This window comes from Mytilus trossulus, chromosome 6, assembly GCF_036588685.1.
Source record: "Mytilus trossulus isolate FHL-02 chromosome 6, PNRI_Mtr1.1.1.hap1, whole genome shotgun sequence".
Taxonomy (NCBI): domain Eukaryota; kingdom Metazoa; phylum Mollusca; class Bivalvia; order Mytilida; family Mytilidae; genus Mytilus; species Mytilus trossulus.
The window spans coordinates 19,691,482-19,823,315 of record NC_086378.1 but is presented as its reverse complement, the minus strand read 5'-3'; the positions used below and the strand labels follow the sequence as shown (position 1 = coordinate 19,823,315).

The window sequence follows — 131,834 nt, the reverse complement described above, 5'->3', positions numbered from 1 at the left end:
CTTTTTGACATTTTAAATTCAAGCGTACTGTGTGAGTCGTTTGAAGACGAAACGGATATCTGGCGTTAAAAAATATAATAGATATACGATAATGTGGTATGAGTGCTCTCCATCCAAGTCATAATTTGTAAAAGTAAACAATTAAAGGTCAAAGAACGGTCTTCAACATGGAGCATTGGTACACCCCGAACAGCAAGTTGCAAAGGGTCCCAAAAATACGAAATCATTCAAACGGGAAAACAAACAGTTTAATCTGTATTCAAACGATAAACGAGAAGCATTTATGAACCACATTTACAAACGCCAACCAATGAACATCAGGTTCCTGCTATTATTAATGTAGTTTTTTCTTCTTATATTTCGGATCACGGGTTTAGATACTACATGTTTTTTGTTAATATGAGCGTTTCTAATTTGAGAGGTGTTTTTTAATTACCGTTCATTTTGCTTGTTTCGTGTGTTAACTGTTACAATTTAAATTAATGGGCCGTCTTTTTTTAAACATATCGTTCATTGTGTAATCATACGTTTTTTGATTGAGTTAAGTCTACCAATTGATATTTTATCGTATGTTTTTATATGTTGTGATGTTACGCTATTGTATCAGAAAAAGGGAGAAGGTTTGGGCCCATTAAAACGTTTAATCCCGCTGCAAATGTTTGCACCTGTCCTAAGTCAGGAATCTGATGTACAGTAGTTGTCGTTTGTTTATGTAATATATACGTGTTTCTCGTTTCTCGTTTTGTTTATATAGATTAGACCGTTGGTTTTCCCGTTTTAATGGTTTTACACTAGTTATTTTGGGGCCCTTTATAGCTTGTTGTTCGGTGTGAGCCAAGGCTCCGTGTTGAAGGCCGTACTTTAACCTATAATGGTTTAATTTTTGAATTGTTGTTTGGATGGAGAGTTGTCTCATTGGCACTCACACCACATCTTCCTATATCTATATGTTCCTACTAAATCTTACCTGGCTCCGTTTGATATTCACGTTTTCCAATGTTATATGTATATATAGATTTAGAGAAAACGATTAGGAATGTGTAAAGGAAACATGTATGTTTAAACCAGGCAAACGGTTTGTGTCAGTTTAAATGATCTACGTAGCAAAGTAAATATACACGTGTTTAGTAACCAATTCATAAAAAAATATTGACACGTGCCATTTACCCGACACAAATGTTGTGTACGTCAAAAACGTTGATAGACTATAATGAGTTAACTTTTTTGCATTACCTTTCATTAAGAAAAACAGTTTTGATGTGTAGAATAAAAACCAATATGTTGTCTGTCTGTGAGAGTTTAATTTGGTCACTACAATTTCTACAAGTCATGTTCAAGTTCAAAACTACTTGAGTGTTTTTCATATTGTGATTGTTTCCATGTTGTTTATCTCCATATTCGCCTTTCGAAATCTGACCGTGAAAATAGCGAGCTTTTAACTGCCGATAATATTTCCGCGTCTACATAACTCCGACGTTTTGGTGATACGAGATCATTATTCAAATCAAAGAAATTGTAAAAACGTGTATCTTCTTCTTCACCACACATACTGTGACATTTGTGCATGTGCAAGTGATTGATCAACTCAGAATAAAAAGATTGTTTCTAAATGAGAATTTGAATATGTAGATTTGTTATCATGGTATTATGTAAATGAAAAATAAACCCTTATAAAAAAGCTGATTTGAATACAATCGTCATTTTTCTCATTTTGAAATGATTTTTTTATGTTTTGTATATTGTAGCCTTTTATCAATGTTAATAGCCGACAATACGGTATGTTTTTTCTCTGATTTGTCAAAGTCATACTGTTGTATTTAATTACTCACATTATCGTGTTCCATGTGCAATAATAACACATCTCATTAGTGATATGATGAGATACAGTTAACACTGTTCAAGTGCTATTGACTGTGAACTTGAGCGAGTCATCGTGCTATCTCATAGTATTTTTTAAAATCTACAATAGTACCAATGTTACAACATTTTGCTGCAATGCTGTGTATATTTTAACGTATAGTCGAGTACAAAATATGTTCTAACATACCGATTTTTTCATCTATTGTCCTTCTTCGAACGAAAATAAAAACGCCTGCAATAACTACAAGGACAACAACTGCTCCACCAATGCCAGTCGCAGCACCTATAGCAACAATATTTGCCTCATTTGTTTCGATGACAACTGCAATTAAACAAAAGTCGTCTATATAAAAGGTATTTATAAAATAACAAAATTCGAATGTAAATACAAAATATAGGATGGACATCAAGCATGTCAAAATCAAACGCCCCACTACATCAACATTGAAACGATTAGAGAAGAAATGTATCCTTGCTTACACAGTAATTTCTAAATTTATACTTTAGCTACACCAGCCACCTGTATGACAGAAGTTTATTGTTCCAATATATTGACAACACTACGCGAGCATAACAAACAAACGCAATTGGTTAACGTGACAATTATTTGGATCCAACAATTTAAACTTTGTAACGTACACCATAGGCATAGAACTGAAATCAAACAAACAAACAATTTTGACGCAATCTAAAAATTATTTTACAATTAATACTTTGTTGATTTCTTTTACGTATCATTTAAATAATGAGATGCCAACACAAAAACTATCAAAACGAGGGACATTTAATAATGAAAATACTACTGTTCAGAGATTTAATATCTGTAAACGCAGTTGAACTTCCATTTATCGTCCTTGTAAGCAGACGTAGCTTCACTAGACAAACTGCAAATCATTCACTCCGTACATAGCTATGCATACATATCAATAATCATGTTGAATTTTAACGATACATTGAATACGTAAAAAAATATTGACAACAGTAATAAAAGGCTTATCAAATGGTATTAAACCAACATATCAATCATTTAGAAAATACGATGTCGGGATCTATTACCAGTTTAAAGTTTGTATTGTTTTATCATGAAATGTATGTGAACCAGAAGCATGTTAAGGCTAGAAAAAAGGAAAGTGTTCACCTTTTAAAGACATCACTCGGAGTAATGTGCAATATTTATAATATGTAAAATATGAAGCTATACATAGACATATGTGTCACTATGAAATGAAAAATTATATTTGTATATACTTTTATAGATGTCTAGTAATTTGTTAATCGCCAGATGAATTAATTAATAAAATATATCTTTTTTTCTTATATTCGGCAAATAAGTGTTTGATTTTGGACGTATAAAGTGACATTTTGATTTCGAGACATCAAGAGTCGTCATTTATCATGCCCAATATCCTTTGTATAGATTGTAATGCTAGAATGATACAAAAGTTGTTAACAATTTAGTTATAGGGTAATAATTTGGTGAATTTACCTGCAGATGTAGTGTTGCAAGTTGTTACTTCCGACTCTGTGGTATTATGTTTGTTCACTGCGTTTACTCTTAAATAATAAGTTGTTTCTGGTGTAAGTTGATTTATTGCTGCAGTTGAATACCAGTTTCGACCTGGGTCTTCATATTTCTGACCATTATCATTGAAATTTGCATCACCAACCTTCTTAAAGAAAATCTTAAATGATTGTATATCTCCTCCATTAAAATTTGATTTCCAGTTTACCAGAACAGAGTAAGGTTGTCCAGTGCATGTTACATTATCAGGCGGGTTTGGCTTTCCTTAAAACATAAAAGCAAAACATGGTGTACCTAACAAATAAATCAGCGCTTACATCATATGCAGACGGATGAGACATAATTCAAGTTGTATTATCTCTAAGGTGGATTTTTAATTTGTCACCATGTTTAAAAAAAAAACGTATGTAAACACCAATAAAAAGGTCAAATGACCATTAACTTATGTGTTGAAATTACAGGAAAAATTCTGTGAGTTCTTTTATTATTCTTTTCATAAAACAAACGTTTTCATATAAAAAAAAAAAAAGAAGACGTGGTATGATTGCCAATGAGACAACTGTCCACAAGAGACCGAAATGACACAGTATAAAACCATGTTAAACACACCATTATCTACGTAGGAAAATGCCTGTACCAAGTCAGGAATATGACAGTTGATGTCCATTCGTTTGATGTATTTGAGCTTTTGATTTTTCCATTTGTTTACATTTCGTTTTCAATTTTCCTCGGAGTTTAGTATTTTTGAATATTAAACTGTTTTTTCTTTCTTAAAATGTCCTGTATCCCGAATATGGAAAGGTTATCTGCAGTCCGTGTATATTAATATTTACTCTTGTTAGGGTTAAGTGATTCTTTTGATTGGTTGTTTTATCTTGTTTTGTATGTGTTTCCTCGGTTTCAGTTTGCTACCCGGGCTTGTTTTCGCTTAATCGAATTTAAAATTTAAACAGGGGTATTCTTCTCCTTGTCGATTTTATTTTAACTCCTTTTTTTTTTAATTTTTTATACACTAAAGATATTAAACAGGTCATGAAATATTACCCCAAATAAAGATTATTTTTGAGATGAACATGTTCGTCGTGAGCAATAAACTTAGTATGTTATCTAATATACATTAAACTAGGGGATTGACAAAGACAAATATATTCCCATGCACGATGAATTGAAATATCTAATTATATAAAAAGTACATGGATTAATTTATATACCAAATAATAAAAGTAGATAGGTCCAAGGTATATTTTAAATAAAGACATCCATAACATCAAACAAAATTAAACACTTGTCTATATCAATAAACAGAACTCATAGAAACAACTGTCATATTTCTGACTTTGCATGCCTTATCACATCATACTTTAAAAGGTCCTTTTCCAGTTCTTATGTCTTTAAATCAATAAAAAGTATATGACGGATTAAGGCGTCAAGATTTCATATATGTACAGTTCACCATTTTGTGTGCTGTCGTTTTACATTTTCAGATTAACAGGAAGCGTTGAACGCTAACACTTTTAAGAGTTATGCCATGAGCGCATGGTACTCCCTACGCTTTTCCACGAAAAACTATTATTACTCCTCAATGACATATTATACATTTGTAAAACAAATTTAAAGGTGACCTATTTCAATTGATCAATACCAGTCACCAAAGTTTAACGAAAACTGCTCAAAGCACTGCTTATTTTTAGTCTAAAAAAATTAAAAATCTCCACTTGTTATGAATAATTCCCATATATCAGAAACGTAGAATTTAAAATTTACGTCATTGAATATACCAAACAATTCGCTTAAGTTTAATGCAAACAGATCAAAGTGTTTTGACTTTTGAAAACAGGAGGATCTAAGATCCAAGAACTCAGAAAATAAAACAAATAAAATTTATAAAAATTGAAAGGAATAACAACACTTAAAAGCAACAAAGAAGAACACATGCAATACAGGTATTGAAATGAACCGATCTCACTTGACCCAATTATTTAGTGAGAGTGTCCACCCCTTATAAATTATACACTCTAACTAAATAATTTGTATTAATATTTTGAAAGAAAAAAAAATCATTTAGAAAAAATTAAAATAATGGAATCTAAAGCAGAATAAAATTCTATAACTTTATTAGGTCTTTCCCCTTTTCTGTGGAAAGACCTATTGTTTTTCTTCTGATTATTTTTTTTTTCTTCCGCCTAATTTTGATAAATATTTGTTTCGCAATATGTCGCTTAGATATTTGGTATATGATATCGAACAGTTTATGCACCTTTAAAATTTACCCTGCGTAACCGAATACTTTTCTTTGTAGGAGTTATGTCCACAAACACTGTTTTCCTTGTGTCCACTACTCCTTCATAATCGTAAAAGATTACGACAAAATTTATTTTATAAAATTGCTCGTTATATCTTTTGCATGATTTGTCCTATTTTGACCGAAGCGATATGAACACTATACATGAGAGTTATTTCCCCTTATGTATTTGATATAATTGATATGCATTTCTATCTTGTTAAGTGATAGAGACCTAGGATCTTTTGATTTGATGTCCTTGGTCCAAAAAAATGAAAATATGGTCAAGGTCAAAGTTCAAGGTCATATTCTAATTTTTTAATTTGGCTTATTTTCACTTATTTCCAAAAACCGTATAAGATATCGACAAATTATTTTGACTAAATTGTTAGTTGCAACATGTCGTAACACGTAAACTTTGAACGAAACAGTACATTGAATATAAAGGGGAGTTGTCTTCCCTCTTGTATTTAGAAATACACGTATTCTGATATAACTCATTAACCAAATATAATTAAGACATATGGTCTTTTGATTTGAGGTCCTTGGTTTATGACCATGAAATTGATCTCAAGGTCATACCTAAATTTGACGTTCAAGATTTTGACCTTTGCCCTTACCTCATATGTATACATGATAAAGCCATGGGACCTTTTGCAATAGATTTCAAACCATTTAACCTTGAAAAAACAACCGGAAGTGACATTGTGTAAACCGGAAATAGCTATTTTTCGTACTTAATTATTAGAAAAGTATATAGAACCAGATATTTTTGGAATCAGTGTCAAGTAAATATTAAAATAGTATCGGAAGTATCATTTTGCAAACCGAAAGTAACAAATGATCTCCCTTATTTAAAAAATATTGTATAGAAACCATATATTTTTGGAATCAGCGTTCAATAAGTTTTCATCTGACGATTGAAATGACACTTTAAACTTAATTTTACTACTTTTATATTAAATTACATGGTTTTTGGTGGAAAGACCTTCAATTGCTTTCTGAACAATTGGTTTTTAATTTTATTTCATAAGTTGTGAGGTTAAAAAGTGATTTTTTTTTATGTAAATAGTGTACACGCCATACTATATTTAGAATTTGCTGTAATTATTTTTAGATACTTTAAATTTGCTTAAGTAAAAAATTGTTATTACTGATGATCTAATCATGAACTGTTTTTTTTTCTAATTTTTGTGAAGAATTTTATAAATTAGATATATGCATGTTATAAAATGAATCTTCAAAATAAAAATTTACAACACAACACTTTACCAAAAACAGTTGTGATTTCATTACTTGATTGGGTTCTAGAAGAAGAATCATGTGTACGTAAATGTCATCCCTTGCGCTTTTTTTCTGCAGTTCCTTCAGACACTTATCAAAAACATAAAGAACACACAATCTAGATCAATTTATTTCACATTTAGATATATTGATGATGTTATGTGCATTAACAATCCAAACTTCTCTGAATAGGTTCAATTAATAAATCCTATATCCCTCAGAACTGGAAATTAAAGAAGTGACGGCGCCTCATTTGTAGACTTGAACCTCATATTTGACATACACGGCCATTTAATTCTATGACAAACTAGACGATTTTAATTTAGATATTATCAATTTCTCCCCCTTAAGTAGCAATTTAACAACTTATTTGGCTTTCACAAACTTGCAGTTCCTACTGATACTTTGTAAAACGTCCCAATTGTTTGAACAGAAAGTTGATGAACCAGGGGTATGCTAAAGAACGTCTCGTCCATGTTTTAACAAAGTGCTTCGGAAGTATTACTTATTAACTTCACAAATAATAAAAGATGGTAAGTATAGATTCTGATTATTAATGTTGATTGTCATCTTACTAATGTGTTAGAGATATTCTATGAAACGTCAAAACTGCTTTATTATGCCAATTTTCATCATATAATAAGCATTTAAATCAAAGATTATATGATGTGCACTTGTCATTTATATGATATGTAAACATTCTTATATGATGTGCAAAAAGCCTTATTATGTAATGTAGTGGTGATGTGACATATGTACTTCACGGAAGTTTTCCAAAACAAAATTATCAACTTTTCCTCATTCAGGTCCGTATGCTCCACAGAGAGTCGAATTGCTAATAAGAATAGCACTGCCACTCCCCACCCTAAAGCACTTCCGATCATTTGAAAGTCCCTACTGTGTACTGGTTTAATAAGCTGCACATAAAACCGTTAAGATAACATTTCATCTCCGCATCTAGTAAGTGTTCTTCTACTATTCGATCAGTGCATCTAACTACCTCCCTTACCTCTTCCAAAGAACTTGTTATTAATTTTTGTAATAAAGCTAATGCAAATAATTGTATTAATTATTTCGAGTGTTTTAAAAATTCTTCAGAGGTTTTAGATAAAATACAGTAATGCTTTTGCTTTTAATGGTTCTTTTGATTCTGTTGAAATTGATAATTTTTCTACTCTCTACACTACACTTACACACACAATTTTATCAAGAAAAACTGTTCATATTTAAAGAATTGGTCCATTGAAAAGTCTCGTTGCAAATTTATTTACTGTAAATCGTTTTCAGCCTTTTTCTGTTACGAAAACGGAAAGTACCATTACTGAAAATGTTATGATATTCATATTTTGATTGATGCTTTGAAGTTTCTCCTGGACAACATATATGTACGTATCAGCGATAAAGTGTATCGAGAAGTAGTAGGTATTCCTATGGGCACTCACTGCGCCCCTGCAATGACAGATTTATTCCTGTATTGCTATGAATCTCAGTGTATGGCCAAACTCAGTCATTGTTACTTTGGATATTTTTTTGGTAAATAATCTGGAGTTCTCTGAATATACCACATAAAGCTACTAAAAATAACTTATTTTAACTAAATCTAACATAAACAACAGTAGTTGTCCTTTTCAAGATTTAAACAACTCATTTGTTATGCCTGTGTATTTAGTGATGTCATTGATTTTAACGAACGTAATCAATGCATTACTCGTAAAATATCAAGTCAGAAATTTCGTTACCATAAATAACTTATAACGTTTCCTTATTCTTTCATAGATTTTTGTAAATTTGGCTGTACCTGTAGAAAACTTATTATAAACGGTATATTACATCCTTAATGTGATGGTAATATTGTACATAAAGCGCTGAAATAACTTTATGATCCATGTTAACTCATTGAACATTCAAACAATGTATCTAAAGGTTATCTGTAATTAGATCTTTAAGGTAGATCATAAAGAGTATACTTTTTAAGACAGAATTTTCTTATAATTTGCCAAAATTAGATTTAACTATGCTTTTATCAAAAAGATAATAAAAAGTATGGGTCACGGTGCTATTTTTCGAGCTATGAGTCGTTGAAAATTGCCAAAATTTGGTTAGATTGTTCATGAAAAAACACATTTGAGTGCATAAAAAATTTCTTTGAGATATAATTTTTAAATAAGTTGTGAGAAGAGAGGTTTTATTAAATGTTTTAAGAAAATAAAAAGAAAACACAGTGTCACTGAACTTGTTTCCTTGCTGAAAGTAAAAAAGAAATCCCTATTACATGTAGTACAGTATAATTTTTCTACTAAAAGGGTTATCTCCCCTTAATTTGATCATTTGAAAAAAAATATTCCTTAGGTGGTATGGGTGTCTTTCGCCATCTTGGATTGTAAAAAACAGAGAATCTAAGGTCCATATTTTCATCAAGTTAGCAAAATTTGATGCAGGAATGCAATATTTAATGTGAATTTTCATTTAAAAGAACTAATTTATAAGAATATAACTTAGAAATATTAAATTTTTACAAGTGTAGATTATTTTTGGTTGTTTTTTGAATATTTTCAAATTGGCATTTTAAGGGGAGGTAACTCTAAAACTGCATTTTCTGAAGGACTGTACATGAAATTTTCCTATTTTGTCTTTTAGCCGGAAAAAACGTACGGTGACCCTATCTTTTCTTTTGATATTCTAAAAGCATTGTTTGAAAGCTATCTTTTTCTAATTTATTTTACGATTCTATCATTTTGTTTAGTTTCTATTCCCAAAATGGTGCTTTTTCCTGTATAATCCATACAAAATTTGTCATTTTGTCACAGCCTGTAGCTTGAGAAAATGCACGGTGACCTATCATTTTTATAACATTTTTGAACATGTATCAATAGATACTACATTTTGACAAAGTATGAACAAATTCTATCATTTTTATTTTAGACTCCCATACCACCTTAAAACAAAACAAAATGATATTTGTTTAAATATTTTGAATAGTATACAATAAATCACCAAGTTTTCTTTATATTAATAAACATTCTAAACATTAAAATTGCAAATCAATCTCCAAATTTGCAGATTTGATCAAATAACTAAACCGAATGTGTACTTAGAATGTATAATCCAAGATGGCGGTATACCATGAATCTACCTTAAATAGAGTTTAGATGGCACAAATATTTATTTAGTCACCAGCAAATTAAAATATTATTAAATTTGTATTAAATTTCAAACGGGGATTTTCTATAAAGAAATTACACTATATGTGTAAAACATTATACTTATTTAGTAAAATATAAAAATATATAACTATTCTACTGATTGTCGATACATTTATTTTAGGCGCTGCACAAGTCATGTCTTTTCAATACGCTTAAGTACTAAAAACCTGGTATGCGTTTGGTTGATTTTAATCTTTAATGAATATTGGTTTATTATTATTTGTTTCAGCTGTTAAATATCTTCTAGAAGCTGCGAGTACTTACAAATCGAACTTTCGTGATAATACTACAATTTGTATACTTTTGTGTAATTCAATGTTTACTTAGTTAGTGTTATATCTCGTCTCTGAATTTTTAATATACACCAGCTGTAATTATAAGCGTTAAGTATGACTATAAATATTCCCTTCTGTTCTCGTACTATCAACTCAAAAAATATTTTATTTCGTAAACAATATTTCCGTTTTGCATTACTGTGTACCTCACATCACAAGTATTTTCATTTACCTGTGTACATTATTTTATTTTGTTGGATTTTGTTGAAGGTTATGGTTATCTTTCTGGTATCGTTTAACATATTACCCCTTATTGTATTTATTGTGTGCTTACATTGTGTCATAGATCAAATGTATTCGTTCAGTTAATGTTCATTTGTTTGTGTTAATATGTCTTTTGATTGAGTTAAGTCAATTGACATTTTCTAGTTTGTCTTTATATTTTGTGATGTTACACTATTGTTTCGTGTAAGGGTGAATGTTGGTACCTATTGAAACGTTTGAGCTCGCAGCATTTGTTTGCAACTGTCTTAAGCCAGGAGCCTGATGATTATTGGTTGTCGTTTGTTGATGTGAGTCATAAGGTTTATTTCTTTTCTCGATTGTGTATATCTACACATGAAAAAAGGTTTGCAACACCAAATTGAAATAGATAATAAAAAAAACACTCTTAATCTTTTTGTGAAATAATTTGTTAAAATAGAACTAGTTAAACATTATTGAGATATCAACTGAGTTTAATCAATAAATATCGACCAGATAAGTTCTTATCTGTACATGCAGCTACTGTACCCGTAAACAGCAAAACAGATGTTTTATACTCATTGTTTTCAACACTTTAAATAACCAAGTTATGTGATTGGCACCTTGTAATGGGTCCTCTACAACTCTTAACTGCAGCAAGATGGCAGATTATCAGCATGAGAGAATCAGGAATGTCGCTGTGACAACCGCACGTATTGTTGGTCATCACCATTCCACTATAAGTCGTTTTGATAATAAAAATCGGGCAATAAACGATGTTAAAGACCTTCCAAGATCAAGAAGACCCCCTATACCATCATCTGCTAGGAAAAATCAAGCATAATGAAGGTTGGTCAGAAGGAAACCCATTGCATACAATACAATCCCAAAAAAAGAATGTTTGACATACAGGAACCTTTTGACAAGAACTGTTCGAGATAGACTCATCGATACTGGTAATCGTGCGATAAGACCATTTCGGGGACCTTTTCTTACGAACAGACAAACAGATGTCCGTATCCAATGTAGCGCAATGCTCGCCAAAGTTGGAAATTAGCATCGTGAAGAAAGATCCATTGTTCCAATGGAATTCGGTTCATCTTCCTTGGCCCGATTGTAGCCCGGATTTGAACCATATCGAGAACATATGGGACACTATTGGGCGTAAAGTGCGCGAAAGGACACACCAGTTCAAATACGTCATGACATAAACAATGCCCTTCATCAGAAATGGTTGCTGCTGCCTTAGCAACAAATTTGTCGATTAATGGCAGGAATCAGAAGACGTTACGAGGCGATTATCCGTTTGAATGGAGGCTGTGCACAAATTACTAGTTCTTTGGCGCATAACGATCAACCATGATGTGAACAACCATCTTAAGATTGATTTTGAAATGTCTGACATTGTAAAGTTCGACTACAGTAAAAGTTGTAAAATGCATTTTTTTTTGTACAAAAAACACTTCATTTTGTTATTAAAATTGCGGTTAGATAAATCATTTTTTTTTCAAACATTTTTTGTTTGTTTAAATGCCAATCTTATCATAAATTATGTTTTAATATTATTTTACAAATATTTTCTCATATTCCATCCAAAATAAGAGGCTGATTTTTCAAGTTTTGAAAAATCAAGGTGTTGCAATACTTTTTCCCATGTGTAAAGATTAGACCGTTATTTTTACACTATTCATTTTTGGGGCACTTAATTACCCGCTGTTAGGTGTGAGCTAAGTCTCCGTGACGAAGATCGTACTTAGACCTATAATGGTTTACCTTAACAAATTGTGACTTGGATGAAATTTTTTTTCATTGACATTCTTATATATATCTAGACCAAGTTTTAATGAAGATCTGAACCCATTGTTCGGAGTGCTATAGCAAAAACACATAAGTGAATGTACCCGTCTTGCGATCTAACATATGCTTTCAATACCGTTGATTAGGGTTGTGGCTATGTATCAGATATCCAGTGATTTATTATTCTTCTTTTATATTGAAAAAGATTGTCTTTAATTCAAATACTTACGTTTAGGAATTACTTCGACGGAATATATATAATCTTCTCTACTACCGATTCCATTGCCGGCATAAATGTTATAATGTCCAAAATCTTTCTCGGTTACATTTTCTAAATATAGACTAGAAAATGCTCTATTGTTGATAACACTATTTGAAGTTTGTAGTGTTACATTAACAGACGTTTCATTATTTACAAAAGTCCAAAAAATATAAGGTGTAGGGTATGCAATTAATGGGACCGTTATATTTAACGGCTCTTGGTCTTTGACTGCAATCAATTTTGTAACATTATACTCTATTGAATTGACTCTTGGAGAACCTAAAACAGACAAGGAAAATATAAGTTGACACATTTAAATGTCACATGTACTTACAGCAAGATAGTAAAACTATATTATGTTACTGTAGTTTTGATTCCAATTTCAAAACTTTATCTTCTATTTGTTTGAAAATTAAATTGTTGGTGAAAACATTTGATAAAACGTTATTAAAAATTATTAAAATTAAAATACATTCTTTTCTTTAATTCCTTATATATCCAAATGTTATTTAAATCCATCATCGCTTTGTACCTCGTGAATGTACTTCTCAAGTATATAGTCAAATGCTGCTAATAAGAGTTCTTGAAATGGAATTAATAGATGTTAGATTATTATCAGATACACATTAACAGGTTGGTCGTTGTGTTGATGAAGTATCAAAGTTTAATATCAATACATGTAGCTGTATTTCGAAAAGATATATACTGACGCTGCGTTTGATTATTATACTTTTAGTTTAGATGTGTTTTAAAGACAAAAGGGATTTAACAATTTAGGTAAAGTGTGTACAGTTGAATCTTGTGTTTAAATTACCTCAATACATATTTGTTTCTCTAAGCAGATTTTAGTTTAAAATATTATAATGGATTATTCCATTATAATTATTTAGAATATTCCATATTCTATATTCAGTGACGAATACATGTATTCACTTACATAATATTTTTTCATTATTGGACGACTGATAGGACCAAGGGGATAGAAGAAAGGAAATTTTTCCAGAAGAACGGAGAACAGAAACCAGAAAAAAAATCTAGGAATTGATAAAATTATAAATCCTCTGTCTACCATAATAAAATAAAGTTCTATGTACTATTTTTAAACTTTGGCGCTTTCAAAATCAATGGCGGTAAATAGTTCAAGTTAAATGCGGATGTACTTGATGCAAAAACATTTTAATTTGTTGCACATAATGCACAACACTATAATTATAATTTGCGTATCAAATTATAAGCATAGTAACTTTGCGAACTATTATGAAATATTTTGACAAAAGTCAGACTTACGAAAGGGTGGTTGTTATGTAGCTTAATCACTGACATGGATGGGTTCAGTCACAGTCAAATCTATTTACTTGCTGAGAAAACAGTAAATAATTGTATTGCGTGTATAAAATGGTGTGTATGAGGATATTTGAGTCATAATTTAACTAAAGCGTTTACTTCACTTACATCTTACGTCGATGTCAATTTTTTTCGTATCTTCACCGATGATGTTGTTAGCAGCACAAGTATATTTCCCCATTGATAAGCATCCAATTTGAGTGATATTCAGTGTACTAAGTTGGACATTCTTGTTTTGTTCCGGTTTATCGTGAACAAAAATCATATAAGTTTTTCCAAGGATCTGTTCCCCAAATAACCATGTTATGTTCGAAGATGGTCTACTCTCCACATTGCATGAAAATACAGCAGTGTCGTTTTCATGAAATGATCTGTTTCCAAAAATAGTATTCACTGCTGGTAGAACTAGGAAAGTAATTATGTCATTCATTATGTCATTCATCGTATTTTTTTTATTGTTCAGTCATGTTCATATTGGTTCATTAATGTGTTATGCATGGAATTTGAGACAACGAATAACTTATACTGTATGAATGATATTTTCAATTATCGACTGTTAACAAGGTCAATACATTATATATGGATCTGTTAATATTTTATTTACCAATGACGAAATACGAGTGTCAATATTATCTAACAGGTCTGATATAATGTATTGATTGAGTGAAAGTCGTAAATATTGATATAACATATGTAATTAAAATATATGAGAAAAAAAATGATTTCAAATTGATTGTTCTTTCTGTGTGTTTTTAAATGGTATTTTGCTAGATTTGTCACATGCCATTGACAATTTTAGTAAATAAGTTAAACTTGTTTTATAGTTAAAAAAGCACAATGTTTATTTGTTTCTGTTTAGAAGAAATAAGAATTCAAATTATAAATAATTTTATGACTGCTAGAGTTCCTCTCGAGCGGATGGTATGTGTGACGTCGTAACGTATAGTATTTTCGAACAGCAAAGGCTAATATCTGGATCTTTATTTAGATTTAATATTTAAAGAGTTTTAATATTGACCATCAATATATATATATGAATAGATACATATTTTCTATATATTCAAAAATAGAAAAAAATGCTTCATCGGCACTCATACGAATTCTTCTTATATCTATTCAGACACACAAGATAACATTTATCATCCGACATAACAACATTGAAATAGCTTGAAACACTAAATTGATATCATTCAGTAATAGTAAATAATAGAAAAAAAACAGTTTATTTCTAAATATGGACGTACGATTTACTTACAGTTCACACTAATATTTATAGGTAATGATATCTTGCTACCAACAGTATTCGAAGCATTACATTTGTACGTTCCTGATTGGTTCCTGGCAATATTGGGAATATTCAGCATAGATGACGCATGACCAGGAAGTTTGGCAGGCAAATTAGGTCCTGTCCATGTCAATATACATCTGGGGTTACAATCTGCTGTGCATGTTATATTTGTCACTCTGTCAGTTTCGTTTACTATGTGAAACTGTTTTTGAGGTGAAATATCAACAACAGCAGGGCCATCTATATAACAACGAAATGTAGAATATTTATCATGATGTTACATTTAAATTATATACTATTTGGTAGCGTGGCTTTTATTACAATTTATCCTATACTTAGTAAAATATCATAGTTTTTGCATATGTGTAACGAGCGGACGTAAACTAGCCATAAATTCACACCCAGGCTGATAACTCATAGTATGGTTCTCTCGTGCAAGTTACTTCTGGTATATTCTAGTGTCGTCAGTTTACAACTTGTGTCTGTCTAACAAGTTTCAACTTACGTCGCGTGGTGATATCAGGTTGTCGGAATGATATCCGGGTCGAAATGAAAAGTTCATCTATTAATCTGTATGTGTTAATTAAAAACATGAAAAGCTACATTTGCATATAAAGCATGAAATACATGTTATCAGCAAACACGAAACTATGGACATCAGTTCTTCTACTAGACAAAAAGGGGTCTTTTTCTCTCTTTCTTCCACATGCAAGATCAAGTATTAAAACGTGATTCTGCGATTAGTACCATTTGCTTGCGAATCATTGAAGACATTATAAACAAATATGAATTAGTCAAATTCCACAAAACCTGACTTTTTTGTGATTCATTTCATTTGTTTGATTTGTTTGTTTATGCTTTGCGTGATTTCTTTTGTTAAATGTTTACTCAGAATATCGTATGAATTTCTTTCATAGAGATTTGTTACTTTTGATAGCTAAAATTGTGCGGTTTCGTTTATATGATTTGCTACAATAAAACAATGATATTGCATTCTGATTATCTTGATTTGTCTTTATCTCTGACTTCCAGTTGAGATCAGATTCAAATTTCAAATACTTTTCTATATGAACTAGAGAAAGAATTTTGCAAGATGTAAAGTAAGATATACTATCGCTTGGTGATATGGGGTTGTCTTCCACTCTGATTGTTTGTTAGATGTATTTCTATGTGTATCCATCTGATGAGTGAAACATTTTCAACTGATTTTTATAGTTCGCCCTTATGTTGTACTGTTACACCACAGTCCCAGGTAAAAGGGGGATGGATTGGGGTTCGGATTTCGCTAACATGTATAACCCGCCACATTCTGTATGGATATGCCTGAGCCTGTAATTCAGTGGTTGTTGTTTGTTGATGTGTTATATATGTGTTGTTCGTTCTTTTTTGTACATATATTAGTTCGTTATTTTTCTCGTTTGAATTGTTTTACATTTGTCATTTCTGGGCATTTTATATCTGGCTATGCAGTTCGGGGTTTGGTCATTGTTGAATGCCGTAAGGTGACCTATAGTTGTTAATGTCTGTGTCATTTGGTCTCTTGTGGAGATTGTCTCATTGGTGATCATATCACATCTTCTTTTTTATATTCATGATGACAGTGGTAAATAATTTAATCAATATCTTATTGTTTCACAAAATCAATAAATACAATTTAAACATGTCCGAGGTGTCAAACTTTTAAATTCCACAACTGTGCAGTTCAGTATCTCTTGATTAATTGTGTAATGTCAGGTTAAATATTCAAAAGTAAAAGACGTGTCAACAGATCAAGGCGTGCAATCAATACAAACATGTAATAGTCTGAAATGACCTATTTCTGTACTCGACCAGTCTGAATCGGTAAGAAATTTTCTTGATAATACTGGACTGTAGTCTGAACCAGTCTTAACAGTCTGAAACTGTACTCGACCTTTACTAGATCAGTACTCAACCATTTTATACGCGTCTGAACCATTCTCGACCTAGTCTGGACCATACTCGACCAAGTGTTAACCTACCTAAACCTAACTTTTGTATCTATCTATTGTATTTCATCAATCTAGGAATTGCTTTTAACAACAGCTATTTCCCCTGGCTAGAAAGGACAAGGTATGATAAGGGCCGTTTTTGGCCCCCCTTTTTCCAGAATTTTTAAACTTTAAAGTTGAATCCCATCACGCTTGTGTAATGAACTTCAATATCTGTTCGTCCCTGTAGAACCTTATTTTTAGGTGTTATGTACTCAAATATGTTCAAACTTAGACATTGAATAGGCTTAAACCGACGAAAAGTGTAAGAAATCTACAATTTTGTCAAGTTCGGAGACGAAATTTGACATCAGCGCCAACGTAGACCATCTTGAAATTTTTAACCATCAACGGTACTGTTCTGTATCTTTTCCATAACAAAATATCATGGTGGTCTACGTTGGCGCTCATGTCTAAAAAATTGAAAAATAATCCGATTGTTTACATTATTTTGGCAAGTCATTGTAATACGTCATAGGGTACGGCACGGGTAAGAAATTATTCCGGGATACATAATCGATCAGAATATCACGTACGGATAGTATTACGCCGTATCCAGTCATCAAGACATGTCACTCTCTTAAAGAAATATATTGTACGTGAAATTAGACCCATATAAATCAAAATAGTCCAACCCTATGCAGCCAAATACAGAGTTTTGTCCCTTGAAATATGGTGAATTAATTTTAATTCATTATTATTTCAAATATTCAACGAAATCTTACAAATGAATTTTATAATAAATTCACAATATATTCAAACCCTTTTTGTAGTTCTGAAGAAAATCATTTCATCAAAACTTATATATTTTGCACTTTGAAGTTTTCTATTTTACCATCTACAGAAAAATATTTTACCATCTACAGAAAAATATGTTACCTCTCTATTGGTTTAAATTAAGTATATGATAATTGTCCGTAATTTCGTACATGCTATAGATACTATGACTTGTTAATAGAAAAATATCTAAATACAGTACTTAACTAAAACGTTTAGCATCAGTGCAAACAGTATAATTGCTGAATCTAAAGTATGAAATGTAATTATAAACATAATTCCATGTAAATTTAAGAGCAGTTGATACTGAAAATAAGTTAACTACACTTATACAATACTGTAAATTATGTGTTCCAGCCTTTTCATATATCGGTACACTAATGATTTTTCTTATACATGTGTCAGAGCACTCTTTTGACAAGCTGTAACCATAAAAAAAAGTACACATGTAGCAATCAATTGACTCAGATCCAATTTGGATTTTCAAATTAAACATGCTATAATAGCGAAATTACTTTTAACATATTTTACTTTTTAATGTCGAGCACGTTCGTTAATTTAGATCTGTCCGTACGTCCATCCATCCATCCGTCCGTTTGTTTCTGTCCGGACATATACGTCTATTTATCGCCTTAAGATTTTGACCTAAAAAGCTTTTTATTTATAATAGAGATGTATATGTCTACAGGGTTTTGATTTTTTGTTTGTAAAATTTTCTTTAAATGTCCGTTATATTGACACATTAACTTTTTGGTACAAGCTATATATATGAAGAGTCGGTTACAGAGACGGATTTAGGGGGAGGGGAGGGGGACCGGCTCCCCTTTTGAGAAATAAAATGGTTGCTCATATATAGGGAATCACTGAAGCTTTACAAAATCATGCCCTCTCTTAGGCAGCCAGTGGGCCTTCACTTATGAACATTTCTGGATCCACCACTTGGTTATCCTATAGTTTTAGAGACGGCTTTAATACCTTTATTGTACACCTAATTGAAGCATGCATTGCCACCGGATTTTTGTTATTCTTCAAATATTCTAAAAATGTCAGGCTTTTGGACTTAGTCAATATTTCTTGGTACTTAAAAAAACAATTAGGGTAGTTGTTGAATATTCACCAAAAACGGTAGTTGAACTTGTTTTCCCTCTCACATGCTATATATATATAAATATATATATATATTACTGAAGACACAAATTGCACTACTAGTACTACAGTTAAATGTCCCTAATGCAATAAATAAGATTTTTTTAGTAATTTTAAATATTTATTCAATACCGGAAAGGTTGAACTTGGTGACTTCTACAGCCGACATCATTGAGTGTGAAGTCAAAGGTAATATCTTTAGTTTGTTTGTTAGTAAGATGAACCATAAAGTCATTGTTAGGTCAGGTTAACTACCCTCCTTTAAGAATATACTACTTCAGCAGATTGCCAATCTTTCTATCTGATGGACTATGCTACTTCGAAAAGAGGGTAGTAAACCTGACAAAATAATGACTTCACGGTTCAGCTAACAAGCAAGCTTACCAAAGACTATACCTTTGGCTACACACTCAATGAAATCGGCTGCAAATCTTGAAAATTGAAACCCTTTGGTTAGACATTCAGACATTCAGAATAAAAATAATAAATAGATCAACTTAAAAAGGATAAATTCAGGTTGAAAACGAGTGCACCCGCACCATCGGGGGTCGAACTCACAACTTCAGTGTTGACTAGCTAGGGATTACAGAAGTAACTTCTTAGACCACTCGGCCACCAAGACCTTTTAATGGTCTTTAATGAAGTGTGTCTACGTTTCTTATCAAATTCAAATGTTTTTAAGTATAAAATGTATAGGCTATGCCTATTTGCTTTACATACTGTATAAATCTGATACTGAATCTTCAATAGTAATCCAGTTTTTCAATGTACCGGTAATCATCATGTAAATGTGAAATGCTATATTCATAACTTTCACAATTATTTATGAATAATAATTGTCACTTCTTGTATAACTTGAAGTTTTTATGGCCCATTTATAGACATTATGTTTTCCGGTCTGTGCGTCCGTATGTTCGTTCGTCCGCCTGTCCGTCCGTTCGTCCATCTGTCGCGCTTCATGTTAAAGTTTTTGGTCGAGGTAATTTTTTGATGAAATTGAAGTCCAATCAACTTGAAACTTACTTCACATGTTCCGTGTGATATGATATTTCTAATTTTAGTGCCAAATTAGAGATGCTGCCCCATTTTCATGGTATACTATACTGGGGACACATTCTTATATAATTTCTTTTTACGTTTTTTTTTTTTTATTAAACAGACCAATTCCTTGATAGCTATCTTTTATCTAATACTAAAATTGAGAATAAAATGGGGAAAGAGACAACAACCCGACCAAAGAGCAAACAACAACTGAAGGCCACCAATGGGTCTTCAATGCCGCGAGAAACTTCAACACCCTGAAGCATCTTTCAGCTGGTCCCTAATCAAATATGTATGCTAATTCAGTAATATTTGGCGTCATACTAAACTCCGATTTATACACAAGAAACTAAAATGAAAAATCATAAAACACTTACAAAGGTCAGAGGCTCCTGACTTAAATGCTGCGGGGTTAAACAATATTTTTTGAGATCACAACCCTGTTTTTTGTAACAGCATATGATTTAATATTTACTTCATCAAGATATAAATATGATACCAAAAAAACCTACTTCGGTATACAAAAAAAAATACACCATTATTTAATCGTTGCTAAGCACTGTTTTGGTTGCTGATCTTTTTATCAACATGCTATACAATTGACTTACTTTCATTTCTTACTTCTAGTTATTCTTGCATGTTTAACATTTCTATAAACCTGGTTGTACTCTAATTAGTAAAATTAAAAATCTAAACTGTTTTTCTGTAGTTCAATTTGATTTCTATCTTTTTCGACTGTTGCTAAGCAACTTTTAGGTTGCTATGGTCAATTTCATTTTCTTGAGAAAAAAAATGATGACCAAGACATCATATATACGAAAGAAAAATCATTTACGGTAGCTAAATCTTTAAATATTGCTATATCTATCCTCATATGGCCGAAATTACAAATTTTTGAACCGTTGCTATGCAAAATTTTTGTTGCTAGGTTGTTGCTAAGCATTTTTTAAACTGAAATTGAAGTGACTTTTCCTTTGCAAACTCAAGTTATTGTTAAACAAACAATACTATTTTGAATTATGCTTATTTGTAATAAGAAAGCAATGCATATGTGATAATTTGGCTATTTATTAAAACCGTTGCTAGGCAACCTTTCTTTCACCGGAACATAAAAAAACCACAGTTTTTAAGAGTTTTTATCCTAAGACTATCAATGATATATATATAAACTTATTTGGGAAGGGGGCCAAAAACGCCTCTTATCATACCTTGTCCTTTGAACAACAATTAGAAATAAAAACAAAAATAAAACAAGCTGATCAAAGAATCTAAAAATTTAATTCTGACTAATATTTTCAATGTTATAAAAAGTATTTTGAATGTTTCAGATATATTACATGTTTACTATACACTTTTCACTATTAACTTAAGCATAATATCGATTTATGGTGTAAGTGGAGTAAAGTTATTAATACAGTGAAATGTGTTCCAAAGTTACAGTTATCACATGGTTATAAAATATTTCAATCAAATCCAAATATATTTTTTTTAAATTAAAGATATGACAAACAAGAAGCGCTTCAATAAGGTTTAGTTTCCTAAGTAAATGTATTTTAGAGGTAAAAGAAAGCCCATGTTTTTTTTAAACTCGTGTATTACTTATTTAGGGAATTCAAAAAGCCTTGCGATTCAAATTGAAAGCATGTTATTAAGAATTGAATACTCTCTGACCAGGTGTGATCTTTTTAATGAGTTTGCCCCAAGCAGGAGGTATAACTTAATACATGTACTTCATCACTGATCAGAAGAACAATTTAGTTTATTTCTTTTATTTCATATCTCAAGTTTTATATATAATATATTCCAAATTATAACAAAACATATATTTCGAATAAAAGGTTAAACAATTCAGCGATTGTGTTGGCTGTTATTGCCTCATTAAAATAATTCATTAATTATAAAACGGTTGTATGTTACCATAAAACCTATGTCACGGTGGGTATGGTTGTCCTGCGAGAGAACGTACTGTGCTGGTGATTCGGTCCTGACGGGTGCTGGTGATCAATGAAAAAATGTAAAAAAAAGACGAAAATGATGATTTTTAACGTTTTCACTCATAAAAAATAGAAGAAAACAGTTGATATTTTTCAATTTCGTTTCTTATGGGTTCATATATAAACCATTAAAAAATTGACCCTCTAAACTGTTTCAGTAAGCGTAACACCAAAATGCTCATTTTCAGAAAATCTCGAACTGAAAAAATAAAACAAAAAAGCTCATAGAGTCCGCTTTCTATGCCGCAATCCACACGACAAAACAATTTTGTGAAAAAACATTGCAATTTTTTAGAATTTTGCATTTTCTCAATTTATTTATGTCCTGATACTGTGCTGGTGGGTCCTGTCATTGTGCTGGTGGGTCCTGATACGGTGCTGGTGATTTTTGGATAAGAAGTTGGTCATATTTGAAACAAATGTTACAAAATCAATAAAATTAGCTAGATAATTGTTGCCAACAGGATCTATGACTCCTATTTTAGCTCTTTTGCATTCATTTGGCTGTTTAATATGTGTTTTCAAGTGATCTGAACTTGTATTACATAATAACATAAAAGGGCAACATCTTTCGTCCAATATCAGATAACAATATATTATTAAATTCCACAGTTCTATATAATTCATTTTATGTGTCAATTTGTTCGAAAAAAGTCGAAAAGAAGAGACTTTTTTTAATGTCATGATTATATGTCGCTTTCTAGATCTATTCTTAGCATTTATTTCAGATAACATGGACTCCTCACCCTGATGACCCTGCTGCCTTTCATAACTTTATCCGTATACATATATTAATAGATAAACAAAAGGCTGCATGCAACACGTATTTTTGTATTTAAAATGATTCGTTGTAACGAGAATATTTGTGGTGAATGGAAACTGTGAGGGTCACAATCTTAAATTGCTTATTAATGTTGCGGAACCAGTTTTGTTATCTGATCTGAATTTTCTGAAATGTGCAAGGTAGATAGACGTTTTGATTTTTTAACTCGGAAATGAACCATTTGTGTTGATCCCAAGCTAAACATAACAAAATTCTCTGTACAAAAAAAGTAAAATCACAAAAATACTGAACTCAGAAGAAAATTAATACGGAAAGTCCATAACCACATGGCAAAATCAAATAACAAAACGAATCAAAAACGAATAGACAAGAACAGTCATATTCCTGACTTGGTACAGGCATTTTCAAATGTAGAAAATGGTGGATTAAACCTGGTTCTATAGCACTAACCCTCTCTCTTTAATAACAGTCTCCACCATTCCACAAAGGTCTGTGAATTTTCTACAAAAATAGTGATTTTATTTTCACTAAATTCTCCTTTTTTTACTAAATACAATAATGAACTATAAATAATAATGCTTTGCAAGAAGTTTCCCCTTGATATATGTACAAAATTATATCTCTATTATTCATTGTCTGTGCTGTTTTGATACTATTGCAGTTTGCACATTTCGGAATTGACAGGCAACAGGAGGGTTCATAAACCGTACACGAAAAGATAAAATATTGATATCAGTACTTAATTTGCATCTTTGAACCCCCACCCTGGCTTGTTTTTTTAGGAGCCTGGGGTGTCTTAAAATTGTCGATTACAGACAGGCGTGTTATTGCTGATTGTTAAAGTCCTGAAAACGGATAGATGGAAACAAAAATGTTTGATATATCTGGCTTTAGGCAGCAACCATTTGATTTTCTGGGGGGTGGGGGGTGGGGGGGCTATGAATTTTTTTTCTGTGCAAACTTTTTTTTTCGCCTTCGGCGAATAACAATCTATTTTTTTAGCGACAAACCGTAAACAATTTTTTTCTTTCACTTTTAGCATTACATATAGTGGCAGCTGAGGGTGAAACAAAAAATTTTTTTTTTCTCAGGGTCCAAAACAAATTATGTTTTTCACCAAAAACTGGAAACAAACTTTTTTTTCAAAAAAAAAAACATAGCCCCCCCCCCCCCCCCTTAATAGCTATAAGATAATTTTTTCTTTTACAATACAACTTTTAAATCTTGCGGGAAACTGTTCCATGCTTTCATTGTAACCTCGCTCTAACTTATCCCCATCACTCCCCCCCAATAAAAAAACACCAAACAAACAAACCTGCAATACTATTGTCATACTTATAGTCAGAACTCAATTGTTCACAAATAAATGTGTTTTAAGCTGCTAAAGACATGATTCAAACGCTCAGAAAGTCCTTTGTTCTTTATTTTTGCTCTCCATTTTTATGCAAAACCTTTTACATTTTTATTTTATGGATTATTGTTGAAGGTCGTACGATGACGTATGGTTGTTTACACATACTTCCTTTGGTTTCTTATGGAAATTTGTCCATTAAACAAACATACCACATCATCTACTTTATATAAGTATTGTATAAATTACAACGTATTTTGGTGATATTGCAAAATGATCGTAATCCCGAAAATCGTAAACATATTTTCTTATCTTAAAAGGGGGCAAGAAGGGATCCATTAACAGCCCAATAAATAAGATTACAGTTAGTTTAAAAAAAAATTAAAAAATAGGGGTATTTTTTCTCTCATAATAACAGTAAACAGATTCACAACAATGTCAATTTCAAGAAAGCAGACAACAGCTATTTAGTCAATAACAGTACAGCATCAATGATCTTGAATATATGTCACTTTTAACTAAAATATAGAAGCACAGAACCAGGACATAGGAGCACAGAACCAGGACCGTTTTTCTTATCACCAGCACAGCGTCAGGACGATCCCGTTTAACGAACTTGCACGACTTTTGCAATATAATATTATTGTAATATACTTTGCATGGTACTTATGACACATCAGAGAAAAATTAAGCAACAAAACAGTCGTTTTATTGCCGTTCTGATACAATGTAAACAAACCCACCAGCACAGAATCAGGACCCACCAGCACCCGTCAGGACCAAATCACCAGCACAGTACGTTCTTTCGCAGGACAACCATACCCACCGTGTATGTAGTGTTTATAAAGGAATAGAGCAAAATTAAGTTTTAAAAAAACACATGCAAAACAGGAAGCAATTTAATACGGTTTAATTACCCTAATAATACAGTGTGATAGTTGTGGTATTTAGGAAAACGAAAATAAAACTCTAAAACTTTATAAAATATTTTATTTTATAAGATAATTTGTTTTAACTTTCTCTCATGTAAGGATGCGAAAATCTGTTTTTATATATATCTTTATTTCATTGTGGCTGTTTTCATGTCAGTTTTTTATTTTAAAAGTTAAAAGAGCCAGGGTCATTTTCCCCAGAGTTCTTTTCATTCGATTAGATAGTTAAAATATGTTTTAAATAGCCGATAGATGCTAATTTTAGTACATGAATATACGTCACATCATCTATGTTCATACCTTGAAGGTATTCCTACAAAAAAAAGGCCAAGACTATTGAGTTTTTTATATATGAATTGTGTTTAGTTGTTGACACCTTTTATACGCATCAGGTGTCATACCACGTAACATAGAACACCTTGTGTTACAAACACATGTAATATGGCCTTTTGTGGTATTTTAACACATGGGCCTTTCGTTGTGATACAGATGCAACAGCTTCTTGATGTTTTACCTAAAATTACGATTTACAGTGTAATTGATTTGTTCTGTGGTGTTGTTTTTTTTTCTGATGACTTAGATACCGGTGCAGGGACGGTGGTAAAAATGTCAGTACTAGTATTTATACAGTTGGTGAATTGGCGATAAAATTGCTGTTGACTGCATTTGGTACCTATAATACCATGTACAAAAAAGGTTTCGAAAAATTGTTTGTGTTGTTTTGAAACTTTTTTAAAATGCCTTTTTTTTTAGTTATGTGTATATTACACACGCAACATTTGGGCTTCATTGCTATATAATCAATTCTCGTGTTATTGGTTATGTAAAGGCAACTTCTTCAGTTTGACGGCAATTATTCCTTCCATATATGTAATAAATGTAAACACATGAATAGAAAGTAAGTCAAGAGTATGGATAGTCATAGGCATGCACAAAAAAAGCGATACATTATTTTTTCCTTTCATAAAATATGCAGTCAAAATGCTCCATAATGACTCTATGAATTAAGCAAGCATCCGAAAAAAATTGATAGAAACATTAAAATTGAATCTTTCAACACAAAAAATAAACAAAATCTGAGCGAGATTTGAACCCTTTCTTCAAAACAAACTTTCATTTGCAGTTCTATGCTCTAATGATGGAGACACGGCGATGTTTGTACATGATTTTCTTATAAGGAAGCTTTAAAGGTACAATTAAGCGATGTTTCACTTTTTTTTTATTGAAAAGCTCTTTTTATGTATTAAGGACACCTTAAACCAATTTCATTTTTGAGGGAAAAAATGTATAAATTACAAAAAAAAAAAAAAAAACATAACTCTTTTTTTGGTTTGAAGTGTCCTTCGCAAGGGATTCCCTGATTTTCCCACCTAAAAACACCCTAAATTCCGCATATTGGACTTTCATCCTTTTTGGAGGGTTAAATTAACTATCTATCACACATATCATGGAATATGAAAAATCGAGATATTGATCAAAAAGCATTTTTATATTTTGTTTTTATAGATAATTTTATTCTTTCAGCACTTTTTGTGAAAAAAAAATCAGGGGAAATTGGCCCTACCTCATTAAAAAAAAGGACAGGTTATTTTGTCATGCTTGGTTCAGACTGGTTGAGCATTTGTTAGAGCTTTGATCGAATATGGTTTAGACTGAAAAAAAATTACGTCGAGTACAGGTCGAGAATGGGTTATATAAAAACGAAGATATGATATGATTGCCAATGGGACAACTATCCACAAGAGACCAAAATGACACAGAAAATAACAACAATAGGTCACCATACCGCAATTTCACACTTATCGAGTAACAGTTCAGACTATATTCAATCGCACACATAAGGGTAAAGTAAAAGTATGGCTAAAATTAGGGTCGAGTAATGTCGATCAAAATTCAAACCAATGCAGGCTGCATAGTGGAGTAAAAATCAGTACAGGCGAGTACATATATAGGCCATTTCCGATCTTTACTGGTTTATAGTCAATTAAAGAAAAGGCAACAGTAGTATACCGCTGTTCAAAAAAATCGATTGAAAAACAGGGATGTGTCCAAGCGACACGAATGGCCCCGTCTCAAAAAAATTGAAAAATCTGCAATTTCAATGATACAAACATGATGGTAGTCTCACAAATTAAAAATCAGCTCAAAATCTGGAGGCTTATAGAAAAAAAGGCCTGTATAACTGTGATTTTCAACAATTTATCAAAGTCCAAAGGCCGTAATTTCAGCCAAAATTAGGGGAGCGGAACGAAACTTGAACCTGATCTGTAACTCTTCATGGTTAACTCACCAAAAATCACCCCAATATCTGATGGCGTTTAGAAAAACACTCTGTATAATGGTTTGTTGCGGAATGAATGAATGACGGAATGACAGAATGACGGAATGACGGAATTACCGACAAGGGTAAAACTATATGGCACCGACAACTTCGGGTTACAAACTAAAACTCAGGGAAACGCATCAAATATAGGAGGAAAACTACGAGACAACAGAAACACAACATTAAAATGTAACACACAAAGAAACGATAAAGATGATAAAATTAACTAGAAAGTGTTATGTTTTAATTTTTCATGATGTTTTATGGCCACGTCTAGGGCTGTAGGTGCAAATCTACATTAGTAGATTTAGACCCAGACTGATCCAATTGCCTATTTCACACCATTCTTACAAACTCGGGAGAGTTGAGAGAACAAGTGTCCTTCATTAACACAAGAAATAGTTCATCCCTTAACAATTTGATGAGTAGCTAAGGTAAAATGAAGTCAAGTGCACTTCAGAGCTTGTGAGTCTAAGATGTAGAACAGATTTTTGATCTAGATCAGACGAGATGTAAATGATTTAACCTGTAAATCGATGTTGATGTCAATTTATGGTAGATTTGACTGAAATGGCTTAACACAATCTTAAGACATACTAACACAAGTGAACATACACTAAACGAAACAAAATTGATCGATGATAAGATTTAAATAGAAAAGCAATAAAATAAGTGGTGAATGATTAAAGTAACAGTATAATACCGCTGTGAAATGTTAAACAAATTCATAAAATTAGTAATAACATTGAATGCAAATCCTGCCATTTACAATAAAAGAGGGTCGAAAGATACCAGAGGGACATTAAAACTCAAAGATTGTAAATAAATTGACAACGCCATGGCTTAAAATAAAAAGACAAACAGACAAATAATAGTACAGAAGCTAGACACAACATAGAAAACTAAATACTAAGCAACATGAACACCACCAAAAGGTGGGGGTGATCTCAGTTGCTTCGGAAGGGTAAGCAGACTGGCAAAAGTGACAAGTTACCATTCTTTCATCATGTCAAAATTAAATTACTGTCAACTACACATTTTTGTGGCGAGCGCAACACCAAAACAAATGAAAAACTGCAAGGGCGAGAGCTCAGGTTCATCTACAATGACTACAATAACTCATATGAACAAGATCTTGCTCCACATGTGGCACCCGTCGTGTTGCTTATGTTATTACAAATTCGGTAAATAGTCTAATTCGGTAGGTCACATTCGTGAAAAGGGAATGGTAATGTAGTTACGACATAAGGAAGATATCCAATATCATCTGTGAAACGGTTATTCCAAAACAGTCAACCAACTCATGATGACGACCGTACAATTTACGATGGGATGCTTTCAACTTCACCATTTTGAGTTCTTTGTTTAATAGCTTCCTTGTGAGTAGCAATCTTCTATCAAGAAAATCATGATAGAAAATAAAGCCCGCAAAATCATAAAATCATATCAATTGGGAGAAATATACTCCTTATGCAGGCGCTGCTGTAATGTTGCTACATAGAAATGGAAAGTTCGAAATTGGGAAGCTGAAATCATCTCTTTTGTCGTAAAGTTTTGTTTTCAACCGACCCTCAGTGTCAATTTCTAGATGTAAGTCAAGATATTAGGCACACTTAACTGTATCTGTAGTATCCTTTATCTCTAGTTCGATGGGATAGATTCGCACAATATAGTCACTAAATTTTGTATTATTTAGTAAAAGAACATCATCTATATAGTTAAAGGATATTGCTAACGTCTTATCTTTCTTACTAAAAAGCTCCTGTTTGAAGTCAGTCTCATAATAATAAAGAACCAAGTCGACAAGAAGAGGTGCAGAATTGGTTCCTAGGCTATTTACATGTATGAAACCAGGTTTAATAATTGTCAAAATAATAAAATACCTATACCAAGTGAGCAATATGACAGTATATTTGATGTGTTTAGGCTTTTGATTTGCCATTTGATTAAGCATTTTGATCTGACAATGATTAATGATGAATACATCAAGGTTAGTATGTATTTAAGTCACCAGGCTACCCTATTAGTTACAATATCAGCTGCGTTTTATCTGTAAAAAGTGTAACATGGCATATGACGTGTGTGTATGGTTGCATGTTAAGGACAGAAACTCAGACATCCAATAACACTAGAATAAAAACATATTACACACTCATTTTCGACGCATATGCATAGTATATTAAGAATATAAAACAAATGCCTTATCAGTTAAGTACTGTATACTCACAGTTAACAATAACGTTAATATGACTAGATGCCAGACTACTAACACTGTTTGAAGCAATGCACGAATACTTTCCCGCTTGGGTTTTGTTGATGTTCTGCAGGTATAGTACAGATGTAATGCCTTCTGGGAGATAAGGTCCATTCCATGTCATAGTACATTCAGGTTTACAATCAGCTGTACAGTTAATAGGACCAATATTTCCAACTGCCTCTATAGCTGTGAAGTTCTGTTTTAAAGGTATTATGTTAACTTTCCTTGGACCGTCTGAAACAAGAAATTATCTCAATGTAGTTTGCTGGCAAGCAAATTAAACTTGATACACTAATATCACTGCATATCGATGCCATTGCTCTTGATGGAAAAGGCTATTAACAGCTTTGTGGTCTTATGTCTGTACTGTCGTACTAGTAATTGATTGCAAATATTTAAAAAATTATCCGTATGCAATTTACAAGGAAACAATATTATACTGACATTAGCTAAATGTTGCTATTCCTAAGGTCTGAAATTGCAATTTTAACAAGAAGTCCGAACTACTATTGTATAACACACGGCCAGCGAAAGCTCTATTATAGTAGAGCCCAGGTGGTCGTGTGGTCTAGCGGGACGGCTGCAGTGCAGGCGATTTTGTGTCACGATATCACAGTAGCATGAGTTCGAATCCCGGCGAGGGAAGAACCAAAAATTTGCAAAAACCAATTTACAGATCTAACATTGTTGGGTTGATGTTTAGACGAGTTGTATATACATTATGTACACAGCCATGTATCACCATCATTGATGGCGATCCGATAGATACATCTGTTGTAGAGTTGTCACTGACTCAGACGTACTTATACATATAATTATTTTCTTTGACTGTATATTACATTAATTTGCAGGATCCTTTACTATAGATAATTTAGCTGATCTGTAACAATAACATCTTCATGCCTTATATATCATGTACTGTAGTACGCCGCTATATAAACTGAAGAGGAAAGGTAACACACGGCCAGCGAAAGCTCTATTATAGTAGAGCCCAGGTGGTCGTGTGGTCTAGCGGGACGGCTGCAGTGCAGGCGATTTGGTGTCACGATATCACAGTAGCATGGGTTCAAATCCCGGCGAGGGAAGAACCAAATAAATATATAAGTACGTCTGAACCAGTGACAACTCTACAACAGATTTATCCATCGAATCACCAGCAGTGATGGTAATACATGGCTGTGTACATTCTGTATATACAACTCGTCTAAACATCAACCTATGGTCACCAAGTCCAGGTTGTCGTGTGGTCTAGCGCGCCGGATACAGTGCAAGCGATTTGGTGTCACGATATCTCAGTAGCATGGGTTCGAATCCCGGCGAAGGAAGAATAAAATATTTGCTTTCTTACAGATCTAACATTGTTGGGTTGATGTTTAGACGAGTTGTATATATATATATATCTATATATTTAAGTCCAGGTGGTACTGTGGTCTAGCGGGAAGGCTACAGTTCAGGCGATTTGGTGTCACGATATCACAGTAGCATGGGTTCGAATCCCGGCGAGGGAAGAACAAAAAATTTGCGAAGGCAAATTTACAGATCTAACATTGTTGGGTTCATGTTTAGACGAGTTGTATATACATAATGTACACAGCCATGTATCACCATCACTGCTGGTGATCCGATGGATACATCTGTTGTAGAGTTGTCACTGGCTCAGACGTATATTTATAAATATAATTATTTTATGTGACTGCATCTTACATTAATTTGTAGGATCCTTTACTATAGATAATTTAGCTGATCTGTAGGAATAAAATCTTCATGCGACGCTAGATTAAAACTGACGTGGAAAGGTAACACCCGGCCACCTAAAGCTTCATTTTTTATGAAGCCCAGGTGGTCGGGTGGTCTAACGGGACGGCTACAGTGCAGGCGATTAGGTGTCATGATATATATATATAAACAAGTCTAAATTGAAAACTACGTTCAAACCTATGATTGCGTTGGATAAAAACCGCAATTTTTATAAGTGTGCATGTAAAACAAATTTCGTTGTAGAAGGGTTTAAATACAGCACAAACAACATTTTTCAAAAGACCAAAAAAGTGAAAAAGTATATTTTAAAAAAAAAAAAGCATTTGACTAACAGGTTGAACAACTGATGTTCTTTAACCCTGCTGACTGCCAATGGCGATTGCCAAATAAAATTGATCACGAGATGTAACAAAATGGATCTTTATATAAATTTAATACTGAACAGAAAACAAAACTTGTGGCCCAGATGTTATGCCACAAACATAAGGTGTCATTTTTTTTTTTTTTTGGTACACCAGATCTAGATTTCGACAATATATGTCTCTTCAGTGATGTTAGGGATCGAAACGGTGGGGAAGGCCATATAATTTACCCTCAATTTAAGATAGACTCTTGAATTTTAAGAGTCAATATAGGATGAACGGATCATATAAACCGGAGGGAAAATATTATACAAGCCCAAACGAAAAAATATAAACAAGTCTAAATTGAAAACTACGTTCAAACCTATGATTTCTATATATATATAGATGGTTCGGTTTTAATACCACGACTCCATCATTTCAAATGTTCAAATCAGTATGCCTAGACAAATATTTATGTAAATATATGAAGTTACATATAACAATTTTTGCAATTATCAGTAACAATTGGCAACACTACATGTCTTAACTAAGTTACTCGATCAACTACTATATGTAAGCTTATCATCTTATAGATTTGATTTAAAAAAAAAAGTATAAGTTGCAAAAGTCATTCTACGAGTTTGTCACTAACCATACCACACATCTTAAAGAAAATTATATTAAATCAAACAAAAATACATTTGATACTCACACTCAACAATAACACTGACAGTTGAAGATGTCTTATTCCCGTAATTATTTGTTGCCGTACACATATAGCTCCCTGCTTGATTACGATCAATGTTCTGTAGATGAAGTACGGATAAAGCTCCACTACGAATATTTGGTACTGTCCATGACATTGAGCAATTAGGATTACATTCAGCTGTGCATGTGATAGGACCAATCTCTCCTGTTGTCTCTGTTACCGTGTATATCAGTGTGTTTGGCTCAATGTTAACCTGTCCTGGTCCGTCTGAAATAGCAACAGAAAATTGATGTAGGACCTTTATTATTTAGTCACTATCCCTTTTCAAAATTTTGGATGTTCTAATTCATTTTATGGGTAATGTAAAGCCTTGTTATATCTTTATTCAATTATAACTTTGTCTACTGTCACTGTGTTAGTTGCTTGGCTATATAATGTTGTGTCGTTTTGCCTGTACCAAGTCAGGAATATGACAGTTGTTATCCATTCGTTTGATGTGTTTTAACTTTTGATTTTGCCATTTGATTTGGGACCTGGTATTACCACATAAACGATTATAGTTTGAGTGAGTGAATCTATAATAAAAGTAAAAACAAAGTCTTCTAGGAATGAAGCATTTGAATGTATAGATACATGTCAACTGTCTACATTGGGTTTTTTAATCGGTTCAAAATAGATAACAAGATTTTGTACCATCGTAAAGTAATGTGATCAAAGATGACCGAAGTCTTTATACAATTTACATGTATACATGTAAAAAGAACACAGAGAACCACATTAAACAGATGTTTATGGTGATCTCTATAAACTAACGTCAGTATATGAGTGAGGTAACCAGAGGTTACCAACTTCAAAAGGTGACAACTTTTTTGTTAGGGAACCAGAGGTAATCAAAATCTAAATATACTTACAACTGTTGTGATATGCAGTACATTGAAAACGAATACCAATTGTTATTGGTATGTCCTACCTACAGGTTAATTACTAGTACGCCTAAATATTTGCCACAATTCTGTTGTACTCGGCCGAACATTACTTAATTACAGCGTTTTTTTTTATGGAATTTACGTGGTCAATAAGATTACGTATTATTACTTAATGCTATGTGTTTTCTCATAATGAATCTCTATGTCTATTTCCCATAAACCCGTGTTAGCGTGCATTGTCAGTTTTAGAAAATTCTTATCATATGTGAACTTTTCTTTTCACACAAAAATGTTCATGTCATAAAAAACAATAATAAAAGGTAATACATACAAACCAGTTGACATATTGATCTGTGAAAAAAAAATTACCTTAAGACTAATACATTGGGTAAAATATTCCAAACAGAATGCGTAAAAAAAACACACTAGTTGGTCAATTATGAAACATACAATATCAAAAATATGTAAAATGGTCAGAATTAATTTTTACATCAATAAATGCAGAAACCATAATGTTAATAACAACAGGATATCAATCACGAGTTGTGCTCTGACATGTATTATGACATGTACTTATGTTATACTTATACTTACAATTAACCTTAATATTCACTATAACAGACATCTCACTGCCAATAATGTTTGTAGCCATACACCGGTAGTCTCCTGCCTGGTTTCTATCGATGTTCTGTAAATTCAATACAGATGTGGTACCATCAGGAATATTAGGTCCATTCCATGTCATTGTACATTCAGGTATACAATCAGCTGTACAATTAATTGGTCCAATGCTATCGGTGGTCTCTTGAACAGTGTAAACCTGACTTGATGGGATAATGATGACTTTGGTTGGACGATCTATAAGCACGAAAGAATTTTTATTTATACTTTTTCATTGTTCATGTGCTATTTCGTAACATTGTTGTCCACTTGAAGGTTGCATATATTTCATTCTAACCTTGCTTTGTTTGTGTTTTCATTTCAAAACATCCCTCCCATCCCTCCATTAATTTTAAGTGAAAGGCGAAAGATAACAAAGGGATATTCAATCTCATTAATGGAAAACAAACGAACAAAAACATTTTAATAAACGGAAAAGACCAAAAGACAAGCAACAGTATACAAAACAATAAAAAGAAAAGTAAAGACTGAGCAACACGGTCCCGATAAAACTACGCCGGTGATTTCAGACACTGTGAGAGGTTTATTTACTATTACGTAGAAATTAGTATTTTAAAAATGGATATATTAAACAGTACTAAGGGAGTTCCTCATGTTAACGCTTGGTTGACTTGTGTATTTTGATACTAGTTCCCCCTCATCTTAATTGATCATATGTATCAGTTGCTAAATAATACGTTTTTTTCTTTTTATGTTTATATGTTTGGCCGTTTATAATCAAGTCAAGCGTTAATATAACAAATTCGCACTATAGATCAAAGGTCAAGTTTTTAAAAGTATATATGCACTCAGCTTAATTTGAAAAAAATACACAGAAATCGTATGGGCATAATGTGCTTACAATTAACAATAACACTAATATAATCAGAAGTCTTATTCCAGGCCTGATTTGATGCACTGCAAAAATAGTTCCCTGTCTGGTTCCTGAAGATGTTTCGCAGGTTCAGTACAGATGAGGTCGTGGAGGTATCACCAGTAAATTTTGGTCCAATCCATTTGACTTTGCATTCAGGTTTGCAGTCATGGGCTTGACAAGTAACTGGTCCAACAGTACCTGCTGACTCATTAACTCTATAGATTAGTGTTTGTGGGGATATGGTAACATTACTCGGTCCATCTGAAATAAATAAAAATTATTATAATTTTTTTATTGTGAGTTTCATTTCGTGAATTCAATGGCACTCGTAAACACATATTGGTCACTAACCACCCGTGAAGGTATGTCTATTCTGTGACGTTGTTTGATACATTCTATCCGACAAGGTACAACCAATGTTTTTGATTTTGTTTAGCAGAAAAGTCATTTAAATTATTTTATTATCTAAACTCGACATATTTGAACTGGTAAAAAAGCGAAGATAAAACAAAATTTGACACAAAACTTAAAATGATTTTGGTTTCCAAATGAAACACTGAAAAGTATGGAAAGCCAACGGGGTCCAAATTCTTAATTCGTAACTTGTCAATTCGAAACTTGTAACTGTGTAATTTCTAAATTGATAATTTGTAAATTGTTAATTTGTAACTTGTTACTGTGAAATTCATAATGCCTAATTCGTAAATTGTCAATTTGTATTAAACTTGTACCTTTGTAGTTTCAACATCGGTTACACATTGTCAGTTTGTTACTTGTTACTTTGCAATTTCATAATGCTTCATTCGTAAATTGTGCAATTTGTAACTTAATTGTATCTTTGTAAATTCAACATTCATCATTTGTTAATTGTCAATTTGTAACTTGAAGATTTCAAAATTCTTAATTGGTTAATTGTCTTTTTGTATATTGATGTTTTGTAACTTTTAACATGTCGATTCGTGAAATGTCGAAGTGTTAAATGTCATCGTTGTATTATGACGACAGATGGCGCTCGGTTTCTTCTTTGGTGTATAAGTCTCCTGTAAGTAGAAGAAGCTCCATATGGAGTATATATATTTAAGTAATTTTAATCAATTAGTTACAGCAAATGCGTCTAAAAGAAAGCATACAAAAATTGCATGTTAACTGGATCCCAGTTTTTTTTTTTTGGTTTACTGTCGTGGACTTAAAAATACATCCCGACTAGTTCAGTTCCTCCGCGACGTAAACAATCTCCCTTATTTGCGAGGTAAAAGAAATAGTCGTTGGTCAGTTGAATATTACGACTGGATTATTCAGGTAAATACAATAAGGAGATGTGGTAATAAACCGTATGATTGCCAATGAGACAACTATCCAACAAAGCGAAGTTCAAATAAATTCGATGTAAGCAAGTATAGGCAACCTACGGCCGCTGCCAGATTTCCGTTCTATAAAAATTTACAAGAAAAAAACAACAAAATATTCACGAGTCCCTCGATCTCAACAGCTGTTTAACGCCCAGTCCTCCCTATATGAGCCCCATCCGGTGTCACACCTCCTTATAGCCCGGCAACCTTACCTAATCTAATATTTTGTCGATTTTGTTAACTAACCGAAATGATTCACGATGTTAATCAAAAAAGCTTTTTTATTTAAAAATTGCATGTCATATAAAATTAAAAAAAATCATTTGCAATGAATTCGTAACAATGTAACCCTTATATACAAATACAGAAGAGACAGGCGGACTACAACATGGTTTGTGAATTGAATATTAGGGTTATATTGTTACGAATTCATTGCAAATGATTTTTTTTTATTTTATATGACATGCAATTTTGAAATAAAGAAGCTTTATTGATTAACATCGTGAATCATTTCGGTTAGTTAACAAAATCGACAAGATATTACATAAGGTAAGGTTGCCGGGCTATAAGGAGGTGTGGCACCGGTTGTTCTTTTTTATTGTAAATTTTTATAGAACGGTAATCTGGCAGCGGCATTTTTAAGCTTCATGACCAGACACATTCTGTAGGCATGCATGTATATTAACATATATTTGTCAGTCCTAGCTTTCCCCTCCTGTCAGAATAAAATGGTCCGATAATAGCCTTTTAGGATTAATAGAAATCGTTTATAACTAGAACCTGGGTTCTCCAGTAATGATGTAGCCTTTTATAGCCGACTATATGGTATTAGGTTTTCTCATTGTTGAAGGCCGTAGGTTGCCTATACTTGCTTACATCGACTTTATTTGAACTTCGCTTTGGTGGAAATGTGTCTCATTGGCAATCATACGGTTTATTACTACATCTCCTTATTGTATTTACCTGAATAATCCAGTCGTAATATTCCACTGACCAACGACTATTTCTTGTACCTCGCAAATAAGGGAGATCATTTACGTCGCGGAGGAACTGAACTAGTCGGGATGTATTTTAATATAGTTTCCGTTCTCGAACGGAAGTCCACGACAGTGAACAAAATAAAACTGGGATCCAGATAACATGCAATTTTTGTTTGCTTTCTTTTAGACGCATTTGCTGTAACTAATTGATTAAAATTACTTAAAAAAATATATATTCCATATGGAGGTTCTCCTACTTACAGGAGGCTTATACACCGAAGAAGAAACCGAGCGCCATCTGTCGTCATAATGATCGTAAGCATAATACAACACTTTGACATTTCACACATCGACATTATGCGAATCGACATGTTACAAGTTACAAAACATCAATATACAAAAAGACAATTTACCAATAAAGAAGTTTGAAATCTTCAAGTTACAAATTGACAATTAACAAATGAAGAATGTTGAATTTACAAAGATACAAGTTACAAATTGACAATTTACGAATTAAGCATTATGAATTTCACACTAACAAGTTACAAATTAACAATTTACGAATTAACAATTTAGAAATTACACAGTTACAAGTTACGAATTAAGAATTTTGACCCCGTTGGCTTTCCATAGTAAAGTGTCTTACATATCTAAATGAATGTAAAGTTTTAAGCAATAATCATAAATTGTTTTTGAGATACGGCGCGACATGTAAAGAAAAACACACACCTGTTTTATTAACAAAGTACCGTAACTCAAAGTTTTGACGGGGACGGGCGTATAAAAAGTATACTATCATTGAACATATCACTTTTTCATTATTTTGTCAATGTCAAAACAGTCTCATATACTTATATTAGATGTACGGGAATAAATTTGTCTGGTGTGATAATGTGGAATTAAAGTAAAGTGACGTTGTTAATTTCTAAATAATCAAATTTTCATTTGAGGCAATACCAGCTTAATCAGAATAACATCCTCTTATAACATGTTTAATATCAATTTGTAAATTAAGAAATGTAATTGTTTATTTAGGGACAAACGTGTGTCCATTGTGTTTTTTTTGTCTTCATTTGATCAGTACTCAACATTTTATTCACAATGTATACATACATAGTTTACGGAAAATGTTGACAACAAATATATTGTTTAAAGTACAACACGAATTACATCCATATTGAAACTGATTCAGCAATATCTTATGTTGTTGTATAGGGTGTTCATTTTCTCTATATTTTTTAGATTTTCTGAAACGGAATGCTTTCTTACTTGTCAGAGCCTAATATATTGCTGATTTAAGGCCAATTATGAAGTATCCCCTATGTACATGTATAAGTTATACTGAAGTTAATGAGGTTCAAAGAGGGAAATTTGTATTCAATATTTTGACACATACATTTTTGGCATGAAATATAGAATTAAATGTAAGTAGCTTCTAGATTAGTGCCATTACATAGTACCTATTTTAAGTTATTTTTTGTATCAGTTATATTCAAAATCCTGTTACAGAGTTCATAATACACCAATAGAAAACTTGGTTTGCACAATTACAATAATTGATATTTAAAAATAAAGGTTGAAAACTTAACGTGAAAATGAAATATAATAGGGAAATCATGAAACTTTAAGACATATTTTGGAGATCAAGCGGTTTTGCTAATTTCATTCAATTGTAGACGCTCTAGCAACAAAATATGTAATGATTAATTATTCAATAATTATGTAATAATTAATTATTCAATAATTATGTAATAATTAATCATTCAATAATTATGTAGTAATAATTATTCAATAATTATGTAATAATTAAGTATTCAATAATTATGCAATATTTGAATTAACACAATTTGAAAGATTAATCTTTCATCGTTTCTTTTTGATTCGCATTTATTAATTTCAGAGCTGGTTGACAGACATTACATTATTTTGTTTAAAGTCGTCGGATGTTTACAAATCGACATAACTGGTCTACATATATAGTGTCTGCAACGATATTGGTTACAAAGCTATTGTGAATAGAGTTAACAGTTAAAAAAATACAAAACTCATTAAGTCGTAGATACAAGTGTTATATATAAAAAATTTATAATTTGTCTTTAATTCAAATACTCGGAACATCACCAAAAACAAACCAGCAGTTTTCACATCTTATACTGGCTCAAAAATAACAAAATTTTTGGATTTCAGCGGAAAACTTGCCAAATTTGCAGTTTATCATGAAAATATATATAACCACATAATAAATCAACAATATTTTATTTGCGAATGGATTGTATAATACAAATGACAGCAATATTGAAACAAAATTTCTTCAAAATTTTATCCACTTCAATTTAGATTGTCAGCATACATGTCCTCTTTTTATTCAAAATATGGGTTTGTAACACGACGTTGGAATGAATTGTATAACATGTATGATATAAACGACCACAATATTGGAGCACTAAGACTACAAAACCTGTCCTCGTGAATCTAGAATGCCAGCATGCTTTTCTTTTTAATCAAAATGTTGGTTCGTAACAAACATTCATTACTTTTGATACATCAGGCTTGCACGTATGACAAAATCATTTGACAACATTGACTTAACAATTACCATATTTCGATTTTATCATACCAGAATGTAAATTTACATGGCCGCTTACTACATTGGTATATTGTTTTGTCAAAATGCATTTTATAATACAAATGAAAGCTATAGGGTTACGATCCACTCCCGTTCTCTCCACCCTTGGCAGATTAAGCCAACATTTGTGAAAACAATGTTGCGCCATCTATCGGAATATTAAAGTCACGCCCATTCCGAATACATTGTTCTTGACCAATGGTAGCTCTTGAACTCTTCAATTTGGAGGTAAAAACACTGTAGCGTCTAGATTCTACACACTCTGTAAAGCCGGAAACGAAAATAGACGTCAACATGCATGCATTGGTGCATGAAACATACACAGGAACTTCTATAAGTTGATTAAAAAAATTCAAGTTGTCACTAAATATAGTCGTATGTTTAGGAATGTGAAGACTTCTTGCACAATTAACACGTGGCAATTGTTTACAAACACCTTCTACATTTACACGTGATCATGTTATAGACGTTTTTTGATTCGATGCAGCGAGTTTCGACTGCAACCAATGAAAATCCTTATCCTGTGTCTCCGAAATTTTATTTCAATCCGCCAAGGGTTGAGAGAGCGGGAGTGGATCGTAACACTTGGCTAGCGAAGATTCAATAAAGAGTGCCAGTATGCCCTTTTTTATACAACATGTTCAAAATATTGACTCTCCACATACAGTAATTGCTTTTGATATCCCAGAGAGGCTCGTATAACAAAACTGGCAAGTATTGAACCGACACACAAGTCATAGTTCAGGGTGGTTGGTATGACACTGGCATGACTGGTTAACGTTGTACTTTATAAAAATATTATGTAACGGAATTTTTATGCAACTGACATACAAATGAGAGGTTCAGCTAACTATATAACCAAGTTTCATCCATCAATTTCTACATAAAAAATGCCAACCAAGTTTGATATACGAAAGCCTATAAGGGTCACAAATCTTTTCAATTGGTTTCGTAATTACGACATAATTATCACGAAATTACGAGAAAACTATCGCGTAATTACGAGTTAAAACTTTTTTTTATCTCGTAAGTATCGCGTAATTACGAGAAAACTTTCTGGTAACTACGAGATAAAATTACATATATATATATAGGTATACAGATCATGATTACCTTTCGGGGCACCTGATGAAAGGCCCGTTTTTATTAGCTCACCTGACCAAAAGGGTCAAGTAATTTTTACCCATCACTAGGCGTCCGTCGTTCGTCGTCGTCCATTCTCCTCTGAAACCACTTGGGCAAATTGAACAAATTTGGCCTTAATCATTAAAAGGGTTTCTAGTTTAAAAAAATGTATCCAAAGACCCCGCCTGCCAAGCACGATAGCCACTATGGCTTAAAATAGAACATTGGGGGGGGGGGGGTAAATGTAGTTTATGGTTTATATTTCTGAAACTAAAGCATTTACAGAAAATATGATATGGTAAACATTTTCAGACTGATCAGATTTCCCGCTGTTTGGATGCTGCCCCTGAATTGGTAATTTTAATCATTATTTTAAAGTTTTTGGTTATTAACTTGAACTTTATGATAGATAGATATAAACTGTAGCAGCAAAAATATTAAGCCAAGTAAGATCTACAAATAAGTCAAATGACCAAAATTGTCAATTTACCCCTCGAGGAGTTATTGCTCTTTAATGTCATTTTTACAATAATCTTCTCCTCTTAACTTACTTGGCCAAATGAATTTTTGTCTCGTAATAAAGAGATAGTTTTCTCGTAATTACGCGATAATTATCTCGTAATTACGATATAAGAAAATGATTATCGCGTAATAACGTAAGATTTATCTCGTAATAACGAGATAAAACAATGAGAATCTCGTCATTACGCGATAGTTTTCCCGTAATTACGCCATGCTTATCTCGTAATTACGAGATAACAATCTTATCTTCTAATTACGTGATAGTCTACTCGTAATTACGCGATTATTATCTCGTAATTACGAGATAAAACAATGATTACTCGCTAGTTTGTTTTTTTGTGACCTTAATAGGCTGTCATAGGAATATGACAGTTATTATATATCCATTCGTTTAAACATTATATTTTGCCATTGCTCAAGGACTTTCCGTTCATGTATAATTGGTAATGACTCATCTGCCGACATAGACGAGATGGTTCGTAGTTATACAACACCTTAAATATCTATACACTTTTTGTTTGAATGTTTTGTAAAATCGTTAATCAAAGGCAAATAAGGTTAATTACAATTTTCATAATAATTGTAATACATAGAGTTATATCAAGTAAGATGCTGTTGAATATAGGACGGAAGCATCTTAAACAATGATCCTTATATCACAACATTTGAAAATATTTTACGATGCGTTGGATAACCTTTATCATGTTTATATCCGCCTTTTAATTATAAAAAAACAAATTTTCCCTTCTTTTATGATAACTTCACGTAATGTGGAGTCTCCGGAACGCTTCGGAGGATATAACGAGCAATTTGGAAAATTGAATTTCTCTTGTTTTTACGATTATGAAATATAAATTATTAAAAAAAAAAAAAACATTTCGGGAGATAACTTTTACAAACACAAATTTTCAGTTAAACAGAGTGTGTTTCAAAAAGTATAAACTATACAATATCATTTACACATTTTTAGCGACAACTTTTTAGCGAAAACAATATTGGTTACAAAGCTATTGTGAATAAAATATATAGTTAAATAGGAAATAAAGTCGTAGATACAAGTGTTATATATAAAATGTTATAATTTCTCTGTAATTCAAATACTCGGAACATCACCAAAAACAAACCAGCATTTCTCACATCTCATACTGGCTCAAAAATAACGAAATGATTTGACCTTATCAAGGAAAACGTACCAAATTTGCATTTTATCATGAAAATATAAATAACCACATAATAAATCAGCAATATTTTATTTGAGGATGAATTGTATAATACAAATGACAGCAATATTGAAAAAAAATTTCTTCAAGATTGTATCCACTTCAATTTAAAAACAAAACAACTCGTGATGGCGTCCGTAAAATTTACGAAGTGATGATTTCAACTTCATCATTTGGAACTCTTTGTTTAATAGCTTTTTTGACAGCAGCAACCCTCTATCAAGAAAATCATGATAGGAAATGCAAGCACGGGAATATCGTATCAATTGCGATATATATATGTTACAGTAAATAGGTGAAATTAGGAATTACACGTAATTACTAAACATTTCAGTAAATACCTGTAATTACTAGCCAATTTAGTAATTACATGTATTTACTAGTTGTTCCAGTGATTACTGGTATTCACTGATTTTCTTTGTCATTTTTACAGCTATTTACTAACTTGATATTTTTGTTTTAAAATGAAAGATATAATCCAAGATACAAAATAAGAAAGTAAAAGGGTAGGTATTTTAGGGCTGACTTAATTTAGGATTAATGAATATAAGGCACACCTTTATTGGTTGTGAATTGAAACTGAAAAATGGTTGTTTTAGAAGTATTGAAACTCCCTTAATATCATTTGCAGCATTCAAGACAATGATATCAATCCAAAATTGAGATATACATTTGTGAGAAGTTTATAGGCAACTTTGCCAGCTCTTTTTGATGATAAACATTTGATAATGCCTTTGGTTGAATAACTCTTAAAATCTCATAATTTCTTTATATTGCAATCTCCATCAGACATACGTACTCAGCTTACATTATTTGCTTTAATATTTTATATTAATCAATTAAATCAAAATCTATCATATTATGTCATTTTAACATATTTTTAATTAACTTTACATTATGTTTGAAAATTACATTGTAATTGTTCTGCTCATTTTGAGCGCCGTGATTGGCAAATAAAATATTTGTTGTTTGTTGTTGTTGTTGAATATAAACTTGCCCAATGACATAAGTCAAATTCCTTTTACAAAATAGTTTTATTTACGACTTCTTTTGTCAGACTATTGTGATAAAGCTGACATTCTTCACAAACAAATTTATACAATTTGATGGTGTTAAGAGTCACATTTTATATTTTTGTGTTTCTCTTTTTTATGAGTTTTTCAAGACCTCCAAACTCCAGCTTTTATACCTGCAACAAAATTTTATTATCGTTTTTATCTATATAAGAATGATCTTTTGTGGATTGAATAAGCCATTCCTTTTGATTTTCTTTCAATGTTGTCATTATGATTATGTTTCTTTTTGTCGAGCCTGCGACCTTTGTCGCAAAAGCGAGACACAGCAAACCATTCTGTCGTCAGCATCATCCACAAGTGTTCACTATGTGGTTAAAGGTCTTTAAATTTTGATAACTTTCTTAAATTATCCCGGATTTCTACAAAACGTGAACAGAAGCTTGACTATTATTATGAGATAATTTTCAAGAAGTAAATTTTGTGAAAATAAAATCAAGTTTTTCCGTATTTTACTTATAAATGGACTTATATGCCAGTTAACATTATATTCACATTCTGGTTAAAGTTTTTAAAATGTTGATAACTTTCTCAGAATATCCTGGATGTCTATCAAACTTGAACAGAAGCTTGTTTATGATCATAAGATAATATCCAGAAGTTAAGTTTGTAAACAAAAATCCCTTTTCGTATATTCCTTATAAATGGACTTGGTTTTTTTCCCCAGTTAACATTACATACACTCTGCGGTTAAAGTTTTTTTTAAACATTTATTTGAGTTCATAAACCATCCTGGATTTTAACCAAATTTGGACAGAAGCTTCTTACAACACTAGTCAAAAGATTTGATATTTTCCCCCATTTTTGTTGAGCCTGTGACTAACAGCTAAAGTAGGCGATATACTGGGTTCTGCGAAACCCTTACAATTTTAAATTTGAAGACATCAGTAACCTATATCCAACTGGGGGTGGAATTGAAGGTCACATTAATATGTATTCAATGAGGTCCAATTATTCACTTGCAAGTGCAAAAATCATCAGCCATGTTTCTCTGCTTATTTTAGTAAAATAGAACCAGATTGACTGCTAAAAGTGAATTATAATTTCACTATATAATTTTTTTAATGATTTAACTAACAAAAAAATCATATTTAATTTATTTTATATCTCGTAGCTAATACTCTTATAACAAAAAAGGTACATTTTAGGCTGATCACTTTTTAAGAGTACTCACTGATCTTCTATAGCTAGAATTACCATAATTTTTGATCAGCTTACTATTCTACAACATTGTTTTAACAGTTAGTAAATAGGTGTAAAAATTCATTTTAAAATTAGTAATTACTGGTAATAACTGGGCCTTTTCAGGAATTACTTGTATTTACTAAGTACATCACGGATTACATGTAATTCCTAAATTTTAGTAATTACATGTAATTCCTAATTTCACCTATTTACTGTAACATATATACACCGTATGCAGGTGCTGCTGGAATGTTGCTACTTAGATATGAAAAGTTCACAATTGGAAAGCTTAAATCATCTCTTTTGTCGTAAAGTTTTGTTTTCAACTGACCCTCATTGTCAATTTCTAGATTTAAGTCAAGATATGAGGCCGACAACTGTACCTGTTGTATCCTTTATCTCTAGTTCGATGGGATAGATGCTTTCAACAAAGTCACCAAATTTTGAATTATTTAGTGAAAGAACATCCTCTATATAGCGGAAAGTAGAGTTAAAGATATATCTAACTTCTTATCTTTCTTCCTAATAAGTTCCTGTATTAAGTCAGCCTCATAATAATAAAGAAACAAGTCGGCAAGAAGAAGGGCACAATTTGTTCCCATTGGAATGCCGACAGTCTGTTGAAAAACACGTCCGCCGAACGTAACAAATATGTTGTCAATCAAGATAATGTTATTTTTTTTTATAAAACAAAGCAATATCAACTCTTCAAATTTGTCTTTTAGTTTGGAATGTGGAATACTTGTGTAAAGTGTAGAAAAGTCCAATGTTTTAACACTAGTACAAGATGAAAGAGAGTTAGATTGTGTGTACTCTAAAAGATCTTTGGAATTTTTAAGTATCCACATCTGATCCACGCCACCTCTAGAATAGGCAGTTTTACAATAACTTTGAAGCCCATCTATTATTGCTGATAAAATAGATGTTAATAATTTAGAAAGAGGTTTCGTAGAGCACTTGGAAGACTCAGCAATATATCGTTGTGTGTAAGGACACTTAATATGTAGTTTGGGTATTCAATACAGCGATGGAAGATCCAGTTCTTCATCTTTGGTTGAAATTACAAAGGAACGTAGAACAGACCTACGATTATCCAGGATTTCCTCTTTGGTAAGTGTCGTGAGGGTATATGTTGAGTTTCCAAGTGAATTGTCAATACCTAGTTCTTTTATCAAGCAGTTAATGTAATGAGTTTTACACTCAAAAACGCTGTTGTTTGGGGCTTTATCTGCGGGGACAACAACATATTTGTCATGAAAGTAGGATAAGTGTTTTGCAACATTTTGGTCTTTAAAGATTGACGTAGCATGGGCATTGATAGACCCTTCAGTTTCTTAATTCTGATTTGTATCAACGACATAACTGTCTTAATCCATTCGGAAAGAGTGTCTACGTCTTCCTTCTCGCGCTTAGCCCATTACCTAGCAAAATCCTCGACTGAATCCATAAAAATTTTAAAGTTGTATTTCCAATGGATGGATTTAGGCTGACGATATTTCGGACGGAAAATGGAAATGTTATTAACAATTTTGAGGTCACCGGTAATAACGTGGCCAGCCGTATTATATGTGAATTGGGAACTAGCACAAGTGCAACCAGGAGGTTTAGACTTGAAGTCGTCAATATTGAGATCCTGCAAAACGTGTTTGTAATTGAAATTTTAGTTGTAATAGGTTTGGTATAGGTATAAGAAATGATTGGTACAGGATGGTCTTTGAAATAAGGAGTTATTTTCGATTGAACTAATTTGTGATGAAGGATAGTGCCTAAGTTGACGCCAACATGACCTTTGTTGCCAAAGGAATGCTTAAGGAAAGATCGTTTCTCTTTTTCATCTTTTCCAATGCGGACTGGCTTGAAAAGTTTTTGACTTGCAATATCCGAAATTATAGCTGTAAGTTTGTATTAGTTTGAATGAGGGTTTGTAACAGGGGTTTTCAAACACAAATTGAACAGTTAATTAAGTTTTGAAAGGGGTAATGAATAAAGTTTCGTGCGAATGTGATGAATACCTAACGGCTTTTGTATAAATGGCAGCAAGTCATTAATAGAGACATCATGCAGAGTAGGTGATGTATAATGACGATGACCATGACTGCGTCTACGTCGAGGAGTAGAGTTGAAAATATTCATCACATTCACCGAGCTACACGAAGGACTAGATAGAATACCTATACCTTCAATTTTGTCATAGCAACGATATGGTGTCGCAGTTCCCAATTGTCTAATCCAGTAGTCCTCTGTTTGTCTACGGAGAGGCATTGCAAGATTAGGATTGTTAGAGCTATGGTATATTTTTTCGATAATGCGAACTCTCATATAAAAGATCGAATGATCGGGCTGATTGAAATGCTGGTAAAAATGTCGTTTGCATTGTGGTTAATGTCTGATCTATGACCGCATATACGTTTGTTTAGCCTTCCTTTCATTTCACCGACGTATACCAATCCGCAAAGGTTGCACTCTAATCCGTAAACGACATTTATCGATTTACAATTCAGATCATTGTAACTTCTGGTAAAATATGACTTCTTGGTTAAATTGCTAGTGAATCCAGCATCTGTTATGAAAAAGTTTTGCAGCCTTTGGTCTCACATTTATAAATGCGACAGTGTTGTTTTGAGTCATCACAAATATCATTAAGTAATAGTAAAACAACATAACATAGTATCAGAGTTCCACATAAGACAGCTGTGGCTTTCCATACCATTCAAAAGTCGTCTGACAGTTTTAATGTACATTGACAATGTTGATTTTAATCATTTAAATTTTTGTTACATAAAAGTTTTCTCTCTTTATGTCGGTTTTCAAAACAGAAGACAAATTTGCATTTTTTAACCATATTTTATGTTTTAGTCATGTCAGCCATATGAATATTAGTTAGCATGCTAGGTCATCAGACACATTTTTGAAACAGTTAAATCAAATGCTAATTGTGACAAATTTTGTTAAATTAGGCCTGACTTTTTGTAGAAGTTAACGTACGACGATAGACGCCGGCCGCCAAGTGGTGAGCTACATATAAAAAAAGAAGTGTTCATGAGCAGGAGGGTTACAATTGCATTTGTTGTGTGACGTTTCGTCTCGACTATATATCAACATAAAAATATCAAGAGGAATGTAATTGCGTGTGTTTCGGCTGGAAGACTGTACATATTTTATTTCGCTGAAGAACACGTTCGTGATTTGTATTCGAATCATGGACAGAACGGCGGATCAGGTGGTTTATGTTTCAAGGTACCAGTGGCTATCCTTTGCAATACTGATCATTCCCAATCATCAGTTGGAGACTTTATTACCGCTCTAAGCAAAAACGACAACTTCTTCATCGTGTTCATATCGGACAGAATATATCGTTAACATGCTAATTTCAAAATTCTGTGGTTTAATAGTAGGAAAGAAAACATCGTTATTAATTTGATGTTCAATATGTTGCCTCGAAAATGGACATCATTCTTCTCATTTGGTGTTAAAATAAACAAAATGTGTAACTGAGAAATGTGAGTGTTAGCAACATGACAAAGTCTAAATGTCTTGTTATATAATTATTTTTTACTTAACGCCGTTACATATTTGAAACTGAACACGTTAGGCTAGTGACATTTTGCAAACAAAGCCTCTTAGGTAATGACTTTAATACACCCACCTAACACACAGCTGTATTGTATATCACTCAAAAACTTATTTTCTGCACTTTCTGTTCTTTCTGGTGAAAAAATTCTACAGTGCAATTTCCGTTAAATCAAGGTCAAAAATAGAATAAACATTTCAAATGTTTGCGATAATTAAACAAAAAACCATTTTCATGTCCTTGTTCGATAAAGATTTCAGAAAGATCATATGTTCATATTAAACATGATACACTTTATCTTGTTAATTATTCTAAAGAAAGCTGTTTGACTGTTTTCACCATAAGCTTTTGAAACATAAATGCAGATTGTGTAGTTTACAACATTTCTACCAGATGTGTTAATGAATACATGACAGGTTGAATATCTTCCTGACTTTATAATATCATTATCGGGTTTTAAATAGTGTTCGTTTGTATATGTTGGTGCTGTGTTGTGTTGACTGTTGGTCGTCTTTTGGACTTTCATGTTATGTAAGGTTCTTTGATGCTGGATTTGAGACCATAAAATTGAGAATGGAAATGGGAATGTGTCAAAGAGACAACAACTCGACCAAATAAAAAAACAACAGCAGAAGGTCACCAACAGGTCTTCAATGTAGCGAGAAATTCCCGCACCCGGAGGCGTCCTTCAGCTGGCCCCTAAACAAATATATACTTGTTCAGTGATAATGAACGCCATACTAATTTCCAAAGTGTACACAAAAAACTAAAATGAAAATAATACAAGACTAACAAAGGCTAGAGGCTCCTGACTTGGGACAGGCGCATAAATGCGGCGGGGTTAAACATGTTTGTGAGATCTCAACCCTCCCCCTATACTTCTAATCAATGTAGAAAAGTAAACGCATAACAATACGCACATTAAAATTCAGTTCAAGAGAAGTCCGAGTCTGATGTCAAAAGATGTAACCAAAGAAAATAAACAAAATGACAATAATACATAAATAATAACAGACTACTAGCAGTTAACTGACAAGCCAGCTCCAGACTTCAATTAAACTGACTGAAAGATTATGATTTCATCATATGAACATCAGGCACAATCCTTCCCGTTAGGGGTTTATTATCATACCATCATAACATATATGAGAAGAACATAACCCGTGTCATGCCAACAACTGTTTTTAGAATAAATGTGTTTAGTTCCGACGCAAAGACCTTATCAGTGACTCAATATTAACGCCAAAATATGCAATCTTTAATGACTTGACAACAGTATCGTAATTATATCCTTTCTTAATAAGTCTTTTCAGAGGTTTTGTAAGTTTCTGAGGTGAATACTGACACCTTTGTGCTTTATAAAGAATATTTCCATAAAAAATTGGATGTGAAATACCTGAACGTATAAGAAGTCTGCATGTTGAGCTATATTTACGAATGATGTCTTTATACCGATGATAAAATTTAGTAAATGTTTTGACAAGTTTGTGATATCGAAAACCCTTGTGTAATAATTTTTCAGTAATACATAAATTTCTCTCGTTAAAATCTAAAACATTGGTACATACACGAGCGAATCGTACAAGTTGAGATATATACACACCGTAAGATGGTGATAAGGGAACGTCACCATCTAAAAACGGATAATTAACGATAGGAAATGAAAAATCATCCCTTTTATCATAAATTTTAGTATTCAGCTTTCCGTTAGTGATATAGATATCAAGATCGAGGAAAGGGCAGTGGTCATTGTTAGTATTAGCTTTATTTAAAGTAAGTTCAGCAGGATAAATTTCACTAATATACATACTGAAGTCGTCATTATTGAGAGCCAAAATATCATCCAAATGTCTAAAAGGATCATTAAATTTGCATGATTTGTTTATCAGATGTTGTTTCGATGGGTCTTTGCTTATTTTTGTCATAAATTGTAACTCATAACAATACAAAAAGAGGTCCGCAATAAGTTAGTCCCCATTGGAATTCCGATAATCTGACGATATACGGAATCCCCAAAGCGAACAAAAATGTTATCTAGTAAAAATTCAAGGGCATATATAGTATCAAAGTATGTCCAATTAACATGATAGTTTTTTTGTTTATTGCTACTAAAAAATGACCTTAAAGAGTTTGAACATATATATTCACATTCTGATTTTTTGAATGCCCATTTAATTAGGTGTGTGAATTTTTTCTTAATGAGAATTTGAGGCAATGTGGTATACAGGGTAGAAAAATCAAAACTTTGAACAGATTCAAAATCACCAATATAAGCATGCAATTTATCAAGTACTTCCAACGAGTTTTTGACACTCCAAACGTAATTTATTCCACTATTTTCGAAGGCCTTATTTGAACAATTTTTATCAGGTTTTTAATTTTACCAAGTGTGCTCGTAATAAGAATAGACAATTTAGAATTTGAACAATGGCTTGAAGACGAAATAAATCTATATTTGTAAGGGGTTTTGTGTAGCTTCGGAAGCCAATACATAGTTGGAATTTTCAATGTATTTGGCTCTGCTTGTAAAGCGGTGGCTAAAATTTTATATTTGTTACAGATTTCGTTTTCTGAAAATGGAGTCAGTTAGAATGTTGGTGAATTGGTGATTTCCTTTTTCAGAACCTCAATGTAAAATTTCAGTCAAACAATAATAATATTATTAGCAGCTTTATCGGCCGGGACGAAAACAAATTCCTTGACTAGTTCTTTTAGTTTATGTTTGATACGAGAAATAGGTTTATTGTGGTTATTGTTAATAGTAAAATGTTCTTTAAAATGCTGAATACGTATATCAACTATCTTCATTACTGAATTAAAAAAAGAGTCTAAAGATGTTTTGTCAGCTTTTTCCCGTTTTATCCATTTCATACAGTAGGTATGGAGCGAGTCGTGGATGATATTACGACACTCATTCCAATTAATAATTGACGGGGGACGATATTTAGGTCCTTTACTGAGGAATGATTTTAACTCTCGGTCTTGAACGATGTTAAGATCTCCTGTTATAACATGGGAAATGGGTCCATAAATATATTCGGAATTACTGCAATTACATGAAGTAGGTGTATTTTCACTGATATTAACATCTTTACACAATTGACTATAATTAAACACAAATTTCCGGGTAGATTTCTTGTAAATATAACAAATAAGAGGTAGCTCAGTATTGTCAAAATATCCAGGAATTTGTTCTTTAACAGAATGGTCGTTAAATATACCCTTGTTATCATTTTACATTTGAAAAGCTTAGTTTCACTGATGAATATTGACAAAACAACAGTCTCGCAGTAAAGTAAAGAGGGCTAACGGCCATTATACAAATATTTTGCAAAAACAAGTTAAGTTGCTCACGGGGACATATAAACAATCTGTAATCATGACACATTCACCCTCACTATTTAAACTCTCATAACTTAAAGAAAGGCGGAAGATATCAATGGGACATTAAAACGTATACCTAAAAACGGATAAAGACCGAAAGCAAAACAAAGGTATACAAAACAAAACATATAAGGAATAAGACTGAGCAACACAGACTCCGCCAAAAACTGGGGGTAAACTCAAAGGGTGAAGAAGGTTAAATGCATGTGACACACATCTTGTGAATTCTATGATTATTTATCCGGTGATAAGTTTAATTTGGTAGTTCACATTCGAGGCAGAAAAGGTACCAGTCTTGTATTACAACTCCAGTTTCCGGTGCATGTCAAAACATGGAGGGAAACAAAATAGTGCATTTTTTTCTGAATTTTTTTCTGAACTCAATTTCTTCTGTTTGATTATAGGTTTATGCTGAATTGAAACATATATATAGACTTTAAACAAAATCTTGCATTTCTTGGGGATATCAATCCAGGAAAGTGGAAGGATATCATGTTTACTGGAAGTGGTGCAGCCTAGTAAAAATAGCAAACAGAAAAAAAATGTTTTGACTTCAGGATTGCGTAACTTTTTATTCTTCGTGGCAACACTCCCTTTTTTTTCGATTAAATCACAGTTTCACATTAGTACATACATGATATGAACATGAAATTTTTTTTCTATGTAGCATTTTTTATTTTTTTATTTTCAAAGATCAGCTGTTTAGCATGTAAGCCTATGGAGCAGTCAATTACAAGACTGCAACCAAAAGACAGGATTGCAGTTACGACGATTTAGATAATAGATCTTTATCTATGTGATTAGCTTTAGCCCTACAAATAAATTGTTCTCGAGCATCATCAAACGCGATATTATTTGTAGAAATGCACAGCTAGTGACAAACATTTGGTACCGTTAATGTGTATAGTACGCAACCGTCGTCAACTGTGGATCAGATTTTCCCATAAAGGTAAACCAACTCGTAACGGCGTCCATTTATTTCCGAAGGGATGATTTTAACTTTGCATAATGAAGTACGGTTGAGTAGCTTCCTTGTGAGCAGCAACCCACTATCAAGAAAATCATAATAGTAAATGCAAGCTCTAGAATAACTTATCAACTTATACTCCATATGCAGGCGCTACTGCAATGTTGCTGATAAAAATGGCAAGAACACAAATGTGAAGGTGATTCCGTTTCTTGTGTCGTGAACTTAATTAGTTTTGTCTATATTTGTTTGTGGTTGAAATTGTAAAGATAAAACGTAGTTTCCCTACATTGATGCCTATAATTTAATAACAAAGCAAACAATAGTCAAGAGATGCTTAATTCAGTCTAACAGTTACAATGCGGATATATTTTTCACGTTAAATGTTTTCACATTCTTAAGTATTTTGTTCCTTCAATCTTATATTGGCCACGTACCATGTTTAAAAGGAAGAAGTGTTTAAACGCTGTGTTTCCTCAGATGGCGGTATTTCGGGTTACTGTATGAGTTGTTATAATTTGCTGTTAGGTTAGTAGTAATAATAATTATAAAAAAATGATGATGTCAAAAACTTCCTTAACTCTTATGACAGGGTTTTACTTAGTATTTAGTGATAAGCAACTGCTTTAGAAACAAGAACTTTGGTTTACGATCATTGTGTTACTACAATTTCAGAAAACGTGTGCTTTCTATCAAAAACACGCTTTAAAAATGTAAAAAAGCGTTTGACTATTTATATAAAGATTATGTTATTCTTACAACCTTCAATACGGGGAGTTATCATACAAAACTACGCTTTCAAGGAACAAAATCCTAACTCATGTTTTACTCGTTATATCCGTAACAGACAAACCAACCTTACCAGGGTGTATGCAGGTAACTAGAAGACCACGCTACCAAAGAACGGACACCAGTAATAACGTGTGTTTCCTTTATACTTGTACATTTTAATAAATACATGCTTATCGCAACGCACTGAGTTACCATTTTCTACATTTAAAAATGTCTGTACCAAGTCAGGAATATGACAGTTCTTGTCCATTCGTTTTTTATTTGTTTTGTCGTTTGATTTTGCCATGTGATTATGGACTTTCCGGTGTGGATTTTCCTCTGAGTTCAGTATTTTTGTGATTTTACTTTTTACACAGATTTATAATTTTACACTTAGGCCCGACCGTTCTGTTTTCGTTACAATACGATGCATGATGCGTAATGTATTAAAGAAATCATACTCACACCAAATGACAATGGATTTGTTTTCTGATCTGACAGTTTGACCTTGACCATTGACAGCTGTACAGTATATGACTTTCCCGTCGTCAGATTTGATTCCAGTGTACGTAAGCTCACTAGACGATCTACATTTCTCCTTATTACAATTCGCATCGGGCTGAGGAGTAGCGAAACCAGTAATGTTGTCTGTAGATTTATACCATTGTATCCTTGATGATGGTCTACCTGCATTTGTTGTACATGTGAAGGTTTTACTTCTGTTCAATATAATACCTGGTGGATTATCATCCATTGGGTTTGTTGTAATGTATACTTGTGTAATTGGAACTGAAATATAGCATTTAAACATGTATATTCAAAGCTGAAAAGCAATCAATGACAAAATGTATGTTATTGGTATTTGATATACTCAAAGCTTTGCGTACACACTTATGAATAACAACTGAAGGTATTTAATGAATCTGGTATTCTACATCCAGTTTAGAAAACCTGTATTACTCCTTACCGCTTTATTTCATGGTTGTAAACCTATGATTAAAAGGCATATTATGCATTATAACTTACCTAATCAAATAAATTACAAACGCTTGATAGTATGACTGAACCTTTTCAACAAGTAAACATGAAACCTTGAGAACTAAGCGTATTCGATACAGGCATGGACTAAGGCACCAAACGTTAACTTAGTCCATACTTGCATGGACTAAGTCTGCTTGAAAAATATAAACATTTTAAATGTCTATGTACTGTTGGTTTAGCTCATACATGCACGGGCAACGTCTGTTGTGCTAGTCCATGCAAGCAATATTTAATATCTTGTTGAATTTGATATGGTAACTCGTTGAATGTGTTTCTCTATTTCAATTCTACGATTTGATATTCTATAATTAACGTCGTCGAATACTGACTGATGTGTTATTGAAGATCGTTTAAGCTGAGCACTTATTCAGTATTATTTGTCTTTACGCCAATTTTCATCGTTTTTTTTTTATTACAGAACAGTAAATATCTGCCTTCACCTAGAGATTTTTGTTCCAACAGATTTGCGGTATTCATCGCTAGTGGTAAACTATTTAGCATCAGGAGCAAACCCGTAATAAAATCATTATTAATTCAATGAATTATTTACACTACATATTTCTAAATTGTTTCTTTATTTCTTTATTGCATTGCACATTATATCTACAATGTCTGAAAAAAATACGTACAACGACTCTTCACACAAAATATCTTGAGAGTGAAAATACTTGTAGGCGTACACATTTTAGTGATTTACGAGTTATTTTAATTGTACGGTGTTCAATGAAAAACAAATCGCTTTTGTTTATCACACACTAGTATACATTAATACAATTAAACGGCTATGATGTCAATAGAAACCTTAGGTGGACAATAAACATGCGATAGTTTAACATATGTTATTGTCCAACTTAGTAACGTCCACTCCAATACGCACATGCATATACACTTGAATGAACATTACATATATCTTACTTTAACCTATTATTATTTTAGCATGACCATATTGACGATATACAAAATAAATTCTATATAAATTTGAAGAATAGAATGAATGGACATTTTCAACTTAAAATAACTAATTGAATGCGTCTATGTTTAGAATATCAAATAAATAAAAAAAAACACACCTAAATTAACTGTGTAAAATGAATATGTGTTAGTGTACATGACAAGTAATAGTAATGTGTAATCAATTGATTAAAATGCAAATTACACACTCAAAGTTTATCATGCGATAATAGCCAGTACATAGGTGTGTTGCCATACAATCATACAGAAATCAACGTTATACTTTTAGAGACAGTGTATATTTTTTATTGCAACTATAACAATTATTCAAAATCATACATTTGTGTGAATTTTTAATTTGAACTGAACATTATGAAATTATTGTAGCGTTGTCGTTTTTGTATGGATTCGTGTTTGTCGATGTGTTATTTTGGTAGCGTAAATTACGTAAAATCCATATTCAAATGGCACAAAGAAAACAAACCACAACACAAAGTTTCAAATCAAATCACTATGTAATCTGTTAAATGTATATCAGTTTGACATAATACAACAGTTGAACAATAATCCTAATTCACTAACACAATATTACTCTCAACACTTCTAGCTTACAATCTCCACTCTATATATATTCTCCTCTTTTTATTCCTCTCTCCTCCCTGATCTCTCTCACACCCCCTTATATACATAATTACAGGCGGTACTCCGACGGTTCCAAAGATGGGGTACCGGGCGGTTCTAAGGATACCGGGCGGTACCTCAACGGTTCTAAAGATTGGCTACCGGGCGGTACCCTGACACTTTCAAAGATGGAGTTACCGGACGATACCCCGACGGTTCCAAAGATGAGATACCGGGCGGTTCTTAAGAAACCGGGCGGTGAATTTAAATTATATAGATACCGTTCAATTAAATGAAAATACTGGGCATTGCCCTATAGAAATGTGTAATTTAACCCTAATGTATTTAAAAGAAAGACATCTTACATAATAACAATTATACAGTCAAACTAAAATCGCTACAATCCCCCCAACTAGCAATTGAAATTCCTATTTCAATGTCGTATTAAACAAAACTAGGCTTCTTACTGTACAGTTACATATATATCCAAAACAATCTCAATAAAGTTCAACTCAAGTCAATGTTATATGTTCACTTCAACATGCATAATAAAGTTATGACAGCAGTTCCTAACTTTACTTTCAAATCACCAACATTAATAGCTGTGACGAACCCTGTATTCAATGTTTTATTAAAATAATTTCCAAGAGATTCCAATATTTTATTTTGAAGAATTGTCTGGTGGTTCCAATATTTTATTCATAAAAAAAATGTTCAGCGGTCCCAATGATTTATCCAAAGAATGGTCCTGCAGTTCCTTGATTGGTATCTGTTTCTCCGGTATGATTTCATGCATTCCCAACAATATATGTCCAGTTTCTCCATCAGGGTCAGCAAACACACAACAATTTTGCAGCAATACCCTTTTAAATTCATCGGCTTCTTTAATTGAAAGATTCTGTATACCGCTTTGGTACATCTTTTCCATATATTGAGGAAACAAACTATTAGACGAATTACGATACTCAACAATACCAAAAACATCTTCATTTTCATCTTCTACCTCAACATAATTGCCGATATTCAAAACTGGTACAAACACAGCAATATGTGTTCCTTTGAACAACATAATATCTTTACTGGTTGGGTTAAACAAACTTACATGCACCATACCTTGAGAAGAATTAAGATAGTCCATATTTTGTCATGAAATGGAATATTTCTGCCTCATATTTCTAAAAATAAGGAATCCCAGTCCCTTTGACATCGAATGGATTGAATAATACTTTCACCAAGTAAAATGATTTATTACTCCTGAAACAATAATTGGAAATTGAACACAAAATTCATCACATGATTATGTCATAACAGCAGCAGTTCTGAACTCTTTTAAATCACCACCAATAGTTGTGATGAATCTGGTATCTAATGGTCCTAGCATAGGTCTACTATCATACAAAATATTTCGTTGTCTTTGTGTTCCTCTCGCAGATAACAAACGCACCATCACTCAACCGCTTAGTAGGTGTTATGTGATACTCTGGAGTTAAATCTCGGTCTAATAAGTGATCCAAGTCAATCTCCATATCACCCCTTTCAGTTTGAGTGGAACGTGACGTCCTATGTTTACCCAAGTTACACTCCTTTAAACTTCTGCTAGGCTACCAGGTACCGTCGGTCGGAGCAGGGCCTATTGCTCCGACCGGTTGTTGTTTAACTGCTGGACGGTACCAATGCTATTCTGGGCGGTGTCTTCCTCTGGTACCGTCTGATTTGAAATGTTCTGATCGTTTGAATGTGTCCTACTCCAACATAACTCTGAGTGTCCTCTTTTTCTACAATTCGTACACTGTCTATATCTCTTATTTTTATATCTTCGGTTGTTCATAGGAACGTCTGAATATTTTTTTTCTTTGAATTCAGTTCATGAACATCATTTCCTTTTTCCGCTGTATATACATTATTTCTCATGTTAACCGTTTTCACATTTCCTTCATTCATTCGAAGACATTCTTCTTGCATGGCACTTGCAACAGCTTCCTGGAGAGTCCTAGGCTTAGTTCGCCTTATAAACATGCGGAACTCCTCCGACTCACCGCAAGCGTCAAGAAACGATCTGATACTATTTTCTTGGACAGGTTCTGGCTGAGTTGGGTATGCACGCCTGTACAAATCTTCAATAGATTGCCCCAAATCTCTAAACGATTCACCAGGTTTCCTTCTCCTTAGTTTTGCCTCTGCAAGATAGCTTTCTTTCATATTTGAATGTCCAAAACGTAACTCCATCTTATCTATTAAACTTTCCTTTCTCATTTGGGTATTTGAAGACAGTCCGTGCACGTATGTTTCTTCCTGTCCTCTTGAGGTAGTAAAGAACATCAACATGTATCCAAATAGTTTAAGTCTCTGATATTCCAACATTTATCTTCATTACGAATCTATAAAACTTCGTGTATGGCTATCCCACCGCTGCCACCATTTCGTTCATTTCGTTTGAGTTTATTACGTGTTCCATTCCGTGTTCCATTCCGTTTATTTACGACATAGAATGATAACAAGCGTGTTGTTAGGTAAAAGCGTGAAGTTAATAATTTCGTTTTAGAACGTTTACAGCGTGTGTGAACGATAATATCATTCTAAAACGAAAAGTAATTTGGTTCGTTTCACAGACAAATTTCGCATGTTATAATCACATTATCACATGTACTTTTCTTTATGAACAAAACCGACAACGACCACATGATGGTCACTGGCTCAGGTCTGAATAGACCGTCTAATAAAATTAAATGATGTGAAATTTTGTTAAACCATTTTGGTTCGCAGTATAGTCACTAAAAACTTGTTGAGACATGGAAATATTATATTTTACTTCTATATTGAGATTGAATGTATTCACAGATATAGAAAGATGTGGTGTGAGTGCCAATGAGACAACTCTCCATCCAAATAACAATTTAAAAAGTAAACCATTATAGGTTAAAGTACGGCCTTCAACACGGAGCCTTGGCTCACACCGAACAACAAGCTATAAAGGGCCCCAAACAGGTTCATTATCTATTTTTATTTGGTAAAAAGGATGTTTAAAAATATCATTATCTTAAAGTGTATTACACACATGGCCTACTGGATATGCCGAGTTGCAGCTATGGCTGTCTAAGTATTTTACAATAAAACAAATGTAGAAAATTGCAGTATGGTAGATTATATATTCTTCTTTCTATTTTAAATAATTAAAAGTAAATGCTAAATAAAATGTATCTACGATTGCATAAAACATAGCGACAATAATTCTGTAAGTCTGTGTTTCATTTAATTGAACAAGCTAGATCTTCTTTTTTTTTAATTCAGTTACTGTTATCTTTCTGTTATAGGAAAGTATTTTTTTATATATCATAAATATCACGCATATGAAACAAGTATATGCAGCCTTGTGCTTGAGTTTAGTGGACTATTAATAATAACATATTTCTTTAAGGCTAAAATTACTTAGAACTTAGAACTTTAGAACTCTAGACAGTTTATACTGTAACAAGAGGCAGACAAATGATACAAACAATAATTTACAATGGCAAACAAGATAGAAAGAAATATACATACATATAAAAAAGAAGATGTGGTATGATTGCCAATGAGACAACTATCCACAAGAGACCAAAATAACACAGACATTAACAACTATAGGTCACCGTACGGCCTTCAACAATGAGCAAATCCCATACCGCATAGTCAGCTATAAAATGCCTCGATATGAGAATGTAAAACAATTCAAACGAGAAAACTAACGGCCTTATTTGTATAAAAAAAAATGAACGAAAAACAAATATGTTACATATAAACAAACGACAACTACTGAACTACAGGCTCCTGACTTAGGCCAGGCACATACATAAATACTGCGGCGGGGTTAAACATGTTAGCGGGATCCCAACCCTCCCCATAACCTGGGAGAGTGGTATAACAGTACAACATAAGAAAGAACTATAAAAATCATTTGAAAAAGGCTTAACTCATCAGATGGACAAAAATACAAGGGGACGTGACCGGGTACTTGTACATCCCGACAACAAAAAGACACTATGAACAGATCTGAGAGTACTCACATAATACATAGTTCATTATACCTAATTCTCTGTACAAAAGTATACACATACATAACACGTGATAATCATTCAAAGCTATAATAATGGGATCTGAGATCGCCAGTCGAATACATGTAAGTGGTGATAATATATTAGAATTATAGATATTTCATAAGTTTCTTGATAAAAATAGACAAGTTATTTAAGACTTTTACATTACATAAAGACATCAAACCTTTCATTTTATATTCTGAAGGATTAACAATATAGTAATTTTGGATATATGCACGTCTTACTTTTTTCGACATACAAATGAAACAATTATTAATTATACAATTATTTTTGCAAAAGTACATAGTCTTTCCTATGATACAGATACAGATTGTTATTTAAAAACATATCGATTTTTTATTGGTCTGGTAGAGAAGGTAACATTAAAAAAATTGTCAGCCTCTCAGCCATATGATAGTGTAAATTAACACCCTCGTATTAGCCAATCAAAATATGGCAAATATAATAAAACAACATGAATATGTTATCGTGGAATTTTTTAACTTAAAATATTCGATACATTTGATACACCGATATGATAATTAGCCTGCCAAGCTTTCAGTGGCCGATAGTACCTTTCCTCGTCAGTGTTTACCAAACATTCATAACGCAGCACATGATATGTAAGGCAATAAGATGGATTATTACATATCATATTAAGAAGTTATTAATACAGGTGTAAAACCGTATTCTCACCATGTAAAAAAGCAACCCCATAAGAATTCACAACATGAAATAAAGTGTGCAAATGACGTCACAATACTGACGTCACAGTATTGTGACATGATGTAAGCATCATTTTCATCATGTCATAGTAGTTTCTCCTCATAAAGCCCTAGTCACAACGAGCCCATGACACATCGATGCAGCGCCACGACATGCAATTTCGTCAAATCGCTGGTCATCTGTGATCGTTGTACGATTCGGCGGGAATGTCAATAGAATTGTCCCATCTCCCGTTACAGTGACGACATTATCATTGTCGTCTCCAACAGTTTTCGAATCATAATATGTTTCAGCTTGTGTAGGGGGTCCTCCGATTGCTTATCATTATCCACGTTTACTGCTACTATCTTTCGGGTGGGTTTTTTTCGGAGAATCCTGGTATAAATTTACTGAACAAGTATAATGTACAATTAAAAACCAATTGTTCAGAGAACAATTGCAGGTCTTTCCACCAAAAACAATGAAAGTTTTAAAATTAAGTTTAAAATGTCATTTCAATCGTTAAATGATAGCTTATTGTACGCTGATTCCAAAAATATATGGTTTCTGTACTTTTTTTTAAATAAAGGAGATGATTTGTTACTTCCTGTTTGACAGATGTTACTTTTGATAATATTTAAATATTTAGTTGACAATGATTCCAAAAATATCTGGTTCTATATACTTTTATATTAATAAAGTACCAAAAAGTAGCTACTTCCGGTTTACACAAGGTCACTTCCGGGTTTTTTTCAAGGTTAAATGGTTTAATACCTTTTTGCCAAAAGTCTCATGGCTCTATCCTGTATACAAGTGAGGTTAAAGCAAAGGTCAAAATCTAGAACGTCAAATTAAGCTATGACCTTGAGATCAAATTCAAGGTCATAAACCAAGGACCTCAAATCAAAAGACGATAGGTCTTAATTATATTTGGTTAATCAGTTATATCACAATACGCGTATTTTTAAATTCAAGAGGGGAGAAAACTCACAATTACCTTCAACCTACCCGTTTCTGGAAATGAGTGGAAATAAGCCAAATTCAAAAATTAGAATATGACCTTGACCTTTGAACTTGACCAAATTTTCCTTTTTTTTGGACCAAGGACCTCAAATCAAAAGATCCTAGGTCTCTATCACTTATGGTTTACAAGATAGAAATGCATATCACTTATATCAAATGCATAAGGGGAAATAACTTCCATATGGAGCGTTCATATTGCTTCGGTCAAAATAGGACAAGTCATGCGAAGGTTATAACGAGCAATTTTGTAAAATAAATTTTTCGTAATCTTTTACAGTTGCGAAGGAGTCTTGGACACAAGGAAAACAGTGTTTGGGGAGATAACTCCTACAAAGAAAAGTATTAGGTTACACAGGGTAAATTTCAAAAGCGCATAGACTGTTCGATATCATATACCAAATATCTAAGCGACATATTGCGAAACAAATATTTATCGCAATAACAAAATTAGGCGGAAGAAAAAACATAATAATTAAAAACCAACTGTTCAAAGAACAATTGATGGTCTTTCCGCCAATAAGTATCTATTTTGATATGAAAATATTAAAATTCAGTTGAAAATGTCAGTTCCTATGGCTTAATGATGTATAAATATGAATTTCAAGCAAAGGTCAAAATCTAGAACGTCCAATTAACCTATGACCTTGACCTCAATTTTAAGGTCATAAACCAAGGATTCCATATCAAAAGACCCTAGGTCTGTATTATGTATGGTTCATGAGTAATATCCCTTTATGCATAATTCTAAATATAAAAGGGGCAAAAACTCCCATTTATTGTCTACGCACACTTCCAATCAAAATTTTTAAGTTACGACATGTCGCAACTAACAATTTAGTAAAAATAATTTGTCGAAATCTTATATAGTTAATGAAAAAGAGAGAAAATAAGCCAAAATCAAAATTTCGAATTTGACCTTGACCTTTGACCTTGACCTTATTTTCATTTTTTTGGACTAAGGACCTCAAATCAAAAGATCCTAGGTCTCTAGTACTAATGGTTTACAAGATAGAAATGCATATCACTTATAACAAATGCATAAGGGGAAATAACTTTCATATGGAGCGTTCATATCGCTTCGGTCAAAATAGGACAAATCATGCGAAGGATATAACGAGCAATTTTGTAAAATAAATTTGTCATAATATTTTACGGTTGCGAAGGAGTTGCGCTAACAAGGAAAACAGTGTTTGGGGAGATAACTCCTACAAAGAAAAGTATTCGTTTACGCAGGGTAAATTTCAAAAGCGCATAAACTGTTCGATATCATATACCAAATATCTAAGCGACATATTGCTAAACAAATGTTTATCGCAAGAACAAAATTAGGCGGAAGAAAAAAAAAAATAATCAGAAGAAAAACAATAGGTCTTTCCACAGAAAAGTGGAAAGACCTAATAATTAAAAACCAGAGAACAATTGAAAGTCTTTCCACAACAAAGAAATTTGGATAAGAAGGTAGTTTATTCATACTGATGAGATGAATAATGGTTTATATAATATGCTACTTCCGGTCTCATATGATAGCTTTTTTCACACTGATTCCAAAAATATATAGTTTCTATATACTTTTGCATGAAGAATGGGAGATACTTGGTTACTTCCGGTTTGTTGGAAGTCATTTTTAGTCTTCAGTTATCAGTTGATGTACCTATATGTTAAAATATATGGATTCTGTGTACTTGTTTGTGAAAAAAACTGCAAAAATAGCTACTTCGGGTTTTCTCAAGGTCACTTCCGGTAGCCATTTTTCAAGGTCATTTGTCACTTTACCTTTTGTTTAAGGTCAAATGTCTTTATAATGAACTAACTTGAAGTTATAATCAAATAACCTCATATCAAGACATTTCATGGGCAAAAACTCCTATAAAATGCCATTTAATTGTATAAGACTAAATGTAGCATATCTTCATTACTATTAAGCAGACATTTTGCACTTGTTCTTTAAAATGTATCTTTCAAAGTGTCAGAAAAAATGCAATAACAAGCAAAAGTCACAATTGAGAACTTGACCTTGACCTTTGACCTTGACCTCATTTTCTAAGTTAGGACCTAGGGGACTCAAATAAATACATTCCAGGGTTATACGGTTAACTGTTTATGTGTTAAATAAACATACCGACAAATTTATTCTGTAAAGGTAGATAACTCCTATAAAATTTCATCGAATCGCTTCGATCTAAAATAGCCAAAAATTCCTGAGGATTTGACGAACAATGTGTAAAAAGAATTTTGTCAATATCTTTTTTTGTTACGAAGGAGATGCACACAGATGATAAACAGTGAATAGGGAGATAACTCTCACAAAGAAAATGGTTCGGCTTAGCAGGGTGAAATTTAAAAGCGCATAAACTATACAATACAATATGAAAAATATCTAAGCGACATATTGCGAAACAAACATTTATCGCAAGAACAAAATTTGGCGGAAAAAAAAAATAATAATCAGAAGAAAAACAATAAGTCTTCCCACAGAAAAGTGGAAAGACTAAATTAAAAACCAATTGTTCAGAGAACAATTGCAGGTCTTTCAACCAATAATGATCTTTTTGATATGAAAATATCAAAATTCAGTTGAAAATGTCAGTTCCTATGGCTTTATGATGTATAAATATGAATTTCGAGCAAAGGTCAAAATCCATAACGTCCAATTAACCTATGACCTTGACCTCAATTTCAAGGTCATAGACTTAACATCTCAAATTAAAAGACACTAGTTCCTTAATATGTATGGTTCATGAGTAATATCACTTTACACATAATTCTAAATATAAGAAGGGCGAAAACTCCCATTTATTGGCTACGCACCCGTTCAACCAAAATGTATAAGTTACGACATGTCGCAACTAACAATTTAGTAAAAATAATTTGTCGATATCTAATAAGGTTAATGAAAATAAGTGAAAATAAGCCAAAATCAAAATTTAGAATTTGACCTTGACCTTTGACCTTGAGCGAATTTTCATTTTTTTGGACCAAGAATCTTAAAACAAAAGACCCTAGGTCTCTATCACTTATGGTTTACCAGTTAGAAATGCATATCACTTATAATATATACAAAAGGGGAGATAACTCTCATATGGAGTCTCCGCATAACTTCGGTTAAAATTAAATCCTGATCCTGAAGATATAACAAGCAATTTGGTAAACAAAAAATTGTCGTTATCTTTTACAGTTGCGAAGGAGTAATGGCCACAAGAAAAACAGTGTTTGGAGAGATAACTCTTACAACGTAAAGATTTTAGTTACGCCTTTGTCAATTTTTAAAGCATATAAACTTTATGATTTCATATTCCAAATATGTAAGCAACATCTTTTGAAACATCAAAAATACGCAAGAAAAAAGTTAGGCGGAAGAAGAAAAAAAAAGAATAATTAAAAACCAATTGTTCAAAGAACAATTGCAGGTCTTTCAACCAATAATGATCTTTTTGATATGAAAATATCAAAATTCAGTTGAAAATGTCAGTTCCTATGGCTTTATGATGTATAAATATGAATTTCGAGCAAAGGTCAAAATCCATAACGTCCAATTAACCTATGACCTTGACCTCAATTTCAAGGTCATAGACTTAACATCTCAAATTAAAAGACACTAGTTCCTTAATATGTATGGTTCATGAGTAATATCACTTTACACATAATTCTAAATATAAGAAGGGCGAAAACTCCCATTTATTGGCTACGCACCCGTTCAACCAAAATTTATAAGTTACGACATGTCGCAACTAACAATTTAGTAAAAATAATTTGTCGATATCTAATAAGGTTAATGAAAATAAGTGAAAATAAGCCAAAATCAAAATTTAGAATTTGACCTTGACCTTTGACCTTGAGCGAATTTTCATTTTTTTGGACCAAGAATCTTAAAACAAAAGACCCTAGGTCTCTATCACTTATGGTTTACCAGTTAGAAATGCATATCACTTATAATATATACAAAAGGGGAGATAACTCTCATATGGAGTCTCCGCATAACTTCGGTTAAAATTAAATCCTGATCCTGAAGATATAACAAGCAATTTGGTAAACAAAAAATTGTCGTTATCTTTTACAGTTGCGAAGGAGTAATGGCCACAAGAAAAACAGTGTTTGGAGAGATAACTCTTACAACGTAAAGATTTTAGTTACGCCTTTGTCAATTTTTAAAGCATATAAACTTTACGATTTCATATTCCAAATATGTAAGCAACATCTTTTGAAACATCAAAAATACGCAAGAAAAAAGTTAGGCGGAAGAAGAAAAAAAAAGAATAATTAAAAACCAATTGTTCAAAGAACAATTGCAGGTCTTTCAACCAATAATGATCTTTTTGATATGAAAATATCAAAATTCAGTTGAAAATGTCAGTTCCTATGGCTTTATGATGTATAAATATGAATTTCGAGCAAAGGTCAAAATCCATAACGTCCAATTAACCTATGACCTTGACCTCAATTTCAAGGTCATAGACTTAACATCTCAAATTAAAAGACACTAGTTCCTTAATATGTATGGTTCATGAGTAATATCACTTTACACATAATTCTAAATATAAGAGGGGCGAAAACTCCCATTTATTGGCTACGCACCCGTTCAACCAAAATTTATAAGTTACCACATGTCGCAACTAACAATTTAGTAAAAATAATTTGTCGATATCTTATAAGGTTAATGAAAATAAGTGAAAATAAGCCAAAATCAAAATTTAGAATTTGACCTTGACCTTTGACCTTGACCGAATTTTCATTTTTTTGGACCAAGAATCTTAAAACAAAAGACCCTAGGTCTCTATCACTTATGGTTTACCAGTTAGAAATGCATATCACTTATAATATATACAAAAGGGGAGATAACTCTCATATGGAGTCTCCGCATAACTTCGGTTAAAATTAAAATCCTGATCCTGAAGATATAACAAGCAATTTGGTAAACAAAAAATTGTCGTTATCTTTTTCAGTTGCGAAGGAGTAGTGGCCACAAGAAAAACAGTGTTTGGAGAGATAACTCTTACAACGTAAAGATTTTAGTTACGCCTTTGTCAATTTTTAAAGCATATAAACTTTACGATTTCATATTCCAAATATGTAAGCAACATCTTTTGAAACATCAAAAATACGCAAGAAAAAAGTTAGGCGGAAGAAGAAAAAAAAAGAATAATTAAAAACCAATTGTTCAGAGAACAATTGAAAGTCTTTCCACACTAAAGTAATTTGGATAAGAAGGTAGTTTCTTTATACTGATGCGATAAATGATGGTTTAATTATTTTTTTGAGTGATATAAGGGAGATAATATGCTACTTCCGGTGAAATGAATGTCACAACCGGTCTCATATAATAGCTTCTTTCACACTGATTCCAAAAATATATAGTTTCTATATACTTTTGTATGTAGAATGGGAGATAATTGGCCACTTCCGGTTTGTTGGAAGTCATTTTTAGTCTTCAGTAATCTGTTCATGTATCTATATGACAAAATATATGGATTCTGGGTATTTTTAGGTGAAAAAAATTGCAAAAATAGCTACTTCCGGTTTTCTCAAGGTCACTTCCGGTAGCCATTTTTCAATGTCATTAGTCACTTAACCTTTTGTATGAGATCAAATGTCTTTATAATGAACTTAATTGAAGTTATAATCAAATAACTTCATATCAAGACATTTCAGGGGCACCAACTCCTATAAGATGCCATTTAATTGTATAAGACTAAATGTAACATATCTTCATTACAACAAAGCTGACATTTTGAACTTGTTCTTTTATATGTATCTCTCAAAGTGTCGGAAAAAGTGCAAAAACAAGCAAAAGTCACAATTCAGAACTTGACCTTGACCTTTGACCTTGACCTCATTTTCTAAGTTGGGACCCATTGGACTCAAATTAAAACATTCCAGGGTTATACGGTTAACTGTTTATGAGTTATGTTAACATACCGACAAATTTATTTTGTAAAGGTAGATAACTCCTATAAAATTTCATCGAATCGCTTCGATCCAAATGCGCCAAAAATTAATGAGGATGTAACGAACAATTTGTAAAAAGAATTTTGTCGATATCTTTTTTTGTTACGAAGGAGATGCACACAGATCATAAACAGTGAATAGGGAGATAACTCTCACAAAGAAAATGGTTCGGCTTAGCAGGGTGAAATTTAAAAGCGCATAAACTATACAATACAATATGAAAAATATCTAAGCGACATATTGCGAAACAAACATTTATCGCAAGAACAAAATTTGGCGGAAAAAAAAAATAATCAGAAGAAGAAAAACAATAAGTCTTCCCACAGAAAAGTGGAAAGACTTAATAATAATCAGAACAAAACATATAGGTCGAGAATTCGTCGAGTAGGGATCGAATTTGTTCAGAAAGGATCGTGTAGGTATCGAGTTAAGTCGGAATACAAATAGTTTACCGATCAGTACTCGATCATTTCGATCTTTGCTCGACTAATATCGTTTCCCGATCAACGACAACCTGTTTGATATGTGGTCCAAATTAACTCAACCAATGCCTGATCGCTTCATGATCACTACGACTCCTATATTTTTTTCATCCCAGACTAGGTCGACCAATAACCGATCTCTACGCGACCACATTCGACCACTCTTCGATCTCTACTCGGCCATACACGAGTATACGTGACTACCACACGATTCTCTAAAAGTGTGTGCAGGTCTAATTTACTCTTATAACTTTGCTTCTGCAAAAATATATTGTCACTATTTATTTTAAACTGTACACAAATTCCTCCACGTAATGTACGTGTCTGTATTCTTGCAAGGAGGTGTAAAATTTTAAAAGATACTCAAGGATAAATCAAACTCGCAGGTCGAAAAAAAACCGACACAGCAATAGCGAAAAACGAAACCCGACAAACAGAAATCTAAATAACACAACATAGAAAACAACTTAGAATCACGAAACCCCCCAAAAAAACTGAAATTGTCGCAGGTGTTTCGGAGGGTAAGTAGATCCTTCATTTTGGCCCAAGAGGATTTTTCAAATAAGAAAGTAATTGTGCATTAAAATTCATTTAGCCTACAATGTTAGTTTTCAAGAACATAAATATTATATTTTACCTGTTTAATATGCTATATTTGTTTGACTGTCCGTATTTTTCTTAGGTCCAGAAATTTGTGAAGTATTAAAAAAAAGAAGATGTATAATTGCCAATGATACAACTCTCAAAAGGACACCAAATGACACAGAAATTAACAACTATAGGTCATCATACAGACGAATGTTTACAAACACTTTGTTTAATACGCTTTTTGACACAATTTTATATAAAAAAATGAGACGAAAGACAAATTTGAATTCGTGATTGATATATGTAAACGATTTCAAAAAAGGTATTCTCAAGGGGATTGAAAGTCTATTTTTGGCCAAATTTTGTGACATCTTTATCCCCTTTTGCAATATTTTAAGTACAAACAAGCAGTTTGTTGCCATGGATACACCAAAAAGAAATATCTTGAACCATTCAACTACTTGGTATCAGATCTATGGAAAATACTGATTGCATACTTTTGCACATATATGACACAAACAGTAGGCTTAATTTGTAAGAAAGCAAGGAAAAGGGGATGGTAAAATTTATGTTTACTGCTATCTAACATCAAAACTAATCCATCTCATTTTGAAGAAAAGAGCAGTTAACTCCCATAACAAATAATCGTCCTACATTACTTTCAGTAAGTTTTTATAACCATCGGGGTCCTCTTTGTTCAGCCCCTGCAAGTCTCTGATACTTTGATTTTGCCATTTGATTAGGGACGTTCCGTTTAGATTTTTCCTCGGAGTTATGTATTTGTGTGATTACAATTAATATTGCCAAGCCAGTGGTCGCCTTGTCAGCCACTGCATCACCTATATTTCTCGAAACCCCTTTTTATTCGTCTTTTACGCTCTCTTCAAGCTGCGTCACAGCTATTAACCTGTCTATTTGAGCTCTGAACAACCTTGCAAAACAATTCAACTGCTTTATTTCCATGTATATATTTTAAATGTATAATTTTACCCAGACCTTTTGTGCACTTCTGAATCTTACCAAATAAACGGGGAACGTGTCTATTGGACACAGATAATGCCCCAGCTTGCATATAACGTTATGTAGAGTCATTACCCAAGAACGGTTAAAAACGACACCAACCTAATTCGCACTTGATCTGTGTTTTATGGTATTACTTTTCATAAAATTTGGTTGAGGCAAAAGAAAACTAGAGAACGAAAACTAATTGTTGGGATGTACTCATACATACTTACGGACGGACAAGGGTAACACTAGTCTTAATGCCTCCTCTGCTGCAGATGTTTTTATACTGAAATTGCACATACTCGATCACTGCCCGTTTATCCCTACGACCCCTATACGATTTTGTCGATCTGGTCTGGCAGAGATCAGGCTGAGATCGAGTATAGTTGATTTGGTCTAGCTAGTCAAAGAAAAAAACGTGTAGAGATCGTGAATTGGTCGGATTTATCGAATATGTATTCAATGAGTGGTCGTATTGGAGTCGTGATATAATCATCAAGGAGTCGTGATATAATCATCAAGGAGTCGTGAATGGTCGAGGTAAGCTCGTGTACAGCCGGATAGCAGTCGGGTAGAAGTCGTAAATAGGCCCGATCAAAAATTTGGTTACGCCTTGGTCATGGAAATTTGGAGAATCAGGATCATCGAGTTGATCTGATCGGCAGTGTGAACCTAGCTTAACACGCGCATCCAATGACATGAAAACCTGAAAGAAAGTCCCAATGCAAACAACTCACGATTTTCGACTTGCGACAAACCCACGACAGTACTATTACATTTTTTTTTGTTTTCTGTCGTGTACCCATCTTGGAACCATCGTGGACATGTCGTAGCTGATGTGATCACTCGAAATAATTTTTTGACATTTTGCACGACAGTGCCACGACTACTATTTTATACATCTTCCACGACAAAAAATCGTACGATCTGTTGTGGCTTAAGTTATTGATGACGCTCTGTACATGTATGACTTAGTCAAAATTTTGCTACGACGATATGATTCTTTTTTAATATAATGTTCATCTATCAGTGAAATTACAAAACGTTGACGATATAACTAATGATTTTTTGTTTAAAAAGATGTGTCTGACTTACCATACACATATAGCTGAATAGTTGGTGAATTTGCGGATGTTGATGGTACGGTACATCGCCAATTACTGTCATGTAAAGTGTCAATGTCATATGAACTGGGTATTGTCAGGTCGTACACACCAATACTATCATTACAGTGATATTGATAATTATTGTTGCAATCGCCAAAGAAACGACAGGTACCATCTGAATTATCACCTGTTATTGTACATACTACATTACCATCTCTATTGAAAACAATACTGAGTACATTCGATTGACAGGATAACGTGAAGTCAACACCAACAGAAGCACCATCAGATGATGAGGTCAGAGTTATTGCTGAAAGTATAAAGCTTAATTATACTACTACAACAGAAGGAACTGCCCGTCAATGTTAGGAATATGACAGTGTTTTCCGTTTGTTTGATGTGTTTGAGCTTTTTTTATGTTTGACAATTGACTAGGAAACAGTAAAATCAACAAAATACTGAGCTCCGAGAAAAATTCAAAACGTACCCAATCAAATAAAAAAAATCAAATTATTAAACACATCAAACGAATGGACAACAGTTGTCATATTCCTTACTTGGTACAGGCATTTGCAAATGTAGAAAATGAACCCGGTTTTATAGGTTTCCGATTTAAATTTCCTAGAGTTCTGTATTTTTTTATATTTTTTTTTTACACTTTGATAAATCTACTGATTCAAAAAATGTTTGTGACGCATTGACCTGTCTGTTATATCAGTTTACTTGCTATACTGTAAAATGTTTGCCACCTTAGTTTGTAAATGTGTTATTGGGATACACTGTAACAATTGATAAAATGTATCACGCTTCCAAATTTATACTCTGATTTAGTAATAATCGGTAAATGGGACGTAAGACATCAATACAAAAGATAAATGCAAATTTTTTAACGCATCTTACTTAAATATACATTTTAATGTATTCTGAAACATTTTCGATTAAAACCATTTGTATGGTATCAGAGTAGGTTGTTCAATGCCGTCATTTATGTCGATGAACATCGGGCAATCCACCGTATTTAAATTTCCTCCATCAAAGATTATAAAAAAAAATGAATTTGGTATTGCAATCCAAAAAGCAAGGAAAAATAAACCAGAGGAAATTTCGATTAAAATAAGTTCGTAGATCTCGTTATATCCATGTATGGGAATATTCGAGATGTGAAATAATTGCAGATGATACTATCATCACAGCTCAAATGAAGAGAATGTTGGCATTTATAGACAACCGTACTAGAGAATTTTAGATTATTTTTTTTTAATTGTAAATCAGAATTTACTCACCTTCTGCAAGTTTTCTAAACTAATTACAAATGACACAACAAATAAAACAAAGTATTTCGTATCATTTAGTTTATTATGTGGTTTATGACATAGTTTAGCTTCTCGTCTATATATCGTATGGTCTGTTGTATCGTTTAACATACACATGTATTGTGTACAATGTTTTCTATCTTTTTGGAATTTTTTTTCAGCTTATATTGAAATGTTGCAAATGTTGAAAGTCAAGATCATTAACAATTCAAAGATAATTAAAAGCCAGTTGTAAAGAGACAAATTGAAGTAATCTCCACCCAACATGCACACATTTTTATAAGAAAATTCCTTTCTGGTTAGAAAAGTCATTGCTCCATCTATGCTAATCCATAAAATATATAGTTTTATATATTTTGGCTACATGTATGTATAAGGGATATAAGTATATACTTCCAGCTCACATGGCTTACTCAACTCACTTTCACTTTTTTTCATTTACTTTAGATTACACTGATTCTTAAAATTCAAGGTTTTTTTACAAGAAAATCCGGTTTCCAAAACATCCTTCTTTAAGGTTATACATATATTATTAGTTACATGGTGTGCTAGTAACCTATTACTGACCCCATATATATCGTATTATGTCACTAGCACACCGTGTAACGAATTATTTATCTTACCGACTATCTTTACATGTGGTATTTTGACTAGCGGCCTATCAAAGTGATCAAGTAACTAGTATTCATTAATTAGTATTAAGATCGTATTTCCATTTGTCTATATTGAAAACAAATGTCAACAATAACAACTCTTTAGCTTTAAATTTGTCTTATGAATTGATTTCAATCGTTCATTACATGTACATGTATCAATCTTCGTCTGTTGAATCCTTTCAGATTTCTTTTTTAAAAGGGAAGTAACTCCGTTATGCCAACCATAACAACTTGTTAGCTTTAATTCTGTTTTATGAACATATTTCAACCTTTCTTCATCAATTTCTTCGTCTGTTGAATCCTTTAAGATTTTACCTTAACACCGTGTTGTTTTTATATAGGGTTGTGGCATCTTTTGTTTTTTTGAAAGGGAAGTAACTCCTTGCTTACCTTCATATGGTAACTAACCATGAATGGTAACATACCCTATTTTTTAGGACACCTTATATCAAATATACATAGTCACCACGTGTAGTCCTTTAACCAATCATATATCTTTAAATCTATACGAGGTCAGATAAATATTTATATCGGCAACCCAATCTAAAAAATCGTTAGACTTTAAAATGTGCACCAAAAATTTATCAATAAGAAAATAAACTCAGAAGAAAATACAGCAAAGATCAAAATCTAGAGAATCAAATAAAAATTAAGTTTGATCTTTTCTTTCATTGAAAGGTCATATATACTAGTCAACAAAAGAAACGATACACGACTTTGAAATGAAATTTATCAAAAAGTATTAAATATAAAACAAAATGAGATATACTACTTTAAAAAGCTTTCATTTGCAATGTATGCACTTGTGATAATGAAAATCAAAACTTGTCGGAAAGTATCTAAATTCCGTGTAAACGAGCATAGGGTGCAAATTAGTTTTGCGGAAAGTTGAATAAAAAATCGACAGATAATTTTCTAAGTACTAAATAAAATTTCAAGTTTGTTTAAAAATATTCAATATGCTAATCAAGTTATGTTCATGTTGTAATTAATGGGTTGAAATATTGTTTTTTTCAAATATTTTGGAAAAAAGTGTTTTTTGAAATCTCATAAAAATGCAAAAAAATGTTTTTTTATTTTCGCCTCAAATCAATGCTTTAGATATGAAAACAACACCCAGTAAATTTGGAACCTTTAGGATTAGTTTTAAGATTTTTACCGCTTTTTGAATATCACTTTACATATACTGTCTATGGTAAATCAGTTGATAATGTATACATTTTAACGATTTCTCGTGGGGCCGAACTTTGCTTAACAAATAAACAAAGAAACTGTATGATTTTTAAAAACAAATTGATGGCAAACATTGTCTTTACTTTTAAATGAGAGGTTGGCATCATTTATTGGAACTTCTGTTTTTAAAATTGTCGTTTTATGTAAATCTATAAAAAAAAATCGCGAAAAAACTTCACGAAAGCAAAACAATATTTTTTTTAAACGGATTTATATTTCCATAATGATTAAGTATTAATACCTTCAATATTGGTCCAATGAACGGAAAACTTTATCTTTAATTTCAAAAAAAGTCTTGTATCGTTTCTTTTGTTGACTAGTATATTAAGGACCTCATATCAAAACATCCTGGTTCTCATTTCATCATACATGTAATTTCAAGTATAATAAGTGATAATACTTCCATGTCCTGTCAACATACCCTTTTGATCAAAATTCATGTAGTAACGAACGCTTTACCTATAGTACTTTGCCGATATCTTGTACTGTTTTGTAAACGATTGAATAAGCCAAAGTCAAATAGATAGAGGAAGATATGGTGTGAGTGCCAATGAGACAACTCTCCATCCAAGTAACAATTTAAAAAGTCGTTTGGAACAAAAATCTGGCCTTTTACCTTGACCTAGTTTTCTTTTTGGTAGAACCAAGGACCTCAAATCAACAGAACAAAGTTTTTGTCACTTATGGTTTACCAGTTACAAATTCATATCATTTATATCAAATTCAGCAGGAAATATAACTCTCATATATATATATATATTAATAATTCTAATGAGCCTCAAATTGAGAAACCCAAAAAATGTGCGAAATCTTTGTGGAGTGATATTGGACAATTTCAATTTTTAACAAGTGACCGACCTTAATTTATTTTAAAACAACTCCTTTAAAATTCAGGCGACAGCTTTTCTAGATTTACCTTATTTCGAACGTTCAAAGCCGAATATTTGGTAGCAAAAACGGTATTAACCCAAACAATTAAAGGGCTATGTAATAAAAACAAATCAATAGTCAAATCCTTCTAAGACCGATTTTGCTAAAGGCAGTTGAAACCTTATTTTCTTTAAAATTTCTAAGTTTATACAAAGGTAAATTTAGACAGGTTTGTTTTTAATCATGTCAGTACCGAAGAACTGACTAAGTAGATCATAATGCATGTAATACCCACGGTGACTGACAGTCAACCATCAGAGGTATCCATCCAGTGCTATAAAGAAATGATAACTATACGTATAATTTTATTGCGTCCGAAGCATTTTCTGGATTTTCCTTTATCGGAAACGCTCAAAGCCGAATATTTTAAGCCAAAAAAGGTATAAAATCGAAACAGTTAAAGAGCTGTATAATCAGAAACGATCTGAAATAATAGTCAAATCCTTTTTAGGCAAACTTTACTATAGAGGGTCGAAACCCTAGTCTCTTTAAAATTTATAACGCCGGGTAAATCTAGAAAAGGTTTCTTATTAAACATGTCAGTACCGAAGTACTGCCTACTGAGCTTATGATACCCCGGGGACTGATAGTCCACCCACAGAAGTATGGACTCAGTGCTGTAAAAAAAGATAACAGCAACTATAAGTTTAATGCGTCTAAAGCGCATTTCTTGATTTACCTTTATAAGAAACGCTCAAAACTGAATATTTGATAGCCAAGGAAGTATAAAACCGAAACAGTTGAAGAGCTATTAAATAAATTTGTAAGGGTTCCGCGGAACCCAGTGTCTCGCCTACTTTTGCTGTAACTCCAGGCTCAACAAAAATGAGAAAAACAATCAATAAAAATATTCCTCTTGATACTATCTTTTGATTGTAAGAAGCTTCTGTCCAAGTTTGGTGAAAATTTCAGGATAGCTTATGAATCGAATAAATGTTTGAAAAACTTTAACTGCAGACTGTATGTAAAATAAACTGGAAGAAAAACTAAGTCCATTTATAAGTAAAATACAGATACACAGGTACCAAATATTGACAAAATTTCCTTTCTAGATACTAGCTGTTGTTCATAAACAAGCTTCTGTGCAAGTTTGGTACTAATTTAAAATAGTATAAGAAAGTTAAATAAATTTAACCACAGAGTGAATGTGTTGTTCCTGGCAAAAACCCTAAGTCCATTTAAAAGTATAATACGGAAAAAATGGATTAATTTTTTTACAAAATTTACTTCTGGATACTATCTTATGATCATAAACAAGCTTCTGTCTAAGTTTGGTACAAACCCAGAATAGTTAAAGAAAGTTATTAAAATTTTAAAAACTTAAACCACAGAGTGAATTTTAATGTTTCCCCGCAAAAAAAATAAGTCCATTTATAAGTAAAAAACAGGTAAAAATGGAATTTTATTTTTGCAAACTTTACTTCTGGATACTATCTTATGATCATAAACAAGCTTCTTTTCAAGTTTGGTAGAAATCCAGTATAGTTTAAGAAAGATTTTCAAATTTTAAAAACTTTAAGCACAGAGTAAATGTAATGTTTCCCCGCAGAAAAACTAAGTCCATTTATAAGTAAAAAACAGAAAAAATAGAATTTTATTTTTACAAAATTTACTTCTGGATACTATCTTATGATCATAAACAAGCTTCTGTCCAAGTTTGGTAGAAATCCAGTATAGTTTAAGAAAGTTATTAAATTTTCAAAAACTTTAACCACAGAGTGAATATTTGTTGACGCCGCCGACGACGCCAACGACGACAACGGAATGTAGGATCGCTTAGTCTCGCTTTTTCGACTAAAGTCGAAGGCTCGACAAAAATGACCTAAATCAAAACCAAATCCTTCAAAGGCTAAATATGCCTGAGGGAGTTGAAATCTCAGTTTCTTTAAAATTTCAAAATCTATAAACGGGTAAATGTAGAAAGGTGTATGCCTACTGAACTGATGTTAGTCCATCAGCAGAGGTATCTACCCAGTGCTTTGAAAAATGAAAAACAACAGGTATAATTTCAATGCATTCGGGGCGATTTTCTGGATTTACAGTGGAGATCACTTCTAACCTTTCATTAGAACTGTCAGAATAATCTGTCATAAAACTGTTCTAAACTTTCCTAGAACAGTTCTATTCTAGAACTGTTCTAGGTAGACTGTCAGAAATCGTTCTAGGGTAGAAATGTATAAAACTGTTCTAGGCCAAATCAGTTCTAGGTAGAACTGGCCAAATCAGTTCTAGGTAGAACTGGCCAAATCAGTTCTAGTGTAGAAATGTATAAAACTGTTCTAGCCGTAGAACTGACAAAACCTGTCAGGATTGTAGAATAGATCTAAATGAAGTCATGGCAGTAAGGGTATCTTAGAATTTAGAGAAAAAATCAGTTACAATAACTTTACAGTGTAGCAGATTTTCTATATTTACTTTTCAAAAGTTACATGTACAAATATCGAAGAGGATAAAAAGGATATCCAACACATCAGAAAAACATTTTTGTATGATGGGAAATATAAACTTCATGGTTTACGTTGCTTCGTTCCCCGTTTTTAACAGTCTCTTCTCAAAACTCTATGCATTTGATACATGGAATTTTAATCGTTATTCACCTTGTTTGCCTTGGATTTACATCATGATCTGAGATTTTATTTTGCCAAATGTTCAAACGAAAATTGTACAGTGTATATATAGGGATACTTACGCGGTGCGTTCGCACCCGACGCACGGTGGTCATTGTTTTCCAATATTGGTGTCATTTGCATTAAACAATTCATCTTGATATGAAAATAGAAGTGATTTACTATGCGGCTAGATATTTGCGGAAACTGTCATACACCTACGATTAGGATTACAATTATACGTATTAGTAGCATATAAATATTGGGCTTTCTCAAAGTGTAAAAATAGACCGTCGATCCAAAACGATGTTTTTCTGTAATTGACCAAGGTTTTTTTCTAATATGTTTGCAGCACGGTGTTATTCAATTTAGAAAATGCTGCAATTGAACGAATTAGGATAGAATGAACTAACATTTTTTTTTAAATAAATTAAACATGAGACACTAAAAATATCGCAATTGTCGTTACAGTATATAGATTGGGACAAGTGCTGAAAAAAGGTCAGCAATACTTTGTGTAAAAAATGTGCTATCAACCATGGAGCATGTTTATGCTAAGACATACTTCCTCTCTTTTATTTTGTTTTTAAGTATATCATATGTATTTATATGTTTCTTGAGAAAGAATTTTCTTATACTTTGCCAAAATAAAGATTTTACTATGCTTTTTTCAAAAATATAAAAAAAAAAGGATGGGTCACCGTGCTATTTTGTATGCTAAGAGTCGTTGAAAATTGCCCAAATTTGCTTAGAATGATCATGCAAAAATACATTTTTGTTCTTAAAATAAAATCTATGAGATAGAATTTGGAAATAAATTGTGAGAAGATAGGTTTATAATATGTTTTAAGAAAATGAAATGAAAAATAGTGTCACCGAACTCGTTTTCTTGCTACAAGTAAAAATAAAAAAATCCCTATCTGTCTGGTATAAATTTGTAACTTGAAGAGTTATCTCCCCATAAATGGCTCAGTTGAAAATTTTAATTCTAAAACACAAATGTTTGGTATTTATTTGAACATTTTGGATAATGCAATACATCAGCAAGTTTTCTTCTTACTAATAAACAGTCTAATCAATAAAATTGCACATCTGTCTTCAAATTTGCAGATTTTGGCAAATAAATAGACTGATTGTGCACTGCAATAGTACAATCCAAGATGGCGGAATACCATGAATCTACCTTAAAGAGAACGAGGCAATACAGCGGACTGTTACTTTTGAGCTATTCATTCTTCGTGAAATTTCACTTGCCGTTCGGTATAATTTTGAAATCTTTTATTTTTCCTGAATAGGACAAACATTTTTGTCTATGTTTTTGTTTTCAATAGAAAAAAATCGAGAAAAAAACAAAACAAAAAACAAAAAAATTATCAACGAACTTTTCTGTGTCGGAAATAAATTTTTGACTGTTCACCAAACTAAGTTGAAATGTAAAATAGATGTACTCAAATAGTAAAAGTTTTGCCATCTATGTTTTCAACAGCAACAAACAAAAAATGACAAACGAGTTCCAAGTTGTTTTTCTTTCAATTATTTGCAATTATTATAAAAAGATCTTGGGAATCAATAAGTATGGACGTTTTTTTTCGTGGTGTCGACAATTATCCCCCATGAACATGGGTAGACTTGTATGCTCGAAACATGAATTTTATGTGTAGCAGGCGAGAAGAAATTGTTAAAAAAATCACATTATATTGTTTCCAACGCAACAGTTGCGGATACCAAGTTGTAATCGAGCAGTAGAGTATCATCTGAACAATATTTTTGCTGGTTTTCGCAAAGTAACCATTGCATTAAAAAGTGTCCTGTTTCGCGGGGAAAGTCTATTTCTCCTGCTGATCATATATATATATATATATATCATACATCTATCTACACCTTCGGTCCTTATGAATCCTTGTCTTCAAATATTCGACTTTGTGCGGTCTTGACAGTAAATCCAGAAAAGCGCTTCGGAAACAAGAAATTTAAGGGCATACGATACAGTTACATGGGAGGTAATAACGTTGCTAGCGTAAATTGTTATTTTTGCGACGTCAAACTACGACTTATCGGGAAGGGAAAAGATTCAGTTTTCGACTGATTTTTATCATTCAAATTTATCTAACTTGAAAACGAGTTCAAGTACCCCATTATTTTAAAATGGCATTTGGTTTGATAACGTAAGAGGATTATGTGTGCCAATTTTCATAAAAACGTAAATAGTGCATTTTTTTTAAATTTGATAAATATACAGCCAAAATTTACGTTTTTTTCTACATTCGTGAACATTTGATAAATATGAGTTATTTGAGAACAATTGCACAAATTTAAGGAACATTTATATGAAACAGAATTAACAAATAATTTTACAAAAAACAGCTTGTGTTTATGTTCCGGACCATATGAGTATTTGGACCATACGCGTATGGTCATGACCATATGGGTATATACTCATATGGTCCGACCATACGCGTATGGTCGGACCATACGCGTATGGTCGGGGTAATTAACACTCTGTTACAGTTTACTTTTAATACTTCTAAACTCTTCATATGGTATGACCGTTCATTCAAAAGACGCTATCATATAGGTAATTTTATCATTATATTATAATAAAAAGATAAGCTAAATAAAAATAAGAATATTCACATAGTTAATTTTACTTAATTGCCAAATTTAAAGTAAACACATTCTATACCGATGGCCATGACCGATTTGTTATTACGAGTAAATGGCAATATGTCGACTAAAAAATTAAATTCCAAAAATTTCTTAATGAACTGTTACATAAGAAGTCACTGGAAAGTAGCATACTATTAGTTTATTTAAGTTGTGTTGTGAAGATGGTGTATTGCAGTCATTTTACGATATTTGAGATCTGGAGCTTCTTAAAAACACCGTAGACATCAGAATTGCCGAAGACCTCGGTATCACTGAACGCAGCTGCAAAAAAGGCTTGTGTTTCACTCGCAAACAAAATGTGTAAATGAAAAAGATCGTGCACAAATTTCTTGCAAATACAAAAAAAGCTATGATACCGTGTGGAAGTGAATTTCATCCAAACCTACATGCACGAATGTAACTAGCGATGAAAACTAACTATGGCATCAATATTAAATTTTTACGTAGTTTTTTGGATTATAAAATTAAAAAAAAGTCATGTTTTTAACCATCACTGTTTTTTTAGATAAAGTTTTTGTATTATTGAAACGTTTATAATGAAATTTGAAAAAATATATATATACCTATATGGTCCAAATACTCATATGGTCCGGCCCGTTAATAACCAAACGAGTATTATACTCATATGGTCCGACCATACGCGTACGGTCGGACCATACGCGTATGGTCGGACCATATGAGTATACGCATATGGTCATGACCATACGCGTATGGTCCAAATACTCATATGGTCCGGAACATTTATATTTCAGATTCTGTCAGAAGGAAAAATACGTCCACAAATCCGAATTTTGAGCACATATATAAAATTTGGACCTCATTTTACTCGAAAAGTAGTACATGACGGCATATTTTTATTACATGTTTGATTACATCAGGCAAAAAATAAAGGCAACAGTAGCATACCGCTGTTCAAAACTCGTAAATCCATTGACAAAAAACAAAATCGGGGTAACAACTAAAACTGAGGGAAATGCATTAAATATAAGAGTAGAACAACGACACAACATAAAAATGTAACACACACAGAAACGGATTAAGCATTTGACAAAATCCTATGAGATTAACAAATATAATATCAAAACCAAATACATGAATTTGGGATAGATAAGTACCGTGACCCGTCTTATAGTAATGTTAATTCACACTCAAATATAAGAGAAAACAAACGCACAACGGAAACACAACGTTAAAATGTAACACACACAGAAACGAACTATAATATAACAATGGCCATATTCCTGACTTGGTACAAGACATTTTTAAAGGAAAAAATGGTGGGTTGAACCTGGTTTTGTTGCATGCCAAACCTCCCTCTTTTATGGCCATGTGAAATATAACATTAAAATGGCAACACAACTTAACAGGACTACAATATAAATAGGATAACACAATTGACAAAGAAACAAACGAATAATAGCTAACAAACGGCAACAAGTGTAAAATTTTAATACGCCAGCAGTGCATTTTGTCCACACAAGACTTAATAGTGACGCCCAGATACAAAAGTTTGAAAGCCGTAACATGTACAAAGTTGAACAGCATCGAGGACCAAAGTTCAAAAAAGTTGTGCCAAAAACGGCCAGGGTTTTCTGTTAGGTACCAGAACATCCCTATTATTTAGAATAACTTATATCAGTAAATTTTATAAAATGACTATACAAAAGATATACATGATAAAACTGAAGTATTTACCAATTACAGGAAACAACCGAAATACATTACATAACCCGACAAAATGCAACACAAAAAATAGACACATCCGAATAGGTCAAAACCTCAACGCCAAGTGACGTCATATTTGAAATTGTAAAAATTGACTAAAAAATGACGTCACATTTGAATTTGTAAAACAGATCATCAAAAACGAAAAATGACGTCACATTTGAATGAATAAGATAGAATTAAGATTGATTTAAGATTGTATTTGAACTAAATACTGATATTACATTACATTATTTATATTAATATTAATAAAAAAAAAGCCTTTCTTTTCTTTTCTTTTTTTTCTTTTTTTTTTATAGAAGACACCATTTGCTTTTTGGTATCTGTATTGTTGGTTTGTTTTTGTATTTTGAGATGACCCCTTGTTTTTGTCACCTGTAATCGTAAGTTTCAAGTGTAATCCTAGGTAAATACCTAGTTTCCGCAAATGTCTATTAAGATTTACATAATAAAGTGCAAATATACTAGTCAACAAAAGAAACGATACAAGACTTTTTTTCAAATTAAAGATAAAGTTTTCCGTTTATTGGACCAATATTGAAGGTAGTAATATTTAATCATTATGGAAATATAAATCCGTTTACAAAAAAATTTTTTTTGCTTTCGTGACGTTTTTTCGCGATTTTTTTTTTTTTTTTTAAATTTACATAAAACGACAATTTTAAAAACAGAAGTTCCAATAAATGATGCCAACCTCTCATTTAAAAGTAAAGACAATGTTTGCCATCAATTTGTTTTTAAAAAGCATACAGTTTCTTTGTTTATTTGTTAAGCAAAAGAGAAATCGTTAAAATGTATACATTATCAACTGATTTACCATGGACAGTATTTGTAAAGTGATATTCAAAAAGCGGTAAAAATCTTAAAACTAATCCTAAAGGTTCCAAATTTACTGTGTGTTGTTTTCATATCTAAAGCATTGATTTGAGACGAAAATAAAAAAAACATTTTTTTGCATTTTTATGAGATTTCAAAAAACACTTTTTTCCAAAATATTTGAAAAAAACAATATTTCAACCCATTAATTACAACATGAACATAACTTGATTAGCATATTGAATATTTTTAAACAAACTTGAAATTTTATTTAGTACTTAGAAAATTATCTGTCGATTTTTTATTCAACTTTCCGCAAAACTAATTTGCACCCTATGCTCGTTTACACGGAATTTAGATACTTTCCGACAAGTTTTGATTTTCATTATCACATGTGCATTCATTGCAAATGAAAGCTTTTTAAAATAGTATATCTCATTTTGTTTTATATTTAATACTTTTTGATAAATTTTATTTCAAAGTCGTGTATCGTTTCTTTTGTTGACTAGTATATGGTCAGTTTTGGTTGACGCGAACAAATAATCTTGTTATATGAGTCAGTCTGAGGTATGAAAACTACTGAAATAAAAAGAGGACATGATGGTACTCTAAATTGATGCGGAAATTTTTTTGTAGTCATTGTTTTCCAATATTGCTATCATTTGTATTAAACAATCCATCCTTACATACAAGTATTGCTGATTTACTATGCGACTATACGATCAATATAAAAAAAGACCAAATATGGTCAGTTTTGGTTGATGCGGTCAAAATATTTTGTGACACGAGTCAATCAGAAGTATTAAACTACTGATATTTGTTTACGATTAAATATTTTCAATAAAAAGAGGACATGCTGGCACTATAAATTGATGTGGTCATTGTTTTCCAATATTGCTAACTGTATCATATGTATTACTGTGCGGCTACATGTATACAGATTCACATGATGAAGTTCAAATATGGTCAGTTTTAGTTCAAACATATTCATTTATAGTGGATTTGGGAAACAAGTTATTACGTTTGGTTAATGAGGTCAAATAATTTTGTTATACGAGTCATCCTGACTCCCAGAATTTAGGTACAAAGAATGAACGAAAAACAGATATCAATTGATATTTTATCGTGTGTGTTTCTATGTTGTGGTGTTATACTATTGTTTTAGAAATAGGGAGAAGGTTTGGTACCATTAAAACGTTAAATCCCGCTATAAATGTTTGTATCTGTCCTAAGTTAGGTATCTGATGTACGGTAGTTGTCGGGTTTTGTTATGTAATTGATACGTGTTTCTCGTTTCTCGTTTTTTTTTATATAGATTAGACCGTTGGTTTTCCCGTTTGAATGGTTTTACACTAGTAATTTCGGGGCCCTTTATAGCTTGTTGTTCGGTGTGAGTGAAGGCTTTGTGTCGAAGGCCGTACCTTGATCTATAATGGTTTTTACTTTTTATAAATTGTTATTTGGATGGAGAGTTGTTTCATTGGCACTCATACCACATCTTCCTATATCTACGTAACACATCAACAAAAGACAACCACTAAATTACAGGCTCCGATCTTGGAACAGGCACATACATACAGAATGTGGCGGGGTTAACAGGTTAAACATGTTGTCTTGATTAAAAATCTGAAATAAGACCTGAAAATAGCAAAACTCTATATAAATCGCTTTTTTTGGCGCAACCGGCAAATAGCCACGGTCTTTTATTTAAGAAAAAGAGTTGTTTTACTTATTAATTAATTCTAGTCGTAGAACTGACCAAATCAATTATAATCGTAGAACTGACCAAAGACTTAGTCAGTTCTAGGTAGAACTGTCAAAAACTGTTCTAGGGTAGAACTATCAGGATCAGTTCTAGGTAGAACTGACCAAATCAGTTCTAGGTTAGAACTGTTCTAGCTTGAACTGTCTAAAAGGTGTCAGGCTGACAGTTCTACATACTGTCCTAGAACAGTTCTCCTGACAGATTCTGATAGATTTTATGAGTGGTTAGAAGTGATCTCCACTGTGTCTCCATCAGAAATGCTCAAAGCCTAATAATTGATAGCCATGTAGAATAAAACCGAATCAGTTAAGGAGCTATATAATCAAACATGACATAAAATAATAGTCAAATCCTTCTAAGGCCAACTTTGCCTCTGAATTAAGTTAATAATGTATACCGATTACAAATACATACGATTTCATTATACTTTTGTTTAAATTGTCATTCATAACTAACAGTGTTATTATCAACAAACACGGGTTGGTATCATGATGTTAACTGTTTCAATTGCAACAGTTTTTGTACAACAGTATTATCCTCGGACTGTACAACTATTTTCCTAAAATGTAGTGAAGCAGAAAAGCTGATGGGGAAAAAAATTGTTTCGTCCTTGTCCATTAGAATTAGTTCGATAGTTTGAGGACTCTGTTTGTGGCAATCTACTCAATCGTCTACCAAATTCAGAAATTAAGTTGCATCTTGTTGAAAACAATACCTGTATACATTCAGGTCAAGTCTTGAAAACACAGAGTTGCATCGATTCAATTTTTTTTTTTGCTTTTGCATTAAGACGATGAGAGTTAGTAATGCTAGGTATGTAATCAGAGTGTGATCTACATGTAGCTCTGCTCAATGTGGCATTCTGGTTCTCACGTTATTGTGTGTCCAGATAGCCGCACCATTGTACCAGTAACATCTCATCCTGAAAAGCAATTATAACACGATGTTAAAGAAGAAATGCAAGTGTATTCGCTTTGTGGTATTGCCAATTAGCCCAGGTGCTATCGAAAACTAAATATTGACCACCATAGCCAAATTCTACCAAATGTGAGAATATTGCTTTTTGAACATGACCCTATGAAAAACATATCTAGATTCTAATGACGGGAAAACCCTACTCAATTGTTTTTATCGTTTTACTTGATATTCATAAAATATTTGCCACTGTAAGCAAGCAGCAACTTATCAATCATTTATCAATGTTTAATACGCATGTTTGGCATATAAATATAAATACCTGAGTTGAGTTGATAATTTATTGAATACAAACAATATATAGTTGAGTCTTTAACCATGTGGGTTTGCTTTCAACCGTTTTGATAACGAACTGTTGAAGCGAGCTCGGCCAGCGGGGAGGTCAGCTGCATATGTTGGAGTACTCAATAAGAATATGTTATATGTCCTATATTTGATACAAATGACAGCAGATAACTTATGTATGTGGAAAATCAAGACATATTAAAGTAATTATATAATTTAAAAATGTATTAGTTTTTAAATTTAATATTAAATGCACACGTCCACTTTTTTATGGTAATATTCTTTACAAAGCACAAAAATATTAGCATCACCTCAAAAGATAACAAAACCTATAAACAGACTTATCAAGAAGGGTATAGTTACGATACTCAGTCAGGTCATTAAAGATTGCATATTTTGGCTTTAATATTGATTGACTTATAGGGTCTTTGTATGGAACGCCGGAACTGTCTTATAGTGTTAATATTTAATGTGTTTTGTCGCTTTGCCTTTACGTCCTGTCATTTCTTCTGTATGTTATGTGCAGGTGCCTTTTTTCCGGACACTGCATCTCTGTGCTATGTCAAATTTATTATTTGTTTGGTCAAACAATTGTATGATACGTCGTTGCTAAACTTTGTTGTGTGCAATATTCCTTTACGTAAGTCAGTTAATAATTGCGTCCTGTCACAAATTTGATTGTTATGCTGAATGTTCTAAACGTTTTGTTTTGTTACATCTTTGTTCTATAAAAACCTCATGATATTATAGTCTAACGGCTATATGTTGTGTTTATACATATGTGTCTCCAGTGAAAGACATAATACATCATGGTAGCATTTATATACGTTTTGCCGAACAAGTGATACTCTCTGTTAGCCTTCATTACGTCATGTGCACATGCCTTTTACATTATGTTCAAATACTTAATACATTACGTGCAAACAATTCTAACGTTATGTGCAAACGGTTTATATGTGTTGTGCAAAAATCGTTTACATTATGTGCAAACACCTATTACAATATGTGCAAATGCCTATTAAAGTTTATGCAAACACCAATAATGTTAAGTGCAAACACCTATTACGCTATGTATATCACCTGTTTCATTATGTGCAAACACCTATTAGAGAAAACAACACAAGCGACATAAGTATCTACTTTATACGTTAAATTTTACTTAACAATGGTATTTGTACGTAGGAAGCGTCAACTTCATGTTATTTATACCTTTCAAGCATCATTTCAACATACATTATACATATGAAAGTGAAAATCATTAATTTGGATTGTCTTTCTTTTCCCAGAATAATTTTTAGACCGTTAAACAGGTGAAAACGTATGTATTAATCACTGACTTTGTATACGTAAGATGGTAAGTCGGTGATTGTTTTTACAGATTTATATTTTTTTGACAGTAAGCTAAAAAAAAAAACGATTTTTATAGATAAAATGAAATATATCAGTATCTTTTTATTTAAGTTGACATATTTGATACCTTTTTTTCCAAATTGATTTATTTAAGTTTTTGGTGAAGACGACATTTGTATCTTCACAGTTGTTATGTTAATGTGCAATGTTATTTATCAACCGATGAACACTTATTTAGATTACTAGAAGATCTTTGTAGAGCCCCCAGTCATTAATTCCCATTTTTTTTAAATGCGTTGCAGCGCATACTACAGGAAATCGAACAAACTTTGAAGTTTATACAAGGAAATAAATCAAGATTTTAAAATTATAAGGAGTCAAAACAGATAAAAGGAAATGTAGCTGATGGCTGCAAATTTTTTTTCTTTCTTTTTTGCTTTCTGAAAGTTTATCCTCTTTCATGCAGAAAAAGCAAGAGCCATTACAACATATGAAAAGTAAATTTGAAGAAATTTCAGTCATACACTTGTACACACGATTTCATTTTACTTTCATCTTTTTTATAGTCTGAGTAAAGCCGTTTTCAATTAATATTTTATGTTTCCTGTTTGAATTGTGATACAATGGTCATTTTGGGACCCTGTATAGCTTGCTCTTATGCTCATTGTATTCTGATGTTGCTTAGGGATAGTTATGCTGTTGCTGTTGTTGCTTTTAAGAATAAAATAAAGGAAATCACATTCAAACTCATCGCATGATTTTTTTTTTCTATATTTATATGTTTATGAATTTAAAGAAAAATCCCCTCTGTTAGTTCTTCCCTCAAGCAACAGCAGCAGCAGCATAACTACTTAGGAAGTGAAATGAGATCGAAAAAAGTTGCAGGAGCATTGAAAACCGTTTATTAAAAAAATCTTAATATGAGTATTTTAAGCAGCAGCAGCAACAACAACACTCTATCCTCAAGTAGCGGCAGCAGCAAAACACACACAAGAAGGTAGTGAGCACAAGAGATGTAGAGGAAGTAAAAGCATTACATAGAAACACCTTGTACATGTATATGACTCAAAATGAAGCAACAGCAGCAGCGATAATACTTTAAAGTGTGAAATGAGCATTCTTACACTAGGCCGATATTTAATAACACAACTTGAAAACGTCACAGAAAGCACCCAAATTAGAATGTTAACCTATCAATATGAATAAAAATAGGTGGTGTGAGTGCCAATGAGACAATTCTACATCCTAGTCAAGTCAATATATGAATTTGAGAACGCGGACCTTTTAAAAAGCACCCCAACCCGTAAAGCCCTGTCTCGTAGTTGTACCGTTATAACTAAACTCCCAAAATTGATCGATTCTGTTCCGGAACTACTTTAATTTCCTCCATCTTTTAGTGAAGAGTTGGTCTGAGCTGGAACTGCCAGTGATTTTGCATTGTAACCCAAGATAAAAAAAAACAACCACCTAGAACTATTTCTATACAAATCTACCCATCCGAGAAGTTCAGAACCAAAAAGGCGGAAAGATGTTGGTACTCCCAATCGGCACTCCAGGGACGATAAAGAAACTAACATCGGCTGTATAACGTAATCCAACATTGAAGTTTAAATATATCTTCTCACAGATAAGATGAAGTCTTTTTTTCCGACAGATTCAATTTAGTTTCGCGAAATGTTGCACAATTCTGAAGCGCAAATTCAATGCATGATTTCTCGAAAAACCTTTTGAAATTAAATGATGCGGTTAGTATTCCTATCATGGTAGACCAGTTGCCGCATCACAATGTAAGGGGTGTATTCACATCACTTAATGTCATACATCTGATATTTCAGGAAGCTACCATTTGATTTTAGGGGGGGGGGGGGGGCTACGATAAAAAAAATTGTGTCCTGCATTTTTTTAAAGTTGTAATTTCTGTCCTGCATTTTTATTTTTCACTATATTTGGTCCTGGTTTTTTTTTTTGCCCAGTTGCTCATCCTGCCTTTTTTCAATCGAAACTCCTGTATTTTTTTAATCAAAATTTCTGTCCTGCCTTTTTAAAAAAAAAATCATCCAACCGAAACTTGTACAACCTTATCTAAAAAAAAGTGTAATGATGAAACAAATGTTTTAAGCTTTTAGATGAAATCCGTTTACATGGTGTCAACAAGGGGGAAACATCGATGTCCATGGTATAAAAGCGGCAAAAGGGGGATATAAATAAAACATATAGATCACAGAAAACTATTTCTTATAGGAAATTGTTGTTTAACAACAAATTACATTCTTGCTTCGTATCACTAGTTTCCAATTAATTATTATCTGTCAAGTTCGTAATCCAGTCGTAGCTATATATTAAAGTTAAAGCGACTTTACGACAACAATTACATGAACCGTCGATGAATTGTAGTCTAGGACTTTTATCTGTAATATAGTATTATGCATTTTCTACACAAAATGTAAAGCACTGGATCGACTCAGTTTTGAAGAGACCAATAATTTTGATAGACTCATCTTTTAAAGATTAACAATAAAATATTAAAATCCTAATTAATGTACAAAAAATGAACGAAAAACAAATATGTAACACGGCACCAAACGACAACCACTGAAATACAGGCTCTAGACTTGGGGACAGGCACATATGTACGTAAAACGGGGTTAAACATGTTAGCGGAGTCCCCACCCTTCCCTAACCTGGAACAGTGGTGTTATAGTACAATATAAGAACGAAACATAAAAATCATTTGAAAAAGGCTTATCTGTAGATATTCAGTCTCCACAGTATTTCATGCACCTTTTGGGAACCCGCAAATATATTTGCCTTTCTCTTTATTTCATGTCAACGTTATGTTACATATTTATATATGGCGTTTAAAGCCAAGACGCAAAGATATGCTGATTAAGTTTAACTTGGTTTAATTAAACTAAATTGATTTGTGTGGGACTTGTGCTTAATTAGCTAAAAAACATTTTGTTGATTGATATAGATCGTTACTCATCTAGTGTTAACTGGTTATTCAAGTTCCTGACCTGTGAAGTGGAGCTATATGAGACTTTATTATATTTGTTTGTCTGTCTGTCTGTCTGTCTGTCTGTCTGGTGGTCTTGTCTATGTCTGTCTGATGGTCTTGTCTGTCTGTCTGATTGGTGGTCTTGTCTGGTTGTCTTGTCTGTTTGATGGTCTTGTATGTCTGTCTGTCTGGTGATCTTGTCTATCTGTCAGTTTATCTGGTGTTCTTGTCCGTCTGTCTGTTTATCTGGTATGTCTGTCTGTCTGGTGGTCTTGTCTGTCTGTCTGTCTGTCTGTTTAGTGGTCTTTTCTGTCTATCTGTTGGTCTGGTCTGGCTGGCTGTCTGTCTGGTTATCTTGTCTGGCTGGCTGTCTGTCTGTGTCTGTTTGGTGGTCTTGTTTGTGTGTCTGTCTGGTGGTCTTGCCTGTCGGTCTGTCTCTCTGATGGTCTTGTCGGTCTGATGGTCTTATCTGTCTGTATATCTGTCTTTCTGGTGGTATTGTCTGACTGGCAAATGTCCATGATTAAATCCAGACCAAGTTCAAATTGATTTGGGTCTTATGATCATGAGTTTGGCCGTGTAATTCTTTATTTGCTGGATACTATCCACGCTAGCCTGTGTCCACACTTGTTTCATTCGATATTTCATAAACGTATTTGCAAGAAGTTCTTCCCAAAAAATAAACTTCGTTATTTATGTGTTCAACCTTACTGTGGATACTCGTTTAAAGAGATGTTTGGTACAATATGGCCAGGAGATAGCCACTCATATGTTTCTTTCTAATGTTAACATCATAGAAGGAACGAACAATCTTTTTATTTGTTTAAAAATTTGGTGCGGAGGGGCATTTTATTTCGTACAGACAATTTGATGAAGTATATATGAAGCAATAAAGAATCAAACTTTTTAAAAATCCTTTGTTCAACCACAAAAGATGAATGGTCGATATCTAATAATATTAACAATCAGACAGCTAACTACAAGGGGGAGTAATGTTGATTTTAAGCAACTATTGGTTACCGTATGACCTTCATTATTGAGCTTTAGTCCAGACTCAGGGCTCAATTTCAGATTGCCTTAATTATGTACTGACGACAATAAACAAACAAGAACTATCTTGATATAAGACATACGACACAGTTATATGTCGGCGTGAAGTTTTGTATCAACCATAAATATTTATCTTTAGATCTTTTTATAATTTCACACATGTTGATTCTGACTTGACTATAAGGTATACTAGTTATGATAACTATACGTCAAACACAAAATTAGAGATACAACCTATTTTGGTGTGAATATCTTGGATAGACGGTGAGATGATATTTGTATTTTGAGATTTTTTATTTCAATTATAATATTATAATAATAATATGCTTTGACTTAATTTATTAACCCTTGGCATTTTAAACAAAGTATAACAGATGTATAGCAGTGTCTCCAGTTATTGAATCCTAAACTGGATATCAGCTCTTTATACCTTCCTTTGCTTCCATTAATTACAATTATTTTTCTTGCGATTTAATGGTCAATGATTTTAAATATCTAAATACTAAAAAAATCAAAACTGCTTTTTCAAGTTTAAGACGTGCATGTTAACTTAAAGATCGACTAATTGTGCACTGACGAAATCACTTTTTTTGGAAAGAGAATTAAAACGAGAAAGCAAACATGTGCGAACCAAACACAAATATTATAAGCAGCAACAAAGTCAAGCACTGAGTAGCATATGACTGAGCATAAATTATGGCGGTGGACAAACATGTTTACCGACTCAAAATTCTCTCCTAAGTTTAGAAAGCGATGCAACAGAAACTCAGTTTAAAAAGACAGTTGCAACAATTCACAATAAATAACTCGTAAGAAATAGTCTAAGCTAGGACATAGATTAACGATCTGAGATATTAAAGCCCGGGATGACGAAATATAAAAAAAAATGAAAGACGAAAACATTTCAAAAAGACCACACCAGACCATAAAGCAGAATTCAGCCGATTAATGGCATTGGGCTGTTTTTTTGTTTTTTGATCGGTTTGTTTCTATCAAACAAAAAAGACTTACACGTACAGTATCAACCAACAAAAGATTGTTTAATTGTCCAATGTATTCACGATTCCCTAACTGAAAATAAACGTTTTCCACTAATGTTGTCTGAATTCAAATAGTAGTATCCTAATTAGAGTAAGGAAAAATATGAAGATAAAGGCGAAATTATGGCTGAATGCATTTCGGAAAAAGGGAGACAATTCAATCTCAAATATAGTCTTAATTTTGATTTCTTACGTATACTTAATTATGTATGACGTTAGTAAAGTCAGATATCGAGAATTCTCTATTACGTTATGTGCAAATACCTATTATATTATGTGCAAACACTTATAACGTCATGTGTAAATGCCTATTACAGTTTGTGCAAACACCAATAACGTTAAATGCAAACACCTATTACGTTATGTTAAACATCTGTTTCATTATGTGCAATCACCTATTACGTCATGTGCAAATACCTATTATATTATGTGCCAACACCTATAACGTTATGTGCAAATGCCTATTACATTATGTTTGAACATCAATTACGTTATGTGCCAACAACTATTACGTTATGTGCAACCACCTTTTACGTTCTGGTTAACGCCTTTTTGACACAGATAAAAACAAATCGCATCAATGATATACACTTTGAAAATTAAGAAAATTACAAGTATGAGCTTTCTAAAAACCTATTGACTGCTTCGCTATAAATATGTGTGCATAGGATTGTTGATTTAGTATTGGAAATGTGGTATTTTGAGATATTGATTGATCATATAAAACTGCTATATAAATATGTTATTCTACTTTAAAAGTGTGCGTTATATAAAACCATGCAAATTTGTTCACTTCACTAGTTGAAAATTAAAACATTTTCAAATATACAGACATTATTCTAGTTTCCAAGAAATGTAATTGAAAGGAACAATACACTATAAAAAGAAGATGTGGTATGAATGCCAATGCGACAACTCACATGATACTACATGACGGTCTTTACCAATGAGCAAAGCCCGTACCGCACAGTCAGCTATTAAAAGACCCCGAAATATCAAATTTAAAACAATTCAAACCATCAAACTACCGGTCTAATGTATGTACCAACAAATGAACTAAATACAAATAAGTAACACAACAACAAACGACAACCACTGATTTACGAGGTCCTGACTTGGGACAGGTACATACATAGTGTAGCGGGGTTAAACATTTTAATTGGAGCCGAACACTTTGAACATGGGACTGTGGAGTAACAGTACATCATAAGAACAAACTATAAAAACTAGTTGACAAAGGCTTAACTCATAAGTTGGATACACATAGAAAAACATCTAACAAAAAGAGTGAACCTGGCCAAGTACTTGCACGTCTCAACGAAAAAGAACACGAAATATACAGATCGGAGAGTACTGAGTACTCGCAATTACTAAAAGCCTTTAGTTCAAAGTTACATTTTTTTTCCCGACTGCAACCTCGAACTAGAAATATAACGGGTGTCAGGATGATTTGCTATTACCCTTCTAGTAGCCTTTTCTAGCGAGAAACATCTATCAGTGTTATGCTACCAATGCAATGACGTCGATTTCTGTAGCAGCTAAGGAATCCTGCAAAATTTTTTCAGATGTTATTGTCGTTCATTTCCCATGTAAAGTCGTGTATATTATTCGGAATACCAGTAACCTTCCTAAAACTTACTATTTCCTCCATCCCTGACAAGGCGTGTTGAGGCGGGTATGTATCATGAGGAAGGTAAAGGGATGTCAGGTGGCCCGACCATCTTATCTAAAACTTTTTAAAAACTAACCTGGATTAAAAGTACCATAAGCTATTGCAACTGGCCCCCTATTTTCGTTGAATTTAGAAATAATAGAATCCAAGACAAATGATTGTTTCTAAAAGTAAAGTGTCTCAGGCATATGTTACAAACAAAATCAATGTTTCTTTTTCTTTCTAAGTGTGTAAAAATTATAGAATATCTCTCTCTTTCTCTTGAAAAACGTAGAGTTTATGATAATCAAAAGTGTTTGTATCAGTTTGAGCAATTTTTAACAATGAGCGGACGCGAGTAACTCGAAGATATTTTAATGTGTTGTTTGTAGGAAGCAAATAATTTACTGTTTTCAATATATTCGTGGTACTAGAACTGGCGTCTGCTTATATTAAAAATACAATAATTCAACATTAAAAAATCCTTGATTTACAGATAAGTCGATAATATGTGAACCAATGACTGGAACAAAGTTGCATTTCAGAATCTGCATGAGTATTTTATTTTAACTCAGGTGTTCTTGATTGAGTTATTTTTAACTGAGATTGTCTCCCCTGTCAATGAATTTTAAAGGCAAATTATTTGGAATACTTATTTTCAGATAATTTTAGAGATAACAAAACTGGATTTATTATAATAAATAAAATGATAAATGTCTCAAGTATTTTTGACGTCTTAAATAGAAATGCTGTTAGGATCAGATAAAATTTGGCAAATTTCAAAAAGGGTATGCAAATATTGTAAACCTATGAAAAAATAAAAAGACAAATATAAGATTATATTTATCTCAATTCCAATGGAAAGTCCGACTTTCAAGTTCCTACGAGGTAATGCATAACATGATTCATACAATATGATCAAAAATGCATTCTTTAATATGCGGATATAGGCTGATCAGTTTTCACCTGCAGTATATTGACAATACAATATGATGGAAGTTTTAGTTATGAAAAAAGAAATTTTAAATATTGTCTTTTCTGTGACTTTTTTTTTTATTTCTTTTCACTTTTTTTCTGTTTCAGAATCTTTCTTCTAATTAAAAAAAGAAGAAGTGGCTCTATGATATATAAGGCACTTGATAATCCATAAAACGGATAATATTACTAATTTTTGTAAAAGAAATAAATTCGATCTATCATTTTCAGCATTGCCTAAAGATAATATGTTATTTTTTAATGATATCTATTGTTTTATATATTTATCTTTTGATATTGATCACATGGGATTTTCGGTCCCAGTTAAAAAAAATATCAATGCGTAGGTCAATTAACAATCCCGCTGTACAGTTTGCATTAATTTACTCAATGTTCAAAATAACATGGATGGTACTACTTTTTTAATGCATAACTTGAGATGACAATTTATATTACAATTTTACATTGTTTCTAAGAGGATTAAATAAATGTACGTGTATGCAAAGTGTGAAGTCAGCAGCCAAGTTAATACATCAAGAATTTCTATTCTAGTAATTCTCAACTATTTTTTTGTGTGCCCCGGTGTCATATGGTATTTTGATCCCCATGGTAAATTGACCCCGGGGTCAAAATACCGCTATCGTAAATTTAACTCCCCTGGTAATTTGACCCCCCCCCTTTTTTATGGAAAATTGACCCCCCATGGTAAATTGAACCCCCCTGGTATTTTTCATCCTAGATGATTATTAGAACATTATACATTATTCTAAAGCTTATCATAGATTAAAAATCATTCATACAAGAAGAGGAGGTACATTTTCCATGATTGATTAAAAGAAATATCTTTGCTTGGTATAAGTGCTCTGAAGTCTTTCCCAACAAAATGTCATTCAAAATACTTATTGACGCATTACAACTAGACCATGTAGCTTGAATGCTTAAATTATTCGTAATTATAACATATGAAAATATATATATAATATAAGGGAAGTTTTGATTTTCCATGGTAAAAAAGGGGGAAGGGGTCAAATTAACATGGCTCAGCAAAATTTAAAAGGTAAAATCTTCAAAACATCTGTTCTAGCATGCTAAACACATACAAACTACTTATTTGAGTATAATTACTATGTAAAGGAGTGAGAATAGCTAGAATTTTTTTAATTGAAGTTGTAAATAGGGGGGGGGTCAATATACTATGGCAGTGGTTCAAAATATCATGGCTAAGAAAAAAATCAAAACATCTTTTCAAGCATTAAAAATATATGAAAACTACTTTTTGGAGTATAATTAGAATGGTAAGGAGTTATAATGGTTAGAGTAGGGGGTTCAATATCCCGCAGGGGAGTCAAAATACCATGGCAAAGGTAAACATTTTAAAATATCTTTTCCAGCAAGTTTAATACATACAAACTACTTATTGGTGTATTCTAACTACATAAAAGAGTTAGAATTGCCAGCATTTTGGAAATAAAAGGTCTAGAGTAGGGGGTTCAATATACCATGGCAGGGGCCAGGTCAAAATACCATGGCAAAGTAAAATTTTTAAGATATCTTTTCCAGCAAGTTTAATACATACAAACTACTCATTTGTGTATTTTTCCTACATAAAAGAGTTAGAATTGCCTGAATTTTGAAAATTAAAGGTCTTGAGTAGGGGGTTCAATATACCGCAGGGGGGTCAAAATACCATGGCAAAGTAAAATGTTTAAAATATCTTTACCAGCAAGTTTAATACAAACAAACTTCTTATTGGTGTTTTGTAACTACATAAAGGAGTTAGAATTGCCAGAATTTTGAAAATTAAAGGTCTAGAGCAGGGGTTCAAAATACCATGATATATAGAGGGGTCAAAATACCATGGCAAAGTAAAATTTTCAAAATATCTTTTAACCAGCAAGTTTAATACAAAAAAACTACTCATTTGTGTATTATAACTACATAAAAGAGTAAGAATTGCCAGAATTTTGAAAATTAAACGTCTAGAGTAGGGGTATAATATACCACAGGGGGGGGTAAAAATACCATGGCAAAGTAAAATGTTTAAAATATCTTTTCCAGCAAGCTTAATCCATACAAACTACTCATTGGTATATTTTAACTACATAAAAGAGTTAGAATTGCCAGAATTTTGACAATTAAAGGTCTAGAGTAGGGGGTTTAATAAACCATGGCAGGGGGTCAAAATACCATGGCAAAGACTAATTTTCAAAATATCTTTTCAAGCATGAAAAATTTATGAAAACTACTTATTGGAGTACAAGTAAATTGGTAAGGAGTTAAAATTGCTAGAACTTTCGAAAGTAAAGGTCTAGAGCAGGGGGTTCAATAGACCATGACAGGGGATCAAAATACCATGGCAGAGTAAAATTTTCAAAATATCTTTTCCAGCAAGTTTAATACATACAAACTACTCATTGGTGTATTCTTACTACATGAAAGAGTTCGAATTGCCAGAACTTTGGAAATTAAAGGTCTAGAGTAGGGGATTCAATTTACCATGGTAGGGGGTCAAAATACCATGGCAAAGTCAAATTTTCAAAATACATTTTCCAGCAAGTTTAATACATACAAACTACTCATTTGTGTATTGTAACTACATAAAAGAGTTAGAATTGCCAGAATTTGGGAAATTAAAGGTCTAGAGCAGGGGTTCAATATACCATGATAGAGTAGTCAAAATACCATAGCAAAGAAAAATTTCCAAAATATATTTCCAGCAAGTTTAATACATTCAAACTACTCATTTGTGTATTCTAATTACATAAAAGAGTTAGAAATGCCAGAATTTTGAAAATTAAAAGTCTAGAGTAGGGGGTTCAATATACCATGGCAGAAGCCAGGTCAAAATACCATGGCAAAGGAAAATTTTCAAAATATCTTTTCCAGCAAGTTTAATGCATACAAACTACTCAAATGTGGATTCTAACTACATAAAAGAATTAGAATTGCCAGAATTTTGAGAATTAAACGTCTAGAGTAGGGGTTACAATATACCACAGGCGGGTAAAAATACAATGGCAAAGTAAAATTTTCAAAATATATTTTCCAGCAAGTTTAATACATACAAACTACTCATTTGTGTATTCTTACTACATAAAAGAGTTAGAATTGCCAGAATTTTGTAATTAAAAGTCTAGAGTATGGGGTTCAATATACCATGGCAAAAGCCAGGTCAAAATACCATGGCAAAGGAAAATTTTCAAAATATCTTTTCCAGCAAGTTAAATACATAGTTGCAAACTACTTATTTGTGTATTCTTACTACATAAAAGAGTTCAAATTGCCAGAACTTTCGAAAGTAAAGGTCTAGAGTAGGGGGTTCAATATACCATGGTAGGGGGGGTCAAAATACCATGGCAAAGGCAAATTTTCACAATATCTTTTCCAGCAAGTTTAATACATAAAAACTGCTCATTGGTGTATTCTTACTACATAAAATAGTTAGAATTGCACGAATTTTGGAAATTAAAGGTCTAGAGTAGGGGGTTCAATATACCATGGTAGGGGGTCGAAATACCATGGCAGAGTAAAATTTTCAAAATATCTTTTCCAGCAAGTTTAATACATACAAACTACTCATTGGTGTATTCTTACTACATTAAAGAGTAAGAATTGCCAGAACTTTAGAAATTAAAGGTCTAGAGTAGGGGATTCAATTTACCATGGTAGGGGGTCAAAATACCATGGCAAAGTCAAATTTTCAAAATACATTTTCCAGCAAGTTTAATACATACAAACTACTCATTTGTGTATTGTCACTACATAAAAGAGTTAGAATTGCCAGAATTTTGGAAATTAAAGGTCTAGAGCAGGGGTTCAACATACCATGATAGAGTAGTCAAAATACCATAGCAAAGAAAAATTTCCAAAATATATTTCCAGCAAGTTTAATACATACAAATTACTCACTTGTGTATTCTAACTACATAAAAGAGTAAGAATTGCCAGAATTTTGAAAATTAAACGTTTAGAGTAGGGGTACAATATACCACAGGCGGGTAAAAATACCATGGCAAAGTAAAATATTTAAAATATCTTTTCCAGGTAAGTTTAATCCATACAAACTACTCATTGGTGTATTTTAACTACATAATAGAGTTAGAGATGCCAAAATTTTGGAAATTAAAGGTCTACAATGGGTCTAGAGTAGGGGGTTCAATAAACCATGGCAGGGGGTCAAAATACCATGGCAAAGTCTAATTTTCAAAATATCTTTTCAAGCATGGAAAATATATGAAAACTACTTATTGGAGTAAAAGTAAATTGGTAAGGAGTTAAAATTGCCAGAACTTTCGAAAGTAAAGGTCTAGAGTAGGGGGTTCAATAGACCATGACAGTGGGGTCAAGATACAATAGCAAAGGAAAATTTTCAAAATATCTTTTTCATCATGTTAAATACATACAAACTACTTATTGGAGTACTATAACATGTTTAACCCCGCCGCATTTTTGCGCCTGTCCCAAGTCAGGAGCCTCTGGCCTTTGTTAGTCTTGTATTATTTTTATATTAGTTTCTTGTGTACAATTTGGAAATTAGTATGGCGTTCATTATCACTGAACTAGTATATATTTGTATAGGGGCCAGCTGAAGGACGCCTCCGGGTGCGGGAATTTCTCGCTACATTGAAGACCTGTTGGTGACCTTCTGCTGTTGTTTTTTATTTGGTCGGGTTGTTGTCTCTTTGACACATTCCCCATTTCCATTCTCAATTTTAAGGAGTAAGAACAGCTTCATTTTTGTTTCAAATTCAAGGTCTATAGTAGGGGGTTCAATATACCACATGGGGGTCAAAATACCATGGCACAGTACAATTTTCAAAACATCTTTTCCAGCATGTCAAATACATACAAACTACTTATTGAAGTATTATAACTATGTTAAGGTGTTAGAATAGCTAGAGTTTCTGAAATTCAAGGTCTATACCCAGCAAACACACAACATTTAAAAAACATTTTTCAAATGTCATATGGACGTCTCTCACAAAATATTTCAATGAGATATCATTTAAACATTGAAAAAATATTTATTTTATTGTTTTTGAAATGTTTTATTTCTAAAATTATAGTTAAATGTGTTTACAACATTAACGAAATAGTATTTGCTAATATCTTTTATTCATGTTCTCGAACGTTGTTCTAAAACATCCTGTAGATATTTTTTTAATATAAAACAATAATATTTTCTTCAATTGGTATGTTATATTATTATAACATTTAAAGTAAATATTTTCCAAATATTTCAAAAAACATTCTGAAAAAATGTTTTACAGAAAATATAGATTTGCTATTTGCATAAAAAATTTTATAAAGTAAAATTAAAATGTTTTACATAAAACATCTGAAAAACATCAGGTAAATGTTTTCTATAAAATATTTTGACATGCACATTATTTAAGTCTTACTGATATTTATTCAACATTTTACGGATATAAGAATAACATTTTATTTAAACTTTATTCAAAACCCCACACACATCGTTTTGTGGAATAAGGCTAAAGCTCGTTTTTTTTCAGGATATAAGATATAGTACTACATTTGATCAATAAATCATGACAACGGCAAGAAACATGTAATATACCATTGTAATCCTTGAATGATATCTGGAAGGAGTCAGATTTTATTCCTTCTTATATTAAAATTCAAAAGATTCAACATTAAATTAAATGTATTAATAGATAATATTCTTTCTTAAATGTTTTTGTTTTTTCATTTCGTTTGTGTATATTTTAGAAATTTAAAGAAATGAAAACTGGTAACTGTACTCAGACTGTAGTAATTCCGTTTTCGTATCGTTTATATGCATTACGGAAAACCGATATTTTCCGGAATTGACTTTTGTTTTATCACCGGAAATGAATTTGAATTTTGAAACGAAGGAGAAGGCCAGAATATGGCCCAAGACAACAATTAATGACCCCGCTTTTCGTTGTCCATATAGTTCCTTTTAATTAGAGTGTATTTTTCCTTAAATTTTTTTCTTTCCCTTCCTCACTCATTTCTTAGATTTTTTTGGGTGCAAATGAAAGAAGAGAGGTGAAATAAATTTTTGGATGTTGTATTTTAACTGATTTTGATATGGAATGAGTGATTAGGCCAAGTGCAAAAAGGTAATATTTACAGTTTTCGGAACATCTCTTGACTTGTCAATAGGGGTATGGATGTGTATTGGCTAAATTTGTAAAAGTGATTGGTTCAATCTTTCTGAATTTTGGATATATATTTGGACTAGGACTATACATTACACACAAAAAAAAATTGACAAAAGTGCATGGTGCAATTTTTTTAATGATGCAAAACGTTATAAAGAACTGATAGAGGAATTAATTGTGGTCTGTGGCCATATACACAGAGAGCAAAAAAAAATTGTTTGTTACGCGATATATACTCACTTGGTAAGAATGATTAATCTTTTAAGATGAAACTTGTGCATTCATTTTGTGTGTTCTATCATAATCGGAAACAATACATCTGTTTCTAGAGGTGCGTTTCAAGGTTTTTAAAAAGGGGGGGGCTGCCCAAGGTAAGCAATCGTTTTGTACTTAGGAGTGATACTTGTAAATATTCTATGCATTTATCTTATATGTAGCTCTATAAGGGTGTCTATGCCCTAAATCCGTCAATGTTCCAGTATCAATGTACACAAACTATAAAAATAAGGATATGTGGCGTGTGTGCGATTCACAGGCACTTATTTCTATCCATAGGAAGATCCACTATCACGTATATTTACGAGTCTTTACGTTGATAGAGGCCCACTGGATCTTCCGATGTATACAAATAAGTGCATGTGGTTTGATTGCCAATATACCTTATCGCTATTGGTCATAATAGAAACATTATACCATTGATGTAGAAATGTAAGGTTCCTTGCACTGTTCGAGCTATCCGTTTAGCCTCGGTCACACCTTACCGAATAGCTCGAACGGACGCCTAACGGATAACGGAGTAAAGGCACGTCTTCACAATCAAGCAGATCTTATTCAGGCCAGACACTGCCCTGTGGCGGCATTTTGAAGAACAAACCAAAGCCAGTTACACGGAAACATTTTGAATATTAATGCGATTTACATGTATTATTATTGTCGCCTTTAATTTTTCCGTATATCATTTCATCCGTTTTATCCGGTACGCTTCCGTTAGGTGTCCGTTTTATGCAGTACTCGGCCGTTGGATTAACGTTCGACATCCGTTCTGTCCGGTATGTTTCCGTTTCTCGTACGTTGCATATCCGGTGTGTGTCCGTTATGCATTCGTTACACGTCCATTTTATTCGGTCAGACCTTTTATCTTGAAACCAAAAGAGCTTTGTGAAATCCGTTAAATACTTCCGAAAAATCCTGCCAAAAGGTACTCAAAGATAAAAATTCCATCGAAATTAGATGCAAAATAAGAATTCTACATTTTAACCTATCTTGTCTCGATCGACCCCGTTGTATGGTCGACTTGTCAAGAAAATAAAGCTGACTTGCTGTGATAATTAATTTGACAACTCAACAAGACAAGGGCAGTTACGTATGGGAGCGCATATGGTACACCCCTTGTTAAGTTATTTTGTGCTAATAAGTCGGAATTATCAGTTATGTTGTGTGTTATAAGCTGGAATGTAATCATCATGTTGTCGGAATGATGAGGAAATAATTGCATTACAATGTCGAATTGTTAATATAAATATAATGACTTAGTAATAAGAAGTCGGCATGATGAATTCAACTTGTTAATTGATCAAGTCGACAACTTGTTTATTTCAAGATGAGGTAAAACCACGTGAATACTTTGGAAAAACATAGGTCTTTTTTTAAATGGATTTCCATATTTCGTTTGTTTAATGTACTTCGGTTGTGTGATTTATTTAGTATAAAAAGGGGAAACGGCAGTAAAATATCAAAAAAATGTACTAAAAAAATAACAATATTTCGGACATAAGGGGGATATACCCTCACCATTTATTCAGGCCGTTTATTTTCCTTAGTTCTCAAATGGAATCAGTACTATACTAAATTCATGATGGATTCAACGGAACCTTCTGTTGTATGAGATTGCTGCTGTCAGTGAATAATTGTAATGTTGACTATAAAAAGTCATTTTTTCTGAAACATACAAGATTTAGAAAATAGTTTTATTTTTCTGTTGATGCCTTATTTTTATCTATTAAATCGAAGCATCTACACAAAAAAAAATTGATCTAAAATATTAACTCATATTGTAATTCATGGAGATTTACAAAACAGTTTTATTTACTGCAAAAAACAATTGTCCTGTTCCCTAGTATCTATGTAAAATTGCAGTGCATTATATCGACGGAAGCGCACGAGGAGGGATCCGCTAACTAAATAGAAATAAGAAGATCAGCAAAACCTTTACCGCATAGTAAGCTATGAAAGAATCCGAAATGGGATGTAAAACTACACAGGCGGGAAATATAACAATCTAAATGACGAAAATGGCGACACCATTTAAGAAATAATTCCTTCATGTCATGCTCTATGCTCATTTTAACATGGGTAGGCATTATATTTGTCGATATTTTACACTGAGCGTTAGCGAGGTGTAAAATGTGGTAAAATATAATGCCTACCCATGTTAAAATGAGCATAGAGCATGACATGAAGGGATTATTTCGATTCTAATAGGACAAATACAGTATTTTTATAGGTCGAAGCGTACGAAATTACCGTAAAAATGTTTGGCTGTTCCCGTTTCCTCCTCGAGGAGTCTGTACATTGCATTTCATATTTGATAAGTTTAAAAACTACAAGCAGGGTAAATATATGTTGTTTCATAAAAAAAATATAATGAAAGTTTATGTTAGCTGCTTAAGTTTATATATTTTAAAGGATAACGATAAATAACGTTAATATAAACAGTAAGTCCGTGCGCATGTGTCAAACATATTTTGTGCTCATTAGAACACGGCTTTGTTTACAAAGCCTAATAAGGACGTCATATTAGAATTAAAAAATAATTATTTCATGCCATGCTCTATGCTCATTTTAACATGGGTAGGCATTATATTTGTAAACATTAAATAATATAATGCCTACCCATGTTAAAATTAGCATAGAGCATGGCATAATAGAATTATTTCGATTCTAATAGGAATATTTTTAACTTTTGTACTTCGAAGCGGACCTATAGAAGACGTTCGAAATGTCGTCATTTTGATTTGATGAACGAAAACGTAATAGAAAAATCAAAAGTTTATCAATAAAAAAAGAACCAAAACCTTTAAACTTACTTTTAGAATGTTTTTATTTAATTTCCTAGTGAGCAACACTATAAAAATTGTCCATTTTGATCTCTGGCGTTATCCAAAATTAATCTGACGTTGCAATTTCAATTATGACGTCAATCACGTGCAGCCCATGATTTATTCGAATTAGAACAGTACAAAGCTAAAGAAGAACGTCATATTAGGCTCTTGACTTGTGACAGGCATATGAAGAATGTGGCGACGTTAAACAAGTCACATCTGTGAGAGCTCAACCCCAACTCAAACCTTGCACTGCCGTGTCACAGCACAACAAAAACCATAAAAAATCGGTTGTAGCTGGATAACTTAATCGATTGGTATTACTGGCCAATACAATTTCATCAAAATCCGGCGCAGATCTCGAAGAGAGAGCTGATCCTGACCAATGTTAGTCACCTGTCGTTATATTCCTGAAATTACAAACCCAGTGATTTGGTCGAATGCGGTAGGTCATCCTAGAGGAAAAGCTGAAAGAATTATAGTTACGACAATTGGAACATATATTATCCGTTGTTTCCCTGTAATTGAGTGTGAGATGATTAAAAGTGTACCATTTGTTAACAATCAAGTACTAGTCATTTGACAATGTTTGATTTGTGTCGAGCCTGCGACATTAATGTCGCGGAAGTGAAACAAAACAAATCTTTATTCAGTCAACGGTATTAATGGCGTCGGCGTCTTCGTCGTTTAGATTATTATGTTTCTCTTTTTTTCACACTTATCATTTCGGGGTCTTTCATAGCTAACTATGCGATAGGTTTTTTTTCTCATTGTTAAAGACCATATAGTGACATATAGCTGTTTACTTCTCAGTGATTTGGTATGTTTTGGAGGGATGTCTTATTGGCTATCTTACCACATCTTCTTATTTTTATATAAGTATAAAAAAAGTGGTAAAATTGCAAATGAGACAACTCTCCATAAGAGACCAAATGACACAGAAATTAACAATTATAGGTTACCGTACGACCTTCAACAACGAGCAAAGCCAATACTGGCTAATCCACTACAAAAGACCCTGAAGTGATAAATGTAAAACAATTCAAACGAGTAAACTAACGATGTTATTAATGAACAAAAAGTGAACGAAAAATAAATATGTTACACATCAACAAACAACAACCATTGAATAACAGGCTCCTGACAGTGGGCAAGCACATACATATACTATAGAATGTGGCGGGGTTAAACATGTTAGCGGGATCCTAACCCTCCCTCAACCTGCAATAGTTCTGTAGCATTACGACATAACAATGAACTATAAAATTCAATTGAAAAAGGCTTAACTCATCAGATGGATACAAATAGAAATAATACATATAGTGGGCATGGCCGGGACCTTGCATTGTATATCCCAACAACAAAAAGACACGAAGTACAATTCTAAGAGTTTTGTTTTGCAGTTGATAAAATGTTTTTTGTCCTGATACATTTGTAAACCTCCATTAATGTTATAAAGCGTGTGTCGTTGTTTAGGAGTCAATCTTTTAGATCAAGATAAAGCATATATGTATGTTACAGAAAAACAATGAACTGTAGGGTCAACAGCAATCTCAGGCGAGACAGAGGGTTCCGTTGAATCCAACACGAATTAAGTACAATACTGATTCCATTTTAGAACTAAGGAAAATAAACGGCCTGACTAAATGGTGAGGGTATATCCCCCTTATGTCCGAAATATTGTTATTTTTTTAGTACATTTTTCTGATATTTTACTGCCGTTCCCCCTTTTTATACTAAATAAATCACACAACGGAAGCACATTAAACAAACGAAATATGGAAAATTGTTTTAAAAAAGTCCTATGTTTTTCCAAAGTAGTCACGTGGTTTTATCTCATCTTGAAATAAACAAGTTGTCGACTTGATCAATTAACAAGTTGAATTCATCATGCCGACTTCTTATTACTAAGTCATTATATTTAATATATTAACAATTCGACATTGTAATGCAATTATTTCCTCATCATTCCGACAAGTTGACGCCACATGATGATTAGATTCCAACTTATAACACACAACATAACTAATGATTCGGACTTATTAGCAACAAAATAATTTAACAAGGGGTGTACCATATGCGCTTCCATAGTTACGGGCATTCATCTCGACCTCAAGACGAGTTGACGAGATATATTTTGTCGACTTGTCCCGATAAGTATGTCGACATATCGAGATAATATGTCGACTTATCATAATAATATATCAATTTGCCGAAATAATTATCTGGGCAACTGGTCATTTCGATGGCAGCTATATGCCACCATATATATGAAATTTTCAACCTCTTACATTGATCCTTACATGGAATATGGAAAAAAAGATTGGTAGCAAAAATAACAGAAATTCCCAGACTATAGACAAGCTTGTATGTGAGAAGAATTAGAAGGCCAATAACAACAACGAGAAGACTTCACAGTAAAACAATACTAGAAGTTCTCAATTAATATAATTATATTACAATTATATATTGACATAATAACGAGTATCGGGTTTTTTTGTGCTTCTGTTACAAAAAAAATGTGTGGACTTTCAGTAAAATCAAAAAAGTGCTCAGTAACAAATAGCATTCCTCTTTTATGTGTTGTTGCTATCATCTGGACCTAAACACAAATTTGAATCTTTTTTCAAGGTCCATTGTTTTCAAAAAAGTGCGATCTAAAAGATATCTTTCTTCTATGTCTTGTAGTTGATTAGATTTTGTATCTTAATGTATCTTTACCAGAATTGATTTACGTCAAGATGACTCTTTTTCATGGACAATCGTTACTATATCCAATAATAGTAAATCATTCTTTTTTACTCAGTTTGTTTCAATCTTTACCTAAAGGCAAAACTTAGATGCATGGTTTTTCCGACGTAGTTGGTATAGTTTCGGTTTGTGCACTTTGAACTTAAGGACGCTTCACTATGGCAACAGACTACGCATGCTCGAAAATCCTTTTTGTGATTGGACAAAATGCTGTCATGGTGGGTGATTTGGTTGTGTTTGAAAAAACGTCTCGAAAATTATATCGTGATGGAAAGCAAGTGAAAAACTATAAATAATTTAACTAGATCTTACAAAGATTTATATTTTTATTAAAATAATTGTTTCTTCAATAGCTCTTTGCATCCATGACAGCTGTTTATTCGGGACTATTATATAACTTTTAATGTAAACTTTGTTGTAGAACGTACATGACTTTTAGAACGCACCTACGCATGTGAGATTTCCGCGGGGTTTTGGTGAATGTAAACAGAAAGATACTACTTATACTACCAATAGCTTCTAGCTTTGTTAACCATGAATTAAGTTAAATGTAAACAGTAGTAAATGTATATTTGTTTCTTTTTATTTACACTAGATTTTTTGAAAAATTTAATTTTTAGGTGTCATCATTCACAATATTCTTATATAATATTGCCTTAATATAACCAGACTTAGTAAAGAATTTCTTGTAGTTACATTCAGATGGAGATGTTATTAAAGAGGTTCTGCATCATTAAGTCATTGTGCTTCTGAAGGTTATCGAAATGATAGTTTTAAACATATACTCAAATTTAAATACGTCGGATATCTTTTTAGAGATAGTTCTTGTTTTTTATTAGTTGTTAGTGGCTTTGAACTAGCTGTCAGTAACTGCCAGTACTCTCAGATCAGTACTTAGTGTCTTTTTGTTGTTGGAATATACAAGTACCCGCCCACGTCCACTCTATTTTTTTGTTAGATGTATTTATATTTTTATACATCTAATGAGTTAAGCCTTTTACAACTGATTTTAATAGTTCGTTCTTGTGTTGTTCTGTTACGCTACTGTCTAAGGTTAGAGGGAGGGTTGGTATCCCCCCAACATGTTGAAGCACGCCACATTCTGTATATAAGTGTCTGTCCCAAGTCACTAGGAGCCTTTAGTTCAGTGGTTGTCGTTTGTTAATGTGTTTTATAGATGTTGGTTTTTCGTTTGTTTGTTTGTACATTAATTAGGCCATTAGTTTTCTCGTTTGGAATGTTTTACGTTTATCATTTCTGGGTCTTCTATAGCTGACTATGCGGTATGGGCTTTGCTCATTGGTGAAGGCCGTACTGTGGCCTATATTTTTTAATTCCTGTGTCATTTTGTCTCTTGTGGAAAGTTGTTTCATTAGCAAGCAGATGATAACTTTAAATGAAAATGTTAAACTGGGTCTTGAAAGGGTAAATTTTTCTAATGAAAGTTCATATCTCTATATAAGACTGTTGGTCATTTAGAAGACAAACTGCTTGGCGTGCTAAAAAGCTTGTAAAAAATTGGAATAATTGCTGTAAAGTTATGTTAAACACCTACAATGAAATGCTTTAAACTGCATTTTCCATATCTGCTAGATACTTATTCATGTGAAAATGCCAAATTTTGAAAATCGATGCCAAAAATGACTCTATCATGACATATACAGATAAGCTAGCGTAATATGGCACTTAGGTGTTATAGAAAGCTGACTGTTTAAAAGGTAATTAAGCTTTTTAAAACTGAGTACCGACTATAAAGTGGCACCTTGCTAAAGTTCTTCAGTAGGAAATGAACTCGAGGAATATATCATACAAATTTTCCTTCGATATTTCATTAAATAAAATTTTCATTATTTAACTTACATTATGCCATGCGTATTTCTTACGACGAACAGAACTAGTTCATTCATTCACCTCTTTGTTTCATCTTTTCCTTACTTATTTCAATCAGTTTTAAATATTGTGTACTGCTTTATTGATAACATGACTTTAATAACTGTTTAAATTTGTTTGCTGGGCATTACCAATTATGGATTCGGTAATTTCAGCTAAAAAAACGAAGTTTACCGAATCATCTCATCATACATCAAACATCATCATCACCATTACCGATCATCACCTTCATTTTAATAGTTCGTTCTTGTGTTGTTCTGTTACGCTACTGTCTAAAGTTAGAGGGAGGGTTGGTATCCCCCCAACATGTTGAAGCACGCCACATTCTGTATATAAGTGTCTGTCCCAAGTCACTAGGAGCCTTTATTTCAGTGGTTGTCGTTTGTTAAGGTGTTTTATAGATGTTGGTTTTTCGTTTGTTTGTTTGTACATTAATTAGGCCATTAGTTTTCTCGTTTGGAATGTTTTACGTTTATCATTTCTGGGTCTTCTATAGCTGACTATGCGGTATGGGCTTTGCTCATTGGTGAAGGCGGTACTGTGGCCTATATTTTTTAATTTCTGTGTCATTTTGTCTCTTGTGGAAAGTTGTTTCATTAGCAAGCAGATGATAACTTTAAATGAAAATGTTAAACTGGGTCTTGAAAGGGTAAATTTTTCTAATGAAAGTTCATATCTCTATATAAGACTGTTGGTCATTTAGAAGACAAACTGCTCGGCGTGCTAAAAAGCTTGTAAAAAATTGGAATAATTGCTGTAAAGTTATGTTAAACACCTACAATGAAATGCTTTAAACTGCATTTTCCATATCTGCTAGATACTTATTCATGTGAAAATGCCAAATTTTGAAAATCGATGCCAAAAATGACTCTATCATGACATATACAGATAAGCTAGCGTAATATGGCACTTAGGTGTTATAGAAAGCTGACTGTTTAAAAGGTAATTAAGCTTTTTAAAACTGAGTACCGACTATAAAGTGGCACCTTGCTAAAGTTCTTCAGTAGGAAATGAACTCCAGGAATATATCATACAAATTTTCCTTCGATATTTCATTAACTAAAATTTTCATTATTTAACTTACATTATGCCATGCGTATTTCTTACGACGAACATAACTAGTTCATTCATTCACCTCTTTGTTTCATCTTTTCCTTACTTATTTCAATCAGTTTTAAATATTGTGTACTGCTTTATTGATAACATGACTTTAATAACTGTTTAAATTTGTTTGCTGGGCATTACCAATTATGGATTCGGTAATTTCAGCTAAAAAAACGAAGTTTACCGAATCATCTCATCATACATCAATCTCATCATACATCAATCTCATCATACATCAAACATCATCATCACCATTACCGATCATCACCTTCATCAACAAAAACGTATAGGTGTAATACCACCAAATCATGATACGCCACATCCGGTTGCATACGAAAGTAGGTCTAAAAAAATATTCCCTTGAATTTGACAGTTGTAGAAAATTAACCCTGCATTTCAATGCACTTAAATTTTTCTGAGTCATAAACATGTATGTGGGTGTCTGAAAGCATCATTCTTTTTTTATTTGATGGTCTTATAAAATGTTTTGGAAAGTTAAGGTTACATAGTTACCAAAGCAGGTAACCAGTAAATAACCTGGTAAAAATTTGGTTGTTTACTTCCGGTGCAGGTTACTTTCTTATATGCAGTGAAATGTAGTGTGAAATTTTCACTGTAGCACTGGAAATGATTAAACTTTATTCATGCAAAGTATTTCTTTGGTTGAAATAAAGGGAAATACTGTACAATTTTTTTAAAAGTGCCAATTTAACAAAGACTAATAGGGAAAAATCAATGGTGGTATTACACCAATGTTGTGACCACTTCATATAATGTTGTGACCACTTCATATAATGTTTTGACCACTTCATATAATGTTGTTACCACTGCATATAATGTTTGGACCACTGCGTATAATGTTGTTAGCACTTCATATAATGGGGTGAGCACTGCATCTAATGTTGTGAGCACTGCATATAATGTTGTGAACACTGCATATAATGTTGTGAGCACTGCATATAATGATGTGAGCACTGCATATAATGTTGTGAGCACTGCATATAATGCTGATCATTAACATAAGACAGTCATGGCGTTCCATACTACATGGTCCAAATACTCATCTGGTCCGGCCCGTTAATAACCAAACATATGGAACGCCTCAGCTGCCTTATGATAACAATAACATTATCATTACGGGTAAAGATATATCATGAAGCAAATGTTCTATACTATAACGACATTTGACTATAATACTCTGTCAATTTGCTATATCACTAAGATACATTTTTATACTATAAAGACACTTTGATACAACATGGAGCTACCTTTTCATACTATTCTGTCATTTCACTTTGTTATGAAGATAATATTTCATACTATGAAGACATCTTGATATAACATGGAGCTACATTTTCATACCGATTTGTCATTTAACTAAACTATTACATGTATGTGATATTGCTATGTCATAAAGATACATTTTATACTATAAAGATATCTTAATATAACATGAAGCAACTTGTTCATACTATTTTGTCACCAAAGTAAATCATAACGATAAATTTGTATACTATACAACTATACAATTTCTTTCGATACAACATGGAACAATTTTGTCATACTATTATGTCATATAGATATCTCATAAAGACATATTCTAATATCAAGCTAACAGTTCTTATATCACGAGGTGTCATCTATATACCAGTAGACTATTTGATTACACTATAAGACCATGGCGTCATACCATAATACCATTTCACCATATCATAAGACCATTTCACCATATCATAAGACCATTTCACCATAGCATAAGACTACTTCATCATACCATATAATACTATTTCACCATGCATATCATAAGGCCATTTCATCATATCATAATACCATTTCACCATATCATAATACCATTTCACCATATCACAAGACCAAGTCATCATTCCATAAGACAAATCTATAAATAACAGCGAAACGTTCCGCGAAATTCATCCGCAACATCGATCGTAATGGAAAAACAAGTAATAGCTTTTTTTTTAAAGCTAGTCGTCTCTTCGCAGATGAAAATGGAAAGTGTTTGCAAAATTATAAAAGGCTAATGAAATGTTTTTTTTTAATTTACCAATGTTTCATGTGATAATGTATCAACACTGAATTGATAGGGGTTATGTCTTAACTTGTGTCTTAATCGTTTGTATCTTTTCATATCGTTTATCTATACAGTTGTTGTTCGTTTACTTTACTTTTCTTTGGTTGTTTGTTTACCTCTTTGTGCTAGAAAAGTATGGCGCTTTTGTCTGAATGTTATTCGTTAACAATAGGCATCAATTGTGTAGAGATTGAAACGTAGTAAAATTCAACTTAAACATATTGAAACACAAGTAATATATTTCCAACGGCTTTTCACATCTTTTCAAATAATGATATTGTCATTGGTTATAAAGAAGGTGATATGTTCTGCCGTGCTTTTATTTTGCGATCATACTATTATCTGTATGTTTATATATTTTTCAATTCTTGTTTTACTTTACAAGCTTGTCAAAAGAAATTATCAACTATAATGAAACAGCGTAACCGCATGCATGATAGCTATGTATAGACATACTATTGTAAAGAAATATTTGATCTTTACGGGTTTTTCCTTTTACTAGAGACATGTACGTGCTTTTACCATGCAAATATCGTATCTCCCCTTTTCCCCCATTCCGAGATAAAAATTCCGAAAATTATTGCTTTGGATATCTCCCTTTTAGTCATTTTTTGTTTGTTACTTTTGTATTTTCTAACTAAGTATATATATTTATAATGTTAACTATGATAGATTGATATTTTATTATGTATTCATAATTGGAATAGACATTCATTGAGTATAATAATATTGTGTGGTGAAGGTTACTATATTCAACTCCATTGGAGTTATGCCTACAAAGGCAGAATTTATCTCGAAACAGATACAGAATACAGATAGAGCTGGGAACAGTATACATGATCCTGGATACAGTCAGCAATATCTTCCAATCAGAAAGTAAGAAGCATTCAGCCCGCAGACTGTCCATCGTTCAATTCTTTAAAATCGTCTCCGCGGAGACGATAAAAAGTCCATGAAGGAAATCTTTTTGCGGGCCTAAGGGAATCGCTTTCAAGATGAATGATTTTATCGACAGAAGGGGGTGCCGCTGGGGTTATTGTGTGCTATCCTTTTCGTATATGAATGAACGAATATTTTAATTTTAAAGTGCAACCTGAATTATAACAAACAATGACATTCATATATACAAGTAATTTTCAGCCAGCCAAATAGGATTATGATTCACTGCATTGTGGATCTATACTATTAAACGGGAAGACCTTATTTTGGGTGTCGCTTCTCTTCCTTCCACAATAAATCAATCATCATGCCTCTGTGTTCTATAGGTAACATGCATAGTCGCATTTGTCATCCATTCTTATGATTATTCAGATTGAGTTATTTTGGGAGAAAAATGACAAAAAAGGAGTCCGGAAATGATTCCGTCATCAGACTGACTTTTAGTCATAGATAAGACTTCCTGTTTGAAACATGCACAAATACAACCAATCGTATGATAGATAACAAAAAAAGAAAAATAGATAAGCCAATCAGAGCGTTCTCTATGTCATGGTGTTTAGATCGCAAGACATGTGACACAAGTACAACCAATCGTAGAGCATTCTCCAAATCATGGTGTTTAGATCGCAAAAATCACAACTATTATATCCTTTAGAGAGGACAAATATTTTTCGCGTTCTACATGTAAACTATGATTATACTACTCTAATATATAGAGACTCTCTGTATTCTGTCAGGGAATTTCTATATATAATTTATTGTTAAAATGGAAAATAGTGATTTGGCAAAAATGAAAGTAAGGTAGAGATTAGAGCGAGGCAGGACCTTTTTCGGGGCGTCGATTCGAAATTTTATTTTAGAGTTAATAACTTATTGAGTTTTGGAAAAAAGGGAGGGGGCACATGTCGCACCGTATCTCAAAAACCACTAATGATTATCATACTTTAAACTTTACAACTTTACACACGTCTTAGTTATATTAATCTAAAGATCTGTATAGTTTTTGGTGATGATTCAAAATTTTATTTTTGTTAAAAAGTTTGTTTTTTGACACGTCGCGCTGTATCTCAGAAACTATTATTTTTTGATTATTGCATAAAACTTTACACACATGACGAGGGGCGTATCATGCGCTAATGGCGCAGCTGTTTATTTTCAATCATGAACAATCCAGCCTAAGACTTGAAATTCAACGGGATATTGTATATATATTTCGCATCGATGTTATTATATTTTTGATTAATTTTCATTTAGTTTCGTTTATTTCTGTTTATTCATTCGTTTCTATGTCGTATCGCACTTTATAGTCACCCAATAGTATCGTACCTGTCAGATGTTGGGACGGGGATTACCGTTCGGTTTGAGCACGAAAATCAAATGAACACTTCGTTTTTGAACACCTTCAAATAATAATATATCAAAACATAAATGTTTTCAGCATATTGTCATCTCAACTTAGACTTCCTATGCACTAGGATACAAGGTTATAGCAAGGATTTGTATAGTTAATATACAAATCCTTGGTTATAGGACGTGCGGCTGGAATATGTCACATTTTTCTGCTACTTGTAATGTGGTAGGAGAAAATATCAGAAACATATGATAAGTTAAAAAAAAATCCCATTACTTGTTAAATAAAAACTCGGTATTTTTTTCACAGCCACAAGTTTGGCTGTGTTTCTGTCCAATAATGTTCCCTCTTTGTCTCTTTGGTAGTAAATTTTTCAACACACCTCTTGAAACCAAATCAAAATGGAAAAAAGTCACACTTTTACATACGCAAATTTTGAAATGTTATATGCAATTGTAGAATCTTAATTATACGAAAAGGCTAGGTCACCCCTATCAATTGAGTATTGAAATGCACTCCTCCTCCTTTGACCCGAAGTTGTCTATGTATAACGCTAGATAAAATCGTAAAAATTTATATAGAAAAGTAAAGATTTATCAACTTTCAGCATTGATTTGTTAACTTCGTTTAAAAGTTCATTATGATTTTAACAATAATGTCATTTTAAACATTTGCCGATCTGGCTCTCAACTATTAGTTAATAATAATAATTAAGAAGACGACTAAAGTGTAACGTGTTCTGGATACGGGTTACACATTTTGCATCGTGCCTGTCAACATGATTTGCAAAGATGTGCTTTAAATAAACCATCTTAAACAAACAGGTTGTTGTCATGATAATTATCATTTGGCGAAAAGAATATAGACCATCTTTTTGGTTTTGACTTGTATGTTATTTAGTTTTTGTTTATTTATTTTTAGGAGGTACCAATCTGTATGTGTCGCCTATCTTGTCGACACCAAGTCTTTGCAACTCCGCATCGCTAAGGGCAAATGCAACATTAGAGTCAATAAATGCATTCATCTTGAAAGCGATTCCCTAAGGCCCGCAAATGATTACCTTCAAAGACTTTTTTTTCTCTCATTACAATCGAGATGTTGCGGATGAATTTCGCGGGGAATTTTCGCCGCTATTTATAGATGTGTCTAATGTATATAAATAAAAAAAAATGTGCTATGCTTTACATACCAAAAGAAATGAACTTTTGAAAGCTCTGACGTCTAACAAACGAAAGGGCAATTTAATGTAGCCAACATTTACCCCACGGGCGTAGATTTTTGCATTTTTTGTATATCGAAGGGTGACATCCCATTAGTCCGACAACCATTATTCCGACAGCCCATTACTCCGACAGCCCATTATTCCGACAGCCCATTACTCCGACAGCCCATTATTCCGACAGCTCATTATTCCGACAATGCATTTTGCTTCAGAGTAAAGGTAAATTTTCCCTAAAAAGACCAACTCCGTTGTCTATAATATTTTAGGTTGTCCGTTTTGATCCCAAATATTCTTTCCATGCGGGATATTTGTCTCAGTATATTGGAGTTGTTACACATGCTTATTGCAACTGTTCAGTCCTTACCCTCGTCCCTCTTTCGTTTTACGTATCTGGATATTTTATTTGTCTTTAAATTTCGTCGTTTGTGTGTCCACTGTCAGTCTGTGCTGTTATAATTCGCTGGGTTTTTTTTGGTGTCTTGATCTTTCTTCTTTCAACAGATCTTCGGTTTCCCTCTTTTGCGTATCAGGGTAGTGAGGTTTTACCACTATTAACTACATAAATAAATATATCGGAGTTGGATAACACTACCCGCCCTCTTTGGTCGCAACACTTTCTACTCCTTGTATAACTCATCTGAGTTTTATTTAATCTAATTTTGTCATTGCAACAAGGGACTAATGTAGCGTCAATCAAAATGAGAAAAAAAACGAGGTACAAATACATACCCAGATCCTTAAAACTAAGATGACAAATAGGACGAAATTTGTGATAGAAAAGATGAGCAATTCCGATTATGAATACGGTACCATGTTCAGGAGTGTGAATCTACAAAATACAGAGACAGTACACAACACTTCCAATAGAGATCGACCAGACATAGTCTGTGAGATGACACTCAATATTTTTGTAGGGATACCGATTTTATATTCCGAGCTTCTATTAAAATCTAGAAAAATATACCTCTTTTATAATGGCTGGTGAAGATGCAGGACTGATGATATACAACAACACATATTACGAAAAACAAATATGATGGACATAAACATTTCGGCAACTTCTATCTAAATATTCATAAGGAAAAGTGAAATCGGGTCAATGACTGTATATGACATAGAAATATACAGTCAACGCATTTTGACTGCTCAAGTAGAACGAGTGCAGCATAAAAGTCAAAACAACTACTAGTAGTAAGAAATCTAAGACAATGCATGACAGTATTGTCCTTCTTTTGTCTTTGTTAAATTGTCTTATTGTAAAAACTTTAAGTATAGTACATTTAATATGTGTAATGTGGCAATCTTGACACTTATTTTTCATTTAAAGGTAGTTTTCAAGAAGAAAATTATTTAGATATCATTGATTTTAAGAAAGGTACTTCATATGTTAATCAAGAATCGGTGCTCAACCATTACATAAAGAAATGAAAATGCCAGATATTAAAAATAATCGTATTTTACAGCTGATAAAGTTGAGGATGAGCGTCATTTTTCAAACGAATGCTCACTTCATAATACATGTAATTTGAGTTAGGACCTCATTCAGCATATTTCTAGCACATGTCAGAACTTTAAATAGTTAGATAAATATGATATGTGACTGATGCTTATTGTGCTGTAAAGATATTTATATGATTATAATGTTAGTATTGTCAAGTCTTAATGTTGACCCAATCAATATAAATGTAATAATACAGACAGACAGACAGGAGCCTGTAATTCAGTAGTTGTCTTTTGTTTGTGTGTTATATATTTGTTTTTCGTTCTTTTTTTTTTATATATATATATAAGACCGTTAGTGATCACATTGCATTGTTTTATATTGTCATTTCGGGGCCTTTTTTAGCTGACTATGTGGTATTGGCTTGACTCATTGTTAAAGGCCGAATGGTGACCTATAACAGTTGTTAATTTCCTTGCTTTTTGGTCTCTTGTGGAGAGTTGTCTCATTGGCAATCATACCACATCTTCTTTTTTAAATTTTATATTTCACCCTGTTACTTGACTTGATAAGTGTCGGACTTATGGGTTGTCGGAGTATTGGGCTGTCGGAACAATGGGTTGTCGGACTATTGGGTTGTCGGACTAATGGGTTGTCGGACCAATGGGCTGTCGGACTAATGGCGTGTAAATATAGTCCTGTAAATATATATTGTGAACTTTTAAACCGATTCTGAAAAGAAGTGCTCCTTTGAAGGAGGGAATTCCTTATACAGATACAGATACAGAATGGTATGATGAAATGGTCTTGTGATATATATGGTGAAATGGTATTATGATATGACAAAATGGGCTTATGATATGCATGGTGAAATGGTATTATGGTATGATGAAATGGTCTTATGATATGGTGAAATGGTCTTATGATATGGTTAAATGGTATAATGATATGATAAAATGGCCTTATGATATGCATGGTGAAATGGTATATAATGGTATGATGAAATGGTCTTATGATATGGTGAAATGGTCTTATGATATGGTGAAATGGTATTATGGTATGACGACATGGTCTTATAGTGTAATCAAATAGTCTACTGGTATATAGATGAAACCTCGTGATATAAGAACTGTTAGCTTGATGTTAAAATATGTCTTTTGAGATATCTATATGACATAATAGTATGACAAAATTGTTCCATGTTGTATCAAGATGATTGTATAGTATACAAATTTATCGTTATGATTTACTGTGGTGACAAAATAGTATAAACAAGTTGCTTCATGTTATATTAAGATATCTTTATAGTATAAAATGTATCTTTATGACTTAGCAATATCACATAATAGTTTAGTTAAATGACAAATCGGTATGAAAATGTAGCTCCATGTTATATCAAGATGTCTTCATAGTATGAAATATTATCTTCATAACAAAGTGAAATGAAAGAATAGTATGAAAAGGTAGCTCCATGTTGTATCAAAGTGTCTTTATAGTATATAAATGTATCTTAGTGATATAGCAAATTGACAGAGTATTATAGTCAAATGTCGTTATAGTATAGAACATTTGCTTCATGATCTATCTTTACCCGTAATGCTATGGTTATTGTTATCATAAGGCAGCTGTGGCGTTCCATACAAACAGGTATATACTCATATGGTCCGACCATACGCGTACGGTCGTACCATATGAGTATACGCATATGGTCAAAATACTCCGGAACATAACCAAAGGATTACCCGAGGTCAATACACAGCCAATATATATGTAGGACTCAAATACATGGTGGCTTCCAGATCTATGGCAAATTCTAAATATATGGTAAATATGCATGACGTCATGCCGTCCCAAATCTATGGCAGATATTTCGTTATGCTAATCTATGGCAATTTTTTATTTACCTAATCTATGACGATTTTCATAGCTACCCAATCTAGTTTTTCAAATCTATGGCAGATTTTCTGCAAAGGTTGGACGATTTTGAGGTCGAAATGTCCAAAAGTAGCGAAACAACTGCTTTAGTAAAAACTGGTATAAGAAAACAAATTAAGACTATTACTAGAAAGCATATCCCTAACCGTTTGTTAAAAATGAACACAGACTTTAAAGTGGAAATCATGTGCTCCGGAAGAATAAATATTTCCTACTCTGTGCATAGTACCTCCAGATACATATAATACAGTATTAGATGTCTTTGGTACCTGTTTGAACCTTTTTAAAACCAAGTTCCTGAAAAGCAGTTTGAATGTTTAACTTATATCTATTTGATCGTTAAATAATATAAATCATGTTAAAATAATGATGATTTAAGTCCTTTAATGAATGATGAATCGCATCAAACACGTGAAACAGTACAGGTTTTCGACATTTTAATAGCGGAAAACGATATGAATATCTATTAAATAAATCTTTGACACAATTATGTTTTCCAAATCTCAAGAAGGATCATTATTTGCTACTTTAGCACATGAAGCAACTGTTCTAAACATGATTCAGAATTATAATTTATTTATTAATTTGAATCCTTGCAAATTCACTTCTATATATTATTCTTTTCCTTTTGTATAACAAAGCCGTCGTCGTCATTGGCAGCTTCGACGTTACACGACGTTATTTAGTAATGACGGAAATAATGTAGTATCCAAATCTGCCATAGGAATTTGCAGAAATGTGCCATAGATCTGGACCCACCATAGAATTGAGTCCTACATGTATGAATCTCATTTCGATTAAACGTGCTTATTGATTAAGGAAATTATTCCATTCGAGTTAATATTCAAAATCAAGCCAATTCTAGTATTCTATTTGTATGTAAGGTTAGCAATAGAGATTATGAAAAAAGGTGAATCAAATTTTTAAAAAACTCACAATATTATACTGTAGTGATTGTTTTTGTTGCCATTTATGCATTAGTTCCGCTGCACTTTTAGTAAATTTCGAATCTAAAACGATGTTTGCAGTCTTTTTCTCTTTTTTTGGCATGATAATAATAATAATAAAAAAAAATCCAAATGAACATAAATGATTGTTTAATACAAAATGCAAGCTTTTTGTATGCTCATAAACGATGCCAAGGTAGAACAGAATAAGCATACAATATGAAATACTCTATATTTATGATATCGATAATAAAAATATGAGACAGATACCCAACATCAAGCATGATAATCAAAAGACATCTAGAGGGTATAGCATGTTGTCTTCACTGAACAATAGACCAACGTCTTTTTCGAAATGTCATAGTTCTAACTCTAATCGAGTCTATAAAAGTTGTAAATAAATTAATAAGAAATATTCAATGATCTGCAATCACCACTAATGTCTTCAAATTAAACATGTATTTGAATAAAAAAGAATACATATGATTTACGACTGGCGAGGTTCCTGACTCCCCCTTTTTTGTCTCGATTAATGGACCAACAAACCGTTCATAAAACATGTGATAAATATCTGACATAACAGGAAACGCACTTAATTCTTAGCATCATGCATGTAAAATTAATTCAAATTTTGTAAAAATTAATCCCCAGACTATTATTTAAAAAATCATGGACCACAAATTATGCGAAATTTACGTTTGCGTAACAGTTAGAAATAGACACATTAATCAGTTAATATCATTATCAAACTTTTATGAAACCAAAATAAAAAAAATACTTTTTTTTTTTTTTTTATTATTTTGATTTTTTTTTTTAAGATCGTGTTTGGATAACTCTATTATAGTTATCTCGGAAATTTTTTTTTTTATATCGGACTCGAAGTGATCGTACTGGATAGAATTCAACGAATTATTCAGATTAGTGTACAACAGCTTATGATACTTGCGAATTTGTGACAGGTAGTTGTCTATTTTGAAAACATATGTGCATATATTTCATGATTCAGAAAAGGGTCTTGACAAAAGATTACAGTTCAGCGACCATAAAGGGGTCTTGTACTTTTTTTTTCACACACAGATTAATGAATATACTGTGACATTCTAGTTTACTAACTACACCTCCTGGTATTATTTTAAGACTGATTCTGTTCACAAAAATACTGAACTATATTCTATTCTAGTTATTTAAGGATGATATTGTCTTTCATGTAAAATTCAAGAAATTGTATAGAACCTATTTTCTCCTCCTATTCTTCTATAATCATAGTCGAAAAATCCTAGTTTCGAGTTTATTAAAGAATGTCTTATTTGTCAGTCAGTGTTCACATTTTATGTATTGGGATATTTTAGTTCTTTTCTTTTCTATTTTCATATCTAATAAGATTATTTTTGTGGGGAATAACTTCAGTGACCGTTCTTCTTAGTTATATTTTTGGATATTATCCAGCTTTTAGTTTTAAGCAAAATTGCCACAGAGGAGAAATAATGAAATAAAATATAATAACGCAGTTGTGTAGTAAAACTCAAGATGTGTACCTTTTAGGGGTTCTGTTTCTTTGCTGTAAGTCTGTCTATCTGGCACGAACCATTGAGGATTTCTCTGTCCACTAGTTCTTTCTTAATTCTGCAGTCGATATTATTACGGCGGCGAAGATTATGTGCAGTATCATTTTTAAATTTCTTATCAAGATTCTTCTACTTTTTTATTTTCTTTATTGATCTCTTTGTGGATTTAACTACAGTGAATGCAAACATTTTTACAAGACACGTCACGCGGTAAATGACACGACATTTATATATCATGGTTATATTATGGTTATTATTCGAATAACACATAGTAAAAATGTACAAGTTAACTATGTGAATACACAGTGTATGATACATTTTAAGAAAACTTTGGAGTTCATTAAATATAATTATAATCACATTCAAAACAAATCTAATTAAATTAATTCCATAAAATAATGAAATAAGTACATACAATAGCTACTTCATGTTTACGCAAGGTAACTTCCGGTTTGCTTTTTCAAAGTCATACTGCTTGTAACCTAATGCACAAAGTTCTATGGCCTAATGATGCATAAGTATAAATTTAAAGCAAAGGTTAAAATCTAGAATGTCAAATTGACCTATGACCTCAACCTCAATTCCATGGTCACAGAACAAGGACCTCAAATAAAACGACCCTAGGTCTTTTATATGTAAGGTTAGTGAGTTTTATTTTACCTCCCATACATTTCTAGGAATATGATTGGTTAAAGCGTCCGCGTGAAGACCTGTATATTCCATATTAGGGTAGTAGGGAGACGGAGCTTTTTTCAATACACGGTTAGTAGTGTGGTGTCCCTTTATAAAAAAAACGGTACTGAGAAAAAATCTTCAAGGTTTTAACAGACGAAGAAATAGATGATGTAGATCAAAATAAATTCATAAAACACATTCAAAGGCTAACAAGTTGTTATTGTCGGCATCTTTTTTTGTATGATCAATGGAAGTAGTTTCTTAATGCTAACGGTATTTAATACTTGCTCATTTTGATTGGTTACTAGTCTAAATATCACATGTTAAGATAGTCGGTAAGATAAATTCGTTACATAGTGTGCTAGTGACGTAATACGGTATATATGGGGTCAGTAAATTTCACATGGGGATTCGAGCTTCGCTCTCACCCCATATGGAACGTACTGACCCCATATATACCGTATTAGGTCACTAGCATACTATGAAACTAATATTGTCGATATCTCGATATATCTATAAAAAAGAATGAGAATAAACCTAAATCAAATTGTAAAATATTGATATTGACCTTTGAGCTTGACCTAATTTTCCCTTTTTTACCAAGTAATATATATCACTTATATCAAATACATTTATAAATAAGGGGGACTAACTCTCATATGAAGTCTCTGAATAGCTTCGATTTAAATATGGTCATCTTAATCCTGAAGACGTAACGAGCAATTTGCCTTAATCTTTTATCGTTGCGAAGTATTGCATGGACACAAGAAAAACAGTGTTTTGGGAGGTAAATCTTACAACATAAAGAATAAGTTAAACCTTGCCTTTTTTAAAAGCGTATAAACTATTCGATATCATATACCAAAAATCTAAACGACATCTTGTAAAACAACAATACTACTCAAACAAATATTAGGCGGAAGAAAAAACAGATATAAATCAATTCTCTCAAAAATAATAGTTAACGGGTTTTCCCCTCCGAAACATGATTGATTGATTGGTTGATTGATTAATCGATTGATTGATTAATTTGTTAGCTGGTTGATTGATCGATTGACTGACTAATTAAACACGTCTTTTGAAACAAACGAAAAAAAAGCAAATGAGATGTTTGACCCCGTATTAAACACATTGGTCCAAAATATGCATGCAATGATTGATTGATTGATTGGTTGGTTGGTTGGTTAAGCATATGGGACCGAGCCTATAGGTTCACATAAAAAATGGAATTAATAGCATTGTTCCCGTGTTTAAAAAAATGTAACCTTTCTTCTAAGAACACGAGAAAAAGGAATTAATTGCCTAGTTCCCATATTTCAGCACTTGGAACAAAGCCTCTAGGAAGACACGAAAAAAGAATTGATAGTCTTGTTTCCGTGTTTAAACACTTGGGACCTTGCCTCTAGGAACACGCAAAAATAGAATTGAGAGCCTAGTTCCCATTTTTAAAACACTTGAGACCTACCATCTTGGATCACTGCCGTTACGTCTATTAGTTAAAACTTCAAGTCTTTGATTTTAAACTAAAACATAAATATTATTTATCTCGAGTGAATTAAATGCATATTATCTAACGCGAGAATGTATGACTTTTGCACTTTTTAACAAATTGTATACAACCCTCTTTATCAATATACATTCCATATTAAATGAAAGCCAAAACATTTATAAAGATATATATATACATACAATCTTATTATATCACTGTTCATGTTGTTGGGTGTATTTTTAAAACTTATAATATCAGGGTATCAATATAATATCAGGGTATCAATATCAGGGAATCAGTTATCACTATCCTTAATTTAATAAATAAATGTGCTTACCGTTAGCGAATTTCTGTGATATAAAGAATAGAACAGCACATCCCATAACATCCATTTCAAAACACTTCCGTGTTCCTCGAATACAAAAACGTTATCTTATTTTTACTATAGGTTATCCATGCAGTGAATCTATTTATTCATATCCATGCAATAACATGTATGTTGTATGTATGTGTGTGTGTGTGTGTAAACGTGTGATACTGGTACGTTGATGTGTCGTATATGTGTGTTAAAGTAATTCAATTTGAAGTCGTTGTTGTAACTTGTAATTTGTATGGAACGCAGTTGTTGTCTATATATTTAAATACTATAAATAGTTACTCTACAAATCAGCATAACAATGATAAATCTACAAATTCGCAGAAGCAAATTTTTGGTGCTCCCTCGACGGGGTTCATTCTCATGAATTGCTATCGCCTATATTTCCATTATGTAAATTAGCTTTGGGTTTGTAACCGATCTATAAATATGATCAATACGCGCACATAAACGAGTGCAAAAAAAAAATCTTTATCGTTTGATATAAATACATCTTGTCATTAAATACTGATAAAAAAATCTTTGTTTACAACATAAATTATTAATATGAAAATGTTTTGTAGTTGATTATATACTCAGACGTACTTATATATATATATATATGTAGTACGCCGCTAGATTAAAACTGACGTGGAAAGGTAACACATGGCCAGCGAAAGCTCTTTTTTTGAGAGCCCAGGTGGTCGTGTGGTCTAGAGCGGGACGGCTGCAGTGCAGGCGATTTGGTGTCACGATATCACAGTAGCATGGGTTCGAATCCCGGCGAGGGAAGAACCAAAAATTTGCGAAAGCAAATTTACAGATCTAACATTGTTGGGTTGATGTTTAGACGAGTTGTAAATATATATTATATATATATATATAAAATGACTGAATAAATAGTCAACGATTAATCCTACAGGGCGATGGATCATGTAATATGATTCTGTACACTACAAAATATAATATATAACAAGTCAAAAAGGGTACAACATCACCATTAAATAACTATAAAATGAACAAATTTTAGATATTTCGGATAACAGATATCCTTCTTCAATAATAGCACGATGTCAAATGAATCATGTCAATATATTCAAACTGAAAAACTTTTTTTTCCAAATCGTCTTGTAATTTATACAATTTAAGCGAACACCACAGACGCTAGTACAATTTTAAAATTTCCGAACACGGCGCAAAGATAACAAAGATATGCCAAATGAAAGTAGTTACTTGCGATGTGAACTGGCGCAACTCTAAATTTCCGAGGGTTGTGACAGTTTATATGTTATAACTGCATGGAGGGCAGTCCTCAAACAAAAAAAAATCAAAAATGTCCTAACCGATTCAAGTTGGTATTATATTTCAAATTTGACAACGGTAGGTCAAATGCAACAGAAACTACATATTTAAGCCTCCCAAACGAATAGCAGTTTAAAAAAATGATTAGAAAAATAAGTTTTATCTGATGAGGTAAAATAATTGAACGTGGCTACGTACTTATACATCCATCCGGAATGAATGGAGCCCTGTAATTTAAACTGGTATTTAAAAAAAAAATCAAACTGTAAAGCCAGTAATGAAGCCGGAGTTACTGGAAACAAGTGATGACATTCTATGTTTTTTCATTTATGCCCTCTGGGGAAACTGTCCGTAACTTTCTTAACCAAAATCTTTCCCGAGCTACTCGGTCGACCTTCGACCAACCCTCGTTGTGGTCTATGATTGTGATGGTAAGGTTTTTGAGATCAGCATGTGTGTGCCCAGGTGATCTCAAATGACGACTTACGGGTAGGTCGGGCTTGCAAGTGTAGTCACTTCGATGACCATTCACGTGTTTGTTGAATGGTTGCTCTGTTTCGCCAACATACTGCATGCCACATCGACACTGAAGGAGGTATACAACATTCTGGGTTTTGCAAGTTACATTGCAAAATATAGTGTACACAGACCCAGTCGAGTGGCAAGTTAATGTTTGAGTATTTAGTATTTGTTGACAAGTCAGACAACGTCTGTTACCACATGACTTGCACCATCTTGCAATTGAACAGCTTTTATTTGAGGAGACGTCAGCTCTAACAAATAAGTCTTTCAGACTTGCTGGTCTCCGAAAAGCCAAGACATAAGGATTGGGAAAGATCTTGGATAATTTAGGGTGTTTGGCAATAGTTGGCCAATTGGCACGGATCAAATGTGAAAGGTTAGTAAAGGCTGGATTGTATGTTAGAACAAACGGGACTATTTTGCTGCGCCTCTTCCGTTTGTACTGTAAGAGGTCATTGCGGCTGTTATTGTTAGCGCGCGCAAACCCCTTATCTATGTCCAATTTCTTATAACCTCGATTTGTCAAAAATCCGCGAAGTTCTTGTAACCGTTTCGTGACAGCCTCCTCAGAGGAGCAAATCCGCTTTACTCTGAGAGCTTGACTGTACGGGATTCTTTTTGTACAGTGTTTGGGATGACAGCTTTGGGGAGAAAGGTACTGATGTTTATCTGTGGGTTTACAATAGAGGTCTGTTGATATGACACCGTCCTTTATAGATGTGGTTGTGTCTAAGAAAGATATTTAAGAGTAGGAAATTTCATACGTAAATTTAATTGAATGGTGGGCGTTGTTTGCATGTCTGATGACATCATCCAGTTTTTGTTGGGATTCAATCCATTTCATGTAAACATCATCAATGAAACGGAACCAAGACAAAGGTTTGGATAAAGATGCTGCAATAATTTGTTTTTCTAATTTGCCCATGACAATATTGGCGTAAGACGGTGCCATTTTCGTCCCCATCGCTGTCCCGTTTATTTGAAGGTAATGATCACCGTTAAAGGTGAAATTGTTGCATTTCAGGACCAAAGTTAGCAACTGGATAAAACATTCAGTAGGTGGTTCTAAAATGTTGCGAGAGTCCCATATTTCCCTACAAGATTGAATGCCGTCATCATGAGGTATGTTGGTATACAATGAGGTGACATCTAAAGTGACAAGGAGGGTGTCCGGAGGAAGAGGGTTCATGTATTCCATTTTACGAAGATAATCTGTAGTGTCTTGAATGTGGGAAGGAAGATTTTCTACATGAGATCTTAAATGAAAATCGACAAATTCCGAGATTTTCTCAGTCGGATGGCCGTTTGCGGATAAGATGGGTCTACCAGGGTTGTTAACTTTGTGTATTTTGGGGAGAAGATACAATCGACCAGGCTTGGCATTCTCTGGTTTTAAATAACCAAGTGTATCCTCATCTATGTGACCGTCATTGTACATGGTTTGTAACGTAGTGATAATTTTGGAACTAAACTTGGAATTACGGTCATAGTCTAGCTTCTTATAAAATCTCTCATCAGAGAGCTGACGCACTGCTTCCGCGATGTAGTTAGCTTTGTCCATTATCACAACGGCACTACCCTTGTCTGCTGGTTTTATCACAATATCATCTCGGTTTCTCAGCGATTGTATGGCTTTTTTCTCGTCAGGAGAGGTGTTATAAAATGACGAGTACTTGTTGCTAGCTAGATGAACAACATCCGATTTGATTTTGTCGATAACATCTTCCAGTGTAGCAGATTTACTAGGTTTTGGAACCCTTGAACTCTGCTTTTTAAAATGCGGAATACTGATTTTTTCCTCCGAGTCCGACGTGTCTGAGTCTTCCTCATTATCCACCTCTTTATCCTTGTTACCAAAATATTCTTTGATTCTGAGGGTTCTGGCAAAGTTATCCAGGTCATCTCCCAGTTTCATATTATCTATGTTACTGGGAGTAGGGCAAAAATTTAAACCCCTAGACAAGACTTTAATTTCGTCCTCAGATAAAGAGACTGTGGATAAAATGACAACCGTGTTGTTGGGATTGGTCGGAACTCGAATTTTTCTTTGAAATCTACGATTTTGAGGCTTTTTATGAGATTTTTCAGAAGGTCTGATTAAAGGGAGATTAATTTGCACACCATCACGTTTAAATTTGTTGATCTGTTTGACGAGGAGCTTATGTGATTCAATACGGTTGATATCACCAAGACGCACTTGAATTTCGTCAAGTTCAGGATCAGACAATTGATCACGAGGTCGGCAGTGGAAGAGTTCATGGGTTCCAAAACCTAGTAAATCTGCTGCACTGAAAGATGTTATTGACAAAATCAAATCGGATGTTGTTCATCTAGCTAGCAACAAGTACTCGTCATTTTATAACACCTCTCCTGACGAGAAAAAAGCCATACAATCGCTGAGAAACCGAGATGATATTGTGATAAAACCAGCAGACAAGGGCAGTGCCGTTGTGATAATGGACAAAGCTAACTACATCGTGGAAGCAGTGCGTCTGCTCTCTGATGAGAGATTTTATAAGAAGCTAGACTATGACCCTACTTCCGAGTTTAGTTCCAAAATTATCACTACGTTACAAACCATGTACAATGACGGTCACATAGATGAGGATACACTTGGTTATTTAAAACCAGAGAATGCCAAGCCTGGTCGATTGTGTCTTCTCCCCAAAATACACAAGGTTAACAACCCTGGTAGACCCATTGTATCCGCAAACGGCCATCCAACTGAGAAAATCTCGGAATTCGTCGATTTTCATTTAAGATCTCATGTAGAAAATCTTCCTTCCCACATTCAAGACACTACAGATTATCTTCGTAAAATGGAATCCATGAACCCTCTTCCTCTGGACACCCTCCTTGTCACTTTAAATGTCACCTCATTGTATACCAACATACCTCATGATGACGGCATTCAATCTTGTAGGGAAATATGGGACTCTCGCAACATTTTAGAACCACCTACTGAATGTTTAGTCTAGTTGCTAACTCTGGTCCTGAAATGCAACAATTTCACCTTTAACGGTGATCATTACCTTCAAATAAACGGGACAGCGATGGGGACGAAAATGGCACCGTCTTACGCCAATATTTTCATGGGCAAATTAGAAAAACAAATTATTGCAGCATCTTTATCCAAACCTTTGTCTTGGTTCCGTTTCATTGATGATGTTGACATGAAATGAATTGAATCCCAACAAAAACTGGATGATTTCATCAGACATGCAAACAACGCCCACCATTCAATTAAGTGATATAGATACAATGGATAAGCGTTGATTCTTGAAAAAGAAACCATGAGCCCGCAGGGGTTGTCTGATATGTTGTACTAAAGTATTATGATTGCTAATGAGACCACTCTCAACAAGAGACCAAAGTAAGTCAGCTATTAAAGGCCCCGAGATGAGAATATTATCCTGTCTGAAAAAAAGAATTCATTTCTTTTATTATTTTTTTAGTCATGATACAAGATCCTAAGGCTAAGTATTTATTAGTACATACTTCTGGAATATTTGCTGCTGCGAAATAAGGGAGGCAACATATAATGTGCAATGGGAATTTCAAACTTATAAGCCGAAAACACACCGACAATGCCAGACAAAATAAAGCGAAAAACACCTGAGTTCTTTGAAATGTCAAAATTGCCTTATTTTGAGCAGGACTTTCTATACGAAGTCCCTGTTTTGAGGCACTTCGTATAACACAAAGAAGTAGAAGTAGTACCAACATGGTACAGTTGAATAGTTGGTGGTATAATTTTATTTTCGATTTCATGTTTGTAGTAAACAATATATAGATTAAGCGTAATAATGGCCATGATAAAATATAATATACTGGGAGTTTTGTACTGTGTCATTCAAGGTTTTCCCCCTTTCTTCTTACGACTGTGTCAAGAGTTAGAGGTGTAATTGGTACTATAAAATTCAGGACTAATAACAATATAAACATCGATCACCTTTTAGGCGAAGAAAATATTTACGAAAATAGGACACAGGCACTTGTCTCAGATTTTTCCCCCTATATACCTTATTGTGTTATAATAAGGTATATAGGAAATTTTTTTCTGAGACAAGTGCCTGTGATAAAGGAGCAAGAAATACAAACTCCCATGCTTTCAACTCATTTCAACAGATTAGTGTGTAATGAGGATAATATCTGAATCGGTTATTTTCTACATTTCATAACTAAAGAAAATAACAATAAATATGTTTGTATGTCATGAACTATATAGTTGTCCATTTGTCTATCACAAGTGCTTTCCCGTTTCTTTTTTCACATGTAGGCTAAACGCAATAAAGATAAAAGTTTGAAAAATTGTTTCTTAAAATTTCACTCATTCAAGAAATGCTTTACTGCATGCATGATTGAATTTAGATTAGATATATATACATATATATATACATTCAATAATTTTGGCTTTGACAGAGTTTTAACCATAACACATTTATCTCAATCCCTGATGGTCAAATGAGCATGATGGTAGTTCATCAAACATACAATATACGAGGTTGTCTGGTAAATGTTGATTGCGGATTAAGAAGTTGGATATCAAACATGAAAAAAACACCTGAGGCGAATTCCACACGGATATGTATTTTCTCTTATTTCAACAATATTCTAATTCTCTTTATTTTCATTTAAACTGGGGCTAATACATTTTCTGGTATATACAATACTAATTAACATACGATACAATTGAGAATGGAAACGGTTAATGTGTAAAAGAGACAACAAAACAACTAAAGAGCAGACAACAGCCAAATGATTGGTCTCAATCCAAGTCGGGAGGCGACGAACAGCAAATTGATAACAATGGAACCACAATTTGATAATAATATCAACTATACCACAAGACCAGAAGATACTCTTTGCATATATTTACATACTTTTCTATGTTGTGATGTTATGCTATTGTTTCAGAAAAAGGGAGAAGGTTTGGATCCATTAAAACGTTTAATCCCGCTGCAAATGTTTGCACCTGTCCTAAGTCAGGAATCTGATGTACAGTAGTTGTCGTTTGTTTATGTAATATATACATGTTTCTCGTTTCTCGTTTTGTTTATATAGATTAGACCGTTGGTTTTCCCGTTTGAATGGTTTTACACTAGTAATTTTGGGGCCCTTTATAGCTTGTTGTTCGGTGTGAGCCAAGGCTCCGTGTTGAAGGCCGTACTTTAACCTATAATGGTTTACTTTTTAAATTGTCATTTGGATGGAGAGTTGTCTCATTGGCACTTACACCACATCTTCCTATATCTAATTAATCTATTCTATGGAATTTATTTCTGCACAAAAACGAATTCAGAAAGTTAACTTATAAATTGTTTGTCATATTTTAGTGCAAAATTTAATCGATTGATTGTTGATTGTCTAACGTCCAGTGGCAAACATTTCATGCATATTCAGGACGAAATATCATT

The 131,834-nt window shown here is 32.7% G+C and overlaps 2 protein-coding genes across 2 annotated transcripts; both read right to left on the bottom strand.

The window, feature by feature from the left end:
* Window positions 1-14,171: 14,171 nt before the first annotated feature.
* Window positions 14,172-124,809, bottom strand: LOC134722393 (hemicentin-1-like). Its single transcript, XM_063586012.1, has 9 exons — window positions 124,576-124,809; window positions 71,545-71,865; window positions 54,486-54,809; window positions 35,233-35,508; window positions 34,305-34,568; window positions 32,788-33,051; window positions 29,944-30,207; window positions 15,327-15,599; window positions 14,172-14,476 (listed from the first exon to the last, which is right to left on the bottom strand). Exons 1-9 carry the CDS (start codon window positions 124,628-124,630, stop codon window positions 14,172-14,174), a joined length of 2,346 nt encoding a protein of 781 aa, XP_063442082.1. The 5' UTR covers window positions 124,631-124,809.
* A 2,350-nt stretch (window positions 124,810-127,159) lies between these two features.
* LOC134722392 (uncharacterized) lies at window positions 127,160-128,332 on the bottom strand. The gene has a single exon (XM_063586010.1). It carries the CDS (start codon window positions 128,330-128,332, stop codon window positions 127,160-127,162), a length of 1,173 nt encoding a protein of 390 aa, XP_063442080.1.
* Window positions 128,333-131,834: the final 3,502 nt, after the last annotated feature.

Excerpts from the sequence above, each read along its gene's own strand:
- LOC134722393 (XM_063586012.1), bottom strand. The coding sequence starts at position 124,630 with ATGGATGTTATGGGATGTGCTGTTCTATTCTTTATATCACAGAAATTC. Across the intron at positions 34,569-35,232 it reads TATTAGTGTTATTGTTAATT|ATCGTCCAACCAAAGTCATC; the intron begins GTAAGCACATTA and ends TCGTGCTTATAG. Across the intron at positions 33,052-34,304 it reads AGTGAATATTAAGGTTAATT|ACGGACCAGGACAGGTTAAC; the intron begins GTAAGTATAAGT and ends TTGCTATTTCAG.
- LOC134722392 (XM_063586010.1), bottom strand. The coding sequence starts at position 128,332 with ATGAAACTGGGAGATGACCTGGATAACTTTGCCAGAACCCTCAGAATC.